This window comes from Microcaecilia unicolor, chromosome 3 (genome assembly GCF_901765095.1).
Source record: "Microcaecilia unicolor chromosome 3, aMicUni1.1, whole genome shotgun sequence".
Classification (NCBI taxonomy): domain Eukaryota; kingdom Metazoa; phylum Chordata; class Amphibia; order Gymnophiona; family Siphonopidae; genus Microcaecilia; species Microcaecilia unicolor.
In genome coordinates this window covers 469,485,152-469,629,330 of record NC_044033.1, presented here as the reverse complement: position 1 = coordinate 469,629,330, position 144,179 = coordinate 469,485,152, and positions in this window count along the sequence as shown.

The following is a 144,179-nucleotide window of genomic DNA, read 5'->3' as shown; positions in this document are numbered from 1 at the left end:
GCACAGGGGACATTCCAATGGGAGGGGCATGGGTGGATCAGGGTCATTTTGGAAACTTGTATGCAGTATTATAGAATACCATGGATGCACATCGAACATGCATGCCAGGATTTATATCTGGTTTCAGTTGGTGTAAATCCTCACACCCAAAGTTGGGCAGGGAATTCAGCTCCCAGTACTGTTGTTTAAAAAATGCTCATCCTGGACAGCCCTTTATAGAGTACCTCTGTATTTGGGCACTATTTACTGAATCCAGCCCTTACTGTGTATTGATGCAAAATCTACCATTCCTACAACACTAGGAGCAGAGTGATATGGAATCAAGAATGTATAAAATCTGACTGGATCAGGTGAGTACTCTTGCAACACTCCATTCAATGTCCTGACCACACTTTATTTAGCACAAGGAAAACTCCATTGATTGTATCAGTGTACTCAATAAATACCCTTGGAACAATAAAAATGCTTGCATGTGTGTTTTTCTTTATATATGTAAAAAGGTAAGGGTAGTTCCTTGTATGCAAGTACTAAGTCATAAACAACTTATGAGGGCCTTCACTTATTTGGCAATTTCTTGTCACACTATTAGTAGAGTGGTTTTCCATTTCTTAGAGAGGGAACTCTTGACTCAGGAGGATCAGATTAGGAATTGAATTGGGGGCGCTTATGATCCTGGAGGTAATGATCTTGAGGGGAGTCAAACTAAAGTTATAAAGATCTTGAGGGGGGCATTGAATTGGGGTTAATGATCTTAAGGGGATTGGATCAAGGGGACCTTGAATTGGGTTCTGTACTTCTTACGGTTAGCATTTGGCTAGTGACAAGTGCTTTGAGGGACAGAGTAGTTGCTCTTACACTGTGTCTGCCCTGCACGGTAAACGGAGGGCAGATATTAGGCATTCCCCATACACTTACCACATAGGCTTTACAGTTCAGGTACAGTAAGTGCAAAATCATGCCTCTTTAGTAAAAGGGTTTGTGCAGTTTTATTTCACAATTACCAAAAGGAGGGCCTCTTGTATCAAACCATGCTAATGATTCCCAGCGCAACAATGCCGGAAAAGCCCATTCACTTGTGAGAATTGCTAGCATGGCTTGGTAAAAGAAGCCCTGAATGTGCAATGACTGCAAAACCTTTCATTCAGTTAACACAGAGAAAATGCCTGCCCCGATCCACATTAGCTGTTAATGTGAGAGTTACTGTGCATTAACCGTTCTGGTATTGACTGTTAATGTGCATTAATTGCTGTGTTCACAGTTAATGCAGCTTAGTAGAATAAAATAAAGTTTTAATAGCTTGTTATAATTATAAGGTAGTTTCTAGAAACATTTATTTCGTTGAAAACAAGTACTTTTTCAATGTCTCATTATACTTTATTTTAGATTTCATTTATCACACTGATAAAGTATCATTTTTTTCCCATATGGACATATTTAATCAACATAAATAGTACCATTAAAAAATTATGCTCCTTGCTAGCTCTTTCTGTAAAGTAAAAAAACAAACAAACAAAAAACGGTGATTGCCTTTGATGTTGCTTCCTTTATTAATTACTATCATGCTGTATACAGGAGTGATATTGGCTGGAATTGACTGGGCTAGGTTGCCACTTTATATAATTAATAGAAAAAAAACTTAATTAAGATAATACTACTGCTGCTAAAACAAAAAAAAGCACACCATGAAACTTGCTAGCTTTGATTTAAAAGTGCAGCTTTAATCATACATTTAGGAAATGACAAGATGAGAAAAAACTAACAGTTGCGAAAAAAAGGTATACGATCCAAACATCAAATATATCACAGGTTGAATTACATCTAACACATTCTTTTTGCAGTCCCACAGTGTAACAGATGGCCCACACAATATCATCTTTAAAATTATGTGTGTCTTCTGGCACCAATATTTACACTGTTTCCTTGATATTGCATTCTTAAAAGAAAAAGGAAAAAAGCAGATAGAAGTGTCTTAAAATGGTCATACAATATATAGTACTGATATGGTATACTGTGAAAGTATTATTACATTTAGATAATACCTTCTAGTTTTCCATCTCTGTATTGCACACACATTTAGAGGCTCATTTTCAAAACAGAAAAACGTCAAAAAAAAAAGTCACAAAGCGGCAGATGGACTTTTTAAATAAAATGTACATATTGCTATTTTCAAAACTAATTTTAAGAGGTTTTTCCATGCAGGTTATCTTAGGGCCCTGTTTACTAAGCCCTATAGGCATGCTAGCATTTTTAGAGCGTGCTAAAAATGAACAGACGCTATCGCTAAAGACACCCATAGGAATATATAGATGTCTTTAGTGTTAGTGCACACTAATATTTAGCGTGCACTAAAAAGGCTACCACACCTTAGTAAACAGGGCCCAAAATCTCAATGGGGGGGGGGGGGTTGGAGGCATTTTTTGGTGGGACTAGGGCAGGCTTACGATTTGGACATTTTTCTGCAATAATGGAATACTGTAAAAACTTCCAGGACAAAAAATAGGACATTTTTGGCTAGACCTATTTCAATAACAACTAAGTGTCAAATAGGTTCCCAAGCTGACCAGATGACCACTAGAGAGATAAAGGCATGACCACCCCCTTAATCTCCCAGTGGTCACTGACCATCTCCTATCACCATAAGAGTTGAAAGAAACAGTACTTACCAGGCTCTATGATTGCTGCAGATATGATGGTCATTCCTCTTAGAGCAACAGAAGTTCCATGTAGTAGCCTAGTGGCCAGTGCAGTGGACTGCAGAGCAGGGGACCCAGGCCAGTATCCCACTTTAACTAGTACACTTGTGGTGGAAAGTGTGAGTGCCGCCAAACCACAAAATGCCTACTGAATCCACATAAACACCTGCAGGCATAAGGCCTATTATAGTGGTGTACGTTGGGTATAGTACATTTCTTTGCTATTCCTGGAGTGCACACCATTCGATATATGGGAGTTATGATGTGATGTATACCTGGGACCTTTTAAGTAAAGTTCACTGCAGTGCCCCCCTCCTCCCCTGGCTAGTGCTTTGCTGGGATGTCTGTGTGGCCAATCTAGTGGGACTGCTGGCTCGTTTTCATTTTTACCCTTGAATGTTTTTTTTTTAATGGTCCTAAAAGAAACATGCACTAAGCACAAAAACATTAAAAGTAAGGCAATATTCAAACCTAAAAGATAAACATTTTTCTGGTCACAAAATGACCATGTTTAGCACTGGATGTTTGGATATGTTTTGCAAAACATCCAAAATCGGATTTGGATGCCATATTGAAAATTCCTCTACACATGATTTTTATTGAATCTTATGATATTCATATTCATGTTTCATCCTCTTTGAATGATTTTACTTTCTCACTCCACCCCAAGGATTTTTATGTGCATGTGATTATCCCCTTTCATTATATCGTCCTAGGATGACAACAATATGCATACTTTTCTCCATGCAATAAAGAAGTAAAGTGGGAGACAGACTAGGGTTAGAAATGGAAATGCAAACATTTTAGTTTCAAATCCCAGTGCCTTCTTTCTACTTATTTAACTCAAATTAATTTGCACCTACAAATATTTGTTTTAAATATGTTCTATAGTATCAGATTATAGGTGATTATTCAAAGGGAAACTCCTTGGGGAGCTTCCCTTTGAATATCAATTTGCAGGGGATGGGACGGCTTCCCAATCAGGATAGGCTGAAGAGGCTGGGGCTCTTCAGCTTGGAGAAAAGGCAGCTGAGGGGAGATATGGTAGAGGTCTATAAAATGGACCCTTGGTCTATCCCAGCATGGCGATGCTTATGTACTTATGTAGCCATGATCACAGAATACCCTTAGCTTGCAAACTGTAGTAGTCCTTTCTACAGTTTAAGGTTCTTATTTTTTCAAAATCCATCATAACTTATTAAAAGGGGGTATATATATAGATGCACAAATTATGTCTTTGCATAGTCTTTTATTCAAATAAATTCTTGAATTGTCTTTTCAACATAAGAACATCTGTTCTGTATTTCTCTCACCCTAACCTGATAAAGTCAAAACTTCCCTCCGCAGCAGCAGCAGCCTAAAAAGCAAACACAAGTTAGGAATTGTTAGGAAAGGAATAAAGAATAAAATACAAATTATCATAATGTTTCTGTCTCGCTTCATGGTGTGACTGCACCTTCAGTACTGGGTGCAGTTCTGGTTGCCATATCTCAAAAAATATATAGCAGAATTAGAAAAGATACAATCAAAATATTTAATGGAATGGAATAACAATCAAATCAGGAAATGCTAAGGAGATTGGGGCTCTCAGTTTGGAGAATAGATGGCTAATGTGCATTATGACAATGGTCTAATAAGTTCCGAGTGTCATAGAGTGGATAAACACAAGTCAGTTGTTTACCTTTCAAAAAAAAAAAAAAAACTAGTGAAACACACCATGACGTTTCTAAGTTTATATTTTAAAACAAATTGGAATATACTGTATACTTGATTGACTGTGTTCACCAGTCTTCACACCTATACCCGGTTATGGTTTATATCAATACTGTATGAATGTTTTATGGCTATTTGGATTTTTTAAGCATGATCATATCTATTTCATGGATTTGTTAGACTGTCAGGCTTATTTTCGAAAGAGAAGGGCGCCCATCTTCTGACACAAATCGGGAGATGGGCGTCCTTCTCTCAGGGTCCCCCAAATCGGCATAATTGAAAGCCAATTTTGGGCGTCCTCAACTGCTTCCCATCATGGAGATGACCAAAGTTCAGGGGGCATGTCACCACCGTAGCAAAGGCGGGACTGGGGCGTGATTAAGAGATTGGCGTCCTCGGCCAATAATGGAAAAAAGAAGGGCGTCCCTGACGAGCACTTGTCCAACTTTACTTGGTCAATTTTTTCTTGCGACCAAGCCATGAAAAGGTGCCTGAACTGACCAGATACCACTGGAAGGTATCGGGGATGACCTCCCTTTACTTCCCCAGTGGTCACCAACCCCCTCCCACCCTAAAAAAAACTTTAAAAATATTTTTGTCAGCCTCTTTGCCAGCCTCAAATGTCATAACCAGCTCCATGACAGCAGTATGCAGGTCCCTGAAGCAGTTTTAGTGGGTGCAGTGGACTCCAGGCAGGAGAACCCAGGCCCATCCCCCCTACCTGTTTACACTTGTGGTGGTAAATGTGAGCCCTCCAAAACCCATCCAAAACCCACTGTACCCACATGTAGGTGCTCCCCCTTCACCCCTTAGGGCTATGGTAGTGGTGTACAGTTGTGCGGAGTGGGGTTGGGGGGGTTGGGGGCTCAACACCCAAGGTAAGGGAGCTAGGCACCTGGGAGCAATTTTTGAAGTCCACTGCAGTGCCCCATAGGTGCCTGGTTGGTGTCCTGGCATGTCAGGGGGACCAGTGCACTACGAATTCTGGCTCATCCCATGACCAAAGGGCTTGGATTCGGTCGTTTTTGAGATGCACGTCCTCGGTTTCCATTATGGCCGAAAAACGGGGACGACCATATCTACGGTCGACCATCTCAACATTTAGGTCAACCATCTCTAAGGTCAACCTAAATGTTGATATTTGGGTGTCCCTGACCGTATTATCGAAACGAAAGAAGGACACCCATCTTGTTTTGATAATACGGGTTTCCCCGCCCCTTCGCTGGGCCATCCTGCAAGGACGCCCTCATGAAAACTTGGGTGCCCCATTCAATTATGCCCCTCCACATGACTCCATGTCCATTAATTTGCTCTTTTGTCTTTATATGTTCTGATCATATGTCTGAAGTTATTATTTGAATTTATGTTTTTTTATGAATTTAATTTATTTACATACATTTGTATTCTAGTTGTACCTCTGACACAATCTTTGGGCAAAATATGGCCACATTGGGTTCTTGTTTTAATAAACAGCCTTGTTCTTCAGAGTGCTGGTCTGCTCTGTGTTTTGCACCATTGCTGGGTTGCAGATCACTGCCTCTTTTTGGTTTGCTTTGGAACAGCAGTTTTGGGCTTTTCTGCACTAAAGTGCAACCCTAAAGGAAGAGGGAGGAATACAAAGTGCCGGACCCATGGGGGGGGGGGGGGATGCTGGAGGAACAGGAGGGGGCAACTGGATCTGTGGTGGGAGTTGGTTCTGGAAATGCAGAATGGGGCTGCTAGATCCATGGAGGAGGGGCTGGAGGGAAGGGAGGAAAGTGGAGGGAGAGAAGGGAATGGAAGGGGGGAAATGCTGAGCCAAGGGAAGAGACCTTGACAAGTTAAGATAAGACAGAAGGAAATAGAAACCAGAGCCTGGGACCAATATGATTTGAAAAATAAAATGACCAGACAACAAGAGGTAGAAAAAAATAATTTTATTTTCTGTTTTGTCATTAGAATATGTCAGATTTGAAATGTGTATTCTGCTGGTGTTAGACATGGCAGGTGACCCTACCAGGCTATTCAGCCTTTAGCTTCTAGCAGGCTTAGGGCTCTTTTTATCCAGGGGACAGTTGCCCCAGTTGCACTCTCTTAACACCATCCCTGGCATGTGCCATCTTTATATTTTGAACAGTATAGGAGGAAATGCATTTCTTTCTATTTCATTGGTTTTGTACTACATGCAACGTGTGGCTTCCTAAGATTTTGGTTTAATTTATGTTTATCATTTTTGGTCAGCTATTATGTATTTGGCATTTGTGTGTTGTATATGTGACTGAGGTGTTCTGTTAGCATGAATTTTCTATGTACCATTCTGTAGTAATTTGGCTTATTCTGTTTTCCCGATAGTGGAGAGGATATTTGTGAGGGTGGGGGGGTGGGGGGGTGGAGACAGGGGTTTTGATGATCCTTGTACTGTATTGTTTTTGATTTATAAAACAACAGTTGTAAAGAGCATTGTTTATTTTTATGCTTTAATAAAAAGATTTAAATATCAAATCATAACAGTTTGAGGTTTGTGTGAATGGGGTCAGACAGAGCTCATGAGGATGGGGCAGGGATGAGGATAGCACTCAAGGAGATGGCATGGAGATGAGGACAGCACTCACAGAGATGGGGCAGGGATAGGGACAGAGCTTGCGGGGATGGGCGGGGACAGAGACAGACCTTATAGGGACGGGGGACAAACTTTGTCCCTATGCCATTCTCTACATAATACCAAAGCCCATACTTAATCCCTCTTTACCTGCCATTTGGACTACTACAGTCTACTCCTCATCTGACTTTGATTAATCAATATCCAGTACAGTCTACTCAAATTCACCTGCATGACTTGTGTTCCTCCAATGCTGTTACAACCGTGTAACCTCTTTTTTAGGTCACTACACTGACTTTTCATTCATGTTTGCATATAATTCATTAGTTTCCTAGTCACCTACAATTTAATTTGCTCTGCAGCTTCTCATTACGTCTGCTTTCTTACCTTATTTCTCTGGACATCCTTCATCAGGCATGCCACTGTTTATCTGTGCTTCTTTGATTCTTGTCTCAGTGTTTTTCACCTTTCTGTGTGCAATGCTTAGAATAGCTGATATTTTATGCTTCATCTCTGGCCATTTTCACATTCTACTTAAAGCATACTATTTTATTAAGGAACCAATTAAACGCAGAGTTAAACAATAATGTGCCCCAAAGGAACCCAGCCCCAAGTTGATGGTGAGTCCAGAGTGATAAGACAATATTGCTGTTAATGAGGGTAAGACCTAGTTCTAGGCCAGCCAGATCCATCCCGTGAGTTGAAAGTTGAAACCCTGTTGGCAATGCGGTTATTAAGAAGCCAACTCTGTTTCACAGGTTGTGCTATTAATCAAATTGATCAGACATGTTTGGCAGGTTGATCATAAACTTTGTAGGTGCAATGGATTTGCAAGTGATGAATTAGGCTTTGGATTATACAATACAGACATGACATATGGAGGCCGCTTTTAGAAAGGATGTACAAATTGGAATTGATTCATCCAGGTCAAGACATGTCAAGTTGCACTAGTATTTTAGAACAGGATCTGCCAAAGTAGAGCCCATTCTAAAATATATTAAGGAATAGATGTTTATGTTCCAATTACATGCAGCAGTAGCATTCATTACACTATTTCTGTGGATAATACTCTCATCGTTCCTTGCTCATCAGCTCGTAACCTTGGGGTCATCTTCAACTCCTCCCTCTCCTTCTCTGCACATATTCAGCAGACTGCTAAAACCTGTTGTTTCTTTCTCTATAATATCAGCAAAATTCACCCTTTCCTTTCTGAGCACACTACCAGAACCCTCATCCACACTCTTATAACCTCTCGCTTAGACCACTGCAACTTGCTTCTCACAGGTCTTCCACTTAGCTATCTCTCTCTTCTTCAATCTGTTCAAAATTCTGCTGCACGACTAGTATTCCGCCAGTGTCGTTATGCTCATATTAGCCCTCTCCTCAAGTCACTTCACTGGCTTCCTATCCGTTTCTGCATACAGTTCAAACTCCTCTTATTGACCTATAAGTGCATTCACTCTGCAGCTCCTCAGTACCTCTCCACTCTCATCTCTCCCTACATTCCTCCCCGGGAACTCCGGTCACTGGGTAAATCTCTCTTATCTGCACCCTTCTCCTCCACTGCTAACTCCAGACTCCGTTCCTTTTATATTGCTGCACCATATACCTGGAATGGACTTTCTGAACCGGTACGTCAAGCTCCATCTCTGGCCGTCTTCAAATCTAAGCTAAAAGCCCACCTTTTTGATGCTGCTTTTAACTCCTAACCCTTATTCACTTGCTCAGAACCCTTATTTTATCATCCTCACTTTAATATTCCCTTATCTCTTGTTTGTCCTGTTTGTCTGTCGAGCAGGGACTGTCTCTTCATATTCAAGTGTACAGCGCTGCGTACGTCTAGTAGCACTATAGAAATGATAAGTAGTAGTAGTATTTTAGAACCAATGTCAATAAGGTCAAATCTGGTTACATAAACATAAATGTGCTAGCACATACATGTGCATGTTGTGAAACTGGAATATACATTTGTATGTGCCGACACACCCATGTTTATGTCAGCCATTTTAGAAACATACATGTGCATTTTCCCTGTGTTGTCACACACCCTAGTATACATTTGCCAGGTTTTTTTTTTTTTTTGGGGGGGGAGGGGACATAAACCACTCAGGGATTATTGCGTAATGTCTCCAATAGAGCTCTTCTCAATATGAGCACTTTTCTGAAACCTAGATATCCTGGGTAGCAGGTATGAATCTTGATGTTGATCTTGTGAAATGAGGAACATGTATTTATTTCCCACTCAAAACATGTCCAGACTACACCCTCTTTCCAGATGCATATTTTTGCATTTTAGTATGTCCTGGTTTGTGAATCACAATTTAGATGTGCATGCAATATAAATGAAATGGAGGGGCATTTTTGAAAGGATGTCCAAGTCAGAATAGAAATATCAAAAATAATAAAGGCCAAATTCATAAAAAAACAATAATACAAGCTTTATTCAATTATACAGAAATCTATAACTACAACTAAAGAATCCTTTAAACATAGCATAATCCTGAAAACTAAATAGACAGATCAAATACCTAACTGTTCTAAACTCCAATAAATCAATATTGCAAGGTTACATAAATTTATTAGAACTGAATACACTCAGCAACTCTAGTGAAATATTGTCTTTTACAGAGGGTTCCATGAGGCTTGCGCTTTTTTAAAGAACCAAGGTTACATAAGTATTGCCATACTGGGAAAGACCAAAGGTCCATCAAGCTCAGCATCCTGTTTCCAACAGTGGCCAATCCAGGTCACAAATACCTGGCAAGATCCCAAAAAAGTAGAAAACATTTTATACTGCTTATCCCAGGAATAGTGGATTTTCCTCAGGTCCATTTAATAATGGTCTATGGACTTTTCCTTTAGTAAGCCATCCAAACCTTTTTTAAACTCCGCTAATCTAACCGCCTTTACCACATTCTCTGGCAACGTATTCCAGAGTTTAATTACAAGTTGAGTGAAGAAACATTTTCTCCGATTCGTTTTAAATTGACTACATTGTAGCTTTATCGCATGCCTCCTAGTCCTAGTATTTTTGGAAAGCGTGAACAGACGCTTCACATCTACCCATTCAACTCCACTCATTATTTTATAGACCTCTATCATACCTCCCCTCAGCCGCCCTTTCTCCAAGCTGAAGAGCCCTAGCCGCTTTAGCCTTTCCTCATAGGGAAGTTGTCCTATCCCCTTTATCATTTTCGTCGCCCTTCTCTGAACCTTTTTTAATTCCACTACATCTTTTTTGAAATACGGTGACCAGAATTGAACACAATTTTCAAGGTGCGGTCGCATCATGGAGCGATACAAAGCCATTATAACATCCTCATTTCTGTTTTCCATTCCTTTCCTAATAATACCTAACATTCTATTTGCTTTCTTAGCCACAGCAGCACACTGAGCAGAAGGTTTCAACGTATCATCAACAACGACACCTAGATCCCTTTCTTGGTACGTGACTCCCAACGTGAACCTTGCACAACGTAGCTATAATTTGGGTTCCTCTTTCCCACATGCATCATAATGAGTGGGAAAAATGGCCCCATTGCTACCGCAGGACCTTTTTTCCACAGCTTACTACTACTACTACTACAAATAATTTCTATAGTGCTACCAGTCGTACGCAGTGCTTCACAATTTAACATGAAGAAAAGACAGTCCCTGCTCAAAAGAGCTTACAATCTAAATCAGGACAGACAGATAGACAGGACAAATATAGGATAAGGGTAGGACAGACAGATAGGACACATAGGGAAAGGGACTATTGAAGAGAGGAAGACAAGATAAAGGTTATGAGCAGGTGACAAGTTAGGAGTTAAAAGCAGCATCAAACAGGTAGGCCTTTAGCCCGGATTTGAAAGCGGCCAGGGATGGAGTTGACGTAATGGCTCAGGAAGTCTATTCCAGGCATAAGGTGCAGCAAGATAAAAGGGACGGAGTCTGGAGTTAGCGATGGAGGAGAAGGGTACAGTTAGGAGAGATTTGCCTACTGAATGGAGTTCCTGGGAAGGAGTGTAGGGAGAGATGAGGGTGGAGAGGTAGTGAGGGGCAGCCGAGTGAATGCACTTATAGGTTAATAAGAGGAGCTCGAAATGTATACGTAAATGGATAGGGAGCCGGTGAAGTGACTTCAGAAGAGGGCTGATATGGGCATAGCGACTTTGGCGAAATATTAATCTTAAAGCAGAATTTTGAACAGATTGAAGAGGAGAGAGATGGCTGAGTGGAAGACCGCTGAGAAGCAAGTAGTAGTAGTCCAAGCGAGAGGTGATGAGAGTGTGGATGAGGGTTCTGGTAGCGTGCTCAGAAAGGAGAGGGCGAATTTTTGCGATATTATAGAGGAAGAAACGACAGGTTTTAGCAGTCTGCTGAATATGTGCAGAGAAGGAGAGGGAGGAGTCGAAGATAGTCATAGTTGATCAATTGGAAAATAGCAAAACTAAAGATTTGTTGGCCTTTAGGAAATGCAACAGGATGAACACAAGAGAAAATTAATTATTGCTGGACAATGTGACGCATAAATGTAGTTCTCTGCCAATTTATAATATAATGCTTTGAAGCTGATATAGCTTGAGGAATAAAGGAATTTGTGTAACAGTTTTACATGTAATGAATGTGTAAGCTCTATAGCTGAAGCCTGATACAAGCCAAAACGCCATAAATCTACTTTTTTCTGATTTCAGAAAATCATAAATCATTATAATACACTGTTCTGTCATCACAACTATGATTTATAACTTTTTGTTGGCAGTCATGATTATCTCAACCTTTCTTCAAGCTCTTTCTGTTTCTCAGTTCTTCATATTCAGGATGAAAGGATAATAAGTAAAAATACCCCATAGATCTTATTGGTTTAAAATATAACTGTATCATTGTGCTCAGTTTTAAATTATGTGCAGCACACAGATATGGAGCTACTGAAAATGCTAAGAAGAAAGAGCCTACTTTCTCACTACGACAAGAAGGCATGATGCTCCAGATAGTATGAGAAGTTTCAAATTAATTTGATAACAGGATTCTGTCTTATGGGAAATGTACTATGTAAGCAATATGAAAAAAAGGAAATTAGTATCTAGTTAGCTTAATAGATACATCCTTATGCCCCATCTAATTTAAGAAGGATAGCTGATTAACCTTGCAATTTCCTCAATTATTTTCTTTTGATTTGTGGATTGGATTTTCTCATATATTGTGTAATAGTAAGCGATACTTACATACTTATACTTTTTTTCTTATATTTCCTTATTATTATTTCAATAATTCTTATATTTCCTTATTATTATTTCAATAAGTATAATTTATTTTAAGCAAGTCTGTTAACTGTGATGGTAATTCTAAAATTGAGAAATATAAGTATTATATAGATAGATATCAGTCACTATTCAGCCAGAAGCAGTCAGCATTTTTAAAATATTTGGGCATTGACATTGAATATCATTGCCAGACCACAGTGTGTCAGTCTGCATGCCCTTCACCAGGCTGACAGACCTTATGCAGGTTTATGTCCTGAGCCTCACATACAAGTTCCCCTCTCACCTACAAGACCCCCTCTCACAACCAGCAAAGTTCAGACCCCCTGTTACCCACTCCCACCAAGACAAGACCCCTCCCAGCCCCTCCCACTTTTCCAGACCCCCTTCCCATCCCGTCATATTAGGCCCCCTGAACCTACCTGAATTCCCTGGTGGTCCAGTGGGCTGATGGGAGCAGGAGTGAATCCCACTTGCTTCTGCCTCTAGCAGCTCCAGGGTCAAAATGGCCTTCATGACCTCTAGCCATAGTCTCATGGTACTTGATGGCATTTCTGCCATTGGGTTTAGCCTTCAGGATTTTTCTAACCCTTCTGATATATTATTTGGTAATTGTTTTCTTTACCATAGTTTGTGTGATGCTATCTGCCTATAGAATGCTCAGCTATTTGATGAGTCCCTTGATATTATTATTATTTTACAGACTATATCACATGGATTCATAGCCCTGATCTTTCAATGTTTTTTCTAAATGACTGTTTTTTTCTCAATACTTCCTGCAAGTCAGGATTTGTGTGTGTTTTGTGTGTGTGCATGTTCACAATATAGCCTAAAAGGAATGTTTTCATGTCAAAATAAGTTACATGAAAAAGATTCCATAATGTAATAGACCAAAATGTACTAACCTACGGTTTTATTTTAGAAACATTCTATCAGAAGATACTATATTTTAGCTATTTGTTCTGTATATTTAGCATTGGGGTCATTGTCTAAAACTGTTGCAAAAGGGGGCCTGCACTGGCTGCAGGTAAAAGGAAGGTCTTCTTTTTTAAAGAAATGGCCATGCGGCAAGTAGCGTACTTGCCACGCGGCCATTTCAGTGGAAACGTATAGCGCCAGCCACTGAGGTGGTGGTAAGGGCGCCTGCGCTAACCCAGCAGTATCCAGGCAGCATGCAGCACTGCCTCATTACCACCAGGTACACACCAGCACTACAAAAATAAAAGTATTTTTTGTAGCACCGGAAATGGTGCACGCTGGGGGTGGGAACTACTGCCAGGCTGCTGCGGTAGCCCCGCGCTCCTTCCGTTTTAGCGAGTGGTAAGCCCACGTTGGGCTTACTACCGCTTTGTAAAAGGACCCTGTTGTTTTTATGTTAAATGTAACTTAGAAATAATGGACAAATTTGTTATTCTGGTTGTCATGGTCACTAGGGAGAAGACGTTTAGTAGGGACAGTAGTCTGAGTTTCACAATGGTACACTTTTAGCTCTTCTGTAATGTTTATTTACAATACTTAGGAAAATTATGTATTAACACAAAAGCAAATTTTGCATTCATGTCATTCATGCCTAGACAATGCACACACATTTAATGAAGTATCTGGTTTGAGTGTACAGGTCATCAGGTGTTAACAATGTTGGTTAACCGGCTGTGCATCATACTCTCTGGTAATCAGGTTCACTGTTCTGATACCTTAGGGTGCAATTTCAAAGTGAGTTTCATAGCTTATGATCATTTCATTCTCTGGAGAATTGATCTTCTTTGAAGGAGATAAAGTATAAATGAAATTGCTGCTGGCTCTTTGACTCAAATTGATACTAAAGTAATAGCTTTCTATGACTTTTTTTAAAATCAAATGTGATATAGCACCTGATTAAAGTAGAGCAAAAGAACACAATCATAGGTAATAATAGAAACACAAACATATATTCATTAAATAGAAACAACATCTCATAGCAGTTCAAATAACTTTGTGTATATCTTTTGTAATTCATAAATATGTTCTTTCTCAGAAACCCACACTTATTAAATCCCACTACTATTAAACATTGGCAATGGCAGGATCATATGAAACTGTATATTTTGATTAGAATTGATGTTTAAACAAATGTTTCAGAATGCTTTTACTTGAATTCTATGCACTTTTGAAGCATGTTGCACAGCTATTTATATTGTTGCATGTAAAATAAATTCCACATATGCATTTCAGTTCCATAGCATGCACAAAATCTGGTCACAGTTATAAAGTGTAGGGGATGATAAGAACATAAGAGTAGCCATGCTGGGTCAGAGCAATGGTCCATATAGCCCATATAAGTGCATAAGTACATAAGTAATGCCATACTGGGAAAAGACCAAGGGCCCATCAAGCCCAGCATCCTGTCCCCGACAGCGGCCAATCCAGGTCAAGGGCACCTGGCAAGCTTCCCAAATGTACAAACATTCTATATATGTTATTCCCGAAATTGTGGATTTTTCCCAAGTCCATTTAGTAGCGGTCTATGGACTTGTCCTTTAGGAAACCACCCAAACCCTTTTTTAACTCTGCCAAGCTAACCACCTTCATCACGTTCTCCGGCAACGAATTCCAGATTTTAATTATGCGTTGGGTGAAGAAACATTTCTCCTATTTGTTTTAAATTTACTACACTGTAGTTTCATCGCATGCCCCCTAGTCCTAGTATTTTTGGAAAGCATGAACAGACGCTTCACATCCACCTGTTCCACTCCACTCATTATTTTATATACCTCTATCATGTCTCCCCTCTGCCGCCTCTTCTCCAAGCTGAAAAGCCCTAGCCTCCTTAGTCTTTCTTCATAGGGAAGTCGTCCCATCCCTGCTATCATTTTCGTCGCCCTTTGCTGCACCTTTTCCAATTCCACTATATCTTTCTTGAGATGCGGCGACCAGAATTGGACACAATACTCAAGGTGCGGTCGCACCATGGAACGATACAATGGCATTATAACATCCTCACACCTGCGACGTCAGACTCTGAACTGGATTCAACAGCTTTCAACAGCAGCAAGGCAACGGAGGACTAAGAAGAACTTTAAAGACCTTGGGTCGGCTGGTGGGTGTTGGGGTCCCCCGCCAGCTGAAGAAATATTTTTAAAGGCAGCGGCAGGTGGAAGCGGACCTTGGCTGGTGGGGGTTGGGGTCCCCCACCAGCAGAGGTAAGCAACGGCAGCGGGGGAGGGTTGACGGTGGTAGGGGGGTCCAGGGCGAAATCAGTGGGGGCCAGGCCCCTGTGGCCCCACGCAGATACGCCCCTGATGTAAATTTATCTCATGCATATTCATTGTGGATATCATGAAAAACAGACTGACCTGGTGTGTCCTGAAGTTTGGGTTCAGACCAATATTTTAAACCAAATTTGATATTTTATGGGTAACCAATGAAGTTGAATCAATAAAAGAGAAGCATGACCATACTTCTTTGCTCTGAGTTCTGGAGGGCTTGTAATCGGCAAAGTTCATATTGCAAGATACCAGCAAGAACAACATCACAACAGCCTAATCTTGAGATAATAAATGCATGAATCAAAGTGTGCAAAGATGCAAAGTCCAGAAACCTACGAATAGAGCAAAGGCGATGGAGCCAGAAAAAAAATCCTTCTTAACAACCTGCGCAACTTGACCATCACAGAAGAATAGTGGTCTATTATTATACCTAAGTAGCAAAATGACTGCACAGCAGACATCATAAGATTAAAAAGGATTGGTGTTAATGCTGGCTTCTGATGGAATCCTGTAATCCAGCAAGCTGCCATTTTTTATGCATTTAAAACTCATTTGTGAGAAGACAGCCAGCTGGATAGAGCCTGAAGGGCAGCTTGTAAAGTACCTAATTATGGTGAGTAGGGAGAAGCTGGAAAAATTATAAAAATATCATCTGCATAGAAAAAAAAGTGAGTATTATAGTCTTGTTAGATTGTTGATAGAGGACTCAGACATAGGAGAAAAGTCAGTCGAAGAAGATCTAGGGGAAGCTACACAGAAAGAGTAAACAGTCAGGAAAGAAGTGAACTAGGCCATATTAGTGTCAACCAGATCAATGACAAGGAGAGCAACATTTCCGTTGTCTAAGATAGAGTGTAATTCACTTGTGAGTGCTGAAAACTGTGGGCTCAGTACTATGGTTGGATCTAAATCTTACCTGTCATGGATGCAAAATAGAAAGATTTTCAACATGCACTAAGATTTACTGGAATACTATCTTTTGTTTATTTTTGAAAGGATGAAAAGGTTAGAGTTAGGTTGGCAATGAGCAGGAACCGTAGGGTTAAGTGAAGAATTTTTTAGATTTGGCTTTAACAACTGCTTTTTTTTTTTTTTCGAGCAGAAAGGTACTGTGCCTGTTGAGAGACTAGGGAACTCACTTTTGAAACAGAAAATGTCCAAAAAGTTACACAAAGAGGGGCATAATCGAAAGGGACGTCCAAGTTTTGATGAGGGCACCCTCGCAAAACATCCCGATGCAGGGGTGGGGAAACCCAAATTATCAAAACAAGATGGACATCCATTTTTCGTTTCGATAATATGGTCAGGGACGTCCAAATCTTGAAATTTTGGTCGTCCTTAGAGATGGTTGTCCCTAGACTTGGACGTTTCTGATTTTCAGCGATAATGGAAACCAAGGACACCCATCTCAGAAACGACCAAATGCAAGCCCTTTGGTCATAGGAGGAGCCAGCTTTTCTAATGCACTGGTCCCCCTGACATGCCAAGACACCAACCGGGCACCCTAGGGGGCACTGCAGTGGACTTCAGAAATTGCTCCCAGGTACATAGCTCCCTTACCTCGTGTGCTGAGCCCCCCCCCCCAAACCCCTCCAAAACCCACTACCCATAACTGTACACCACTACCATAGCCCTTATGGGTGAAGGGGGGCACCTAGATGTGGGTACAGTGGGTTTGTGGTGGGTTTTGGAGGGCTTGCTGTTTCCTCCACAAATGTAATAGGTAGGGGGTATAGGCCTGGGTCCGCCTGCCTGAAGTACACTGCACCCAATAAAACTGCTCCAGGGACCTGCATACTGCTGTCATGGACCTGCGTATTTCAAAATTAGATCAGATTCACACCCCTTAGTTCTAAAACTATAAACTCAGTGAATCTCATATGCACACTCGCAACCACTGCGTGTCTGCCGACGGACCCATTTCGCTGCCGCTTTATCAAGCGTCTTCACCTTCTGACCTTTGGAGCTGGAAAACAAAAAACACAATCAGCATTCTGAAAAGTAGAACACATTAGTGCGGTGCAAAAAGCCTTCCTATACCCTAGGAGCTGCGAATACAGTTAAACATGAAGCCGATGGGCAAAATGGTGCCTCCACTATTTAACGCTCTAACAATCCCGAAGGAGCGAAACGTAGCGTCATGATGTCATGAGACGCCGACGCCCGCACTTTCAATGTGAAAAACAAATTCAAAATCAAAATCAGACTAAAAAGTTCAGAAGCAGAATCAACCCAAAAAAGGAATTAATCAATTATCCACCCTTTTTTTGGGATTGATTCCCTTTTTTTGGATTGATCCATTTTGCCCATCGGCTTCGTGTTTAACTGTATTTGCAGCTCCTAGGGTACAGGAAGGTTTTTTGCACTGCACTACTATGTTCTACTTTTCAGAATGCTGATCGTGTTTTTTGTTTTCCAGCTCCAAAGGTCAGAAGGTGAGGACCCTTGATAAAGCGGCAGCAAAATGGGTCCGTCGGCAGACACACAGTGGTTGCAAGTGTGCATATGAGATTCACTGAGTTTATAGTTTATGGACCTGAGTATGACATCTGAGGCTGGCATAGAAGGTGGCACAAAATATTTTAAAGATGTTTTTTGAGGGTGGGAGGGGGTTAGTGACCACTGGGGGAGTAATAGGAGGTCATCCCTGATTCTCTCCGGTGGTCATCTGGTCATTTCAGGCACCTTTTTGTGACTTGTGCGAAAAACATGACCAGGTAAAGTCATCCAAGTGCTCATCAGGGACGTCTTTTTTTTCCATTATGGGTTGAGGACATCCTAGTGCTAAGCACGCCCAAGTCCCACCTTCGCTATGCCTCCAATATGCCCCCTTGAATTTTGACCATCCCTGCGACGGAAAGCAGTTTGGGACATCCAAAATCAGCTTTTGATTATACTGATTTGGACGACCCTATGAGATGGACGTCCATCTTCCGATTTGTGTTGAAAGATGGGCATCCTTCTCTTTCGAAAATGAGCCCGCTAGATATTTTGGTCTAGACCTGTTTCAATCATGACTAACAGGCTTATTTTCAAAAGTGATTGCCTGCGATTTTCCGACATCAATTGGGAGATGGCCGGCGATCTCTCAAAAGCGGCGAAATCGGTATAATCGAAAGCTGCTTTTTTGACACCATCGCCGCTTTCATGTCGCCAAGCCGGCAAAAGTTCAAGGGAGCGTGTCGGTGACGTAGCAAAGGCAGGACATGGGCGGGCATGGCTACCAGATGGACGGCTTTCGCGGATAATGGAAAAAAAAGCAGCGTTAATCAGTATTTCGCCGGGTTTACTTGGTCCTTTTATTTTCACGACCAAGCCTCAAAAAGGTGCCCCAACTCACCATATGACCACTGGAGGGAATGGGGAATGACCTCCCCATACTCCCCCAGTGGTCACCAACCCCTTCCCACACTAAAAAAATAAAAATAAAAACCTTTTTGCCAGCCTGTATGCCAGCCTCAAATGTTATACCCAGGTCCCTGACAGCAGTATGCCAGTCCATGGAGCAGTTTTTAATGGGTGCAGTGCACTTCAGGCAGGCAGACCCAGGTCCACCCCCCCCCCCCAAAACCCACTGTACCCACATGTAGGTGCCCCTCTTCACCCATAAGGGCTATGGTAATGGTGTAGAGTTGTGGGGAGTGGATTTGGGGGGCTCAGCACCCAAGGTAAGGGAGCTATGCACCTGGGAGCTATTTGTGTATTTTTTAAAGTTTTAGAAGTGCCCCCTAGGTTGCCCGGTTGGTGTCCTGGCATGTCAGTGGGACTAGTGCACTACAAATGCTGGCTCCTCCCATGACCAAATGCCTTGGATTTCGCCGGGTTTGAGATGGTCGGCATTTTTTCCATTATCGCTGAAAAACAAAACCGGCAATCTCAAACCCGGCGAACTCTGGCATTTGGCCGGGCCAAACCGTATTATCGAAAGAAAAGATGGCCGGCCATCTTTTTCGATAATACGGTTCCAGCCAGCTGTTGCACCGCCGCCAAAATAGATCACTGGCGTCGTTCGATTATGCCCCTCCACGTCACACAAAGGTGACCAAATGACCACTAGAGGGATTAAGACATGACCCCCCTTACTCCCCCCAGAGGTCACTGACCTCCTCCCATTCCCTAAAGATGTGAAAGAAGCAGGACATAGCAGCCTCTATAACAGCTTTATATGTTATGGCCAGTCCTATTAGAGCTGCAAGCTGTCAAAGGCCATTATTATTATTATTTATTGCATTTGTGCCCCACATTATCCCACCTTTTTGCAGGCTCAATGTGGCTTACAGAGTGTTGTTATGATGCAGTCATTACATGCAGTGGTGTAGAAAGGGGGGGCGGTGGGGCGGTCCGCCCCAGGTGCACGCCGCTGGGGGGTGTTGGCGCCTCGCTGGTTCCTTGCTCTCTCTGCCCCGGAGCAGGTTACTCCCACCACACCCCCTTGAAATACCTACATGGTGTGGATCTTAACAAATAAATGGCTACTTTCTACCTGTATAAATTCTGTTATTTACTCATGGATTTGTTTCTAAAACAATGGTCATAGTTTAATCAGAGTCATGGAGAAAAAAAAGAGAAAATACATAATATGAGCCAAATATAGTATCCAAGTACAATATCATCTAAAATGTATTTTACATCTGTCAGCTTTATTTTGCAGTGTTCAGGAGGACATGCAGGAGGACAGGAAAGAAGAGACAGCTGTGTGCACTGGGGAGTGAGAAGGTGAGAGATGGAAGAGATATGGGGGAAGGATGTGAGAAGTTAGACAGAAAGAGATAAAGAAGAGAGAGAAAGTGGAAAGAAGAGATGGAAAAAAATCAAGAAGTAAGGCAGGGTAGGAAGAAGAAAGGAGGAAGATGAAAGGGAAGGAATAATTGCTGAGAAAGTGGGGAGGAAAGATGTGGGAAGTGCCAGAAGAAGGAAAAAGGAAGAGGGTGGTGTAAAGGAGAGAAGCAAAGAGGGATGGAGGAGGAAGAGATGAGGGAAGTAGTTGAATAGATTTATGAAGAGGTGGGAGGAAGAATGTGTATGGAAAAGTGAGGAGGGAAGAAGAGGAGAAGAGAAAAGTGGAAGAATACAGGGGAATAAAGGAAAACACAAGGAAAAGGTGAAAATAAAGGACATGGAGTGGAGAGAGTAAGCTAATCAATGCCTACTTGAAGGGAGGGTGAGAAAAATCTCCCCCTGCCACCAATCTGTACTTCATCCCTTGTCCCCCTAAATGAAGTAGTCAAACTACACCTTTGCTGTCAGCTATGTAAGTGATTTTTTTTTTAATTATATGGTTCTTTTAGATTTATTTGTGATATGATACTTCTTAATGACTTTTCCTTTGCCTGTTATACATATGTTTATATTTAAGTTGAAATTTTAATGGCCTTAGCATGCTGTAAAGACCCATGTAATGAAGTGCTAAGGCCACTTTTTAGTGCAGCCTAGTAAAAGGAGACTAAAGAGTAATAAAGAAAATATGTATTCAACATAAACTAAGCAAGAGATACAAGATCTAATTCAAAATACTGTTTTCTAATATAATAAGTATGTCTGTACTGCTGTTTTTAAGATAGGTATAGTAAAAATTACCCCTACACTCAGTGTCAGAGTCATCAATTATATACCCTCCATTGCCTCAGGTACAAACGACTGTGAGTCCTCCTGGGACAGAGAAATATCCAGTGTACCTGAATGTAACTCACCTTAAGCTACTACTAAAAAAGGTGTGAGCAAAATCTAAATAAATAAATGTAGCTATGTTTTCAATGTGAAAGAACCTGAAAGCCCCTCAAGGTGTCATGGGAAGAAAGAGGTCTCATATTCTCTTCACTGAGGCTAAATAGATGACAGGGTTATTATTTTATTTTGTTACATTTGTACCCCACGCTTTCCCACTCATGGCAGGCTCAATGTGGCTTACATGGGGCAATGGAGGGTTAAGTGACTTGCCCAGAGTCACAGGGTGCTGCCTGTGCCTGAAGTGGGAATCAAACTCCTTAGGACCAAAGCCCACCACCCTAAGCACTAGGCCACTCCTCCTTGGGATCTAGTCTTACGGTTATTAAGCCAGAATGGGCTTGAGATTCCTTCCCTAGGGAATATAAGCCTTCACAAGATATTAACTAGAAAGTAGAGCCTTGTAACAGAGCTTTTGATAATGGGTTTCACCTATAAGATATTATAGTTGTTTCCTATATAACATTTGAGAGACCTTTTGGTGCATCTGACTCTGATGGAGTTGATGCACACTAATCTAAAATGCATGTTACTACAGGTCGTCATGGTGTCCTTGATTATGTTACAGAGGATTTTCTAAATAAGACTTTTCATGTTGCCTTTTAGCTATACTGAATAAGGTTATTTGTTGGTGGATGCATCTAAATAGGAAGAATATTGATTCTTATTTGGGAGGCATATCTGTCAATTTGTTTTAGGTTGCTTGTTTGATTTTAATCCTTTGGCATTTATATTGCTATTTCAAAGCATTTTTGTACTTGAAATCTTGTTTTCCCTGGGATGAAGGTCACACCATAAATCTCAGAATGCACTGCAACAGAAAGTAAAGCAAATGGCAATGCTGAGCATCACTAAAGTTAAATTTTCATAAATGTAGTAAGCCCTTTGTCTTATAGAAAGCAATTTTCAAAAGCTGTGTACCAGTCAGGCACCAATCTAGCTTAAAAGTATGCACAGGTTTCAAAACACGTTTGCTCAGCTGCATCAGAAGTCATTCCAAGGCGTGTGTGTTAGGTTGAGGAAGGAAATAAATACATGTGGATTGCAGTTACAAATCTGCGTGTGTTATGTTCCATTGATACGGTATGTGAGTGAGCTGAGTCCTATCCATTCTGCATCCAGACTCTACCTATGCATTTGGAACCGACATGATATGTAGCAGTCTTGGTGTAATAATTTTTCCTTCCTGAAGCAGCAGAATTGTGAGCGAAACAAGGCGCTCTTGGTGGAGATTATTATGAAAATGTACTAAGCAAGAGAAGTCTTTACTACACTCTGCTTGAGTTGCTCTCCAGTGGTCGGGATTGGATCACTGTTGTATTGGTGATACACAACAGTAGACTCTTTTGAAGCACTGCATTTTGGTTTTTGTTTACTCTAAGATTTTGACACTGTATAGTGGATTTCCTACCTGTTCCTTGTTTTGATTGGAATAAAGGGTTTTTTTTTTTTTTGAACCACCTGATTTTCTCCTTAAGGTGGAGTTTTTGCAGGTGAGTATTTTTTTTCCTTTTTTTCCATGATTAATAAGAACCAATGATATTACCGTGTTCCCTTGAAAAGTCGTGGATTTGCTTGTACATTTGGTACTTTCCCCTACTGGGAAGTTTGAGGTTCTGTTTGTTAAGTATTAGTGTACTATTTCCATTTTGAAATTAGTGAGACAGAGAGGGAGATTCATTATACTATATTATAAATTCAAACCTTTTTCTATTAGTATTGTTCAATAAGTAGTTTAAACTTCCTCTCATTTTTTTGATATTGTGATTTGTCTACCTGTAAAAGTCATGCTATGTAAGATATGTGCATATTTTGAGAATAGTACTTAGGTAAAATGCTGGCATTTACATGTACACATATTTCCATATAGATCATTATTCTGATGAATTATGTGTATGATTGGCATGGAACTATGAGGACTTACTTTATAGAATTACTCTATGTAGACAAGAACTTAAAAATGCATGTGATCGAATGTATGTGCATTACATTGTAGATATGAGCATACAAATTATTTGCAGCACATTATAGGCATCCAAATGAATTGAATGCACACTCACACATGCATACCTCTAGATCTGATGATTTCCAGCCTGTCCTTAAGGTCATCTCTATATTTATCCCATAACATTTGGAATTCCATGACTATTTGTCTCCATTACTTATGAGAGGACATCGCCACTCATTCTAGATGCTCCTTTCTATCATGCAGCTTGTAATTGTGCTCCAGCACCTTCCAAGTGCTGTGTCTGGGAATGCAGAGGCTCAAACTGTTTAAAAGCAGGTGTGCTCCTACTGGATATATACTTCTGCAATTTTATAATGTATTTTTTTTTTAATGCAAAATATAATTTATATATAAACAATTTATAAAATTATCACCCGTGACTATGGCTACCTTTACGAAATTATCCTTTATGGGTGCGGTTAACTATATTGAAAGAGGGATTCTTCTCTACTTGTCATTTTCTAGGAAAAACATTATAAGCAGATAAACCAGATAGAAATGTCTATAGGTATCTTGTAGGATTCTCAAGTTTCAAAGCCAAAATAGGTATTAACTTTTCCTTTAATGTTCAATGTTTGAAAATTGGTGCTAATTGTTCTGGTTAGAAGTAGCAGAACAGTTTGAAAAATTTCCCCTAAAACACTTAAGTTTTGAATTATTTTGCTACCTTAGAAATCACTGGGCCTGATATTCAGACCATGAGAGGTAGCCGTGGTCAGCGCTGAACCCAGATATTCAATGCTGGGCTGTTTCTGGTGCCAAAATTCAGTGCTGGCTGGTTTAGGACCCCTTTTACAAAGTAAACCCAAAACAGTCTTACCTCTCACTAAACAGAAAGTACCACTAGGCTACTGCAGCAGCCCGGCAGTACTTTCCACCCCCAGCGTGCTGTCATATCTGATGCTATAAAAATATATTTATTTTTGTAGAACTGGTTTGTACCCAGCAGCCATTTCCTGCCAGAAAGAAAGACCTACCCTTTTACCCACTGCGGTAAAAGGGGGCCTCGGCATTCATCAAAAACACGGACCAGTGCAGGCCCCCTTTTGCAGCAGCTTGGTAAAAGGGGCCGTAAGTTCCTACCAGTCAAAGATATACTAGCTAGTCACTTGGCCACATTTGACCACTCAATTGGGGCTGAATATTCCTAGCTAGCTGGTTATATCGCACTATCCACTCTCCAATGACTGGAAATATTCAGAGGGAGATAATTGGCTATCTCCCACTGAATATCGCTAGATAGCCGGCTAAGTGCCATTTAACCAGCCAGAAGCTGTTCCTGGATGGTTAAATGGTTTTAAATATCTTGAGGACTGTTTTTAGATTACAGCCATATTTGTGTATGACTATACTTCTGTAAATTCTGGAGGTATTAAAATTTCTATTCCGCCTACAACTAGGCAGATTACAACTTAACATACACAGTAAAAACAGAGTAGAAAACAGACATACTATCAAACAGATCATTGTTCTAAACGCGGGTGTTCAAACAAAAGTCTTCAATAATTTACCAAATTGGCCAGTCTCAAATAGCCTGGCAAATTATTCCAGATTTGTGGACCTGCTATTGAAAAGGCAGTATTCCCAGTATCAATATAACTTACAACCTGCATTTTAACATTGGTAAGTAACTTCAAGTTTTCAGACCGCAAGGATTGTAAAGGCTGAATCACATCTCTAAGGCATCAAGGAACACAATCAGAGTACAATACTTGGTGTATCAAACGTGCCACCTTGTACAGCACTCAAGAGTAAACTGGCAATCAATCTAATGAGCGAAGAATCGGAAATACATGTTCAAATTGGGACGCACCTGCTAACAGTCGAGCAGAAGCATTCTGTATTACCTGCAATGCCTGCATTTTAGATTTAGGCAAACTCAAATACAAAGCATTGCAGAAATCAATATGAGAAATTGCCAGGCTCTGTACCACTGACCGAAAATCACATTTCAACAGCGTTGGCTTCAACTTGGCTAATAAATGAAGCTGAAAAAACACAGACCTAACCACATGCAACACTTGATGCTGCATAGATAATATATAATCTAAAATCACCCCTAACACATACATACTTTCCTTTACTAGCAACACAGGTATAGTCATATGGATAACCTTGGATAGGGGAGAGATCACTAAAATCAAAAATAATGGAAGAAACAAATGAGTCATGAAACATATACTGCTTTCAAACAGCTGTAGAGGCATGATCATCTGTATTTAAAATAAGTAATCAATTATTTTATTGACAGCTATAATATAAAATTGTACTGTAACAGGGAATAAATTCATTTAAAAAGAAGCAATCAACATTTATTTTACCTCTAAATCCATCGGTCTTGCACTCTCCAGTATGTATCAAATATAAGTGAGAAATACTTTGTGCCACAAAGGTTGAAGTTAAATTGCTTAGCATCTGCTGAATTTTTACATTTTTATGATTTAAAGTGCCACACTGAGTGCAAATTTACTGTACATGGCAAAGTACTATAATGATGCTGTAATCATTACAGCTAGTTAGCATGGGAAGATATGATGTGTTAAGGATACTGAAGGGAGTCACAAAAACATTTTATTATAATATTTGCTTCAAAAGCCCTCAGACATGCCTAATTTATTCAAGCAAACATTATACAGAGCTCCATAAATTTATGTTGACAGTGTGAGAAAATTAATTTGTGTAATTACAGTCTGGTGGACTATTCACTTTTATAAAATGACAACAAAAATGTAGATTACATACTATTTCATATGATACTTTAAAGGTATTTGAAATCAATTCATACAAAGAAAGCCCACAATATTTAGTCCGTTAATTCTTTCATTCATATGAGTTTTCTTCCAGCCGTAGTACAACTGCCAATTTTACAAGGATCAATTCATTAGGATTCATTTTATTTATGAATAAACGTAAATCCTCTGATATGTTTACTGTCTAACATTTTATTTGCAGACAGCAGTCCTTAAAAACTGATTGCTGCTCTATGTGAAAGCAATGAAGGATATTGAAAACTAGCATGAAGCCATTACTGTGATACATTTAATCAAAATACTTACTTCATCTTTTTTTGAGTGATTCCATAATGTGATTTCTTAAAGCAAACAACTATGACCTTGTTGTCTAATTTTCTGGTCTTAAGAGATAATTTTAATTCCTTGAACATTCTTTACTTTAGAATATTGTACTATGCTGGGCTGAAGTACAGAGTAATTAGGTATCGTCACTAACAAAGAAAGCTCTGTTGGGTGTTATGTTTGAGTTCCAATTACTAATTAGCAATTTCATGAGATACCCAACAGCTCCTAAAATATGTGGATATATGACATCATTGTATTAGTCCCAAAAGTGCAATTCCCTTTTATAGAGGTTTGACCCCTATGGGTAGTACTGATGAAACAACCACTAGATGTCAGCAATACCATTTTGAACCCAGGGATGGAAGGAGTAGAAAAAGAGTGTTACTACTCCATCTCTTTGTCACTGGACCAGCAGGCTTTGCCTCCGTTTAAGTACCGCTGCCTTGATTTTCTCTCCTCACATGCTATTCTTGACTCACTACAATCTGGTTTTCGCCCTCTCCACTCAACTGAAACTGCGCTTACTAAAGTCTCCAATGACCTATTACTGGCTAAATCCAGAGGTCAATATTCCATCCTCATTCTTCTTGATCTTTCCGCTGCTTTTGACACTGTCGATCACAGCATACTTCTCGATACCCTGTCCTCACTTGGATTCCAGGGCTCTGTCCTTTCCTGGTTCTCTTCCTACCTCTCCCTCCGCACCTTTAGTGTTCACTCTGGTGGATCCTCTTCTACTTCTATCCCTCTGCCTGTCGGCATACCTCAGGGTTCTGTTCTTGGTCCCCTCCTCTTTTCTATCTACACTTCTTCCCTTGGTTCATTAATCTCATCCCATGGCTTTTCCTACCATCTCTATGCTGATGACTCCCAAATCTACCTTTCTATCCCTGATATCTCACCTTGCATCCAAACCAAAGTTTCAGCGTGCTTGTCTGACATTGCTGTCTGGATGTCTCAACGCCACCTGAAATTAAATATGACCAAAACCGAGCTTCTCATTCCCCCCCCCCCCAAACCCACCTCCCCGCTCCCCCCATTTTCTATTTCTGTTGATGGCTCTCTCATTCTCCCTGTCTCCTCAGCTCGAAACCTTGGGGTCATCTTTGACTCTTCTCTCTCCTTCTGTGCTCATATCCAGCAGATTGCCAAGACCTGTCGTTTCTTTCTTTACAACAGCCGTAAAATCCGCCCCTTTCTTTCCGAGCACTCTACCAAAACCCTCATCCACACCCTTGTCACCTCTCGTTTAGACTACTGCAATCTGCTTCTTGCTGGCCTCCCACTTAGTCACCTCTCCGCTCTCCAGTCGGTTCAAAACTCTGCTGCCCGTCTCATCTTCCGCCAGGGTCGCTTTACTCATACTACCCCTCTCCTCAAGACCCTTCACTGGCTCCCTATCCGTTTTCGCATCCTGTTCAAACTTCTTCTACTAACCTATAAATGTACTCACTCTGCTGCTCCCCAGTATCTCTCCACACTCGTCCTTCCCTACACCCCTTCCCGTGCACTCCGCTCCATGGATAAATCCTTCTTATCTGTTCCCTTCTCCACTACTGCCAACTCCAGACTTCGCGCCTTCTGTCTCGCTGCACCCTACGCCTGGAATAAACTTCCTGAGCCCCTACATCTTGCCCCATCCTTGGCCACCTTTAAATCTAGACTGAAAGCCCACCTCTTTAACATTGCTTTTGACTCGTAACCACTCGCCTCCACCTACCCTCCTCTCTTCCTTCCCGTTCACATTAATTGATTTGATTTGCTTACTTTATTTATTTTTTGTCTATTAGATTGTAAACTCTTTGAGCAGGGACTGTTTTTCTTCTATGTTTGTGCAGCACTGCGTACGCCTTGTAGCGCTATAGAAATGCTAAATAGTAGTAGTAGTAGTAGAAATAGATTGGCATTCCAGTGAGGGGGAGAAAGGGAGGAGGAAGGCTGGTTTGGGGAAAACTGGGATGGATGTTTCCTAGTAGGAAGGGCTTTTCAGGGGGCATTGGAATGCTGATTGGGGCTTTGGGGACATTTGACTGCTCATTGGGGCCTGTGAGGGAAATTGGACTGTTGATTAGAGGTAGTGGGATCAGGAAGGAGAGCTGATGGAGTGGTGATTGGCACAAGCATTGTGTTACATGCCTGGGCTGATACAATGAAGGCCCATGCTATTGGCCTAGGCATGCAATTCAATGTTTGTGAATTAACTGATTGCCCTGCCCCACACATTAATTGTTGTTGTTAATGTGTGGTAAGTGCTATTGGTAGTTATTGCAGCTAGTGCATGGTAATGACCTGTATGCTAGCTGTCATAGCAGGATACTCATCTTATTAGCCTTACCATGATCACATACTATTCCCACATTAAGCAGCTAATTCAGAGGGGGTTTTTGTTTGTTTGTTTGTTTTTACTGTGCTGGCCATTTTAACATGCATTAGCCATTAGCAAGGCTTGTGCTAAGTTTTAATGCATGGTAAAACCCACACTAATGGCATAAATCAACTTATTAAAAGAACCTCTATATGGTGCAGGTAGAAAACAGAACAAATGTTATGCGTGTAGTGCCAACAGCAAGTTGCAAGGTAATAGGAAAGTGTATATGGGAAAGAAGTTGGGGGGGGGGGGGGTTACATTTAGGATTATTTGAGGCAATCACTAGATCAGGGGCCTTGCAGTGAAGAATACTATTCTATAGTCTATTTAGAGCTGTATTTATTAGGTTTACAGGCTGGTATAGCATCATGGCACATAGGAAAGAGAAAAATATCAGATAGGTATTTCATATAAAGTGAAGATATCATTAAGAACAATTGCAAAGAAGTTGGATGTGGCTTGTTCTAATAGTCATAGCAACAGTCAGGCAAAATCATGAGCTGAACAGTTTTTAATGATGAGGAAGCTTCAGGTGACCTAGGGTTTTAGGCAACTAAATGGACATAAAGACTGCAAAATTCACCCCAAGGACTTAATCAAGTGTTATCAGATCAAGATTCCAATGAAGAAACCCAGTAGTAGCAGGGTCATACATAGAAGATTGTTCGATTCTGGACTTTGTTTACATCAACCATCTCAAAAGCTGAAGTGATCTGCCAAAAATATAAAAGGTCAGATCACTTTCTGCCACAAATCCAATCAATGGCCACAATGCATCAACACTGTGTGGTTGTTTTTAAAATATTTTATTCATTGTAAATTGCCTTGATAGATTTCCCAAAGGTGGTATATCAAGGGGTTCATTTAAAAAGTCCTTATAAGGTCATAAGGTGGCAAAAGTTTTTCCTCTCAAAAATGTCCAAGTTGTGATTTCTGATACCCTGATTTTAGATGATTTGCTCTACAATTCATCCAGATTTCAAGAAGGCATGTTGGGGGCGTAGTTTGGGTAAAACCTGGGTAGGACATGAGCAGCACCAAATGATAGATGTTTTTCTTCAGTAATGGAACAAAATGAAAATGTCTAGGGCCAAAATTAAGACTTTTTGTCTAGACCTGCTTCAATCATGACTAAGTGACCAAAAGGTGCCCTAAATGACCTCTAGAGGGATTAAGGCATAACCTCCCACTTACTCCCCCAGTGATCACTGACCCCCTCCCAACCCCCTAAGATGTGACAGTGATAGTACATGTGATAGTCATTCCTATAAGAACAGCAAGCAGATCTCAGGAGTAGCCTAGTGGTCAGTGCCGTGAACTGTAGAGAAGGAGACCCGGGGTCATATCCCACTCTAACTGGTACAATTGTGGTGGACATTTTATTTTCCAAATGATCCCATAAGCAGTGGCGTAGGAGGGGGGGGGGGCGGGAGGCGGTCCGCTCCCGGGTGCATGCCGCAGGGGGGGGGGGGGTTCGGCTCTGTTGGTTCCCTGCTCCCTCTGCTCCGGAACAGGTTACTTCCTGTTCTGGGGCAGAGAGAGCAGGGAACCAGCAGAACCCACGCAGCTCCCAGCTGGTAAGAATGCACTCCGGGGGAGGGGCTGTTTGATGTTTCGGGGGGGGGGGGGTGTCGTGCTGCACCCAGGGGGGGTATCGATGCACCGAGGGGGGGTGCGCAGCGGCGAACCGCCCTGGGTGGCAGCCGCCCTTGTTACGCCACTGCCCATAAGAAAAACACACTGAGCACAAAACATCTAGGAAAAAGGAAATTTTCAAACCAAAAAGATAAATGTTTCTCAGTTTCAAACATGGCTATGTTCACCACTCGATTTTAGGACATTTCTAGCAAAATCGAACATAGACATTTTATCGAAAATACCCCTCAAAATTTGTTAATAAACTTGAAACTTGGCACTTATTCTTACAAGCTCATGTCTCCTGATTGCTCTTCATCTCTCCTCTGAGTAGCTTAAGGGACTGTATCAGCATTGGTTTTCCCACTCTATCCCTTTCCTGTCCTCCTATTTGCTTTGCTTTTTTTTTGTACCTTCCTATCCATAATTGTAGTTCTGTTTCCTGTTTGTTTTTACATTATTTTATTCATTGCACACCACCTTGATGGATTTCCCAAAAGTAGTATATCAAATTTCTTAATAAACTTAAAAGTTGAAACTTCTGCAGAAAGTTGGCAAAGTCAATACCTAAATTAATATAGATGGTCATCAAGAATAAAATCTATCATTGAAAAGATTGACAGTCAACATAAAACATTCAGTAGGCCATCCCAAATTCAGCATATATGATGTTATCACTGTATGTTGTGCCCTGTCTTTGTGCTAAAACAATGGAAAAAAAAGTTGTGATCAAAAATTTCTAGCCATGACTTGTAAGTAGCCTCTTATAAGGGGCTATATCAAATGTTTTCTGAAAATCCAAATATTGTATGTTAGGAGGATAATTTTATAAAAAGTTGCCCATGAGTAAAGGTCAAGTAAGTGACAATTTCAAGCCAATTTAATAAAGATACATGGAGGGGCATTTTCAAAAGAACATCTAAGCTAGAATTGGGATGTCCTGCTCATAATGTCCAAAAACTCTGTCCATCTCACAACTATTTTCAAACAGGAAAAACATTGGGATTTCCTATTAGAAAATATTTGTGCTGAAAACATACAAAATGAACAGCTATTTTCCAAAATGAAATGTCCAAAATAAGAACGCCAAAAAAATCAGGCACAAAAACATCTGTCTGGCATTATTTCTGCAACAATTACCACACAGATGTCCCTGCAGAACAGAGGGGCAGCCTAGCGGTTAGTGCAGTGGACTTTAAACAATGGGACCCAAGTAAAAAGACCACCTTATTTCATTTATGTTATTGTGAGCCCTCCAGAAACAGATAAAAACCTACTGTACCCTAAAGGCACACCACTGCAATAGCCATCATGCTTTGCAGGTGTCTTATAAATTTAGGTACAGTAGGTATTCTATGTTTCAGGAGGGCTGACATATTTGTACAGAAATAAGTTATACCTGGACCCACTGCAGTGATCACTAGGTTACTACTTATACTTGCTTGCTGCTCTATTAGGAATGGCTATAATACCTGAAGCTGTCATACAGCATGGTATCCACAGTCACTTTCACTTCTTAGAGAGGTAGTGGGGAGTCAGCTGCTCAATCAGGGCACCTTTTTGTATCCTGGAGGAGATTGAAACTGGTCTAGATAAAAACATGCTTCTTTTTTGCCTTGGATGTTTTTTTTTTTTCCATTTCATTATCACAGAAAGATGTCCTAATTTTGGACCCTTCCTAGTCTCACCCAAAAGACACCTTTAACATGCTCCCTTGCTATTTGAGCAAACTGAAGTGTAAAACATCCAAAGTTTGCCTTTCAAAAATTGTGATTTGGATGTTTTAGCAGATGGACTCTTTCTTTGACTGTTTTGAGTCATTCATCTGCTTTGAAAATCAGCGCCAGAAGCCTATTCTATAAATATGTACATATCAAATATAGGGCCCTGCTTACTAAGCTGCACTGTAGGCGTGCTAACCTTTTAGCTCCTCATCAGCCTCCTCTTCCTCTGTTGGTCCATATGCAAATGCTGCAGATGGGGTGCACCACTAATTGCTCCTGCTCTTCATCCCCTGCAGGAGGTTCCTGGCTGGTGTCCCCTGAGTGCTCTTCCTTTACTACAGTGCCCTCCTGTAAGCCTTCAGTTTCTACTGATTCATCTTACTCCTCCTGAGTTGGCTTCTCTGCCTGCTGGTTCCAGGCTCTCCATCTATGCAAATGAATATGCTATTATGCTCCGCCCCATCCTTTGCCCCCCCCCCCCAAATGAAACAGTCAAACTATGCCCATGACTGTCCCCAGTTAAGCATAGAACTCTGATTCCACCCTTCCCCTTCTGCTCTGGAGATACAGTTTACAGTTTAGTTTGCTGTTTACAGCTTATTCTTATAGTCCTCAATATCCACCAAGCTCTACATAGATTGCAGACAATTCCTGGAGAAATTCAATTTACAATAAATTCCATGACTCAACATAAGAGATGACCTGAGACCTGGTCTGCCTTATTTCTCTGCTAACAAAGGACTCCTTGCTTTTTGGAAGACCTGGCTGCTGGACAAGATACAGCACATGCACTGGTCAGCAAGAACACAAGGGACAGCAGTGGACTGTACATAAGTACATACATAAGTACATAAGTGTTGCCATACTGGGACAGACCGAAGGTCCATCAAGCCCAGTATCCTGTTTCCAACAGTGGCCAATACAGGTCACAAGTACCTGGCAAGATCTCAAAACAATACAATACATTCTATGCTGCTTATCCCAGAAATAAGCAGTGGATCTTCCCAAGTCCATTTTAATAATGGCGTATGGACTTTTCTTTTAGGAAGTTATCCAAACCTTTATTAAACCCCACTAAGCTAACTGCTTTTACCACATTCTCTGGCAACAAATTCCAGAGTCTAATTACTTGTTATGAAGAAATATTTTCTCTGATTCATTTTAAATTTACTACTCTGCAGCTTCATCACGTGTCCCTAGACCTAGTATTTTTGGAAAGAGTAAACAAACGATTCATGTCTACCTGTTCCACTCTACTCATTATTTTATAGATCTCTATCATATCTCCCCTCAGCCGTCTCTTCTCCAAGCTGAAGAGCCCTAGATGCTTCAGCCTTTCCTCATAGGGAAGTCGTCCCATCCCCTTTATCATTTTTGTTGTCCTTCTCTGTACCTTTTCTAATTCCACTATATTTTTTTTTGAGTTGCGACAACCAGAATTGCACACAGTATACAAGCTATGGTCGCACCTTGAAGTGATACAAAGGCATTATAACATCCTCGTTTTATTTTCCATTCCTTTCCTAATAATACCTAACATTCTATTTGCTTTCTTTGCTGCCACAGCACACTGGGCAGAGGGTTTCAAATAGGATGCTGGGCTCGATGGACCTTTGGTCTGTCCCAGTGTGGCAATACTTATGTTCTTATGACTTTATGTACTTATGAGATGGCCAAGGCAACTGTCTGAGAGACATGTGCAGGGACTGTGGCCAGTGCATGCACATGTCTCTCTGATAGATTCATAGACCAGTTCCTTACTGAGGGACCAGCCTGCCCCTAGGACATGGCAGGACAATATCTGGCATCTTGACTCAGCTTGGAAAGGGCTCCACTTCAAGATGCCCTACAGCCATGAGCTCAACCAGTGTATCTCTGGGGGAAAAAGCAGCATTGTGGGTCACAGTATGGGGCAGACTGCCCACCTACATCATTGTTGTACTCTGCAGGCAATCAAATGTGATGGGATTTAGGTGGGATTTATGCCTGGGTCCCTTTATGTGAAGTCCATTGCACTGACCACTAGGTTGCCCCTTTGCACTGCTGGGATGTCTGTGTGACCAATTTAGGAATACTGCCAGACAGTATGCATTATTTTTTTTTTAATTTTACATGTTTCCCTGGGACCTTTTTTTTTTTGTTTCAAAAATGGTACTTACAGATTAACATGTTGAGCATGAAAACATCTAGCACAAAGTCATAATTGAACCAGAAATTTAGATGTTTTTCTGGTTCAATGATGGCTGTGAACTAGATGATTTTTTGAATCATTTTCAGAAAATGTCTCATTTTGGACTTAGACGTCATATTGAAAATGCCCCTCCACATATTTTCTTTAAAAACTCCTCAAATCAGTTTATAACACATATAGTTATAGGTAGTTCACTGAGCAATAATGAGCAATCTATTGCATCAAAAACTGCCAAAATGCGAAACTGGAGAACAATTAGTTTCTCCTTACTAAAATATTTTCTGATGTTAAAAACAAGCAGCAGCGATTCAGTGCTTTGCATGAGTCTGAACCTGTGTTAAGTGAAATGCAAACAATTTAAAGAAAAAAATGAAATCTGAAAGTTGTTTAGTAACAGAAAATTCAATACGTTTTGCAAGCCAAGAGATGCTGGTTATAAGGTTTGCTCCAATGGATTTTGGTATAGGAGTTAGTACAATATTAATTATATCATCAAGACAATGTCCCTCGAGTAAGGTTGTATTGATGAATCTAGTGAGCCATAACAATGTGTCTGTTGGGATGATTCTTAATAAAAAGGAGACATGTCCAAAAGATAAGATTTATCTGAGAGTTTATTTAAAATGAAAAAAACTGAATTAGACGATACTGAAGTAAATTTATTCCAAGATCTATCTCCTAGAATAACTTCTGTTAACTCATTTTTTAGCAGTTGAGCAGCTAAACATTTTTGAATGTTTGAGGTAAATGATTGCATCATTAACTTTTAGTTGAAAAAATGTGGCTAGGTTTCTGCCTCTTCCCCTCAAGTTCCTGTGTTGGTCAATGGAGGAGAGAGTTGACATGTATTTGTGTCAAACTGTACGGGATTATTCTCTTCAGGTTGCCTAAAGTTCACCACCTAAAGTGTCTATGCTAGGCACAAATTCTGTAACAGCAATAAAGCACTTAATTACTGTTATAAAAAACTTGTGTAAGTCATCTGTTACATGCATAACTTTAGGTGTGAGCACTTACCCTGGCAGGTTAAATGCTAGCGCATAAATGTGGCAGTTACTTGGGTATTTGACAGTATTCTAAAATCTTAGGCACCCTTTTACTAAGCGGCGGTAAGCCCACCGTGGGCTTACCACATGTCAAACAGGAACTACCAACAAGCTACCTACAGCAGCACACACCTTTTCTGGCACTACAAAAATATTTTCTATTTTTCCGTCAATAGTGACGGAACCCACGAGGAAGGGAGCGACACTGGATCTTGTGCTCACAAATGGGGATAGTGTGTCAAATGTCCGAGTTGGTGCCCACCTGGGAAGCAGTGACCATCGAACAGTTTGGTTTGATATAACAGCTGAAGTGGAGGGTGGCCACTCAAAACTCAAAGTCCTGGATTTCAAACATGCTGACTTTAGTAAAATGGGGGAATACCTGAGGAAGGAGCTGATGGGCTAGGAGGACATATGAGAAGTGGAAGGACAGTGGTCCAGGCTGAAAGAAGCTATAACTATTGCCACAAACCTTTATGTAAGGAGAGTAAATAAAAGCAAGAGAAAAAAGAAACCGATATGGTTCTCCAAGCAAGTGGCTGAGAAAATAAAGGCTAAAGAGTTGGCATTCATGAAATACAGAAAAACTCAAGAACAGGAACATGGAGAGGAATAACCGATGAAACAGAAAGAAGCCAAGAGAGAGATATGTATGGTGAAAGCACAAGCAGAAGAACAAATGGCTAGAAATGTAAGGAAGGGTGACAAAAATTTCATCAGGTATACTAATGAAAGGAGGAAGACTAAAAAGGGAATTGTGAGACTGAAAGATGCTGTGAATCACTATCCAGCTTATAATCGAACGAGAAAAACGCCCAAGTTCCGACCTAAATCGGGAGATGGGCGTTTATCTCACAAAAACGAATAAAGCGGTATAATCGAAAGCCGATTTTGGACGTTTTCAACTGCACTCCGTCGCGGATGCGGACAAAGTTGATGGGGGCGTGTCAGAGGTGTGGCGAAGGCGGAACTGGGGCGTGGTTATCTGCCGAACAGAGATGGGCGCATTTCACAGATAATGGGACAAAAGTATGCGTTTTTAGCTAGAATTTAGGGCACTTTTCCTGGACCCTGTTTTTTCACGAATAAGGCCCCAAAAAGTGCCCTAAATGACCAGATGACCACTGGAGGGAATCGGGGATGACCTCCCCTGACTCCCCCAGTGGTCATAAACCCCCTCCCACCACAAAAAATGATGTTTCACAACTTTTTATTTTGACCCTCAAATGTCATACCCACCTCCCTGGCAGCAGTATGCAGGTCCCTGGAGCAGTTGTTAGGGGGTGCAGTGGACTTCAGGCAGGTGGACCCAGGCCCATCCCCCCCTACCTGTTACAATTGTGCTGCTTAATGCTTAGTCGTCCAACCCCCCCCCCCCCCGAACCCACTGTACCCACATGTAGGTGCCCCCCTTCACTCCTTAGGGCTATAGTAATGGTGTAGACTTGTGGGCAGTGGGTTTTGAGGGGGATTTGGGGGGCTCTACACACAAGGGAAGGGTGCTATGCACCTGGGAGCTCTTTTACCTTTTGTTCTGTTTTTGTAAAAGTGCCCCCTAGGGTGCCTGGTTGGTGTCCTGGCATGTTAGGGGGACCAGTGCACTACGACTCCTGGCCCCTCCCACGAACAAATGCCTTGGATTTATTCGTTTTTGAGCTGGGCGATTTCATTGTCCATTATCGCTGAAAAGCAAAAACGCCCAGCTCACAACTTGGCGAATAAAACATGGACGTCTAATTTTTTCGAAAATACGCTTGGGTCCGCCCCTTCACGGACCCGTTCTCGGAGATAAACGCCCATGGAGATAGGCGTTTCTGTTCGATTATGCCCCTCCATGTAGATAATGATAAAGAAAAAGCAAAATTTTTAAACAGATACTTTTGTTCTGTTTTCACAGAAGAAAATCCTGGAGAAGGACCCTGATTGACTGGCAAAAGTATATATGAGAATGGAGTGAATAAAGCACCATTCACAGAAGAGAGTGTGTATGAGCAGCTTGAAAATCTAAAGGTGGACAAAGCCATGGGACCGGATGGGATCCACCCCAGGAAATTGAGGGAGTTCAGAGAGGTTCTGGCGGGTCCTCTTAAAGATTTGTTTAATAAATCTTTGGAGACGGGAGAGGTTCCATGGGATTGGAGAAGAGCGGATGTGGTCCCTCTTCACAAACATGGTGATAGGGAAGAAGCTGGAAACTACAAGCCGTTAAGCCTCACTTAGGTTATTGGAAATATAATGGAAGCTATGCTGAAGGAAAGGATAGTGAATTTCCTGGAAGCCAATAAGTTGCAAGATCCGAGACAACATGGTTTTTACCAAAGGTAAATTGTGCCAAATGAATCTCATTGAATTCTTTGACTGGGTGACCGGAGAATTGAATCATGGAAGTGCTATAGACTTAATCTACTTAGATTTCAGCAAAGCTTTTGACACGGTTCCCCACAGGAGGCTCTTGAATAAACTTGACAGGCTGAAGATAGGACCCGACATGGTGAATTATATTAGGAACTGGTTGACGGACAGATGACAGAGGATGGTGATTAATGGAATTCGCTCGGATGAGGGAAAGGTGAGTAGTGGAGTACCTCAGGGATCGGTGCTGGGGCCAATTCTGTTCAATATATTTGTGAGTGACATTGCTGAAGGATTAGAAGATAAAGTTTGTCTTTTTGCGGATGATACCAAGATTTGTAACAGAGTTGACACCTCGGAGGGAGTGGAAAACATGAAAAAGGATCTGCAGAAGCTAGAAAAATGGTCTAAGGTTTGGCAATTAAAATTCAATGCGAAGAAATGCAAAGTGATGCACTTAGGGAGTAGAAATCCACGGGAGACATATGTGTTAGGCGGTGAGAGTCTGATATGTATAGATGGGGAGAGGGATCTTGGGGTGATAGTATCTGAGGATCTGAAGGCGACGAAACAGTGTGACAAGGCGGTGGCCATAGTCAGAAGATTTCTAGGCTGTATAGAGAGAGGTGTGACCAGCAAAAGAAAGGAGGTGATGATGCCCCTGTACAAGTCATTGGTGAGGCCCCACCTGGAGTATTGTGTTCAGTTTTGGAGGCCATATCTTGCTAAGGATGTAAAAACAATTGAAGCGGTGCAAAGAAAAGCCACAAAAATGGTATGGGATTTGCGTTACAAAACATATGAGGAGAGACTTGCTGATCTGAACATGTATACCCTGGAGGAAAAGAGAAACAGGGGTGATTTGATGCAGACATTCAAATATTTGAAAGGTATTAATCCGCAAACGAATCTTTTCTGGAGGTAGGAAGGTATTAGAACTAGAGGCCATGAAATGAGATTGAAGGGGGTCAGACTCAAGAAAAAAGTCAGTATTTTTTCACAGAGAGAGTGGTGGATACTTAGAATGCCCTCCTGCGGGAGGTGGTGGAGATGAAAACGGTAACGGAATTTAAAAATGCATGGGATAAAGGAATCTTGTTCAGAAGGAATGGATCCTCAGAAGCTTAACGAAGATTGGGTGGCAGCACCGGTAGTGAGAGACGGGACTAGTGCTGGGCAGACCAGGGGTGTAGCCAGACAACAGATTTTGGGTGGGCCTAGGCAAGAAGTGGGTGGGCACCAAGCATTCTCCCCCACCAAAAAAATATCTCAGCTGGCAGTAAAACGCTTCTTTCCAGCTTGACAGTCTGCAGCAGGCATGCACTGAAAACTGAGCATGTGTAGGTGCTGGTGTCATGGAGAGTAGCATTTTTGTTACTATCAGGGAAGTCTTCAGCTGGCAAAGCTTGGGATCCCCACCAGCTACCGCTAAATGTGTGCTACTGTTAGGTGAGCTTGAGTCCTAAGTGGGTGGGCCATGGCCCACCCAGGCCCATCTGTGGCTATGCCACTGGGGCAAATTTTTACGGTCTGTGCCCTGAAAATGAAAGATACAAATCAAGGTCATGTATACACATAAAGTAGCACATATGCGTTTATCTTGTTGGCAGACTGGATGGACCATACAGGTCTTTCTCTGCCGTCATCTACTATGTTACTACGTTACTATGTAGCGCCAATGTTTACCCAGTGATAAGTGGGTAGTGCCACATGCTGCCTGGTTACCGCTGGATTAGGGCAGGAGTCCTTACCAACATCTCAATGGGAGGGTTTGGAGTAGAGTCAAGAGTGTAAAGGAAATTTCAAGATTTGTAACAGAGTTGATATCAAGATTTGTAACAGTGTTGACACCCCAGATTGGAGTGGAAAACATGAAAAAGGATCTGCAGAAGCTAGAAAAATGGTCTAAGGTTTGGCAATTAAAATTCAATGCGAAGAAGCTGCATACGCCTTGTAGCGCTATAGAAATGCTAAATAGTAGTAGTAGTAGTAAGAAATGCAAAGTGATGCACTTAGGGAGTTGAAATCCACGGGAATGTAGGTGTAGGTGTAAGTATACATAATTTTACCTTTGTGGTGTAGCTTTTTGAATTGGGGATATGTGGGTGAGTTGCTCGGGTTGTGGTTTTTCTAGCGGCTTTGGCAGTAACAGAGCTCACTGGCAGCATCAGCACAGTCAGATCAGGTTATCATTTTCTCTTTTGACTTTGGAAGCTGCGGGTTACAAGTTTCATGGTTCAGGTGAGTCTGGTGCAGTGGAACAATTTGTCAGTCGGCACATCTCTGCCCTTAGGAGTTACAGTTCCGGTGTTCTTGTAGGGGAAATTGTGTTCTGAGAGGCAGGAGAAGTTTTCTTGGCACTTAGTGTTCATTAGTGCTTTTTGTGGTGAGACTGGTAGGTGTATGTGGGCCTCAGTTATTATGTGGAGACAATTTGGGTGTGTATAAGTAATTTGTCTTATGGGTGTGGGTGCTTTAAATAGTTACTTTACAAAAAGTTCATTGGATTTATAGGCTTGAATATGGTGACTAGGAGGGTCATAACTTATGATGTTTAGAATAGGGGTTATGGTAGGGAGTTTGAGGGTGGCAAAGCTGTTGGGGGAATAAAAGAAGGATGGGCCTCGGAGAGGAGAAGGTAAGTCTAAGTGAGGTGGTAGTGCTGAAAATACACAGAATTTGCCAACTTGGTCTTAGAGCAGAGCACAGAGATTGAGGGTAGGTGGTTGTGAATTGGTAGTTACACCTGAGCCTTCACAACCTGGGACTTCTAGAGGTGAGTGTCTTGTGTCTTCCTCTCTTATCATGGAGCAGCCTGAGACAGTGGAACCTTTTGGTGAGTGGGTGCATGCTATAGTGAGGGTTTGGGTGCTATGGGTTTGGGTGGGGGGGGTAGTGGGGATATGGCACTGTCTCTGTCTGCATCACACTGATTGGGGGAGGGGCATCTCTCCTTATTGTAACCAGGCACCTCTCTTGTGCAGCCAAGGATAGAACAATCTCCTCCAGCCACAGGCTCCCGGCCCAATGAAGAAATAGATGTCCACCAGTAACTTCAAACTTAAGGACTTTTATTCCATGCAGATTTCTAGTACACAGTTCCAACAGCAGCATAGCACATACCAGGATTCAATACAGGCTTACAGACTCCAGTCTGGGCTCTTTATCCAGTGCACAATAAACAGTAATTCAATTCCCAAGACAAACAGTTATTTCAGTTCATCATCACAGTTCAGTCACCAAGCAGCAGTTTCTACCTTCTATCCTCTTTACCTTCAGGAGAGTTCAATATTTTAGGGACTCCTTCTACCCAAGGGTTTTTCCCTGCATCAGCTTCACAGTGAATTCAATACTTTTGGGACTTCCTCTCACCCAAGGAATCTCAGCCTGCTTCAGTACTTTAGGGACCTCTCTGCCCAAGGGTTTTCAGCCTGCAACTGCTTCTCTCCTTCAGCTCCTCTCTCCTGAACTGAACTCTGAGACTCCTTCCCAAGGTTGCCAGATGGGAAAAATGTTCCCCACCCAAAATCAGCCCTAAACCAGCCCAAAACCAGCCCAACGTCAAACCCCGCCTCCCACGTCACCAGCCCCGCCCCCACGTCACCAGCCACGCCCCCTGATGTCACCCCTGATGTTGTTAACCCCGCCCCTGGCATCGACCACGCCTCTCAAAAGCTTCTATAGGACCTCATCGGACCAATAGAAGCCCCGGGAAAGCTTTTATTGGACCAAATTGGACCAATAGAAGCCCCGGAAAAAAGCACACAGCGGCCACAGGAGAAGAGCCCAAACCCGCACCCCGCAGCCGCCAAAATTTTGCCGCAGCTGCTCAAAGAAAACCCGCCCAGTGTTGCGGGAAGACTGCAACTCTGGCAACAATGCTCCTTCCCTCCTGCCTAATCAATCCCTGGCTTCTGCCTTCACAACCAATCATTCTCCACTCATTAGCTTCTCTACACACCCATACCAGCTGAGTTAAGCATTAGACTAATGAAGAGCTCCTGCACACAGGGTTTCCTATCTCTCTTTCCTCCTAGTGGCAGTTCCATTTTTGTTTTCATATTTCTATTTCTAATTTGTGATCTCTATTTGATGAGCCTGTGACTGAGGTGTGGTATGTTGTTTGCATGTAGTTTGTGTAGATATCTATAGAAATCCCACTTGTTCTGTTTGACCAGTAGTAGGTGTATTGGTGTTCTATGTCTCAGTGTAATATTTGTAGGGTTGTCTATCCATAGGTAGGGTTGTTGCTATTTGAATCTTAGGAATTAGTGCTACTACTGTATGTCAGGTTTGCTATATGTATGGTGAGTTAGATTTTTTTTTTTTGCGCTTTTGCATTTCATACTGTGCCTGGTAGAGGAGAGATTTATGTTGCTATTGTTCAGATGACATAAGAATCAGAATATTTTTTGTTTGGTGACTTTCAAGGAGAAATGCCCTGCCTGTAGTTGGGAAGATGTTGGATTTTTGTGGATACAGTGCATGTAACTCATAAGAACTGCTATACTGCGTCAGACCTTTGGACATTTAAGCATTCTTCTGCCCCAACCCAGCTACTATGCCCTGCAATGGGAAAAGGAATCAAGTGCCTTCAGTAAAAATAGACACTTGCTTCCTATTTCCCATTGCAGGGTAGTACACCTTCATGCCATCTGACTGCCAAAAATTTCTGAGGAGAACATTATGGAATCAAATGTGTAAATGTTGAGAACAACACTGGCTAGTCCAAGGATTGGTTGAGGTGGTGGTGCTGAAAATGCACAGCATTTGCCAGTTTGGTCTTAGAGCAGAGCACAGAGATTGAGGGTAGGTTGTTGTGACTTCGTAGTTACACCTGAGCCTTCACAACCTAGGACTTCTAGAGGTGAGTATCTTGTGTTTTCCCCTCCTATCATGGAGCAGCCTGAGACAGTGGAACCTGCTGGCGAGTGGGTGCATGCTATAGTGAGGGTTTTGGTGCTATGGTTTTGGGGGGGAGGGGTTTTGGGGGTTAGTGGGGATATGGCACTGTCTCTGACTGCATCACACTGGTTGGGGGAGGGACATTTCTCCTTACACAAGAATTTGCATGATAAATGTTTTTGAAACATTTTCGTCATGTTGATAAGGTTGAAAATTTGTACTACTGTGGGTGATATTCGTTAATAACATTTAAAAAAAATATATATATAAAATTTCCATGTTTATGTATATACCAGGTTCCTTTTAATCCACAAATGATGTATTGTGTATGAAGGGGTAAGTTCACTTCCAGTCCCAGCCTCACCTACTTCCGGCCATGGCCTCACCCACTTCCGGTACTAGCCCCACCCCATTCCACCCCCAGTTCCACTTCCTTTTTGTCAACAAATTAAGTCCTGGCTTATAATATGTTTTTGTACTGGTTATCAAATTATTGATAAATGTGTAGTACATGAAAGGCTAGATTCAAATTGGAGTATAACTGAGTTTTCCAGAAATCTTGCATGTTCTATTTAATTAATAGTGCATTCATGAAAACACACTATCATATCCAGATAATTGTACTTCAGGATTTTTCTAAATCAGTAGAGAAAACCAGCAGAGTATGTGAATAAGTTTCCATTTCATTAACTAGCAAATGTTTCTGCGTGCATAGGTTTGAAATACTGTTAGAGCTGAACTGTTGTTAACTCTGAAAGTCCGAGGCTATGTTTAAAATAATGAGACCTGACAGTTTTAAAGGTAAGAAAATCACATTTTCCTGATTGGAGCTAACATGATAAAATTATAGCATGAACTTCAAATGCTAGTTAATTTGATCAGGATCAGTTTCCTCGAAGCTCTAATAAAAATGCAAATAACTGCTCTGATTACTTTCCCTTCTTAACATAGCACAAATCTATGCCTGCCAGTAAGTTTAAAGCAAAAATATATGGATGTAAAAAAATAAGGATATGTTTTCATTTGAAATGTGAAGGTAAATTTCTATGAAATCTGTTGTTTGGTTTCATGTCATTGTGAAAACAACATAATCAATACCCCCCCCCCCCCCCCAAAAAAAAAAAAAAAAAAAAAGAGAAAAAAAAGAAAAAAGTAATTTGATTTTTATTTCATTAAAAAAGGAGGAGATGCAACCAGCAACTAGGACCTTCCCCTGACCCCAGCTGAAAAAAAAAAAGAATTGCTCCCTGCCCCATTTAAACCTGCAGATGAAGAAATAGGGGAGGGGGGAGTCTGGGGTATTTCATAGAGCCAGAGACAGTGGGGGATTTGGAGATCCTTTACTAAACCTGTGGTAAAAAGTGGCCTTAGTGTGCTCTTACATGGGGTTTTTATGCACACTAAGGGCATACTTACCGCAGCAGTAAAAATGGCCTGTACTTTCTGTATTAATAGTCATGCACTAATGTTATTTATTTATTTATTCATTCATTCATTATAATTTCCCACAATTATTCTAAAACAAGTTTTGGTTCAATGTGGATTAGTTAAATTAGTAGAAATTACAAAGCTGTATAGAACATCAGTAACACGTATAATTAACCATAATATTTATTGAAAAGGTAGGGTTTTAATTCTTTTCTGAACTGAAGATAGTTTATAGTGCTTCTTGTGTCCTTGGGAATTGAATTCCACAATGTAGAACCCAGATAACTAAATCCAGCCGTACAGAGGGATTTGTAAATGATGTTTCTGCTGCTGAGTAAGTGAAGTAATACGTGTCCTCTGGTTCCTGAGCTTCCATTTCTTGGTGATAGTTCAATCAAATCTAGCATGTAATCAGGAGACATTCCAAATAATATTTTGAAAATTAGAGTGTTACTTTTAAAAAATAATCTGGCCTTAATTGTGAGCCAATGTAGCAATACAAGCAATGGGGTTACTCTTTCGTATTTCAACTTTTTGAATATCAGTTTTGCTGCCGTGTTTTGAAAGGTCTGCATTGATTTTAGTATGTTTTCTATATATGCTGCATTGCAGTAATCTAATTGTACAATATCAACAATTGTACTATAATACAAATTGATTGTCTGGGAAAATAATCTCTAATACTTCTCAGTTTCCATAGAGTTTTGAAACTCTTTGATATGACTGCTGAAACTTGATTTTCAAGAGACAGATATCTGTCTATCAAAAATAATACTTAATATTTTTAGTTATGTTTCAATTGGGTACGTTTGTTGATCAATTGTGAAATTTTGGTAAGAAGTGGGATTATACAAGCTGGAAAGAACCAGGAATTTGGTTGTATCTCTGATTAGTTTAAGTTTGAAAACTGTGGCCCAATTTTTCATAAGGTCCAGACCTTTTTTAACCTTATCCAGTATCTCTGTGATATTGTTATTAAAAGGTACATAAATAGTGACATCATCAGCATACATAACTGGATTAAATCCCATTTTTCCAACTTTTTCCTGAGTGGAGCCATCATAATATTAAATATAATTTAGGTGATATTGGAGAAAGGGAAAGGGAATGTGACTAGATATACTGCCTTTCTATGATTTTTGCAACTACATTCAAAGCAGTTTGCATATTACATTCAGGTACTTATTTTTTTATACCTGGGGCAATTGAGGTTTAGGTGACTTGCCCAGAGTCACAGAGAGCTGCAGTGAGAACCAAACCCAGTCCCCTAGGATCAAAGTCCACTGCAACAACCACTAGGATACTCCTCACTGTGACACCCCACATTCAGAGATCCAAGATGCTGAAAACTGATTAGACATTTTTACAAGATAGGATCTAGTCTTAAAAATAAATAAACAAACCAGGCTATCACTGCACCACTAATGTTGCCATTAACACGTGGAGGGGCATTTTCGAAAGAAACGTCCAAGCTGCGATTTGGACGTCTTTGCAAAACGTCCAAATCCAGGGGTGGGGAAACCTGTATTTTCGAAAAAGATGGACGTCCATCTTTCATTTCGAAAATATCATCAGAGACTTCCAAATCCTTAAATTTGGATGTCCCTAGATTTGGACGTCCTAGGATCTGGATGTTTCTGACTTTCAGCGATTTTCGAAACTAAAGACGTCTGTGTCAAAAACGTCCAAATGCAAGCCATTTGGATGTGGGAGAAGCCAGCATTTGTAGTGCACTGGTCCCCCTGACATGCCAGGACACCAGTCGGGCACCCTAGGGGGCACTGCAGTGGACTTCATAAAATGTTCCCAAGTACACAGCTCCCTTACCTTGTGTGCTGAGCCCCCAACCCCCCCCCCCCCCACCAAAACTCACTACCCACAATTGTACATCACTACCATAGCACTTACGGGTAAAGGGGGGCACCTATATATATATATATATATATATATATATATATATATATATATATATGGGTACAGTGGGTTTGTGGTGGGTTTTGGAGAGCTCACTGTTTCCTCCACAAATGTAACAGGTAGGGGGGTATGGGCCTGGGCCGCCTGTCTGAAGTGCACTGCAGTACCCACTAAAACTGCTCCTGGGACCTTCATGCACTAACACAGACCTGAGTATGACACCTGAGGCTGGCACAAAATATTTTTAAAGATGTTTTTTTAGGGTGGGAGGGGATTACTGACCACTTGGGGAGTAACAGGAGGTCATCCCTGATTCTATCCGGTGGTCATCTGGTCATTTTGGGCACCTTTTTGTGCCTTGTTTGTAAAAAAAAAACAAGTCAGGGTGAAAACATCCATGTGTTTGTCAGGGAAGTCCTTGTTTTTTTCGATTATGGGTCAAGGACGTCCAAGTGTTAGGCATGCCCAAGTCCCGCCTTTGCTACGCCTCCAACACATCCCCTTGAAATTTGTATATCCTTGTGACGGACTGCAGTTGGAGACGTCCAAAATCGGGTTTCAATTATACCGAGTTGGACGTCTCTGGGAGAAGGACGTCCATCTTCCGATTTATGTCGAAAGATGGATGTCCTTCTCTTTCAAAAATGAGCCCGATAGTCATTTAAAAAAATTAGCTTGTGCACACTTACCACCACTACTTACCAAAAGCAGTAAGGTCTCATGTACTAGTCTTGCACAGTAATACTCAATAATTACTGTGGATTCTTTTGGATTCGTATTAGAGAAATTATAATTATAAATCCACAACCTTAAACACCCCAGATCACACCCTCCCTATCTCTGATAGCCTCAAAATACTAGGCGTTACAATTGATCACAATCTTACACTTGAGAGCCAAGTAAACTCCACTATAAAGAAAACGTTTCTTTCAATGTGGAAACTTAAACGTATAAAACCTTTCTTCCCAACGGAAATATTCCGCAACCTGATACAATCAATGGTAATGAGCCACACAGATTACTGCAATGGAATATATGCGGGATGTAAAGAACAACTCACAAAGAAACTCCAGACAGCCCAAAACACAGCAGCCAGGCTGATACTCGGTAAAACACTTTGAAAGTGCCAAACCCCTCCGAGAAAAACTGCACTGGCTCCCAACCAAGGAATGTATCACCTTCAAAATCTGCACCTTGGTCCACAAGATTATCTACGGTGAAGTCCCAGGATATATGGTCGACCTGATAGATCTCCCAACCAGAAACAGAATCAGAGCATCACGTACCTACTTGAATCTCCACTACCCAAGCTGCAAAGGACTCAGATACAAATTAACCTATGCATCCAACTTCTCCTACATAGGCACACAATTGTGGAATGCACAGCCAAAGACTGTGAAAACAATCTACGACCATCTAAACTTCAGGAGATCATTAAAGACCTACCTATTCAGAAAGGCATTCCCCACTAACCTAACTTAGATGCCTCAACTCTGCAACACAGCAAAACCATAGATTGTATTGGACACATCTTCCTTCTTATCTTTGATCCCTATGTATCTGAATATACTAACCTTACCCGACCCTAATATCAAATTGTATTTGTTTCCTTACCAGACTTGGCGATCGCCTTTACGGTATTATGTAAGCCACATTGAGCCTGCAAATAGGTGGGAACATGTGGGATACAATTGTAACAAATAAATAAATAATATAGCTGTGCTGATTAATGCAGGAACACCCACTCTCTGCCCCAGACATGTTCCTCCCTTAGCATGCGGCTAACTTGTGCACATTTGGCATTTACTGCAGGATGCCCGAGCATGTCCCGCGGGATACTATTTTAAACTGCATTAGGCACATATTAGTGCTTAACACAGCTTAGTAAAAAGGCCCTTTTTTAGGCTTCAATGTGTTTCAGGAAAGGTGAGAAGGCCTGGGGACTGGTTGCATCTGCTGCTGTTGCTGTGTTAATCATTTTGCTGGCCAACCTGGGGTCTGCACCTTTTGCTGAATAGCAGATTCTGCAGTACAGCAAAATAGTGCCTGCCTCAGGTTGGCTGGGCAATTTTGAAAAATAGCAGCTGTGCAATAAGGAGGTTGTGGATTGCTCCTTCTCTTTTTAACCCCAGAGATGCAGTAAGAAGTGGGTTGAAGCATTCAAAAGAACTGGCATCAAGTCGGGGGGGGGGGGGGGGAAGGGGGATTGTTTAACACATTGGCAATAGGGGAGCTCTGATAGAACAGCTCTTTTTTCAGTGATTTGTGTTGGTTTGTGGCTATTTCCTCTACTACTAGGTACTATAAAAAACATTCATGTTCATTTATGTTACAACCATCAGTCAGAGAGATATTTTCATCTTTGTCAGAGGGATAGGTATTGCTCTTTTTAGAGGCTTGAAGTCTCCAGCAGCCTCCCTAGCAGTGGCAAAAATGATCCCTTGCTCTTTTCTTCTTTAGCCATGAGAGACAGCAGTGAGGTTGTGAGTCAAATCTTTTTCTACATTTTTTTTTCAAGTAAGAAGTAGCCTAATGCTTAGCACAGCCAACTGTGAGCCTGAGGAACGGGATTCAATTTCCATTGTAGCTTCCTGTGACCCTGTGAAAGTCACCCAATCCTCCACTGCCCCAGGTACAAAAGCTTCAATTGTGAGCCTACTAGGGACAGAGTGAGTACCTGCATATAATGTGTACATCACTGCATATGACTATTAGCACTATAGAAATGATCAGTAGTAGCATAAACATATAAAAATAAATATCAAAATTAATTTTCAAGGTCAAAAAATGCTTTGTCTCCTTAGGGTCCCTTTTACTAAACCAAGTTAAGTGCTAATATGAACTTAGGACTAGATTCATATAGCACACCTAAATATTCAGCACCAACATTACATTTGCCTAAGTGAATTCTATAAAGTACCCCTTAATTTAGGCATACTTTATAGAATAAACATGAATTTCAATGCTGTTTATAGAATACGCTTCACGCCTGTACGTGTGACTAAATTTAGTAACTGGCAGTTACATCAAGTAAAACCTGGTATAAACGCCAACGCCTAAATTAGGCACAGTCCAGGTGTATTCTAGAACAATGAACACAGATTTTAGAAACACCCATGACCAGTCCATTCAATGCCTTGGCCATGCCCCCTTTTAAACTATGTGACTTAGAATTTATGCACAGCACGTTATAGACAACTGTAAGACATTCTAACGAATGCCGATTAGTGCCAATAATGGCTTGTTAAGCAATTAGTGCTGATTGGTTTGTTAACCACTAAGGTAATGAGCATTGCTATGGAATAAGCTTTGATTTCTATGCAGAAATCTCAGCGCGATATATAGAATCTGGAGGTTAATGCAGAAAAATGCTTATCACAAAATGCATTAAAGCACTGTCATTTTTGTTATCTTTTGGGAGGTGGCGTGTCAAGGGTGGGGAATGAGTGTGGAAGAATTACCTACGTATTCACATTAGCACAAGCTAACTGGATAACACAGATTCAACCTAAATAGAAGGTGGTAAGTGCTCCCATGTTAATATTTTTGCAGGTCTCACATGCTAATGAAAGTGATTAGTGTGAGATCTGAAAAAGAAAAAAAGCCCTGCTTTTGGCCGGTATTAGAAATGAACATAGTGTGCAGGAAAGTCCAGTGATAATATGCACTATGCATATTTCTTAATGCTTCTTAGTAAAAAGAGACCTGTAGGATAATTTTATGAAGTGGGTACTAACATTTTGGCACCGCATATATGTGTAAATGACCAAACTTCCTTGAGGAAGATCAATTCAAGTGCTTAATGAAAGCACTTTTACTCTCCCAGCTTGATTATTGTAATCTAGTATATTTGGGGTGTACTAAGGATCTTTTCAAGAAGCTGCAAACTGTGCAAAACACGGCTGTACATTTAATCTTTGGGCTATCTAAATATGACAGCATTTCTTCCTTTTATTGCAAGTTGCATTGGCTACCCATCCAGGCTAGAGTCTATTTTAAATTGGCATGTTTTCTTTTCAAAATTTTACATGGTCTTGTCCCTAGCTACCTTTACTCTCATTTTTGTTGTGCAATTTCTTCAAAAGCTACAAGAACAAAGGGGTCATTTTACTAAACCGTGTAGGTGCCCACATGCGTCCAACGTGTGCCAGTTTGGAACTACCACCCGGCTACCGTGTGTCCCGGGCGGTAATTCCATTTTTTATGCATGTCCGATACGCGTGTCAGAAAATAGTTTTTATTTTCTAATGCACAGCGGTAACTGGGCAGTAATCAGCTGTGTATGCGTACTGACGATTACCGCCTGGTTAACGTGTGAGACCTTACCGCTAAGTCAATGGGTGGTGGTAAGGTGTCAGACCCAAAATGGACGCGTGCCAATTTTTATTTTTCTGTACATCCATTTTTGGCCCCCCAAAAAGGAATTTTTTACAGGCTCGTTGAAAAATGAATGCGCACATCCAAAACACTCCCCTACATCTGCACAGGCAATTTTTTAGTGCACCTTAGTAAAAGAACCCCAAAGAATGCTAATTTCTTTTTTTTCCCTTTGTCAAAAGAAAAAAAAGACTAAAGGTATTTGAAAAGTCCTTAGCTTTCCAAACTGCTAATTACTTGAAGGATTTTATGGGAATCTTTTTACCCTCTCAGTCTTATTTACCGTAGGGAAGAAAGGTTAAGACCTTACTTTTTCAGAAGTGTGTTCTACAGAATGAATTGTAATTTTGTGTGTAGTTTTACTTTTTCCAAGATGATTGTTCTGGCTCTTGTTAAACTGTGACCCGCTTAGAACTGTGAGGTAGGAGCGGGATAAAAGACAAATATAATGTAATGTATGGTGTACATATGCATGCTAATGCCAATAATCTGGCTATGCACTATTCTATAACTACACACATATCTTCAATAATGCATTGTTGCAGCTGGGCTTACATATAGGTGGAGTCTGGGTAGATCATGGGTAGGACACAAATGTAACATTCATAACATATAATACTACTAGTGGAACCATGCCTGTTTCCTCAACAATGAAACGGGCCCTAGGAAGCTGTCATGTAAGTTTTTTTTTCTCTCTCTCCTCTCCCTTCCCCTCCTCTCCATGTCCAGCGATTCTCCTCTTCCCTGCCCTCCCATCCATGTCTCGCGATTCTCTCCTCTACTGTCCTCTCATCCCATCCATGTCCATCAATTCTCCTCTGCCCTGCCCTCCCCTTCCCTTCCTCCCTCCCTCCCCTCGATGTCCCGCGATTCTCTCCTCCCCTCGATTTGTACCTGAACGTTCTCTGGCTGGCTGGCGCTGGCTTTCGTTCTATTCGTAACATCTCCTGATGTCAGCCAGCCTTCAGCATTCCATTCCTTCTCACTGTTCCACCCTCTGATGTCATTATGTCTTGACACGAGGACGGGACAGTGAGGGGGAATAGAACGCTGGAGGCTGGCTGACGTCAGGAGATGTTACGAACTGAGGCAGCCAGAAATTGAACGTTGGGGGTGCAAATTATTATATAGGATATGGGACCCTTTTACTAAGCTGCAGTAAGCACTAACATGTGCTTACTGCAGCTTAAAATGCCTTACTGCAGGGCATGCTAAGGCGTCCTTCGGTAGTTTTGGGTTCAGCATATGGTACCCATGTGCTAAAAAATAGCATTTATTTTTTTAGCACTGGAGCAGGTCTAGGGCCTGAGAGTGGGCATTTTCTGTGTTAATCAGTTAGCAAGCTATATTGCCGCATACTAACCAATTAGAACATGGTTAGCGTATGAGCCTTTACTGTCCTAAAAATAGGTGGCAGTAGAGGCTCACACACTAATGGTACACATGCTAATGGGAAAACTAGCGTGTGACTATTAATGCTGGAAATAGAAAAATTAGCCCTTTTTATCCCTCTGTGCCTTAGTGCATTCTTACGCAGGTCATTCCCATGCGCTAAGGACATTTTTTCCACAGGGGTATTTTCAGCATTAATAGCCATGTGCTATCTTTTCCACTTTCTACCGCAGCTTAGTAAAAGGACCCCTAAGTTATATGCATATAGTGGCATACCAAAGGCGGGGCGGTGTGGGCGGTCCACCCAGGTTTAAGCATAAAGGGGGTGCTCCGCTCCCGCCCCATCCTGTTTTTTATTCATGCTGCTGGTGCCGCAATCCCCAGTCTCCACCTGCCTACCCTCAGCTCAATCGACAGCCCCCTTCTCTCTGCCACCCGGCCCCCTGCAATGCATTTTTAAAACATCTGAATCGGCAGCACAGTGCCAGCTTGCAGCACCTTGCATCTGCTTGTGAAAGAAGCAGATTGGCTCGGGCCTTCCCTCACTGTGTCCCGCCCTCGCGGAAATAGGAGGTTGCATCAGAGGAGGGTGGGAAACAGTGAAGGCCCGACTGTGATCTGCTTCTTTCACAGGTGGACGCAAGGCACTGCATGATGGCGTTGCGCTGCCAATTCAGATGTTTTAAAATGCTTTGCAGGGGGCCGCATGGCAGAGAGAAGGGGACTGTTGAGGGAGCTGAGGGTAGACAGGTGAGGACTGTGTCGGGGGGGGGGGGGGCTCAGATGGGAGAAGGGAGCTGGAATGGGGCCATGCCTGGGACAGGTGGGACAATGGGTCTGGGGCTAGAAAGGGGGAGATGAGAGAATGGCCCTAGCGCTGAAAAGGGGGGGGGCATAATACAAGGCGGGTGGATGAAGGGGACTGGAACTGGGGGCTGAAAAGGAGGGCAGGTGGGATAAAGGGGCTAGTTCTGGAACTGGAGGCTGAAAAAGGGCAGGGACTAAAACTGGGGGCTGAAAAGGGGACAGGGAGAAAGTGGCTGGGGCTAAAACTAAGCTGAAATTGGAGACTGGTGGGATAATGGGGCTGGAACTGGGGGCTGAAAAGGGGGGGGCTGGTGGGAAAAGTGGGCTGGGGCTGGAACTAGAGGCAGGTGGTATAATGGGGCTGGAACTGGGGGCTAAAAAGAGGCAACAGAGAAGAAGAGAGGGCAGACCCTGGATGGATGGATGGATGGATGGATGGATGGATGGATGGATGGATGGATGGATGGATGGGAGAGGGAGGGCAAACGGTGGAGGGAAGGGGCAGAGAGAAAGGGCAGACAGTGGATGGAAGGGAGAGAGAGAGCAGACGGAGCAGATGGTGGATGGAATAGGCAGAGATAGAGGGTAGACGCTAGATGGAAGGGAGAGAGAGAGGGCAGATAGTGGTTGGAAGGGGCAGAGGGAGAGAGAGAGAGAGCAGATAGTGGATGGAGGGGACAGGAGAGAGAGAGGACAGACACTGGATGGCAGGGTCATTGACAGAGAGAATGCAGACACTGGATGGCAGTAAGAGAGAGAAGGCAGATTCTGGATGAACGGGAGAGAATGAAGAGAAGATGAGGAAAGCAGAAACCAGAGACAACAAACTGTAAATACATTTTTTTTCTTTTTTGCTTTAGGATAAAGTAGTATTGTAGCTGTGTTAATAAATGTTTATAAATAGAACATGGAAATAAGGTAATCTTTTTATTGGTCTAATTTTAATACATTTGACTAATTTTTGGAGAACAAAAACCCCTCCTCAGGTCAGGATAGGATACTGTAACAACAGTATACTGTAATGACCTGAGGAAGGAGGTTTTGGCCTCTGAAAGCTAAATGTATTAGTCCAATAAAATTGTATTATTTTCTTTTCACTATTTGTTTTATTTCTATTAATTTGTAAAGTGGTGAAATTTACATCTGCTGTCTTTATATTTTGCACAGTACTAGGGGACATTTTCTTTTTCTGTGATGTTGCACTATATGCGGAATCTGGCTTCTTGGGGGTTCAATTTAATTTTTGTCTAAATAGAAAGTTTATGGTTACTTATTCTATAGTGGATTAGGGTGTATCTGTGTCTGTGAAAAAGACATGGCTTTCAGTTGGCATTAACTGTGCAGGATCGATGATCTTCGTTTTACAATAGGTGACTTAGTTCTAGTGCTCACTGCAGTGTTTAAGATGCCTCTTTTCCTAGCTACAACCTTGTGTGACTCATAGAAATTACTGCTTATGGTATGGTAGAATTGCTTTATAGGTCCTGAGTGTTTTGCATTCTCGGTATGCCTAGTACTGGATTTTGGAGGGGGTGTTAAAAAATGACCAGCCCCGGGTGTCAAATACCCTAGGTATGCCACTGTATGCATATCACCAGAATTTAGGTGTAAGCATTTATACCAGCTCGGTGGCTGGTCAAATGCTGATATCTAAGTGCATACATATGTATTTATTCATATATGCTAGTATTTAGTAAACGAGAGTAGGTGCCAGCATCCCTATTATTGCAAAATTGATAGAGGCCATTGTATCAAGCCAATTAAATGAGTATCTTGTTACAGTCAGTTGTCTACACTTATCTCAACATGGCTTTAGATCTGTTCATAGTTCTGAAACCTTGCTTTTGACCTTGGTGCAAAATGTTAAAACCCATGTCAAGGAAAACAGGCAATTCTGTTGCAATTTGATTTGACAGCAGCCTTTACTACTGAAGGGCATGGTTTATTAATGGTTAAGATGAGTGAACTCAGTGTATCAAGGGCAGTGTTGTAAGAGATAGGAGGTGAAAATGAATAATGAGCTGTCATCATATGGAAATCTATCAGTGGAGTACCTCAGGGTTCCCCACTTCCCCTATCTTATTTAACATTTATATGAGTTCAGTTGGAAAGGAACTAATGAGTTTAGGTTCATTAATATACTCCTGTGTCGATGATCTTTTATTACTCATTCCAGTACAGACTGATTTGACCCAAACTGTGAATGTAGTTACTGATTGTATGACAAAGGCAGCAGATTGGTGTGCTTTTCGTTTTTTTTTTTTAATCGAACAATGAGAAAATTAAATTGTTATGGCTTAGCAACACTAATGCAGCTTAAATACCACAGGACATGCTCAGGCCTCTTGTGGTAAACGCCAAATCTGTATGCAGTAACTGCATGCTAAAAATATATTTTTTGGGGGGGAGGGGCATGTCTGTGTGCAGAAAGTGAGCAAAACAACAAAAACAACTGCCGGTTTAGCGAGCAGTAAGCCTTCGTTGGGCTTACTACCGCTTAGTAAAAGACCCTCTCATATTCCTAAATTGGCTGATTGCCTAAATGTATGCTCCAAATTACAGTCAACTGTTAAATTTAGGTGCATTAAAAATGTATAGCAGCAGTGGCATATTTAATATGGGGAAAAAAAGTTTGAAGCATAGCACTGATTTTTCAATACTAGGCTCATAAATTAGACTCATAAATCCAGGAAAAAATGACACTCCTAAATTTATACCAAATTATGTATTAGGAGAACTCAATATATAGTAAGCAAACCCAGTATAGGAGGAAATGAATTCTACAAAAGGAGGAAAAAGCCTTAAGAAGCTCCTTTCCATACACAACTGTGTTAAGGGAGCTGGGACTGCTTCATCATAGGCAAAAAAAAAAAAAAAACCTCCTGAATTGTAATACACAGCCTACTTAAGCTAGTTTCCACAGTTTAAATGAACGAACGACAATTTTCATTTTGACGCACATCCATTTTCGGTAAAAATTTTTAAAAGTCCTTTTTTACAGGTGTGCTGAAAAATGATTCTGGGTGCACCCAAAACATGCATCTACACTACCACAGGCCATTTTTCAGTGCTCCTTAGAAAAAGGACCCCTTAAAGTCTCCATTGCCTTGGGATGACTGGGAACAGTGCTAGCAATCCACCCTACTCATCTTCTGCCATGGAAACCATCACACATGTGGCAGCCCTCATAAATTATTCACAGTTTGACATTTGTATGCAGGGGGACCTACAACACATTTATGTTTACACAAACCTTTGGTGATAATTGAGTACTTATACAATGTTTGGAAAATCAAGGAAGACCAACAGTAGTGGGTCTTCCTTGATTTTCCAAACATTTCTCTGCTTGCTTTCCTTTTCTACACTATTTTATTGTTTATTGTAAAATGCTCTGATATTCCGTGAAAGGTTATATATAAAGTGTTGTATTTAAAGGAAACTAAAATACCATTTGGAAATGCCACTGGATCCTAAGAGGTCTGATGTTTGGCCAGCAGCTGTTTGGGTTTCTTGATGCAAGGTGTGAACTTTGAATGTTCTGACAGATGGCTTAAGTCAAACAGGATATGTTTATTTGGCTAGAGGTAAGCATGCTTTCAGCTGTAATCTACCTGGTTGAAAATCAGTCTAAGAAAGGAAGATTCAACATTGCTGGTTATATTATTGTCTCTATCTCATACAGAAATTAGCACTGTAAGAGTAGGAGAACAAGTTGTAGATAAACATAATAAATCAGGACAAATAGAGAATTGTGGTCAGTGGAGCCCTCTTTGGAGAAGGTAAAGGTATTAGGGTCCCTTTTACCAAGCTGTTGTAAAAGGGGCCTTACAGTGGTGTTAGCGCGTGGATTTGCCATGCACCGAGGCCCCCCGTTACCACAGTGGGTGAAAGGCTTTAATTTTAAAAAAAAGGAAATGACTGTGTGGTAAGTTAAACACTTGCCATGTTGCCATTTCCTGTGAGATCCTTTACTGCCACCTATTTAGGAAGCAGTAAGGGCTCCTGTACTAACCCGGTGGTAAAACTAAAAAAAATATGTCTAAAGTGTTGGAAATGGCATGCGGGGTGGGGGGAACTCCTGCTGAGCTACTGCAGTAGCCTGGTCATAGTGCTTAATTAGTGCATGGCAGACCCGTGGTAGGCTTGCTGCGCCTTTGTAAAAGGGCCCCTTAGTGAGGTATTGCAAGAGAGTGACCATTTTGATGAGTGGGGGAGTGGGTGGAGCATAGTTGGAGATTAAAGGAGGACGTTAAAGCGAGTAACATGGAAATATAAGAGTTGGAAGGATCATTAGCAGGAATATTAAAGTCACCAAGGATGAGAGAGGGGGAGGAAGGATCATGGAAGAAGGCAAGCCAGGCGTCAAAGTCACTGAGATAGGATGAAAGGGACTTATCAGGGGGACGATAAATGACCGCTATTCGAAGAGGCAGAGGAGAGAAAAGAAAAGGCGGATAGAGTGGACTTCAAAGGAGGAAAAACAGTGAGATTGAGGTGGAAGAAGGGGTTGAAATCTGGAGGAGGGAGAGAGAAGTAGTCCAACACTGCCCCCACGGCCAGCAGAGCGAGGAGTATGTGAAAATAGATAACCGCCATGGCACAGGGCTGCGACTGAAGCAGAGTCATCAGGGCAGAGCCAGGTTTCTGTTATGGCGAGCAGATGGAGGTGACGCGAGATAAAGAGGTCCTGGATATAGGCGAGTTTGTTACAGATAGAGCGGGCATTCCATAGGGCGCAAGAGAAGGGCAGAGAAGAGGAGGGGAGTAGAGAAATAGAGATGAGGTTAGAGAGGTCGCGGTGAGATCTGTAGAGTTGGGATAATAGTTGGTGAGGGGGGCCAGGATTGGGATTGATGTCACCGGCTGAGAGTAAGAGAAGGAGTAAAAGAGAGCGGAGGAGAGTAGGAGAGGTGTGGCCACGAAGGCGTCAAAGGCGAGAGGTATTTAGGTGGAATGGGGAAGGCAAAATGGAGGGAAGAACGAGGTGGAGATTAAAAGCCAAGAGGGAGGAAGAGGGTAGGAGAGAAGGTGAGGTGATGAAGTCGATGGATGGGCAGTGAGTTCCTGTAGCGGAGAGAGGTAGGGGGTGAGGGAAAAGATTAGGAAGGGACAGGGCTAGGAAGAGAATGTGAATAGGGGCCATAAATGACTGAGGTACTTTAGCAACTGGGAAGAAGATTAGATGTAAAGAGAAAAATGCCCTGCGCGCCGTTAGGTGGGCGGCACCTAGAGCGGAGGCCCTGAGTGGATCGGAGTGGACCTGGGTGTCACCCCGGAGAAGGGTGTAAGGATATGCAGATGAGCTGCAAGTCCTCCACAGCACCTGAAAGGCAGCTGGTGGTAGAGCTGGGCACCTCTCAGCTGAGGAAAGGCTTAGCAGGGGTTAGGCCGAAGCCAGCATTCCTCCCCCTGAGGGTCGCCTAATCCTAGCCAAAAAGCACCTGGAAACTCTGTGCACTTGGAGCGAAGGCCCTGGGAAGATCGGGGTGGAACTGGAGTCACCCCGGATACAGCTGTGAGGAAATGCAGAAGGGCTGCAAGTCCTCCACAGCACATGGTGGGAGCGCTGGGCACCTAGAGCGGAGGCCCTGAGTGGGCCTCCGCTCTAACAGTTTGCCCTAACAGTTGTCAGGTGTCACCCCAGAGAAGGCTGTAAGGATATGCAGATGAGCTGCAAGTCCTCCACAGCACCTGAAAGGCAGCTGGTGGTAGAGCTGGGCACCTCTCAGCTGAGGAAAGGCTTACCAGGGGTTAGGCCGAAGCCAGCATTCCTCCCCCTGAGGGTCGCCTGACCCTAGTACTAACCTCACAACATAACAAAAACACCTACTCCAAAATAACCACACCATACTGTTCTCTTCCCGTCGCGCAAAACCTAAAAATTCTTGAAGTGACTATCGACTGAAACCTCACACTTGATACTCATGTGAAGAATACAACGAAGAGAATGTTTCAATCAATGTGGAAACTCAAAAGAGTAAAATCTTTCTTCCCGAGACATATCTTCCGCACCCTGGTACAGTCAATGGTAATAAGTCACCTGGATTACTATAATGCACTATACGCCGGCTGCAAAGAACAAAATATTTAAAAAATCCAAACAGCCCAGAATACAGCCGCCAGACTCATATTTGGAAAAAATAAATATGAAAGTGCTAAACCCTTAAGAGAGAAACTCCATTGGTTCCCATTCAAAGAACGTGTTGAGTTCAAGATCTGCACGATAGTACATAAAATTATACACACAGACGCCCCAATCTACATGCTAAACCTTGTGGACCTGCCTCCCAGAAACGCTGTAAGATCATCCCACAAATATCTCAATCTGCACTTCCCCAGCTGCAAAGGACTGAAATACAAACTGACACACACCACCACCTTCTCTTACTTGAGCATGCAGCTGTGGAATGATCTACCTACAGACCTGAAAGCTATTGACGAATTAACTAATTTCCGCAAATCTCTGAAAACTCATCTCTTCCAAAAGGCCTACAAGGAAAATACATAGCCTACAAACTACTTCAACAAATCACACAATTACCACAGCTCACCTCTAACTTACCTAACACTTCCCGTCTATCCTCCCCTACCCAATCTTTAAACAGCAAGAATTGTACTTCTCATCATGAAACGACTATGCTTATCTTTTCTTACCAACATTCAAACTATACCTGTTAACACAAAATGATTATGTCATAACCACACTCTGTAAGCCACTTTGAGCCTACAAATAGGTGGGGAAAGGTGGGATACAAATGCAATAAATAAATAAATAAATAATACTAATCTCTTTAACTAGGAGGAGAAGTCCCAGCTTGACAGCAATTGTAATTTCTTCAATGACTTTGTTGGACTCCGTTCTTAAAAATCTCCCATGAAGAAGTAACTCTTATTTTTCTACTGTTTTTTTTTCAATTGTGTCTTTATATATATATATATATTTTTTTTTTTTCTTTCCTAAATCACCGCTTATTTCCGTAATGGATATGCTGGGAAAAAAAAATATATATATATATATGCCAGTTCTGGTTTTCCTTCCCATCAGGGGCTGTAGCCTACACATTAATTAGGCAGCTTCCAATAAAAACATAAGCAGGCCACTGTGTTCCACAACTTTGGTCCTGCAATATAGAAAATGTACACCCTATATTCTGCAAGTTTTACAAGATGGAAAGAAGGGACATCAATAAACTCTTTCACTACAGACCTTAATAGCCTAGTAGGCTGATACTTGTGTAGGCTATCACTAGAGATATGTTGTTGTAAATAACTTTAAACATCAATGATAAGATCATAAAGTGGATTCTCCCTTCGATAGGGAGACAGTGAAGCTTGGTCAACACCAGATGTATATGTTCAAATTTAGAAGTGCCCTCAATAAAAGAGGCAGAAGCATTTTGTGTTACCTGCAATTATCTTAGCAACCATTTAGGCAGACTGATCAGTAGCGAATTACAAAAGTCAAAATAAGGAAAAACGAAGCTCTGGACTTCTGTTCTAAAATGATAGGAATTCAAGTAGTCCTTTAAGTGACAAAATATTCTCATTTTTTTGGGAAATCCACTTGAATAATATTTTTCACATGAGATTTCATACATAAGGAAGAATCTAAAATCATACCCAAGTATCAAATTTCATGTACAAAAGAGGAGGGAGGAAATATGGTAGTGAAGGAGAGAAATCCTGGAGACCACGGTGGGAGAAGGGGGTGAGAGAGATGCTGGATACCATGGGGGGGTGTCTATGGAATGATAAGAGGAGATGCTGGGTGTGGGGGTGTGGGCAGAGCTTGGACACCCCCAAACAAAAACGCATACTACTGATATAATAATATTATTATAGTAATACTATAATATAGTATACTTAATATCACTACTATACTTTAAAAAAATTACAAAAGGTATTCAACGTATCAAAAATGTCTGACAGAAAATAATCTCTGTTTTATGCTTTAATTTTTAAGAGAATAAACCTATCTGTGAGTTGAGTAAGGAATTGCCTATCGGGCTCATTTTCGAAAGAAAAGAGATAGACGTCCAAAATGTTTTTGAACGTTTATCTCACACAAACGTCCAAATCAGTATTATTGAAACCTCTTTTTAGATGTCTTTCTCTGAAGTCCGTCAGAAGGACATCCAAATCTCAAGGGGGAATGCCAGGGGCATGTTCTAGGTGGAACTTGGGTGTTCTAAGACTTGGAAGTCTTTCAGCCATAATGGAACAAAGCAAAAACGTCCAGGAATAAAACTTAGACGTTTTAAGCTAGACCTCTTATTATGAATAAGGCACCGGAGATGGGAAGGCGGTAGAATGAGAGGACATGAAATAAGATTGAAGGGGGGCAGACTCAAAAAAGATGTCAGGAAGTATTTTTTCACGGAGAGGGTGGTGGATGCTTGGAATGCCCTCCCACGGGAGGTGGTGGAGATGAAAACGGTAACGGAATTCAAACATGCGTGGGATATGCATAAAGGAATACTGTGCAGTAGGAATGGATCCTCAGAAGCTTAGCCAAAATTGGGTGGTGGAGCAGGTGGGGGAAGAGAGGTTGGTGGTTGGGAGGCAAGGATAGTGGAGGGCCGACTTATACGGTCTGTGCCAGAGCCGGTGATGGGAGGCGGGACTGGTGGTTGGGAGGCGGGAAATACTGCTGGGCAGACTTGTACGGTCTGTGCCCTGAAAAAGGCAGGTACACATTAAGGTAAGGCACAAAAAGGTGCCCCAAATGATCAGATGACCTCTGGAGGGAATCAGGGGTGACCTCCCCTTATTCCCCCAGTGGTCACTAACCCCCTCCCACCCCCCCAAAAAGTGATGAAAAACATTACTTGCCTGCCTCTGTGCCACCCTCAGATGTTATACTCAGGTCGATCAGAATAGCAAGCAGGGTCCTGGAGTAATCTAGTAGTGGGTGCAGTGCACTGCAGACAGGTGGACCCAGCCCCTACCTCTCCCTACCTGTTACTATTGTGGAGGAAACTGCGAGCCCTCCCAAATTCACCAGAAACCCACTGTACCCACGTATATGTGCCCCCTTCACCCATAAGGGCTATAGTATACATTTGGGGGTAGTGGTTTTTTGGGGGGGGAGGTTGGGGGCTCAGCAGACAAAGTAAGGGAGCAATAGTCAGATATGTACCTGGGAGCATTTTATGAAGTCCACTGCAGTGCCCCCTAGGGTGCCCTTTTGCTGTCCACGTCCCAATGGCTTGATTTTGGACGCTTTACACTTGGACAGTTTCTTTTTTTCAAAAATAGCCGAAAAATAAAGACGTCCAAATCACAGGACATCCACAATATTTTCAAAAGCAAAAGATAGATGTCCATCTTTTTCGAAAATGACTTTCTTTCCTGTTTGGAATTTGGATGTCTTTGTAAAATGTCCAAATTCTGATTTAGACGTTTCTTATGAAAATGCCCCTCCACATGCCATAATTAAGAAATTGATCATAACCTGAGACTAATATTCAGTATTCAGGGGATAAGTATGATTTAGGGAGCAGTTATCAATGAGGGCTACCATTAAGATGTGTTATTTTACTGTTCACCCCAGTAACTAGGATTTACACTTAAAATGGGACCAGTACTAAAATAACATGATTTTGTGGTAAAATAACATGTTTTAACGGTAGCCCAAGTTGATAACTATCAAGCTTATTTTCGAAGGAGATCGCCGGCCATCTTCCGACACAAATCGGGAGATAGCCGGCCATCTCCTGAGCCCGGCCAAATCCGTATAATCGAAAGCCGATTGTGGCCAGCGCCAACTGCTTTCCATCATGGAGCCGGCCAAACTTCAAGGGGGCGTGCCGGTAGGGTAGCGAAGGCGGGATGGGGGTGTGGTCATGAGAAGGCCGGCTTCACCCGATAATGGAAAAAAGAAAGCCGGCAATGACGAGCATTTCGCCGGCTTCACTTAGTCCCTTATTTTTCAGGACCAAGCTTCAAAAAGGTGCCCCAACTGACCAAATGACCACTGGAGGGAATCGGGGATGACCTCCCCTTACTCCCCCAGTTGTCACCAACCCCCTCCCACCAAAAAAAAAAAAAAAAAAAAAAAAAAAAGTCATACCCAGCTCCATGACAGCAGTATGCAGGTCCCTGGAACAGTATTTAATAGGTGCAGTGCACTTCAGGCAGGTGGATCCAGGCCCACCCCCCCCCCCCCTACCTGTTACTCTTGTGGTGCTAAATGTTAAGCCCTCCAAAACCCCATAAAACCCACTGTACCCACATGTAGGTGCCCCCCTTCCTCCCTAAGGGCTATGGTAGTGGTGTACAGTTGTGGGGAGTGGGTTTTGGGGAAGATTTGGGGGGCTCAGCACCCAAGGTAAGGGAGCTATGCACCTGGGAGCTATTTTTGAAGTCCACTGCAGTGCCCCCTAGGGTGCCCGGTTGGTGTCCTGGCATGTCAGGGGGACCAGTGCACTACGAATGCTGGCTCCTCCCATGACCAAAATGCCTTGGATTTTGCTGGGTTTGAGATCGCTGGCATTAGTTTCCATTATCGGCGAAAACCAATGTTGGTCATCTCAAACCTGGCCATCTCTGACATTTGGCCGGCCCTAACCGTATTATCGAAATAAAAGATGGCCGGACATCTTTTTCGATAATACGGTTCAAGACTGCTCTTTGCGGCGCCGGCCATATAGATGGCCACCCATATAGATGGCCGGCACCATTCGATTATGCCCCTCCACACCGCCTAGAGTTGTGCAATTACTTCTGGGAAATAATATAAGAAATTTTATGTGGTATACATTTAACTAGTGTTTCAGAGAATAAGGCATATATACATGATAGTTTATTGAAGATTGCACATGTGACTGAACTTTATTTCTTTTCTTGAGAATAGGTAGCAGATACCAAAACAGAATCCAGAAAAGAACAGAAAAATAAGCAATCCAAGTGGCTGAAGAAACGACTTTCCGTTGCATCTTAGCTTTAGAAATTTAAGGTTGCAATGATAAGACAAATACTTACTGATTTCCCTTTAGGTGTCTGCCCAGAAACATGTTTTTCTCTCTTTAGACTTAAAGAACATTTACTTAAGGCTTTTGGTATTTATACTGACAGCAGGGCTCTACTTCCTGACAAGTTGTCTTATTGGTTGCTATTAACTGGAAAAATCAAAACACAAACACAGAGAAACATTTTGCGAAAAATAATTCCTGGTTAAGTTTCTACACAGTTTGTTTATTACAAGAATGAAAAGCATTTATCTGCTTTTAGCATCTTGGTGCCTTTTCTCTTAACCCCTTGTTTACTAAGCCACACTAGTGGCTGCTGCATATCAATGCCAACACAGCCCATTCAAAGCGGGGGGGGGGGGGGGGGCATTGGCAAGTTCTCTTACAGCAGGAGCAGAAGTGGATATTCAGATTACGCTCCCTTAAACCCGATGGTCTCAATTCCCGCTTATTGTGGTGCCACTTTGTGTTGGATTGGTTGTCTGTTTGACAGCATCTGACGTCACTACAGCTTTATTATGGAGGCCATGTCAGATTGTCAGATATCGAGTGGAGCACTGAGAAGGGAATCTGTGACTGTTCCAAGTACTGTGATTGCGTGCATTTTGGATATGTGTGCGGTGGGGTATGTACTGGTAGTCACTGCATTTTTTTTGTTTTGCCTGCAGAAATAGCCCTGTCACCAAGACCCTGAAGCAGCAGCACAAAATGCTGGCCATCATCGGCTTGGGACAAAGGGATGAAGAGAATACGGCACAGCACATCATCCTGTAGTGCTGACAACTGAAAGTACCGACATTAAAAGATAAGTGTCTGTACGAGATTATGTTACTACTACTTTAATATTTGGGGTGCTCATATGCTTGCTGTCCCTCTGTTGAATACGTGGATAAGCATTTTTGCACCAAGCGATTACATTAAGTGGGAGCAATTGCATTTGAAAAATTATAGTAAAAAATAGAACAAAAATGAAGAATAGTTTTTGAAGAGTCTGTAACTGACCACAAGTGGAAGGTTTTTCGGCCAGTGATGAAGAGAAAATCTTATCGATCTGGTCAGATCTGGTAGATTTGGACTACATGTGAGCTCTTTGAGGCCTTTTTCCTTCTAAAGTTGATCCGCAGACAGTGGGATTAGTACTGTCATTGTTATAACCTGTTTAGGACATTTTCAGTTTGTGGAATTTTTTGTTTACTGAGATCACATTAAAATCAGTTTTTTGTGTGGTGAGTTCCTGGGGAAATGCCCCTTTTCTGCTTTGCATCCATTCTTAGAGGATAAGCTATGGGGTTGGGGGGGGGGGGGGGTTCTATGGATGCAAAACACATGCTTAAATTTAACAGCTTGATAGTTCAGTGTGAAGTGTTAGGGATTGGTATATTTTATATTAGATTTCTTAGACTACATATTTAAACGGCTACTTCAAAAGTATTTACATGTTTTATTAATACAGGTTTAAAAGGTGTTTATATTTGTTATAAAGGAAGTTGAAGGATATATACCATTGTAATAATTATTTTGCAGACTACTGTGATGTGTGTTGAGAGGCTGACCAGACTTAAGTCTACTATAATGGCAAAGTTTAAGTTATGGGATAAAGTGACTATATTTAAAAAATATCAGTTTTTCCAATGTTTCTATAAGTGTGTGTGTGTGTGTGTGTGTGGGGGGGGGGGGTTATATTGCTGCAGGACAGCTGTTGAGCAGAGGGTTTACTTCAAAATCTATCAAGTGCACTGTAGGGCATTATATAGGAGTACTCTACCTCAATTAGAAGTTGGAACTATGAAATAGAATTTGTGGGTGTCTCCCAATTATATGGTAAAGTTTTCAACCTGGAAATCAGGAATAACCACTTATATAAATTGGAACCTCAAAGCTCCTCGAAGGGAAAATACAGAAATATTAAACAAATCCCTTCCAACTCAGGAGTCAATTCCTATCACTGGTTCCACCAAGGAGGAAAAGAGAAAAAAAACATCAAATGTAGAAAATTCATAGTAAGAGAAAAATGAGTGAATTGAAAAAACTGTTTTCCTCCTTAACTATTACCTATTGAGAGACACCAACCACCAAACTATAACAAACTGAGCCCAGCCCAATTAAATATCGCTAACTAGACGGAAAGCCCGTATTGCAAAGAATACAGCCCTTACTTTGACCTCTGAACCATCTAAAAAGCTGGTCAGTACTTAGCTGCTAGTGATGGAAAAGTCCGAGGCTGCCCCGCTGTAAACCGCTGCTGTACAAAAGGGGAAGAAACAACAATCCGTCTTCAGTTTAGATACTGGTGATAATAATGACCCTTCTTCTTTAGCTTGAATATTGGTAATGCTGGTAACAATAACCCTTCTACAAGTGTGCCGTGTTTCGCCCTCACTTAGGCTGCTTCAGGAAGGGCCTGAATATACGTCCAATTGCCCAAAGAAACAGCGACCAGAAGAACCGAGTCCAAGTATTAATCACAAAGATGGCACCTTATATAGGAGTACACCATGCATTGCTTACACCTAAATGCCTAGTGCCCCATGTTAAGTCTGGGCCCTCCCAAAATCTCAGGTCTGGCTATGCCATTGGTTCATGTGGGGGTCTCCGGAGGGAAGCCACACAATTTGTGGCTTGTTGCAATGCTGTCACAGATCAAAATGAACGTTTCCTGGCCAGGGAAGACTAACAAAATGTCTGGCTGTGGCCTAACCAGGAGTTTTGCACATGTACAGTTTTTTACACTTGCACAGAAGCTTCCCAAGATCAGCACTTTGAAGCCAGGGCCTAAATTTTGAGGCCTGCCCGGCTGGAGCTCCAAGATGTTCTCAGTTTTGAACCGCTACCACAGGGGGTCTGTTGGGACCTGAACCAGAGATACAGGACATGTGAAGACCCTTAGGAGAGCAAGGTAAGGGGTCTGGTGTCCCAAATAAAATTTTAGAGATTTTTTTTTTTAATTTATGTTTTTTGGGCTGATGGTGCTGGGACAAGAGGGTTTAAATTTTTTTGGGTGGGGAAATTTAAGAAGATATGGGTTTTGGAGAACCTCTTCACTTGGGTCGGGGGTGAAGTTTAAAAAAAATCATGTAAATGGTTAAATGGTAGGTGGGTAGTGTGGACTGTATTTGGAAGGTTTGGATGGGGGGGTGGAATTTATTCAGCTAAAAATATTTCTTGGGTTATATTTTAATTTCTTAGGGGCATCTGAAAGATTTGAATAATTTTAAACAACTTTATTAGAGAAAATTGTTGATGTTAATTACTAATGCCTATCCACCTTATAATTGAAAAAGAAAAACGCCTAGATTTCGACCCAAATCGGGAGATAGACGTTTATCTCACAAAAACGAATAAATCGGTATAATGGAAAGCCGATTTTGGACGTTTTCAACTGCACTCCATCGCGGAAGCGTACAAAGTTGACGGGGGTGTGTTGGAGGCGTGGCGAAGGTGGAACTGGGGCGTGGTTACCGGCCGAGGAGAGATGGGCGCCTTTTGCCGATAATGGAAAAAAAGTATGCGTTTGTAGCTAGAATTTAAGGCACTTTTCCTGGACCCTGTTTTTTCCACGAATAAGGCCCCAAAAAGTGCCCTAAATGACCAGATTACCCCCAGAGGGAATCGGGGATGATCTCCCCTGACTCCCCCAGTGGTCACTAACCCCCTCCCACCACAAAAAATGATGTTTCACAACTTTTTATTTTCACCCTCAAATGTCATACCCACCTCTCTGGCAGCAGTATGCAGGTCCCTGGAGCAGTTGTTAGGGGGTGCAGTGGACTTCAGGCAGGTGGACCCAGGCCCATCCCCCCTACCTGTTACAATTGTGCTGCTTAATGCTTAGTCGTCCAACCCCCCCAAACCCACTGTACCCACATGTAGGTGCCCCCCCTTCACCCCTTAGGGCTATAGTAATGGTGTAGACTTGTGGGCAGTGGGTTTTGAGGTGGATTTGGGGGGCTCAACACACAAGGGAAGGGTGCTATGCACCTGGGAGCTCTTTTACCTTTTTTTTTGTTTCTGTAAAAGTGCCCCCTAGGGTGCCCGGTTGGTGTCCTGGCATGTGAGGGGGACCAGTGCACTATGAATCCTGGCCCCTCCCACGAACAAATGCCTTGGATTTATTCGTTTTTGAGCTGGGCGCTTTCATTTTCCATTATCACTGAAAAACAAAAACGCCCAGCTCACAAATTGTTGAATAAAACATGGACGGTTCGGTCCGCCCCTTCACGGACCCGTTCTCGGAGATAAACGCCCATGGAGATAGACGTTTTCGTTCAATTATGCACCTCTATGTTTACTAAGGTGCGCTATGGCTGTGTTTGAGTTTTTAATGCGCATAAATGGAAATGTATAGGCACGTTAGCGTTTAACATGCCTCAAATTTAAAGGCGTGTTAGATATGCTAACGCACCCTAGTAAACATACCCCTAAATGTATTTGAAAAATGTAAACACATGGTGTGAAATGTGTAGGGATTTGGCCAGTGAAATGTTTTTTATTGAAATTTATGAAAGTTTTTATGGTAAAATACCTTCAGCAGTAATTTTCCCAATATTTCCTATGGAAATGTTAATTTCAAAATGGAGAGTGGGTCAGTTCAAAAAGTGTTCCATGTTTTAGAGAGAGAAAAACTGAAGGCTCCAAATACAGTAAGCTAATTGGCTGGGCCAGGTCAGATGACCCAGCAGAGACAGTGTTTCCTAGGTAACAGATTATCTGAATGTTATCAGAAGAGTTGTGGTGGCTGAGGAATGAAGCCTCAGGTTTTGGCTACAGGGGCATCATTTCCCCTGTAAATGCTATGTTACAGTTCAGGACAGTAGTTGAACCTTTGTTGATACCATTCATTTGCAATATTTTCTAGTAGAGAAAGTTGATTTCCTTATAGATGGTAAATAAGTCATCTAGGTGAGGGGAATGTGGGGGGTCTTTTACTAAGTGGCAGTAATCCCAATGCAGGCTTACCGCTCACTAAACCGAAAGTACTGCCGGGCTACCACAGCAGCACGATGGTAGTTCTCACCCCCAGTGTGCACCATTTCCGGCGCTACAAAAATATTTTGATTTTAGTAGCGCCAATGTTTACCCAATGGTAAGCGCTGCGTAACCCTGGTAGCGCTTTAGAAATGTTAAATAGTAGTAGTAGTAGCAGTAATTGGGTAGTGTTGCCCGCTTACTGCCAGGTTAGTGTGAGAGTCCTTACCGCCACCTCAATGGATGGTGGTAAGTGCTCCCTCTGAAATGGCCGTGCTGCAAGTGCTGGACTTGCCACATCGCAATTTTTTTAAACAGCCTTTTACCTGCTGCGGTGAAAGGGTGCATCAGTGTGGGTCACAGCCCCCCCCCCCCCCCCACCTTTTGCAGCAGCTTAGTAAAAGGACCCCTAAAGTAAGGAAGGAAGTTATTTCCTTGACTTTCTTGGAATGAGTTGCCTGTTTAAAGGAATAAGTAAATGATTCCTAAATTGGAAGTTTAAACAAGGCAATAGATATCTGAGGTCTAGATGCTCAAAATTCTGGCAATGTTTCATATAGCACCAAATATATTGCCATAATAGTGCCGAAGAACATAAGAATAGCCATATTGGATCAGACCAATGGTCCATCTAGCCCAGTATCCTGTTTTCCAAACAGTGGCCAAGCCAGGTCACAAGTACCTGGCAGAAACTCAAATCATGGCAACACTCCACACTACAAATCCCAGGGCAAGCAGTTGCTTCTCATATCTGTCTCAATAGAAGACTATAGACTTTTCCTCCAGGAATTTGTCCAAACCTTTTTTAAACCCAGATACACTAACCGCTTTTACCACATCCTCCGGCAAAGAGCTCCAGAGCTTAACTATTTGTTGAGTGAAAAAAATATTTCTTCTTATTTGTTTTAAAAGTGTTTCCATGTAACCTCCTTGAGTGTCCCCTAGTCTTTGTACTTTTGGAATGAGTAAAAAATCAATTTACTTCTACTCGTTCTACACCACTCAGGATTTTGTAGACCTCAATCATATCTCCCCTCATCCATCTCTTTTCCAAGTTGAAGAACCCTAACTTCTTTAGCCTTTCCTCATACAAGAGAAGTTCCATCCCCTTTATCATTTTGGTTGCTTTTCTTTGAACCTTTTCTAATTCTGCTATATCTGTTTTGAGATACGGTGACCAAAACTGAATGCAATACTCAAGGTGCAGTCGCACCATGGAGCGATGCAAATGCATTATAGCATTTTTGGCTTTATTCACCATCCCTTTCCTAATAATTCCTATCATCCTGTTTGCTTTATTGGCCAATGCTCGACACTAATAATATGCAAATGATATGTACACTATTAACGTCGAGCATTAAGAATTCGGGAAATTACAGACCGGTAAGTCTGACGTCGGTGCCAGGTAAAATAATGGAAACTATTATAGAGAATAAAATTATGGAACACATGAATTAACATGGTTTAATGGGGCAAAGTCAGCATAGGTTCAGGCAAGGGAAGTCTTGACTCACCACTATGCTTCATTTCTTTGAAGGCGTGAATAAACGTGGATAAAGGTGAGCCAGTTGATGTAGTGTATCTATATTTTTAGAAAGATTTTGACAAAGTTCCTTATGAAAGACTCCTGAGAAAATTAAAGCGTCATGGGATAGAAGGCAATGTTCTGGTGCGGATTAGGAATTGGTTATTGGACAGAAAACAGAGGATAGGGTTAAATGGTCATTTCTCTCAATGGATGAGGGTGAATAGAGAAGTGCTACAGGGATCAGAACTGAGACCAGTTCTGTTTAACATATTTATAAATGATATGGAAATCGGAACGAGTGAGGTGATTAAACTTGCAGATGACACAAAACTATTCATGGTTGTTAAAACACATGTGGACTGTGAAATTGGAAGACTGGACATCCAAATGGCAGATCAAATTTAATGTGGACAAATGCAAAGTGAGGCACATTGGAAAGAGTAATCCAAATCATAGTTACCTGATACTAGGGTCCACCTTGGGGGTCAGCACCGAAGAAAAAGATCTAGTTATATTTGTAGATAATACCCTAAAATCTTCTGATCAGTGTGCAGCTGTGGCCAGAAAAGCAAACAGGATACTAGGAGTGGTGTAAAACGAGTAGAAATGAATAATTTTTTACCCTTTTCAGAAAGTGTAAAGACTAGGGGACACTCAAGGAAGTTATAGGGAAATGTTTTCAAAGCAAATAGGAGGAAATATTTTTTTACTCAATGAATAGTTAAGCTCTGTAACTCTTTGCCAGATGATGTAATAAGAGTGATTAGTGTATCTGGGTTTAAAAAAGATTTGGACAAATTCCTGGAGGAAAAGTCCATACTCTGCTACTGAGACAGACATGAGAAGAAACTGCTTGCCCTGGGATTATTAGCATGGAATATTGCCACTATTTGGGTGGCACAAAATGCCAAGCCACCCCTTGGGGTAACCCGTGGCCACTTAGAGGGTCTATCCCCAGCACAGCTCAGGTCTGCCTGCACAGACATAGTGCATAAGTACATATGTAATGGTATCAGTTTAAATTATCAGGATTATTGATTATGCTGAATCAGATATACCAATATAAAAATGCAGCTTTTAAAAGATGTATTGAAACTGCATTTCAATACCTTCTTTCCCCTTTTCCCTGGGAATTTCTGGTAGCAGGGCTAGTCAATTACAAACACTTAGAGACAAAAGCTGGCTGGGAGGGTCATCAAGACATCTCCGAAAACCAAAGACCCAAGATACAGAAAGTCTGGAGAACCCATTGAAGACAAAGACTTCAGAGGAAAAGCATAAACAAAACATTTGCCTGTCATCAAAGGTATACCTGCCCCCTCCCATCAGCTATCAGACAAATGGACGCCAGGACATCTGCAGAAAGGAAAGACTTATAATGTGATCATGTGAACAGACTACAATAGCCATAATGCCTTGCAAGTTATCCAGTGCAAACCAGGAAGCAGGTGCTGGGACTCTGTGATCATATCCTCCTGCAAGCTTGCAAGAGTATAAAAGATAGAATCTGTTGCAGACACAAGCAGATTCTCTCTTCAGCTGCAACTCAGATCCATCTCTGCAGAAGCCCTGCTCCCTGCTCCTGATCATGTGCTCATCACTCTGCTGAATAATAGAACTTTTCCAAAAGACTTTCTCTCTCTCAGCTTCACCAATCCTACAACAAAGACTGTTCTGTAAGTTATAACTTTTGATCTAGATTTGCTACTTTTCTTAAGCACAGATTATCTGTAAAGATCTCTTAAAAGAACTATCTCTCGCTTATATGATTGTATTAATCATATTGTAACTTAATAAACCTTTTGAATCTAAATATATAGTGTTCTTGTTCTTTAAACCTGGTAATGCAGGTTAATGCAATCCAATAAATACACTTAATTCCTTTTAAATCATTCTTAACTTATAGGTAAGTGGTGGAGAAACATTAGTGAGTGCTCTAGCTATCCCCAAGTATAAATTAATTCCTTGTAACACATAAGTATTGCCATACTGGGAAAGACCAAAGGTCCATCGAGCCCAGCATCCTGTTTCCAACAGTGGCTAATCCAGGTCACAAATACCCGGCACAATCCCAAAAATGTACAAAACATTTTATACTGCTTATCCCAGAAATAGTGGGTTTTCCACAAGTCCATTTAATAACGGTCTATGGACTTTTCCTTTAGGAAGCCGTCCAAACCTTTTTTAAACTCCGCTAAGCTAACCGCCTTTACCACATTCTCTGGCAACAAATTCCAGAGTTTACACATTGAGTGAAGAAATATTTTCTCCAATTCGTTTTAAATTTACTACATTGTAGCATCATCGCATGCCCCCTAGTCCTATTATTTTTGGAAAGCGTGAATAGACGCTTCACATCTACCCGTTCAACTCCACTCATTATTTTATAGACCTCTATCATATCTCCCCTCAGCCTCCTTTTCTCCAAGCTGAAGAGCCCCAGCCACTTTAGCCTTTCCTCATAGGGAAGTCGTCCCATCCCCTTTATCATTTTTGTCGCCCTTCTCTGCACCTTTTCTAATTCCACGATATCTTTTTTGAGATGCAGCAACCAGAATTGAACACAATATTCGAGGTGCGGTTGCACCATGGAGTGATACAAAGGCATTATAACATCTGTCACTTATGCTCTACACTAGCACTCTCCTCCCGTCGACTGGGTCACAACCACTTCTGGGTGAGTCTCCTACTCTCAAATTATCCACAGTGATTTCTAGGTTACTAGGGTCACACTCCCAGTGGTCCCACACATCCCAGAAAGCACTCACACAAACCACCAGGATTCTTTATCAGTTCAGACAAGCAGAATGAACAATCAATTGTGTTTATTCTCACTCTGGAACAATGAACAAAATATGTTTAATTAGCATACAACAGTTATGCGGAAATATGGATCAATTATAACACTTACTAAACATCTATATACTGTCTAAACAGTACCTGGGAAGGTCAGGACATATAACTGTTCACAGAGCCTCAGCAAAGAGATCTGTCTCTCTTTCCTTCCTGGCTAGGACTGAAGCAACAGTCAGCACTACTGTGTAATTTTTCAAAACTCCAGGCTAATCAGAGCACAGAACAAAGTTTTAAATAAAAACTGGTTACATCACTAAAGACACTTCCTATTATCTGTGTGCCAAATAAAGACAAATCAGTCCTCTGTAACAGCTTTAAGCATAAACATGCACCATCTGATGCCAAACAGAAGAAATAAACTTCAAACTTAATGCAAGAAAATATCCAATACATTTTATATGCTTAAAACACACTATTTCTTCACATTGGGATTCTGCCAGGTACTTGTGACCTGCTTGTCCACTGTTGGAAACAGGGTACTGGGCTAGATGGACCATTGGTCTGACCCAGAATGGTTATTTTTATGCTTGTATGTAAGAAGTAAAGGGGGAGGATGGTGCCTAGCATTTGTGCTCCTCTGTTCCTGCAAAAGCATAGTCACATGATATCCCAGGGGAGAAAGAAGTCCATTAGTTCCCATCCTCCCTATTGCTATTCATGTTCTTATGTAAGAAAGAAAAGGGGAGGATGGTTCCTGACATATGTGCTCCTCTGTTCCTCCAAAAGCATAGTCACATGATGTCCTAGGGGGAGAAAGATGTCCATTAATTCCCACACCCCCTGCCTGGCCCATTGCAAGAAGTTCCCTTTATCTGGACTATTTCTTTTGAAGATTAAACTACCATGAACTTGAGCACCTTACAGAAAAATGACTATCTGAGATATTAAAAACCAAAATGGCGCAAAGAGGTCTTTCAAAAATGGAGATGGTTGGGATTGGCATAAAAAGTCCAGCCTGAGCAAGACACTTCCACACTGCCGCCATTACAGGCACCACTACTCATCTCTGAAGCCTCTTTCCAAGCCCAACTGGAGCCCAAATCCTCTCTTCAAACCCTAATGCCAGCTCCAAGCTGGCATTAGGTTTTGTGCGGTAAGGACACCCTTCTTTAGGGCGCTGTTCTTTGAGCATTAAAGGGGAATATACCTAATTTAAATCTTTTTGACTGAATTTGCATCCTATTTGCGCAGATCTGGGACGAGCTCTTTATTTGCCAATGGTAGGGGCCTCTAAACATTGTGCACCAGCAAATGTGGGTGCTAGTCCAGCACTAATAGACTCTAGCCCCCACATTTGGTTCTGATCATCAGGCCCTGAAAGCTCAAAACAGCATTTTAACACTTGAAACAAACAAACAAACAAAACAAGTAAACTGACACTTCAAGTGCTAGCTGCATGACTTCAATTTCCCTGAAGATATGTTTAAGAATGGCAGTTGTTACTTTGCTTTGACACTGCTGTTCACACTTCTTAATCTGTTAAAACCAAAGCCACTGAACAAATAAAATTACAAGTGATTATATAAGTGAATACTATCACCTAGAAATTGTGAATAACTTCTAGGTACATACAAGCAAACATCTACAAAAAAATTGTTAAAATATGCTTGATTTCTTCCAAGTGTTAAACACTCTGAAACTACATATGTAGATCAAGAATTATTTTATAGTTATTACAAAGAGTCTAATAATTATGTATGACATAGAAGTAATTTTAAAAATGTTGTATTCTGTTTGCACCTGTAAAAAGCACATATAATATTATGACACTCAAGGTATGTCACCAGAGACTAGTGGGGATGGAATTGGGTGGTTATGGACTCACAAATCCGGACTCACAAATCCCTCAGAATCTGAAATGGAAGCCTCAGCACTAAGGGTCCCTTTTACTAAGCTGCGTAAGCGCCTATGCGCACCCAACATGCGCCAAAATGGAGTTACCACCCAGCTACCACATGGCTCTTGCTGTAATTTCACTTTTGGTGTGCTTCCGATATGCCTGTCTGAAAAATAATTTTTATTTCCTGCACGCATCCACTATGCGCGCAGGTCATTACCACCCGGTTACCACGTGAGACTTTACCACTAGTCAATTTTAATTTGGCCGCATGTCCATTTTCAACAAAAATTTTAAAAAGGCATTTTTTGTAGGTGTGCTGAAAAATAATTGTGTGCGCGCCCAAAACACACGTCTATAGTACCACAGGCCATTTTTCAGTGCACCTTAGTAAGAGGACCCCTAAGTATAGAGGGGGGGGGGGCATAACGAACGTGCAGCAAACAAGATCTTACCTGAAAGAATGACAAAAGTTGGGGGGGGGGGGTCTGGTAAAATACAGATTCTATAGACTCCGCAGATCCCACAGATCTTTTGACTACTATCTTAATGGCAGTGTTTTGGCTCCCTCGGGAAATGAGTCTCACCGCACACGGTTTCGGCAAAGTCCAATCTTAGTCTCTGCTGTTTTAGACACTGTGATTCATAGAGACAAATTGTGATGTCACAGGGGCGGGACCCAGCCGACATTAATAAAGCAAGCTGGCTCGTTGCCTAATGCCTGTAGTGTATTGCTCGGTTGTAAATTCTACCTCTTTTTTTTCTCCAAGTTCAGACATTTGCTTTTTTTAAATTTTATAAAACAAAGCAAGCTAGTAATACTGCAAACAAGCTCAGTGCTTGCTGTGTTTTTACCAGTTGTAAATTTTCTTTTTTTTTCTCATGTACAGAGAACAGAACCATTTTATAAAAAATCAAAGCCAGGGCATCAAAAATGCCCTCATAAAAGTGTAATATTTCTGTATACTAGAAGACACATTAGAGCAGTTACTTCTCATACTTACTTTATTGTGAGTTGCGAGTTTATAGCAACTTGTTCGCATAAATCTTAATTAATGCCAGTTAGTGCTGATAATTGCTTAACATCCAATTAACAGCACTGATTAGCTAGTTAACCAGTTAAGTTATGTGCATTGTTATGGAATATGCTTCAATTTCCATGCAGAAATTAGGGTGCAATATATATAGAATTTTGGGGTTTATGCATGTTTTATTATTTGTTTTATGTATTATGATTGACTTATATTTGTATGTGCATGATTTTAATTAAATTACAGAGAAGGGCGACAAAATTGATAAAGGGGGTGGGATGACTTCCCTATGAGACAATGCTAAAGTGGCTAGGGCTCTTCAGCTTGGAAAAAAGATGACTGAGGAGAGATATGATAGAGGCCTACAAAATAATGAGTGGAGTGGAACAGGTGAATCGCTTGTTTACTCTCTCCAAAAATACTAGGACCAGGGGACACGCAATGAAGCTACAAAGTAGTAAATTTAAAACGAATCAGAGAAAATATTTCTTCACTCAATGTGTAATTAAACTCTGGAATTCATTGTCAGAGAATGTAGTAAAAGTGGTTAGCTTAGAAGGGATTAAAAAATGTTTGGATGGCTTCTGTAAAGAAAAGTCCATAGACCATTATTAAAAGGGACTTAGGGATAATCCGCTGCTTATTTATAGAATATCTGCTAGCAATGGCACTCTTCTACTGTAACTTGGTATGTATACCTCACAAAACTCAGTAGAACTCATAAACATAAACAATCAGCATAGTAAGTAGGGAAGTCTCCTAGGTCGCTGGGGTGCGATTGCAATTTCTTGTCTGCCCCTGTTTTGCGACTATTATAATCATCTACTTACCCTACCACCCTCCTTAGTTATTACTTTATCTATTTTGTTTTTTGTTTTTTATATTTATATTTTCTCTACGAATACCAGAGGTATGTCTATGCTTGATCTTGCATACCCAACAGGAACTTAGTAATAAAACAGTCTAACAATCTGACAAGGCTGTAATTGGACTTATGAAAAAAATCTCAACTAAGCTGAGCTTTTTTTCATAGCCTTGTCAGATTGTTAGACTGTTTGATTACTAAGTTCCTGTTGGGTATGCAAGATCAAGCATAGACATACCTCTGGTATTCGTAGAGAAAATATAAATGATTAACCTAATGATTAAAAAAATATGATTACTGCTGCTTTAAAGAATTTGAAATTCAAATCTTACACCAAATTCTGGTGTAATTAAGACTGATAATTTTTTAAGTCTAACATTACACCTCTGCTCATTAATTTATCATACAAATTGTCAGGGAGTCACATTTTATATTTCTATAAAACGTGCTTAGCCTAAAACTAACAATTGTGTGGAAGAATATAAAAGCAATCACATTTTAATGAAGAAGTCTAAATCTTTACCTCCAAAATAGTGCCAAAAAGCAAAAGTTTTTGCTATAAGGCTTACTTTGCAACACCTGACTTCTTAGGTGGGAACAGCTGCTGTAAAATTTGCAGATCATATCACAGCAAGTGGCTCCATTTTTGCAGGGATGGGAAGCACATTCATCAATGTCTATTGAGCAGTTTTTGTCTGACAGAAAAGAAAATGAAACATTAAAACTATAAATCATGTTGTGTTCAGAAAAGCAAAAAATAAAACTGCTCTGTAGTTGATGTGACAAGTACATAATTTAAATGTTTCAGGTTGGGAAGTTTTACTTTATTTTGCTTGAAAGCTCTAAAGCTTATGTAGCGCCCCCTTCAGAGTGTTCCTGGATCTAGGGCCTGACCTAGCTGAAGCCTCCATTGGTCCCTTATTAACTTGACGCTTGGTGCCTTCACCTGGATATGAAAGTGTTAGCAGGGGGATTACCCTCTTCTCCCCACAGGAAAAATCCAAAAAGACTATTGTGAACAAGGCTGGCTAATACATTATACAGGTTTTATTGAACTATTCACACAGGGGTAGGGGGGGAATTCTATACATGGCACCTTAAAAAATTAATGCTGAAAAGCCACATGGTTAACATGGCTCTATAAACTATGCCTAAAGTTAAGCATCGTTTATTGAATGTGCTCACACACTGTTCTTGCGACTAAAATTTAGGTGCACCCATTTAGAACACCTAAAACCAGGCCTAAATACCTGTGCCTAAATTAGGTGCAGATCAGGTGTATTCTATAATAATGTACATAGTTTTTTGAAATGCCCATGGTCTGCCCCTGGCCACTCCCCCTTTTCAACTGCACGCATTATAATTTACTCGCACTACGTTATAGAATACACCTAGAAAGTTGAGTGCGTTAATTCCATTTAAAGCCAAGTAGTACCGCTAACTGCTTGTTAAGTACCAATTATCAGCACTGATTGGCTTGTTAATCAATTAAGTTTGGGCACAATTTGGCCATGTTGCTAAATTAGCACGCACAACTTAAGGCACCATATATAGAATTTAGGGGGTAGGCATTATATTACAGTACACTAAATTTCCAGATCACCTAACACATAAGTTCTAAGCAGTTTACAATGAAATAAAAGAACAATGAACCGAGACAAACCTCAGGAATTAATTATACTATCTGATTAGATAGAAAAACAAATTAGCTAACAATTTTTTAAAAAAGAACAATTCAAATATTTCCAAAAATTATCATAGCTATTCAGATTTCTCCTAAAATCTTTAAACTTCACATGTGCTACTAAATAGCTAGGACTGTCTCTAGTTAAATTTTTAAACGAGCTTGCAAATTTAAATAGAATCCTAGCTTCTATCAGCCACTGGTGCAATTGTAAACAGAACTGAATAATATGATCATATTTGCACAAAGAAAAAAATAATCTAACAGCCATATTTTGTATGGATTGCAATCTTCACAGCTGACACTTTTGTACATAGGCTTCTACATACACCGTCTTATGCACCTAAGAAATGAGGATTTCTTATCACATTAACTCAGTTACCATAAACAAACACCAACAGTCTTGTTACTTAGGGGGTCTTTTACTAAAGCTTAGCTCAGGTTATCTGCATCAGGGCCCATAGGAATAAAATGGTTTCCACCGCAGATAACTCAAGCTAGATCCCCTTAACCTATTAAAATAGTATATCAAGTACTTTCTAATTTGTGCACTCACAAATCACAGATTTTAGAACCAGTAACTTATAGTCTCTCATACCCTTTTAAACTCCTTCAGTTTTTTATTGCCAACGTAGTAGCGGTAAGCCCTTCCCAGTTTCTTATTTAAGTCTATGTGTAGGTCCCTTCACACTGGTCCACCCTCACCCAGTCCCCAAGATCTTACCCTCCACCAGAGTCATCTTGGGCTGGTGGCTGCTGGATTTCCAGGCTGACTATTCCTGGCCCTGTGTCACGTTTTCCAAGCAGGAATTAGGATCGTGAGCCCTTGGGCCACTGCCGAGGAGCGGCAGTGGCAGGCAAAACCACCCCACACAGGGATAAGGCAGAACTCTGAAAGGGCCAGCTAGACTTCACCTGCGCTTGACCACCGTTCCTCAGGAGTTGAGCCCCTGGGTGCAGGTGGCCGGCAGGACTTGCCGGACAGGGCCGGAACTGGATACCAGCAGGATACACTCAGGGACTAGAGCACACAGGGAAGCTAGGCAGAATACCAGACTAGGACACTCAGACAGACAAGGGACAGAACTGAAAGCTGCAAGCAGCCACTGAAACAGGGAACAAACACTGATAGTAACATAGTAACATAGTAGATGACGGCAGAAAAAGACCTTCACGGTCCATCCATTCTGCCCAACAAGATAAACTCATATGTGCTAGTTTTTTGTGTATACCTTACCTTGATTTGTACCTGTCTTTTTCAGGGCACAGACCGTATAAGTCCGCCCAGTACTATCCCCGCCTCCCAACCATCAGCCCCGCCTCCCACCACCGGCTCTGGCACAGACCGTATAAGTCTGCCCAGCACTAGCCCCACCTCCCAACTGTCTCTGCCACCCATTCAAGGCTAAGCTCCTGAGGATCCCTTCCTTCTGAACAGGATTCCTTTATGTTTATCCCACGCATGTTTGAATTCCGTTACCGTTTTCCTCTCCACCACCTCCCGCGGGAGGGCATTCCAAGCATCCACCACCCTCTCTGTGAAAAAATACTTCCTGACATTTTTCTTAAGTCTGCCCCCCTTCAATCTCATTTCATGCCCTCTCATTCCAATGCCTGCCCATCTCTGGAAAAGGTTCGTTTGCGGATTAATACCTTTCAAATATTTGAATGTCTGTATCATATCACCCCTGTTTCTCCTTTCCTCCAGGGTATACATGTCCAGGTCAGCAAGTCTCTCCTCATACGTCTTCTAATGTAAATCCCATACCATCCTCGTAGCTTTTCTTTGCATCGCTTCAATTCTTTTTACATCCTTAGCAAGATACGGCCTCCAAAATTGAACACAATACTCCAGGTGGGGCCTCACCAACGACTTGTACAGGGGCATCAACACCTCTTTTCTTCTGCTGGTTACGCCTCTCCCTATACAGCCTAGCAACCGTCTAGCTACGGCCACCGCCTTGTCACACTGTTTCGTCGCCTTCAGATCCTCAGATACTATCACCCCAAGATCCCTCTCCCCGTCCATACCTAGCAGACTCTCCCCGCCTAACACATACGCCTCCCGTGGATTTCTACTCCCTAAGTGCATCACTTTGCATTTCTTCGCATTGGATTTTAATTGCCAAACCTTAGACCATTCTTCTAGCTTTTTCAGATCCTTTTTCATGTTTTCCACTCCCTCCAGGGTGTCCACTGTGTTACAAATCTTAGTATCATCCGCAAATAGGCAAACTTTACCTTCTAACCCTTCGGCAATGTCACTCACAAATATATTGAACAGAATTGGCCCCAGCACCGATCCCTGAGGCACTCCACTACTCACCTTTCCCTCCTCTGAGTGAACTCCATTCACCACCACCCTATGACGCCTGTCCGTCAACCAGTTCCTAATCCAGAGACAGAACTGAAAGCTGCCAGGCAGCCACTGAACAAGAAACACAGACAACCTAGAACTAGACAAAGACATACCAACAAGAAACAAGACTGGGAAACAAGCAATAAAGTACAAGAAGCTACACAAAGACTAAACTAGAATCAGGCACGAATACAGACTATAAACTGGACTAGGCAGAAGGGCAGCAAGCACCAACAAACCAGGGCCTTAGGTGATGCAAAGGCCAAGCAGAGAGTTTCCAAATGGCTAATAAGCCTAGCAGCAGCTGAGATTCAGCTGCAGCAATCACCCGACAGCTACGGGTGCTGAGCAGGCTCAAACAAGACAAGCAAGGCTGGCAGGCCGGAAGAATCGGACTGGACTGGGCTGAAGTCTGGAATGGGAAACACCACATAGACAATCCAATGCAGCCACCAGGTCTGGACACCAGAGGGCAAGAGGAACCCAAACCAAAACACAAGCAGAAGGCATACAGAAGCACAGAGAGGCTTAACACACACAGGTGCAGTATAGTGGAGAAATCAGAGCCATGCTGGAAGCAGCCAGCACACAGAGACAGGGACAGAGCAAACTTAGAAAGACCAGACAGAAGCCAGTTTAGAAGTTGACTGCCAGAAATAAGGTAAGTCTGAGGGGGGGGGGGGGGGGGTCACAACCACAGACGTAACACCCTGCTGCAGCCTCCTGGAAGCTTCCTATGGGCTCCAAGGACCGGCTGTTCTCCCAAGAGCTATCATCATCCACTGGGCTCATAGTGCTGGCCATAACCCAGGAGCATTCTCTTTTATTGGACCCTTAGTGCTGCTTATACCCCAAAGGCCTTCTCACTCACTGGGCCCCTAGTGCCAATCATACCCTGGAGGACATGTCTCTTGCTGATTCTCTCTTTAAGAGAAGCCTCTTGTGTTTCTCACTGCTGGGGTTGAAGCTTACCAGCCCTTAACAGGGATTTTCAACACCAGAAACAGGGTTTCCCACAAGAGGGCTACCTTTTCTCTTTTCAGCCCTAGTCACTGATAGTGACCTTACAGGTCACTTTCTTCTGCCCTGAGCTGTTCCCAAAGGCTCCCAATGTCTTGAGTACTGCTCCCAAGGACTATTGCTTGTGTTGTCTCCAGGAAAACCATTAGGAATACTCACAAGGTTTTGAGATAAAAATAGGACTGTACAGATGGAGTTATAATATGGTTTCCCTGCTGGTTTCAAAAAGTTCAGTAAAGTTGAGTTGTATTAAAAACAAATCCATGGAGTTACCATGTAGTTCTTTGGAGCGGGAGCAAGGAGGCTTGCTCCCCTGGACTTGCTGAATATCTATGGGAAGCCCAACTGTATAACCCATTGCTCCAGATCTCTATTCTGCCCTTTGCCCACTCCGAGATCAAAAGGTGGTGTCTGTGACTGTATGAATTAGAGAGACTGATTGGTGAATCTGAAGGCAGGAAGATTTGGTTTCTGGCCTGAGTTGGAACTTGGGGTTGGCCTGAACCCTGAGGGAATGAACTATTGTCGGAGGTGGCGAGACACAGGTTATACAGTTCACACACCTTTCTTGTGGAACACACTCTGTCTCCTTATGAGAGCTAAACTCCTTTAAAGACAATTCAGGACAGCACTCAAAAACCACATCTTCTCACTCACTTTTGCCTTGGCATGTGCAGGTTGGGTAGTAGCATTAAGTCTATTCAGTCTGCATATTCTTTGTCTTCCTGGGCCATTGTTCTCTAGACTATTCTGTTTATGCTCCTTTTGCTTTCCATCATTTGATGGAGTCCCAGTTCATTTTCAAAATTTTGAATGTAAACCACTCTGATATTCATTCTGAAGGGCGGTACAACAAATTCAAATAAACATAATCATAAGCCTCATGATTGGTTCTTTGGAAAAGGTAGAAATATAAGACCACTGCCTGATCAGACTTTTGTGAATCTACATGAGTACAACAGGAGATGGTAACCTCATGATCTGCAGTTGGAGAGAATTTCTATAGCGCTACTAGACTTACGCAGCGCTGTACACTTGAACATGAAGAGACAGTCCCTGCTCGACAGAGCTTACAGTCTAATTAGGATGGACAAACAGGACAAACAAGAGTTAAGGGAATATTAAGGTGAGGATGATAAAATAAGGGTTCTGAACAAGTGAATAAGGGTTAGGAGTTAAAAGCAGCATCAAAGAGGTGGGCTTTTAGCTTAGATTTGAAGACGGCCAGAGATGGAGCTTGACGTACCGGCTCAGGAAGTCAATTAATTATCCGTATGATTATTGGAACACATATGAGTGATAGGTAGCTCATTTAAATTTTTTTTTAGTGGCAAACAGCATTAAACAGAATGACATGGGCTAAAGCACTGTTTTGTATTAACCCTAGAATGTAATGCTTAGAAGCACTTCTATTAGCATGAATGTGCTTTATAAACTAGGTCCTTAATTTGAAAATTTTAAGAAGTAGTTCCCGTTGCCAATGTTCAGCCTTGGCTATTGATTACTCATATAAATACCCATTAAAAAATCAATCATTTTACATGATACTACATTTAGTCAATAGGACGTCTATGCCACATTTTGCATTTCATTATTTTGATTGGCTTTGCTTTATCTTTTGTTCGTTTCATTCATTTTCTTTTCATTTTGTTTCAGGATTTTGCTCACTATTTTCAAATAATGTACATCTGCTTTGTTCAGTACTTCAACCACTGGTGGTATAAAGCACAGCTGTGTTGTTTTAATATTAATTTTATCTCTATCACTTCCCCCATACCATAGGGACCTGGCTTTGTAAAAGAGATCAGAGATTTCTACAATAGCTCTGTGGTTTTAAAGATTATACTATCAGGTTGTAGGAGACGTTCAGAGAAATGAGAGGGTGAGCTGGTCAAATAAATCTAACGAAAGATTGCAACCCTAATCAACCAACGTAATTGTATCCCTAAGTAATGATTCCATATATGATCATTCAGATACATTCCATTTTCATGTACTAAAGACCTCATTTTACTGCCCAAACTCATTTTAGCATAGCAATATCAACAAAGTGCAAATTGGATTCACCTTTTTTTGTTCTCAAAAATAAGAAACAAACTGAAAATATGAAAATAATCTTGGCATGATAAAAAATTGTAGCAGTAAAAATAAATGCAAAACATGTTGCCTTTCTAAGCTTATTTTACTCTTTGTTCAGAGAATGAACATATTTTCCCTTGATAATTATAATTGTTACATTTTACCTTGTAATTAAACTAATCATGCTTAATATTCACAGATGACAAACTGTCAGAAAATTATGCCATCAGATTCCCTGTAAACAAGACACTTTATTAATTTCTAACTGATTTGGATAGTGCTATTGTTAAACAGTAATTGATTTTCTTTATAATTTTATGCAACTCAATAGCTGCTTTGTGCAGTGCTTCACCCAAAGATGATTCTTTAATTTCATTTATGGAATCTAAACAGGCTTATTATATTGCAGCACTTCTGCAATTTCTTTTTATTTCATATAGCTGTTATTTCTTTACTATATTTAACTAATACTGAGAATAATAACATGGAATTTATTTCAATGTTTGCAATAAAGTCCTGGTCAGGTGTTTTTAACACTGGCTTAATCTTACCTGCAAAGATTTTTCTACAATGTATACTGCTCATACTTACATTTTTTAAATCACAAGGGATGTCTGGATGGGTGTTTGAAAATGAGGAATCAGAACTTGATTCACAATCCCTCACTAGTTATAACTGATAACCTAATTTAACAGACACAGATTCCAATTATGTATAGCTCAGTTTTCTGGAGAATTTATCCAGGCAATTAAATTGCTACCTAAGTAAATTCCATGTGCTGGAAATTCCTGAGCTGCAAAATGTATATATGATAAAACATCATGTTTACTTTTCATTGTGTGAAAAAATGGGCAAGAACAGAAGCTGGGTTAAGGTGAGAGTGGTTAATTAATTAATCAATTTATTTACTTATAAATGTTTACACCAACTCTCTTAACATAGTTCATTTGAGATGGTTCACAAACAAAAAATGATATCAGTAGAAAATTGTATAACAACCTAATCAACAAGAACATGCATACCCATTAAACAAATAACAAAATAATGCCCCTTTCAAAAACTTAAGCAATTAAATACAATTAAGCCCCAGGAAACAAACAAACAAAAAAAATACTTTCGCCATTCCTAAAATGAAAAAGAGAATAATCTGTCTCAAATCTGGGAGGAGCTTATTCCAATTAGTTAGACTATCTATGCCAACTACACCCTTGTCTATGTTTCCTTCTTTAAATACAAGAACCTCTAACAAATTACCCTGGATAAACTTCAAATTTCTATTAGGAATATAATTCCTAAACCTATTGCATAAATGTAAAGACTCCCCTAAATTGCTTTATATATCAAAAGTAAAAACTTATTTAACAACGCTGTTTAGGAGGAGAGTTATCAAGGTATGGTAAAATGCACTGCAGGTTGCAGGCCCCTAACGTAAATGAATAATGCTGCTTTCAAAACACCTTACAAGTAGGCTTGTTCCAGCAGCCCAGGATCATCAGGCCTTAAAGCCATGGCCCAATGCTCCTGGGACACATCTTAAAGGGGCCATCGGAACTTTCTCCCCCCCCCCCCCCCATCAAGACCATCATTCCTGTGGGCCTACTGGCACATTGCTTGAGATACTGTGGGTCCCCAGGCAAGTGCAATCCCAAATTGTTCCATCTCTTGATGGTGCCAACAGCCAATGTGGCCCAATGACCTTGGTGGTAGTCTGGAGTACTATGGCTAGGGGTTATGTTTCTTTATGTGGAAAAGCAGTAGTATCAAGAGACCACTGCTAGGGGCAACATATTGACTGATAGTGCCAAGTCCACCCAGAATATATTGGAATTAGAAAAGGTGCAGAAAAGGGTGACAAAAATGATAAAGGGGGTGGGACAACTTCCCTATGAGGAAAGGCTAAAGTGGCTAGGGCTCTTTAGCTTGGAGAAAAGATGGCTGAGGGGAGATATGATAGAGGTCTATAAAATAATGAGTGGAGTGGAACGGGTAGATCTGAAGCATCTGTTTACTCTTTCCAAAAATACTAGGGCTAGGGGGCATGCAATGAAGCTACAAAGTAATACATTTAAAACAAATCAGAGAAAATGTGTCTTCACTCACTGTGTAATTAAGCTCTGGAATTCGTTGCCAGAGAATGTGGTAAAGGCAGTTAGCTTAGCAGGGTTTTAAAAAGGTTTGACCGGCTTCCTAAAGTCCATAGACCATTATTAAAATGGACTTGGGGAAAATACACTGCTTATTTCTGGGATAAGCAGTATAAAATGTTTTGTACCTTTTTGGGATCTTGCCAGGTATTTGTGACCTGGATTGGCCACTGTTGAAAACAGGATTCTGGGCTTGATGAACCTTTGGTCTGTCCCAGTATGGCAGTATTTATGTACTTATGTACTTATGTTAGATCTAAAAAAACCTTAACCTTAGGTTACTGAACCTTAGTGACTGAATTACATTTCAAACTGGTAGTTTTAGTAGAATTTATCAAACCATTAGATTCAATCTAGCCTTGCCATTGAGCAAACAGTATTGCTCTTTAAAGAGTAGAGTAGCTGTCATCACAACTTCCCTATGAAAAAAACTAAGGAGGCTAGGGCTTTTCAGCTTGGAGAAGAGATGACTGAGGGGAGACATGATAGAGGTATATAAAATATTGAGTGAAGTGGAACAGGTGGATGTGAAGCATCTATTCAGGCTTTCCAAAAATACTAGGACTAGGGGGCATGCGATGAAACTACAGTGTAGTAAATTTAAAACAAATCGGATAAAAGTTTTCTTCACCCATCGTGTAATTAAACTCTGGAATTCATTGCCGGAGAACGTGGTGAAGGCGGTTAGCTTAACAGAGTTTAAAAAGGGGTTAGACGGTTTCCTAAAGGACACGTTCATAAACCACTATTAAATGGACTTGGGAAAAATCCACAATTCCAGGAATAACATGTATAGAATGTTTGTATGTTTGAGAAGCTCGCCAGGTGCCCTTGGCCTGGATTGGCCGCCGTCATGGACAGGCTGCTGGGCTCGATGGACCTTTGGTCTTTCCCAGTGTGGCATTACTTTTGTACTTGTATATAAAAACATCCACTCCAAACTTTCTTATCAGTGTGCCTAAGGAGCTCGTTTTTAAAGTAGATAGTTGTCTCTAAAAGGCCAAAAACATGTCTATCTGCCAAAAACATCTAAATTGCAATTTTTAAAAAAGACAGAATTTGGAATTTTTCCACCGAGTTTGCCAATTAGCAAAGGACCATGTTATGGATGTGTTTTGGGGTGACTAGGGTGTGCCTAAAATTAGGACATCTTTCAACGATAATTGAACAGGAGGACCCATCTCCAAGTCAAAAAACAAAGGATGTTTGTATTTAACAAAATGGTGCCCCGGTTGATACTGTGCCCCTCCCACCCCCTTAAGAATTGAAACTGAAAAGGGATGCCAGGCTGTGTAACAGTGGAGGTAATTTGAGCATACCTAACAGAGCAGCAAGCAGCTCCCAGAAGTAGCCTAGTGGTCAGTGAACAAGAAGATCATGGTCCAAATCTCATTCTATCTAGAATATTTGTGATGGAAATTAAGAGCCCTCCAAATCAACTAAATAATCTACTGTATATAAATATATAGGAGACACCTTCAGTGTCGAAGGTGATTGTAATGGTGTACATTTAGGGACAGTAGGGGTTTTCTTTTCTGTTCCTGGAAGACTCACAATACAAAACAAAGGTGCTACGATGAGAATTGCACCTGGGTACCATTGTTTAAAGTCAACTATACTGATGACTAGGCTGCCTCTCTGATTTTCAGGAACATCTGTGTGGCCATTTCTCTTAAAATGATGCCAGACAGACATTCTTGTGGCTAGTTTTTTGGCGTTTTGTTCAGAATTAAGGGGTCCCGAGCCCCCCCCCAAGAAGGCTTAAATGACCTTAATCTGACTCCATCTCTGAATAGCCCTAGAACTGGGGCAATCAGGGGGTTGTGAAGTTCTAAGAGGAGTTGCCACTGAAAGAGACGTTAGATCTAAGAGACCCGCATTAGTCCGCCTCTCAGCACTGGCAAGGAACAGATACCAGCCTTATGACAAACTGGATTTAGGTTACAAGTTATATAATGCAGCGAGTGATAGCCTGATACAGCAGAAGCATTTATACTTACAGCCTTTCATCATTAAGTTAAGCCCACAAATCATCATTTCGAATAAGGATTTTATTTGTACATCAGACTTTAATCAGGTACATTCAGCAGACAGATTCTGGATACAACCGGACAGAGCCCTGCCGTCTGACAGAAGCGTTGGGGAAAATTCCAAAGCTATGGCAATTTGTCCCCTCTTTTATACACAAACCTCTCCATAGAAGTCTATGGTGAGATACCTAGCTCTCAATTTCTGAGATGATACTTTCCCACACAATCTTATCAGCATGTTTTGGGAAGCGTTGAGATAACAGTTCCACATCTGTCTGTGTCGCAATACTTTTAAGAACTCTGTATAACCTCTGTAGCCTTCTATACAAAACTAATAGACTCCATTTTGTTCATCTGATTTAAAGTGACAGTTGTACCAGTTTGTGTCAGGACTCATTGTTCAGACCTGTTTTTTACAGATTCTGAAATATTAAATCATGTACTTGTTATTTGGCCTAGTCAGTACTTCTTCAGTTATTTTAGCTGTTAAAGGTATGTAAATTGACCCATCACTATTCCAGTGGATGGATCCCAAGCGGGGACACATATTAACTTACAGAAAAAGCAAGTCCTTGCTCAGCCAGTCATAGATTTTTAAACCTAGCTGGTATTTTTACAGCCTGAGTCCTAAAATCTGGCCTTCCACCCTTCCGGTGGATCCAGTGAGGGTCTCTTGCTGTAGTATAATTATACAGTTTATAAGTTGTACATGTCAGTTTGGAAAATGGCTCTTTTTTTTAGACAAGGTACCTCATGAAAGGCTACAGAGGAAATTGGAGGGTCATGGGATAGGAGGAAATGTCCTATTGTGGATTAAAAACTGGTTGAAGGATAGGAAACAGAGAGTGGGGTTAAATGGGCAGCATTCACAATGGAGAAAGGTAGTTAGTGGGGTTCCTCAGGGGTCTGTGCTAGGACCACTGCTTTTTAACAGTGATCATAACATGATCAGATTTGATATAAGCTCTGGAGTAAGTAAACATATGAAATCCAATACGGTAGCATTTAACTTTCAAAAAGGAGACTATGATAAAATGAGAAGAACGGTGAAAAAAAATAGAGGAGCAACTGCGAAGGTCAAAACTTTACATCAGTCGTGGATGTTGTTCAAAAATACCATCCTGGAAGCCCAGGCCAAATATATTTTGCGTATTAAAAAAGGAGGAACGAAGACCAAACAACAGCTGGCATGGTTAAAAAGTGAGGTGAAGGAAGCTATTAGAGCTAAGAAAATCCTTCAGAACATGGAAGGAGGATCTGACTGAAAATAATAGGAAACTACATAAAGAATGGCAAATCAAATGCAAAGTACTGATAAGGAAGGCAAAGAGAGACTTTGAAAAGAAGATTGCATTGGAGGCAAAAACATATAGTAAAAACAATTTTGGTATATTTAAAAGCAAGAAGGCGGCAAAAGAATCGATTGGAACACTAGATGACAGAGGGGTAAAAGGGGCACTCAAGGAAGACAAGGCCATAGCAGAGAGATTAAATGAATTATTTGCTTTGGTATTCACTGAGGAAGATGTGAGAGAGATACCGGTGCCAGAAATGGTATTCAGTGCTGACGAGTCAGAGAAACTGAATCAAATCTCTGTAAACCTGGAAGATGTAATGGGGCAGTCTGACAGGACCGGATGGTATACATCCTAGATTATTGACAGAATTGAAAAATGAACTTGCAGAACTATTGTTAGTAACATGCAATTTATTTTTAAAATCAAGCATGGTACTGGAAGATTGGAGAGTGGCCAATGTAAAGCCAATTTTTAAAAAAGGTTCCAGAGGTGATCTGGGAAATTACAAACCAATGAGCCTGATGTTGATGTCGGGCAAAATGGAAGACACTATTATAAAGAACAAAATTACAGAGCATACACATAAGCATGGATTAATGAGATAAAGCCAACACGGATTTAGTGAAGAGAAATCTTGCAACACCAGTCTACTACATTTCTTTGAAATGGTGAACGAATATGTGGATAAAGGTGAGCCAGTCAATATTGTGAATCTGGATTTTCAAAAGGAATTTGACAAAGTACCTCATGAAAGACTCCAGAAGAAATTGGAAAGTCATGAGATAGGAGGTGGTGTTTTATTATGGATTAAACACTGGTTAAAAGATAGAAAACATAGTAACATAGTAACATAGTAGATGACGGCAGAAAAAGACCTGCACCGTCCATCCAGCTGCTGAGAGTTAAGACAAGACACCGAATAGTCAAATGGTGTGAAAGTCCCCCCTTTGAAGAAGCGTTGCGAAACAGGCACCTGTTGGGTCATATAGGCACACCTGTGAAATCATGCACCAGTTTGTTAAGTGCTTCACACGTTGATACAGTATAAAAGAAAACACTAGGCTGTAGATTTAGGTGGGTGGAGGACAGAGTCAATGATTATATCTTGACACATACATATAGATTCACCACGGGAGTGATGTGAATAGCAGTAGTGTCTAATGATATGAGACTCCACCTCCTTTAAGCTATCAAAGTATTGTGAGATATCTTCTTTTTTACATTTTGATATTGATTTAGTTATTTGAAGGAGGTTACATTAGCCAAAATTATTTTTGGCAAGTATTTCTGGGATAAGCAGCATAAAATGTATTGTACTGTTTTGGGATCTTGCAAGGTACGTGTAACATGAATTGGCCACTTTTAGAAAGATACTGGGCTTGATGGACCTTCGGTCTGTCCCAGTATGGCAACATATATATTTATGTGCACATTATGAACAGGTACTTTCTCTGTCCCAAGAGGGCTCACAATCTAAGTTTTCATACCTGAGGCAATGGAGAGTTAAGTGGTTTGCCCAAGCTGTGGTGGGCATAAAACCCAGGATACCAGAATCAAAGCTCCCTGCATTAACCATCAGGGCAATCCTCCACTCCAGTCAACATTGGGGTAATTGAAATGTATAGATATAGTAGCACTCATTATTAAAAAGTATTGGAAGATAAATAAAATATATTCTTGTTTAGCAACAAAAAACATTTCTGATATCTTTTATGCTAGGAATCAAAATTGGAACGATATGCTGTGTAAATCAAATATTTGGACTGTATTTCCAAAATCCATTTCTGGTCATAGAAAATGTGTCCATTATTCTATTTGTGCTGGGAAATTAGAAGCTGTACAATGTTGTAACACTAAGGAGTCCTTTCACTATGCTGCCTTAGGCTAGACACGTGGAGGGGCATAATCAAACGGGGTGCCCAAGTTTTCCTGAGGGCGTCCTCGCAGGACATCCTGGCGAAGGGGCAGGGAAACCCGTATTATCGAAATAAGATGGGTGGCCATCTTTCATTTCGATAATACGGTTAGGGACACCGAAATCTCAACATTTAGGTCGACCATAGAGATGGTCGTCCCTAGAGATGGTCATCCCTGGTTTTCAGCGATAATGGAACCCGAGGACTCCCATCTCAGAAACAACCAAATCCAAGCCCTTTGGTCATGGGAGGAGCCAGCATTCATAGTACACTGGTCCCCCTGACATGCCAGAACACCAATCGGGCACCCTAGGGGGCACTGCAGTGGACCTCAGAAAAAGCTCCCAGGTGCATAGCTCCCTTACCTTGTGTGCTGAGCCCCCAAAACCCACTCCCCACACTGTACACCTCTACCATAGCCCTTAGGGATGAAGGGGGGCACCTAGATGTGGGTACAGTGGGTTTCTGGTGGGTATTGGAGGGCTCACATTTACCACCACAAGTTTAACAGGTAAGGGGGGATGGGCCTGGGTCCACCTGCCTGAAGTGCATGCAGTACCCACTAAAGCTGGGTATGATATTTGAGGCTGGCATAGAGGATGGAAAAAATATTTTAACATTTTTTTAGGGTGGGAGGGGGTTAGTGACCTCTGGGGGAGTAGGGGGGTCATCCCCAATTCCCTCCGGTGGCCATCTGGTCATTTAGGGCACATTTTTGTGGCTTGGTCGTAAAAACAAAGGACCAAGTAAAGTTGGCCAAGTGTTCGTCATGGACTCCCTTCTTTTTTCCATTATCGGCCGAGGATGCCCATGTGTTAAGCACGCCCCAGTCCCGCCTTCGCTATGCTTCCAGCACACCCCCTACGGAAAGCAGTTGAGGGCGCCCAAAATCAACTTTCGATTATGCAGATTTGGGCAAACCTGGGAGAGGACAGCCATCTCCCAATTTGTGTCGAAAGATGGGTGCCCTTCTCTTTCGAAAATGAGCCCAAAAGTGCTCCTAACACAGCATTAATGGCTTAACACAGAATATGCTAAAGCATCCTACATTAGTTTAGCTGTCTGTGTGTGCTATGCATGGTATTATTTTTCTTTAAAATCTTTTGGGAGTGGACATGACATGGGTGGGGAATGGGCAGAGAGAAAGTATAGAAGTGGTAACCAGTTAGTGTGTGGACATTAGAGTGTGATAACTGGTTACTGCAAGGTTATCACAAAAGCACTTACCGCCTCCTACATAGGAGTTAGTAAGTGCTCTCGAGGAAATTCTTTTTAGTGGCCACATGCTTATGGTAACATTAGCACATAGCCATTAATGAAATAAATAGAATATAGGCCACTTTATGGCCATGGTAAAAATGGCCTTAGGATGCAGGAAAGACACATTTAAGGGTGCAGTAGGGTCATATTTTACCGCAGCTTAGTAAAAGGACCCCTAAATCTGGTAGGGTGTTCTGCTTTAAACATTGAGCAAACTGTCTTTCCAGCAATTCTATCTACTTAATTTTATACCCATGTTGTTTGGGCTATTTGGGTAATACTTCAAGAGCTTTCAAGACCAGAATTGTACAGCACAGACATTGTATTGCAAAGGGAAAGAAGAATAACTTTTTGTGAGGAATTGCATGGAGAAAAAAAAAAAACATGCTTTTGATGATTTGCAATACACTGTAATTGATGTAGAAGAGAAGGTGCAAGAGATAGGGATTTGCAGCATCTCTTACAACTATATTAGCGGTGATGGATATTCACGTTGTGTATTACAGAGCCTGAAGGTCAAAATACACATATTGGGCCAGATTCTATATTTCACACTGACAAAATTGGCATGGATGGAAAATGCACCAACGTGTATTCTATAAACCACACCTAAAGTTAGACATGGTTTATATGCATAGTACTGTCCACATGTCTAACATTTATATGCAGCCATTTACACCAATGAAAAGCTTTTATAAATGCCCACGCCTAACTTTAGGCATAGAACGGGTATTTTATAACGTTGTGTGTAAATTTTAGGAATGCCAACGACTCACTCATGCTCCTCCCATGGCCATGCCCACTTTTGAGATCCGCACAGTAGAATTTATGTGCACTAATTTATAGAATACACTTTGCGAGTAGGGCACATAAATTCTAATTAGTGACAATTAATGTCGCTAATCGCTTGTTAACAACCAATTATCAATGCTGATTGGTTTGTTAATAAATTGAGTTGTGCACACAAATCAGAATACACCCAGATTTGCATGTGCAACTCTAATTGTACTATATAGAATTTGCAGGATTGAGTGTGATGCGTGTGATACTGACTAATACTATTACACTGCTTATTTCCCACATGTGCCTTGATTAGTTCAATACAGCTAATAGACTACAAAGACCCAGATATACCCTTGCAGATAATCAACAAATGTTCTAATATTCTCAGGAAGATCATTCCACATTTTTGTGGCTTGACAAGAAAAAATGGATATAAAAATCCATTGATGCCTAACTCTTTTCCCAACTGGGAAATATAATAGCATCTGATTCCTTGACTGCAACATACCTTGAGATGATAGAAAGGACACAAACTTTGTCATTGTACAAACTTCAAAAATTATACATGCCTGCTTTGGTAGCCAATGAGCTCTAACATACAAATGTGCTATCCTATCATACTTTCCAGCTGAATACAGCAATCTCAGTGCTGTACTTTGCAAGGTCTATAGCCTCTTCAATAACAGATCTGCACATTCTGCATGCAACGTCTTGCAATAGTCCAGCTGGCTAATAATTAAAGCCTGTACAACCATTTTAAATTGATCAATTTCGAAACAATTCCTTACTCTTCTAAGGTGTATCATGCCTAAAAAAAAAAGTATTTTTTGATAAGGTAACAAACTGCTTTTCAAATGATGAGTGGAATGTAACACTATACATAAAACCTCCCAGAAAAAAAAAAAACATTACTGATGATTCACTTTTGATGTTGTTATTTAGATTTTGCTCACATCTGTTTTTAGTAACGTGGAGGGGCATAATTGAACGGGGCCGGCCATCTCTAATGACAGCCCTGTCAAGCGGTGTACCTGACTGTATTATCAAAACCAGATGGCCAGCCATCTTTCGTTTCGATAATACGGTTGGGGCAGGCCAAATCTCAACATTTGAGCCGCACTTAGAGATCAGCGGTGTTAGAGATGGCCGCCATCGGTTTTTGCTGATAATGGAAACTAATGGCGGCCATCTCAAACCCAGCCAAATCCAAGTCATTTAGTCATGGGAGGAGCCAGCATTTGTAGTGCACTGGTCCCCCTCAAATGCCAGGACACCAACCGGGCACCTAGGGGGCACTGCAGTGGACTTCACAAATTGATCCAAGGTGCATTGCTCCCTTACCTTGGGTGCTAAGCCCCCCAACCACCTCCCCAAAACCCATTACCCACAACTGTACAACACTACCATAGCCCTTAAAGGGTAACGTTGGGCACCTACATGTGGGTACAGTGGGTTTTGGGTGGGTTTAGGAGGGCTTCCATTTACCACCACAAGTGTAGCAGGTAGGGGGGATGGGCCTGGGTCCGCCTGCCTGAAGTGCACTGCAGTACCCACTAAAAACTGCTCCAGAGACCTGCATAGTGCTGTCATGGAGCTGGGTATGACATTTGAGGCTGGCAATAAAATGTGTTTTAATTTTTTTTTGGGTGGGAGGGGGTTGGTGACCACTGGGGGAGTAAGGGGAGGTGATCCACGATTCCCTCCGGTGGTCATCTGGTCAGTTTGGGCACCTTTTCGAGGCTTGGTCATGAACAAAAAGGGACCAAGTAAAGTCGGCGAAATGCTCGTCAGGGCCGGCCTTCTTTTTTTCATTATTGGCCGAGGCTGGCCATCTCTGTGACGGTCTCAGGATTCAAAATGGCCGCATTGAACTGAAACTCATTTTTGGATAATTGTGGGATATAATCATGAATGAATAAATACATACATAAATACATTCTATGCCTTGGGCTCTGTGAAGAAACAGGCCCAATGAAACATGAAACCCAGAATGTTGCCCAGTTCTTAACAAACCTATATCTCTCATCCTTACACCGTCTCAACCATGCAAATATAGAAAAAGTAATTCACACAGGTACAAATAAGAACCACACCCAGAAACAACACAGGGCTGTGCCAGGAAGCACAGCTAACAGAAAGGTAGTTCATTCAGGTTCAGAAGCAAGGCTGCGCCACACAGCCACCTCAGATTCAAACAGAGAAAAGTAATTCAAACAGGTACAAACAAGAACCGCACCCAGAAACAACACAGGGCTGTGCCAAGAAGCATAGGCAACAGAAAAGTAATCAATTCAGGTATAAACAAGAACCACATATACACAGAAACAGTACAGGGCTGATCTATGTAAAGAACCCTCTTACTGGAAATTCAAAGTGCTTTAAAACCTCTCTCCCAACTAGCATTTGGATGTTTTTGCCCTGCCCCCTGATTTTGTGCCATTTTTGGCTGTGATTCAGTGAACGTTTCAGTTGATTTTACATTTGTTCTCTCTCTCTCGTCTTCTTTCTTCTTTCATCTTTTCTTTAATTATTGGAATTCCTTTTCTTTTTCTTACCTAGATTGTAAACTGCTTTGAGCATCCCTTTGCAAGGTATCAAGAACTCTGAAAACAATAACGAATAAGGGTAACTAAACCTTCACCCCCTAGAACACCAACAAACCTCCATTCAGTCCCCTCTCCCTTCCTCCCCTCCTCCCCCAGATCATCAACAGACCCCAAGGATCCATCTGCCTCCCTCCCACCCCATGGAACATGAACATACTCCCTATCACCCTTGTGCTTACCTGCCCAATCCTTGGTGGTCTAGTAGAAAATGGGCAGGAGCAATGCCCACTCACTCTTGTCCTTCACTGCTGCCCCTTAAAAATGGCTGCTATGACCTCTAGTGGCAGCCTTGCAGTCAGGTTTTCAGGATATCCACAATGAATATGCATGAAATAAATGTGCATGTACTACTTACATTGTTTGCAAAACTAGCTCATGCATATTCATTGTGGGTACCCTGAAAACTTGATTGACTGGGTGTATCCTGAGGAGTGTACTGAAAACCATTGCTTTTAGCAATAGGGTATGGTTTTGTTCAGAGAGAGAAAGAGAGAGAGAAGTTATTCATGAAACTTCATTTACTGCTTACTGCCCTTCGAAAAGGTCATCTACTACTAAGATATAAATTAACTGCCTATAATGAAATACAATAGGAATGCTTCTGTTGTATGAGTAACCATATTTTTGGAAGAAGAAGGTGCACATAACCTACAAAAAATTATATTCAACTTGAATATACATTTTAATACATTGATATTGCAAGTCCATTAGGGTTACTTTTATTAAAAATGTTTCACATCATTCTTAGAGTGAGAACTTATGGAAGCAATATTAAGAAGTTCTGACAACATACAAATGTAAATGAAATAGTTCATAATAATGTGTATATCATTTTGGAAACTATTAATATGTTATAAATCAGATAAGGAAGATAAGAAATGGCATACTCTTTTGGAATTCATGTGTCAAAAAAGTATGATCAATACATTTCTTGTTCCCACTATTTGATTATGATAGTGGGATTACTTTATAGAATACATTTGCAGATATGTTTAAGGATCAACTTTATATTGAGGTGGATTTGTGACTGTAACTTTATATGGTGTCGCATTATAGTGGCTGCACTAACCCTGGGGACAAATGAGTTCTTTGTAGATTGTACTGACTTTAATTCGAGCACCATAAGAACAATCCAGCAATGTCGCCACTGGGGGGGGGGGTGCCGCGCGCCTGTCGGCTCTTTGTTTCCATGCTCCCTCTGCCCCGGAACAGAAAGTAACCTGTTCCGGGGCAGAGGGAGCATAAAAACAAAGAGCCGACAGGCGCGTGGCACTCCCCCCAGCGGCGTGCACCCAGGGCGAACCGCCCCCACCGCCCCCCCTTGGTACGCCACTGACTAGTAGTACTGTGAGACTACCACTAAGGTCAGTAATAATATTTTGACCCTTATACCATGTACATTAGTACATATGTAATGCCACACTGGGAAAAGACCAAGGGTCCATCGAGCCCAGCATCTTGTCCACAACAGCGACCAATCCAGGCAAAGGACACCTGGCAAGCTTCCCAAACATACAAACATTCTATACATATTATTCCTGGAATTGTGGATTTTTCCCAAGTCCATTTAGTAGCGGTTTATGGACTTGTCCTTTAGGAAACTGTCTAACCCCTTTTTAAACTCTGTCAAGCTAACCGCCTTCACCACGTTCTCCGGCAACGAATTCCAGAGTTTAATTATGCCTTGGGTGAAGAAACATTTTCTCTGATTTGTTTTAAATTTACTACATTGTAGATTCATCGCATGCCCCCTATTCCTAGTATTATTGAAAAGCGTGAACAGATGTTTCACATCCACCTGTTCCACTCCACTCATTATTTTATATACCTCTATCATGTCTCCCCTCAGCCGTCTCTTCTCCAAGCTAAAAAGCCCTAGCCTCCTTAGCCTTTCTTCATAGGGAAGTCGTCCCATCCCCGCTATCATTTTAGTAGCCCTTCGCTGCACCTTTTCCAATTCTGCTATATCTTTCTTGAGATGCGGTGACCAGAATTGAACACAATACTCAAGGTGCGGTCATACCATGGAGCGATATAATGGCATTATAACATCCTCACACCTGTTTTCCTTACCTTTCCTAATAATACCCAACATTCTATTTGCTTTCCTAGCCACAGCAGCACACTGAGCAGAAGGTTTCAGTTATTATCGACGACGACACCCAGATCCCTTTCTTGGTCCATAACTCCTAACGTGGAACCTTGCATGACGTAGCTATAATTCGGGTTCTTTTTTCCCAAAAGCATCACCTTGCACTTGCTCACATTAAACGTCATCTGCCATTTAGCTGCCCAGTCTCCCAGTCTCGTAAGGTCCTTCTGTAATTTTTCACAATCCTGTTGCGAGTTAACGACTTTGAATAACTTTGTGTCATCAGCAAATTTTATTACCCCGCTAGTTACTTCCATCTCTAAATCATTTATAAATATATTAAAAAGCAGCGGTCCTAGCACAGACCCCTGAGGAACCCCCACTAACTACCCATTGTGAATACTGCCCATTTAACCCCACTCTCTGTTTCCTATCCTTCAACCAGTTTTTAATCCACAATAGGACATCTCCTCCTATCCCATGACCCTCCAATTTCCTCTGTAGCCTTTCATGAGGTACTTTGTCAAACGTCTTTTGAAAATCCAGATACACAATATCAACCGGCTCCCCTTTCTCCAAAGAATTGAAGTAGAACTAGAGAGAGGGGAATCACTTCTGTTCCTTGCCTCTAGTCCACCAGAGTTTACCTTCTAGTAAGCCCTGCAGGTAGTGGGGGGGGGGGGGGAGCTAGGGGGTGCAGGGGTTCCTTTGGGACATGTGGGTGAGGCTTGGTTTCAAGGAGGGGCTTGTCAGCAGTCATATCTGGGGGATCGGGGGGGGAGAGCTGAAAAGGAGATTTAGGAGATTTGCATTAGGAGTCTGATAAGGGAATCAGGGAAGATTGGAATAGAAACAGAGGAGATGATGGGGGATCAGAATGGGGCATCAGATGGAGGCATGTATTCAGGGGATACTGGAGCAGTTGATTTGGGGAGGGTGATCTTGGGGAGGAGGGGGACTATGAACCTGTGAAGATGCCTTAGGTAGTTATTTTGACAGCACCAGACCACATTGCATATATGGGCTAATAGCGAGGAGGGTCTGCAGTATTAACCTAGGCATGTAACACAGTATCCATGCTCTGTCTGATCCCCAACCCCCTATCTGCTTCCCTTCTCTGCACCATTTATTGTGATTTTACAAAATATATTATTTTGAAATAGCATATCTTATATGATAGGAGAACTTCTGAAGGACAAATGTATATACACAGTGCTACTTGAACAGAAAGGGGTTTAAATAAATTGGGGGACATTATTTTTGAATAGGAAACATCATTGTGCAGTGCTGTTTGTTTCACTTATATTGGAAAGCATGCTATAGCAAATCTTCCCATCAGGGATGAGAACTAAAAATCTATATAGATGTATATGTATATATCCATTCCTTGAGTTACAGAAGTAATTTCACTTCAATTTCTGACACTTTATACTACTGGAAATGTATTCTAATGCACGGTCATGCTACAAAATGACTATCATTAGTGCTGTCACAGGCCCTGGCTGTAAAAAGTCCATGACTAATGCTAAGCTATCAGCACCATCGGTGCAAAGCATATTCTCATAATTTCTCAAACTGACCATAGAAGCAATTTCTACTGATCCTTTAGTCATAAAACTTTACAATTATCTGGAGTTCATTAATAATGTATAGCTGCTCTCATTTGCAATCAGAGTTTAATCAGACCTAGGCCTCACAGGTAGGGCAACAAGCAAGTCACAGAATTAGCAGTTGAAATACTAAGATTTATTCTCACTGCTCAAATGATATAAGTTAGTCAAGCATAGTTAATGATCAAATGGGCCTTTCTTAGCTTAATTTTCAAGTTATATCTAGAACCTATTTAGTTTAATATCTGAAATCACATAATGTCTGAAACTAAAATTATTAATAGGCTTATTTAGCATTGACCTTCTTTATAATCATTTGCAAAGTAACCATATTTAAACTTGAAAATTACTTCTGTGAAAGTCAAATGATACTGCCTAGGAAATTACATTTATATTAATTTCCGTGGTGTTCTGCTAAAATTTAATTTCACATGTTGATTCTTTATATATCATAAGCAAAACATAATTGTTTCAACTGAAAAAAAAAAGATATTGAAATAGTTTTTGTATGTTTGGATCAGATTATACACCATCTTGGGTCAATTTCTTCAAAAAGGCAGTAATTAAATCCAAATGATTTATTAGTTCTTGCCTAAAGATTAATGATCTATCCATATGTAGTCTAATGGTTAGTGTAGTAGCCTGAGAATCAGGGGAACTGAGCTCAAGTCCCACTGCAGTTCCTTGTAATTCTGGGTGAGTTACCTAATCCTCCCACATACAAAATAAGTACCTCTATATAATATGTAAACTACTTTGATTGTAAATTCAGAAAGGCAGTATATCAAATCTCACCCCATTTCCTTTAATTGAAAAGGTTTGAGTAACTTATATTTTCTCTTTTTATGTTGACTCTGTCCCCCTCTCTTCATGCTGAGGACAAATTCTGGGCTATCTTAAGGGACTCTCTCTCTCTTCCCTACTTTTTGATACACATCCATTTGAGCAACTTACTCAGATCTTTGACTTCATTGGCTATTTGTAAGTCAATTATGTTCAGATGATTGTACTGATAGGTAAAGATCCAGATTTTATGTTGGGTCAACTGAAAGGGCACCTGACTGCAATAGTACATTTGATAAAGGGTAAGTTTGTTATCAATAACAATAACAAAAAATAATCTATATAGATTGGTAATATTGGATGTTCAATCCTTGTGTCCACTTTTGCAAGAGAATGTTATCAATATGACCACTGTTAAACAGATTGGGGGATCTGGGGATTATGTTGGATCTCAGTTCAACATTGAAATCTGTTGTCTGAGGACCTAATAGTAAACTGAAACAAATCAGACATGTGAGTCCATTTTTAGATCAACAGGCCTTCAAATCATCTCTTGATGATGTCACACTAACTTCTATAAAGCTCTATGGGGCCTTTTTACTAAAGGGTGTTAGAATCTGGGTTTAGCACATCTCAACTTGGGACTTTATCATGCACTAAGCCCAGATTCAACATGGCAGTATTTAGGGCTTTATTAATTTTATTTTGCCAATGTTAGTGCATGCAGTGGGCATATGTAACTTATAGTATTCTGTAAGTTGCACATGTAAGTAACAGTTCCACCATTCTCCTCCCATGCTCTGCCCATGTGAATGCCCCCCTTGAATTTACACACTATCGGCTAATTCTATAAAACATTGACATCATGTAGGCATGAAAACTAGCACATAAGCGTTGGGAGCTTAGTAGCATTTTATAAAGGTGCTCCATAGAAATGCATAGGTAACATGGTGTGCAGAGAGTGGGAATAAGCAGGGCAGGACCAGCAAGCAGACCCACAAAGCCTATTCAGTGAACAGCACACTAGTGTGTGATATGTTATGGGTGTACCCATATGTATGCCACCTACTTATAGCAACTAAAGGAAACCAGAAACATCTCTTAAGATTCCCGAATGTTGTTGACAACATTTTGTTCTATACCTGTGATTTCTGTACCTACACATTACCCCGACCTCTCCAAACTTTTCATTCCCCATCACTACCCACTGTCTCCAATTGCCTCTTCCTCTTCTATATCTTCCACATAGCTTCAAACCGTTGCCCTCTCCCTTTTCTTGTACCCCACAACACCCCTCTATGTAACTGCCTATGTGTGTGGGTATCTGTGTATCCTTCCTACTGTGACTGTATATCCTTGTGTGCCACTGACCCTGCTTGTATCATTGCCATTCCTTTTTCTCACTGTCACACTGTATATTTGAGATTGTCTCTGTGAGGGAGTAAGTGGTATAGCGGCAGGTGTCCCTAGGAATGCTTCCTCACTCAGGGTACAGGTTAGCCACCTTAAGTTAGGTGGTGCTAAACCTGCCATGTTAGAGGCTGAGTCAGAGAGGCAGGGCTCAGTCCAGGAGGTGGTTAAATGCCCTAGAGTAGAGTGGATCAGAGAGACACTGATACAGCAATCTCAAGGAAAGAGAGAAAAGTCATTTGACCCCCAGGGGGAGGAATGCTGGCTTCAGCCTAGCCCCTGGTAAGCCTTTCCTTGACTGAGAGGTGCCCAACTTTCCCACTGGCTGCTCTTTAATCTTTAGTATTGTTCTATATTTTTTTCAGATTTTTCAGATAGAGGTCTGACTGTTCTTGATGCTACATTCTTACCAGGAGCTTTACATTAACAAACTGACTATCTGACACAGCTGTAATTCTATGTAAGAAAAAGCTTCACTTAGCTTGATCTTAGCAGTGCGGAACTTTCCCCGACAGGTGCCTGTTTCGCACAACTCGGCTTTCTCAAGGGGTTGTTGTCACACAGATCCTAGAATCAAACAAAAGCAGAGTGTCAGTGTTAATGTTCTTAAAAGCTGCTAAAGTGCGTGGGAACATCCATGCTTCTGACTTACAGTGAGACAGCCTGTCCTCATTCTAGCTCAACTTAATCAAGGGCAAGCCAGTTTTTAAAGGGCTTGGTGAATGTTTCCTGTTTCCGGTTGCATGTGGTTAAGTGTTTCACATGAAACAGCCCCAGTCGATATATGTGTTTAATCCACTGGGTTCCAAGGTGTTTAAGTAATGTATCTAAAACGTTTCACTTTGCAGAAGTTTCTTGTCTCTGTTGCCACCATGGGAGGTAGATACTATGTGATCAATAGACATATATCTCAGGGATCTTGCCAGGTATTTGTAACCTGGATTAACCACTGTTGGAAAAAGGATATTGGGCTTGATGGACCTTGTTCAGTCTGTCCCTGTATGGCAGCAGTTATGTTCTTATGTCACCTCCTCTGATGAAACAAGAACATTGGAACCAGTATCATCTAGGATTTCAAATAAGATTGCTATTGTTCTTCAAAATATGTTCATCCGGAACATTGTCTTTTCTTTGTCATTTACTTTCGTCATATGATCCTCTTTGTACACTTCGTTCTTCCAAGCAGGAACTTCTTGTCATTCTCTCTTTCTTCTGCCTTTTTAGTGGTAGCCCCATCGTTGTGGAATGTCTTGTTATTGGAGTTCATTAAAGAACAGCCACTGGCTCAATTTAAGACAGCAATGAAAATGTACCTCTTTCTTAAACGTTATCCTGTTAGATTTGCCTATGTTATGCTTGACTGATTGGAGTATGGGTGTGTGTGTGTGTGGGGGGGGGGGTGTAGACATTGTACTTTCCTTTATTTTAATTGTAGTTATTTTCTGGCTTTTATATTTGTGATGTGAACCGCTTAGATGGTCTTTTCTGATTTCAAATGGAAATAAGCTCCATGAACCAATTAGGCACAGATTTTCAGCAGGGGAAGTAGCTTAATAATTCCTGCAGCAAGCTTTGATCCTAGCAACCTGGGTTCAATTTCCACTGCAGCTCCTTCTTGGGAAGTCACCTAACCCTCCATTGTCCCAGGAAAAAAAATTAGATTGTGAGCCCTCTAGGGACAAAGAACGTAACTGTATATAATGCGTACAGTGCTGTGTATGTCTAGTGGTGCTATAGAAATGATTAGTAGTAGTAGTACCAGTTCTGCCTGCAGTTGTCAATGTTTAAAAAGGTGCTGATTGCCATGGGCTGAATATCTATCTCTGTCTATTGTACATAAAGCATCTCTATACACTGTGTATGTGTGTGTGTGCAGACACACAATCACATACATATTCAAATTCTCTTTTGGATGTTTGATTTTAAAGGGAAAGAATTACTCTGATTGATATTCTTCCACTACATTTGAATAGCTAATTGATTTTAGTGTAAGAGATGTCATTTCTTAGCATGCAGATCAGGGATGAATAAACACGATCAAAGAAAATAATATTGTACTGAAAATAAATTATCTACTCAAGGAAAAAAAAAGCAAGTTAAGATAAATTCAAATTGCTTTGCATTTAAATTGCTCTTGCCTGTAGGTCAATTTCTCTAAAAAAAAAATGAAAGATGTAAAAACAAATTTCATAATATCAAGTGAGAATTATGAAGCTGGAAAGTGCAGTATTTGTATTTGTTTAAAAATTAGTTTGATTTATATTTTAGAAAAATAGAACACACTTATTATAAAGTTTTCCATACATGAGAAATTTTACAACTCAAATATTGCATTTAACTTTACTTTGAAGAGTTATTTATGAAATTCTTTTGCAGCACAACAACAAGAACAAAACTATTAAACATGGAGAGGGCAATGTTCAAAATCATTTTGCCCACTTAAATTGGCTGTCTTGATATTGTCCTCACCCAAGGGGTATTTGCTATAGTGGAGTAAGGTTTTGCATTTACCATGCTTTAATTGATAAATATGCCTGTGCAGCAATTCCTAAAATTCTGCATGAATTGTTGGGCTCTTCCCAGCATTTTCCCATATAGTTAAGTAGAGAGGTGTGGTAGCCATGTTAGTCCACTCTTAAGGTTATCAATAGAAATCAAACAAAATAAAACATGGAAAAGAAAATAAGATGATACCTTTTTTATTGGACATAACTTAATACATTTCTTGATTAGCTTTTGAAGGTTGCCCTTCTTTGTCAGATCGGAAATAAGCAAATGTGGTAGCAGATAGTATATATAAGTGAGACATCCAAGCATTACTTTGACAGTCTGACAGGGTGGGAGGGTGGGGGTCGGTAGGAGGTATGCATGGGGACATCAAAGCATTTCATTGATATTCTAACAGGATGGGTGTGGGTAAGTAAGAGGAGGGTGATAAACAGAGAAATACAATTTGATGGTTTATAATGTGCTAGAAAACCCAGATCCTTGTTAAGTCCTGTCTGTTGGGTGTCAAAATATTCAATCATTCTGACTTCAAAGGTCTTACGTTCCTGTATTGTTTTAAAGTTACCTTTCAGGATTCTAACTATGAAATCACTGGTGCAGTGTCCTGGTCTTGTAAAATGCTGGCCCACCGGGGTGGGAACCTGACTGGCACAGTCCATGTTTCAGCGGCGCTGTTTCAAGGCACCCACTGTTAATTCTTTAAACCTTTAACTGTGAAGAGTGTCCCTGAAAACAACAAAAACATTTTTTAAACTTTAAAGACATAACAGTTACATTCAAACAAATTTAATACTCAAATATAACCTAAAGAATAAAGCCTACCTCACATGCAGAACTTCTCACTGAAAATCAGATGCCTAAAGAAACCAGAAGAATGGCGACTCCTTTTAAACCTGGAGAGGTCACTAACCCAGAAGCTACAGAAAGGACCTTTACTGCAAATCTCACCAGTTTTGTAGCTCCTGCAATGAAAGTAACAAATAACTCAATGTGGATTCCTCTGGGTCCCACAGATGCTCATATTCAGGTTTTTGAAAATTTGGTGATGCGTGATATACAGTAACTTGAGGCAGTGGCGTAGCCAGACCTGACATTTTGGGTGGGCCCAGGGCTAATATGTGTGGGCACTGTGTATATAGGTATGAGTAGTGTTTCTTGGGATACTACAAAATAATGCCTTAGAATACACTTGACAATGAATTTCTAAGTAATCTGCCCAACAGCTGCCCTGCATCAATATAAACCATATACATACTTAATGGAAAAATAAATATTTTTAAATATAGCTACATTAAGTCTACTATAATGGCAAACATCTCAACACACATGACAGGCTTCTGCAATATAATTACAGCAATATATACTTCAAACTTTGCAAACTTTAACACCAGTTCCAATAACAATACCTTTACAAAGGCAGCAGTGAATATACACAACAGCACTACACATCCCATTGGAAAAGTCAGACAAGTCACTTATAGATCCCCACACAAACCACATACCAGCATACTCAGTCAAATGAAGAACACAGACCAACCCTCATCAATTACATAATAAAGGACCAAAAATTAGAAATTGTCCTCTAACCTGACATCAGCCCTTCCCTAAACCCCCTCCTATCCATCCCTATAGCCCGTCATCAGCTTTTCCTTTCCCTAACCCCCCCCCCAACCATAGCCCAGCATCAGCTTTTCTCTTCCCTACCCCCCCAACCGTAGCCCAACATCAGCTTTTCCCTCCCCCCTCCATCCATCCCCGTAGACTGCCATCAGCCCTTCCTGAACAGATTTGAAGAAGCATGCTCTAGGCATGGTTTGGGCAAAAGTTAAAACTACACGTGTTTCCTATTTTGCAATGGAACTAACCATATAGTTCAAAATATTTCCCTGTCTGCATTTACACCTCCTCCGAGTCACCCTTTGGTATGAAGGTGTGATAGAGGGAGGAATTATTCTGTGTTAAAAATTACCTAAAAAGCCCCCAAAACATTTTGGAGCTTGGTTTCTTGCTTGGCTCTTCTTGGGCGTGCAGTTTTGTTTACCCATCATGACCAGTTTATAAAGAAATGCTGATCACAGTGACTATTCTTTTCCAGCTTACTGCCCTGTGTAAAATTGGGCTTCATAGCTACCAGATATAAAATAGTTTAAGTTCTTTGTTGTCCCTGGCTTGGTTTCTGGCTCTGGGTCTTTTGTTCCTCATTCTCTAGTATTGCTTTTATCTTTCTAGTGTCTTCTTTTCTGTTTTAGTTCTCTCTCTCTCTCTCTCTCTCTCTCTCTTTCCTTGAGAGTGGCTACTTTAATACTTTCTCTTCTTTTTCCTTCTCTCTGCTCACTTCTCCTGCTTCTTTCCTTTTTCTACTTGTCTCTTCTTTCTGCCTGCCTTTCCATATTCCTCCTCTATTCTCCGTTTTTTTCTTCCTGCCCTTCCACATTATTTTCCTGGATTCCACCCCCACCCAAAAGCTCACCAGCACCACCAGCCAACATTACACTGACTTCAGTACACCTTAAAAGTTTTTTTTTTTTACTCTTTCTTTACCTTTGCAGCTGGGCTTCAGTGGTGGGCAGGTGGTGCAGAGAGCTCAGCACTCGCTGTGCTGTGTGCTGTGCTCCACTCCATGGTGTGGGGCTGCAGGGGAGTGCTGAATAGGCCGGGGGGGGGGGGGCAACAGCGACACAGATGGCAGCCTGAGCCGGCACAGAACATTTCCCGTTCAGCTCAACTGCGGCGCTGTGATGCGCACGCACTGGGGGCAGGGAACAAAGAGCAAGGCAAAGCAGCACAGAACCGGATGGGGAGTGAGGAAGGCACTGAACTATGACGTGCAGGCTGCAGCGCAACCGCTACAATGACGGACCTGCCTACAACTTCCGTATCAGGACTCGGGAGGAGGAGGACTGGAGAGCTGCCGGCTGTCTGGATGGGCCTGATCCGAGATTGGGTGGGCCTGGGCCCACCCAGGCCCACCCATAGCTACGCCCCTGACTTGAGGAGATTCCAGTTATATGTAGCTTCCGATTCCACTATAGTAATCCACAGAGCAGACAAAGGCATTGCTATAGTTGTACAAGATACAGAAGCATATATTCAAGAAGCTCGTTGCCAATTGTCTAATATGAGATATTATCAGGAATTAGAAGAAAATCTGACCACGGCATTATGTACTATTGACGGCTCTGGAAAGTAATACTATTACTGAGGCTGTGTCAGACCTGTGAGTTCTTGTACCAAGTAGAGCGCTGCTGAGCCTGGTACTCAGACCAGGTTCTGCTTGGTGGCTGGACAACCCCGGGTTTCACCTGCGCTGACCGCCATTCTCCAGAGGTTGAGCCCCTAGGTTCGGGCGGCCTGCAGGGCTTATGAGATGGAGCAGGAAGCGGAGTGATGAATGTGACGGTCAGACAGGCAGCAGACAAGAGAGTAATCCAGGTACAGGCAAGGTCAGTAGGCAGGCAGCAGACACAAGAGTAATCCAGGTACAGGCAGAGTAAGCAACGAAGAAGAAAGTAGAGGAGAAGCACACTACTGAGCAAGTAACACCTACCAAAGTAGAAGCCAAAGCAAGGAGTCTAGGGAGATCTCAGCTGATAAAGTGCTGGCTTCTGACATCAGAAGGGAGAAGGGGCACAGCCATAGGACAAGAGCAGGGGAAGGAGGAACTGGAAGACCAATAGGAGAGAAGCAATGAAAGCCAGTCAGGGGAAGAGCAGACCCAGGTAGGTGGAAGCAAAGTAATCAAGGAGCCTGCAGCCAGAGAGGAACTATACACACATGGCTCAGGGCTATGCCAGTCAAGTGTGCATGTCGACGGGACCCTGCACAGCCCGAGAACGCCGCTGGTGATCTATTTCATACTGAAAATTCACAAGGATTTACAAGCACTTCCGGGATGTCCCATCGTGTTGGGCATTGGCTCACTTTTAGAGCCATTGTCCGACTTTTTTGACCACATCTTGAAATCAGAAGTATCTAAAAGTAGATCTTATATAAAAGAAATAATAAAGATTATCAAGTTTTTACAAGCTAGTTCTCCCATTCCCCATGGGGCTCTCTTGGCTTCTTTGGACATTTCAGACCTGTATATGAATTACCCCAAGGGGAGACCATTAGGATGATCCAACATTATTTGTTGATTTTCACCTTATTGCAACCCCAAATTGAGTTTCTGATTTCTACTGCATGGATTGCACTTCAGAAGAATTATTTTCAAATTGGAAACAAATATTATATACAAACAACAGGCACAGTGATGGGGGTCACCATGGCCCCCACACTTTTGTGCCTGTATGTTACCAGCTTTGAGAAGGATACACTTTATCAAGCAGTTCTTTGTTGGAAAAGATATATAGATGATGTGTTCTTAGTCTGGAATGGCACAGAGGTCACTTTCAACTCTTTTATTGAATGGTTAAATGGGCTGAATCCACATTTACAGTTTACTGCTGCAGTGAGTTCCAGATCATTGTCTTTCTTGGACATTTTAATAACTTTGCAAGAGGGGAGATTTGTTACCATACTTTTTAAGAAGCACACTGACAGGAGCACACTTTTATATTACTCGAGTTATCACCCTAGACACTTGCGTAACAATTTGCCTATGGGACAGTTTCAATGCAACATTCCATATTAAACATATTATCAAACAGGATTGGAAACGGTATTTCATATAGAAATAGGCTTATTACAAGTATGCAGCACTTAGAACAGAAAGTTATTACAGAGCTGCTTCTAGTGTGTCTGTGTCTGTCCCTCTGATTCTCTGTGTGTGTTGTGTTCTTTTTGTGTCTGTGGGGGTGTGTCTATACTTATATACTTCTAGTGTCATAATTTGGTTTGATAGATATCTTATCTCCTGATTAGCAAGAAGGTGTGAATTCCTTTGAAGGCCCAGTTCTTGAAGACAGCTTGTCTGTTTTTTTGTTGTTGTTGCTACTGAGCAAGCTAATGCCATCAGTTCGGAAGACATCACCAGGAATCAGACCAGGGGCCAGAGCTGCCTGCAACATCTCTCAGAGATCTTTGACTAACTTACTGGGTAGGCCCTGAAGCCTCAGTTAGGTTAACTTCCAGAATTAGGCTCTGAACAACACAATGCCATGCTGACAGTGGGCATTCCCCCCAAACATAATACAGTGGTTTTGCAACTATCCAACTATCATGTGTTGATTTTTACAAATAATGGGGGTCTTTAGCATTTTTAGCATGCACTAAGTTTTAGCACTCGCTAAATGCTAGAGACACCCATATATTCTGCACGGGTGTCTAGAGTTTAGCACATGTTTATTTTTAGTGCACGCTAAAAATGCTAGCACGCCTTTGTTAAAGGACCCCAATATGCAATAACTGCTAACATTTACTACATTATAGTAAAAGCATCCCTTAGTTTAATCCAAACACTAATATTCATCAGAATATTTGACTTTTCAGCTAAAACAGACTGAAATTTTACATAAAGGCCATCATTGTTCTTCTTAATAGAAAGAGAGAGAGGGAGAGAGAGAGAGCGAGAGAGACCTCTGAATAATCTGTTAATCCTATCATTTAATGTCAGGCTTATATAAATTCTGTCCACATCCAGGCAAAATGCCGAACAGCCATACATAAGAGGCATTGCCTTTCACTTAAGTTTCTCTCACTTCTAAAATAAATATCCCAGCATGCATCATAAATAGAACTAACTATTGTTGTCTCTTAATTATAAATTTAAACAGCAGGAAGTTTGAATGTGTTTAAGTTCTTTGGCTTACTCATGCCTTGAGATAGCTACTTCATAGCGAAACTCTGGCCAAAGTCGGTGTGTTGGACCGATCATCTACACGTTGTTTTCTACCTGCATTTGGAAGTTGAATTACGTTAAGAAACCTTTTCACTTCTTGTTTTTGAATCCACAGTCAGTTCTGTGAAGTTTTAGCATTTTGCATCAAAGAATTTAAGGGGTTTTTTGCCAATGATGAGAAGGAACCCATTTACTTTTCCTAACCTTTGTTATTGAAAACAATTATTCGAGTTGGAGGTTGGATCGGTTTCAGAGGCTTTTTCTCTTCTCTTACTTTTAAAACTTAATGCACTTCACAGAACTTTAGTTTTCTTAAAGTACTATTTTGCCATCATTTCAGAGAGATTATTGTGTCATACTATATGTAGTACTCTCTTTTCCTTGTCAGGTTATACATTTAGATCCATAGTGCACACCAAGGACCTTTTACCAAGCTGAGGGAAAAAGGGCCCTGTGCTGGTGGTGGGGGCAGTTTCTCCCGTACGTCAGGGCCCTTTTTACTGCAGTGGGTAAAAAAGTCTCCAACACATATGGCCATGAGGTAACCACATGGCCATGCGATGGGGAGCCCTTACTACCACCAATTGAGATGGCGATAAGGGCTCCTGTACTAACTCAGTGATAACTAAGCAGCGTGCGGTGATGCCTCCAAGTTACCACCACACATGCAATTTGAAATGGTTTTCTTTTTCCCCCAGAAATGGCGTGTGCTCAGGGCAGGACTATCGCCGCTGGCCACGTTGGGTCTGCGATAGTCCTGCTCTGTAAAAGGTCCTCTCAGTTTGGAAGAGTTGTTGTGAGAATAGTTTAAGTAGGCTGGAAAAGTATGACTGTATTTCCATTTTTAACAATGATAATGCATGCATATTTTGAAAAAAAACCAAACCAAAACTTCAATGTTGACATTCATGTCTGCTTTGAGGCAGTTGTAAGGATAAGTTAGCAGCTCATTTAGACATGGGGTTTGTACCTGTGATTAAGGTGGTAATTTTGCTTACCTTTCAAGTGCTAAAATCATGTCAGGATTTCACTAAAAATGTTTTCTTTTTCCATTCATCTTCTTAATTGACACTTACTAAATGCCCAGTTTAATGAAATCCGCCACTTAAACATGTAAATGCTGGCACATACACAGGCAATTCCTATGTTCTTATATTCTTAAGTTGCCAAATCACTATTTGCATGTACAAGTGCCTTTATTTATATGTGTAGAACCCCTAAGATATACCACTCTTTTTCGGAATGTGTTTCTTTATAAAATAATTGCATGTGTTTTTCCTACAGCCTTATAACTACTTTACCAAAGGCCCTATGGTCAGTGAGCACACAAAAGAACTAGCACCCCCATAAAAATACAGAACAAAACAGCACGGCGAGGTTGACTCAATGGAAAGATTGGAAACTGGAGTACCAGTCAATCAAACTTTATTGTAGCATCCATGCTAAGTGAACCTTTTGTAAATAACTTGCAATTTGTAAAACATCAAAGCCCCATTTTCTATCTAGATGTTGTATACAAAATTTGGCTTACTGTTAGCCTACTTATAATTTATGTTTTCTTCAAAAAATGTGCTCAGATTTAAAACGTTCTTTCAAAAATAGCACAACCAAACAATGAAGTGCTTGCACTCTTTGATCTTCTAGGGGAAGTCTATAAAGTAATGACTAAGCGATGCGTATTGAACATATTTTACTTGTATGTGGCAGACAGCAATGTAGGTTACACCACCTTGCACCTTTACGATATCAACCATATGGCTCTTATTCTTGATGAGAACAGACTTTATCCAAAATGAACAGTATTAATCCAGTGAATGGACAATATTTTTGTAATGACTGATGCAATTGATTGACATTCCGCTTTATTGAACAGACACCAAGAACATGGAGAAGAGGGGCTTGACAGAGTTGTCATAACTTTAGAGAATGATACTGGATCTTTATATTATGCATGGTTATTACCAGCAGTTTGGATGGTAAAACTTATTTTGATAGCTGTGGCATATAAGGGAAATGCATGAATGTTCATATATTTGAGTTTCTATAAGAAATCAGAAAGACCCTTAAAAGTAAGATTAATATTTAAATAAAATATGCTTCAATTTCTGAAAATCATATCATGTAGGCATATATCATGTTCCTCATGCCTTTCAGAGCTGGGAACAGAAACTCTTAATGCAAGCATATATTGACAGAGGTCTAAATGATGTGTCCTGTATATAGCTAGTAGCATTATATAAATATTAAGTAGTAGTAGCATTTCTTACAGGAATCTAACAAAATATGTGGCATGTTCTCATGGCATTTGGTTCCACTCTTAAGGCTTGCTGTGCATTCTATTGTTTTTACAGGAGTGGATCTCTTTTATAGCACTGTGTTATTTCACACACTTCCAGAGCCGTTTCGGTGGATTGGCCTCTGAGATTGACCCCTGATGCAAGCGTATGTGACACCAACACACAGCCCGTGTTGGGTCATCATTATAGTATACTTGTCCCACTCTTGAAAGCCCTTTGTGACTTTTTTTTTTATTTGTTTGTGCTGTGTACTTTGACCCTATCTGCTGTACATTCAAATATAGAGCAAAGCAATGGTCATAGTTGTTGGATATCCTTATACATAAAGGCCCATTTTAGATAGTATGTAGAAGTAGGAATTAAGATATCCAGGTTAAGATATATATGATTCCAGCAGTAGTTTAAAAAATAATTTGCTGATATAGAACCTTTTCTAAAATATCTACAAGAGTGTATTTGCGGAAAAGTGCAGTGGGAGCAGCTGTTTTACAAAGGTGCATGTTGAAATGATGATGAATGGAGGAAATGCAGCCACTTACACATGTAAGTGGGTATTTAAAAAATTGCTCATGTAAGTGGTTCCATTTACACATGTATGCCTGTCATTTTGCTAAACTATACATATACATGCAACTAATTAGCATCAGAGGCCACAGTCCTTATTTTTCATTAGAAGGGGGAGATAGGCAATGGGGGAATAAGGAAGAGAATTTTCTAATCCCTTTGGTAAAAGTCTGATCCAAAAATTCACTTGATACAACCGTATTCATGGAATGGAGAAGCTGTAATTCTCGATATTGAAATATTGTGTCATACATGTGCATTCCCTTTATGAAATAGGGAAGACATATTTAGATTTTTTCCACTCAATCCATGCTGCAAAACCTTCCCTTGATATTTATATTTGACTAGTAAAAAAGGCCCGTTTCCGAAACCAATGAAACAGGCGCTAGCATGTGGTTTTGTGTGTGTGTGTGTATGTGTCACAGAGTTATTTTTTGTGTGTGTGTGTGTGTGTGTGTGTGAGTGTGTGAGGGTGCGGTGTGTGTGCAGGTTGTTGATGTGTGTCTTTTTTTGTTTTGTTTTGTTTTTTGCTTGGGGGTTGGGGGATGTGCTGTGCTGTGCTGTGCTGGCAAAGTGGGTTGGATTGGTGTGTGGCTTTGAGGGTGTGTTTCTGTTGTATTGTGTTTGTGTGGTTTTGTCTGTCAAGGAGGTTTGTGGAGGGCGATCTTTCTGTTGGTGAAATGTAAATGTAGTTGTAAGGGGGTCAGCCTTTGTTGAGTGTTGTTTTTTTTTTTCCATGTTTTTTTTTTTGTGTTGTGCTGAGGCAGCAGTGTTGTTTTAGATGGGCGGAAGGTAGAGGAGCACGTTCTTTGTCTGTCGGTATTTTTTGGCCGTTTCAGGGCTGCTGTAGGGGAATGCTGGAAGAGAAATGTGCTGTTGGAAGCAGCGCCATCTTTTTCCATTGGGCTGGGGTTCTGGGCATCCTGGAGGTGGGTGACGGCTTGCCTGAGGACGGGGATGGTTGTTTTAAGTTGGCGGAAGGGAGAAGAGCACGGTCTCGGGCCGTCGGGGGGTGATCCGGTATGTTTGGTCCATTTCAGGCCGGCTGCAGGGGAATGCTGGAACATTTATGCGCTGCAGGAATCAGCGCCATCTTTTTCCGGGTGCTCGGGGAATCCCCGAGGTGGGAGACAGCTTGCCTGAGGCTGGGGATGGTTGGGCACGTCCTTGGCCGCTTCGGCAAAAGGGGAAGAGGAAGGGGGTGGGGAGTTACCTGCAGCCGCCTGAGAAACCATGTATTCTTTGTTTGTTTTGTATTATTAGTTTGCATTTCTGTTGAAGAAAGAGTGGATGCCTTTCAAATGATGGAGGTGGTGCGTCGGTGTGCAGTTGTTTCGTTAGTTTGGCAGCCAGTCTCCAGCGATTCCTAGGCAGGGAAGGAGTACTCCTCCCCCTTCCTTGGTCGCTGTTTGCTGCTGGCTGGGTCGCGGGTAATCCTTCCAGCTGGGCCGCAGCTTGTCCTGTTCGCCCACGTCCCAGATGGTGACGGGCACGTTGTTTTCCGGCTCCTCTGACTCCATGTCAAGCGATCCCAAATATAGTCTGTGCTATAGGCCCTCTGGCACTCTTCAGTACTGTCATTAGGCATTTAAAAATTTCTCCCCCCCCCCCTCCCCCAGTCTATTTTTGCACATACCCACAGCAGGAATATTCTTCTCTCGTTCCAGCGGTGGTTCTGTGCTCTCCGTGCTGCACACATAATGAGCCATTCTGCTGGGGAATGCTCCTCCCTTATTGTCACGTAGTTTCCTCTGATTGGTCCATCTTACGTTGCCTAGTGTTGCCTGGGAACGGTGTTGTGATGGTCCTTTATGTTTCAGAATGTTGAGGGTGTTTTTTCTGATTGGTCCGTCATGCGAGGGCAGAGAGACATGGTCAGTGTTGTGGCTTCACCACCATGAATCCATGAACCCTTCAGTGAGTGACTGAGTGACTTCAGAATGTTGTCTTCAGAACGTTGAGGGTGAATTTTATTATAGTAGATGAGGATTTGCAAGCTTAATACTGGCACTCTGAAACCAGGTTTTTCCCAAGTATATACAATATTCATTTGTACATGTCTATTTCCAACAAGAACAGATATATATATACAAGCAGAAGTGAATCAAGTTTTTTAGTCTTTGAAAAAGTACAAAGACTAGGGGACACTCAATTAAGTTACATGGAAATACGTTTTAAACAAACAGGAAGAAATATATTTTTGTTCAATGAATAGTTAAGCTCTAGAACTTGTTGCCAGAGGATGTGGTAACAGTGGTTAGAATATCTGGGTTTAAAAAAGGGTTTGTACATATTCCTGGAGGAAAAGTCCATAGTCTGACATTGAGACAGACATGGAACAGCCACTGCTTGCCCTGGGATATGTTAGCATGGAATGTTGCTACTATTTGGGTTTCTGCCAAGTACTTGTGACCTAGATTGGTCACTATTGAAAACATGATACTGGGCTAGATGGACCATTTGTCTGACCCAGTATGGCTATTATTATGTTCTTATATACTTCAAGCCTGCTTTCACCTGCAGAATGATAAGTTTGCACACTACACCAGATTTCGCTGTAGCATTTCCCACAAAGAATGCTTTATTCAATATTAATATAAGGTTATATATTTAAACTAAACAAAAAATGTGCAGGGAGGAGGGAGCCATGGAATTAAGCAGCTATCTGAAGCAGTTGTTTTCTAATAGCAGGGCTTTTAATAGTTATGATTTTTGAGCAATGAAACCTGATGTTAGACTTTGCATGAAATTTGTTGAGTTCATCCAAAAGCTTATGTAATTGATGCAATTCACAAAAGGAATGTAATAATAGGAGTTGTAAAAAATCTGACTGCATTATTCAACACCAGACCAATTATGTTTTAGTTAAACCTAATTTACTGTAGCTTCACTGAGTTATTCATGCATTGGGCTGATAAAAAAAAAAACCTCAACTTGCAAAAAATCCAGTTCTAAATATCAGAGATTTTAAAAAGTGTCAGGATCATAAATATTTAATATGTTGCATTTACTTTTTGTTGAACACCTTAAAATGTTATATTTTAAGTTGATGAAGTTATTTTGTTGATTTTTCCTGTTAACCCTATGGTTTTTTTGAAATGATGTAAGTTAAGCGAATTTAAACAATTTTGCCAAGGTTAGAAAGGGTAAAATAGGGTAGGGGTAAGTTTCAAAGGTGAAGTCAGCCTGTGTGTGTTTACTGGAGGAGCAAGCTAGTCCCTGGAGTCACCTAGTGGTTGGTGCAATGCACTGTAGAGAAGGGGACCCAGGGCCATAATCCATTCTAACTGTTACATTCACCAAAAACCTACTATGCCCACATATAGATGACATCTGCAGACATAAGAGCTTGTGATATCCTGAGCGAGGGTTGAGGGTGGGCCTGCAACATAACACAGCCAAAGATATATAAATAAAAAACAAGTGTTTATTAATGAAATCATGAGGTCTATTATGCCACAGGGCCAGGAACGATAAAAGCCCGACACGAATCGTAATACAACAAATTATGTTTAGTTATTTATGTCAATATATTTGTTTATTTATAGACCCCTGATGCAGGCCGGTGTGGCTGAAACACGATTCGTGTCAGGCTTTTATTGATTTTAATAAAGACATTGTTTGGGAAGACATTACATAAGAGAGGACTCTTTTTTGGATCCACTGTGTGTACCTGATGTTCTTCATTTCTCCTGTGGAGAGATCACCTTCTGTGGTTGTTTCACTTTACAGGGCCAGGAACACAAGATGAAATGCCTCCTTAGTTCAGTAAATACAGTTTTAAACAGGTCTCTGGCTGGCAGTCCCAAAACACTGTCTGTGGCTGGTGGGGCTGACACACTCCAAACACATCCAGCAAGTCCTTCTTGGTTCTTCTCTGAGTTCCAGGTCTGGCTCCAGCCAGACCTCATAGCAACACTTGCTAGTCTCAAATCGGGAAACAAAAGTGGCATACCTCAGCCAGGTCATGATCATTAGACATAAGCAGTAACAGCATATGATGGGGCTTCTGTTCTTCCTTCTCTAGGCCTCCTTAACCTCAGTCTGGGCCTGCCTTTTATACTTCCTGGTTCTGACTCCATCCCTCCCAGCTCACTTCTTCCCAGGGCGGGTCCAGTGATCTTAAGGTGCAATGTTCTATGAACCCGCTCACAGTGCTATTGTAGTGGTGTACAGTTGGGCACAGTAGGTTTTTGGTGGGGTTTGAAGGGCTTACTAATCAATATAAGGGAGCACTGGTGAGATATGTACCTGGGAGCTGTTATGCGAAGTTCACTTCCGTGTCCCCTAGCAGACCTGTGAAGTATCCCGCTTTTGGTGGGAGACTCCCATTTTAGTGGGTCATCTCCAGTACTCCCACCAAAGCGGTAAAGTCTCCTGCTGAGACACACTGCTGGGCCAGGGGATCATCTTTGAACATTTTTCTCACACTGCCACCACAACTGCTGCTTCTTCCAATAAGCAGCATCAGTGGGGAAGTAGATGTCAGCAGAATGGGAAGTTGATGTCAGCGGGGCAGAGGACCAGCAGAGCAGACAGCACATGCCTGAAGGCTGCTGCAGCCCTGTGCTTGGTTTTTGTAGTTGTTTTTCTGTGGCTCTTCTGCTCATTAGGAGAAATAGCAGTGGCCAGAAAACAGATACAAGGGGAAAGAGGGAAAGGGTGTGGAGAGGGAGGCAGAAGGTGCTGAACTGGAGACAGCAGGTGTGAGAAATGATAAAAGAGTGGGACACTGGATGAAACAGTAGTACAGAGAGAGATGAGTGGAAATGTAATGGTATCAGTTTATTACTGAAATATGTAGCATATTTGGTGGATTATATATATACACCAATATATTTGTGCAGCTCTTAAAAATACAATGCAGCAGAACTGGCTTTCATTCCAAAAGCCCTCTCCCCTCTCCCTTTGGGGAATATTTACAAGACAAAAGTACTGCTGCAGTGGCAGGGACCTCATCTTGCCTTTTCTCATTCCTCAAACAAAAGACTTAAGACTGCTTTAAAGTTTTAAATTGACTCTATTCCTCTGTCCTCCCACCTAACAAAAGATGGACTAAGGTGGGCACCTGAATAAAACAAAGGAAGCATAAACAGGACATTTGCTTGTCAAAGGTATACCTGCCCCTCCCATCAGCTTCCAGACATGTGCAGAAAGGAATGTGTATCTGCCCCAGAGACTGAACAGGACATCAAAAGACATTTGCCAGCAAAATCCAGACCGTGATGTCATAAGACATGAGACCAACTCAGGGGTCGTGTGCAGACATGAGACTACATTAACCATAATGCCTTGCAAAATATCCAAGACATGCACACACCATGCTTCTCTGCTAACATTATAAAAGGCCTGGAAACAGCCCAGCTCTCTCTCTTGGGACCTGCCGCTCTTGGGACCTGCCGCTCTTGGAACCTGCCCCTCTGGAAACCTGCCTCTCTTGGAAACTGCTGCTCTCTTTGGGGTCCGCTCCGCTGAAGCCTTGTTCCTAAAACATGTGCTTACCTAATGCTGTTCATACTGTGTAACAAGGACTTGTGAGTAACAACTTTTGATCTACCTGCTACTTTGTTCTATTTTAAGCACAGATTACCTGTAAAAGATCTTGAAACCTACCTCTCGTGTGCAAGTGTATATTAAATCAATCTTTTTGAATCTAAAAATACGGTCTCTTTGTGTTCTGAATATATATATATTTAATTTATTTAATTTATTGCAATTATCACCTTTGGTGATTGGTGGAGAAATTAATATCCTAAAACTTATAAATACAGCGCTTGCTCTTAAATTATAAACAGTAGCGAGTTGCTCTCGAGCTAATTTTCCCCAAAATAACTCATTTCTTCCAACATATTAATTTGTGGCGAATGTGGGCAGAAAGTCTAACATATTAATTGCTGGAGAAGTGAATAGAATTTCTTGTAACATATTAATTGGTGCAGAACGTGGGCAGGTATTCTGTGCAATTAGAATGAAATAGCAGTGTTCTTAAAATATATTTTTGTATTTTGCTGCTTTATAGAGAACTGAGTATCAGGTTTCATTAATTAAATTTCCGATTGATAAATTGATAAGGTTTTCAGGGCACTACTTGAGATGTTGCGCGTAATGGACATTTGGTCCCTGCCAGCGTGCCAATACTTAAGTACTTACGCAATTATGTACCTTATGTACTGTATAACAAAAATTTTAGGCATGCTCTGGCATAAAATAAAAACTAATTTTGCGGATAATTCTGAGGAAGACATACACACAGAGAAGCACACTATTCTAGGTGTACATAACCCCACTGTGCTTAAGCGATGCATAGAATCCTCGGGCCCCAATCCATGGACCCCTAGCGTAGTGGAGGACATTAGTAGCATCTCTGATATGGAGAGCAAATTCGAAAAATATTGCAATTTATATTCAATTAAGGAAGGGAGCAAGAGAATTTCTGCATGCACTTGGTTAATGTGGGCCATGTGTGAGAAAGCCTTAAAAGAGCATGCAGAATTGAACGATAAATTACTAGCTAAAGAGAAAGAATGCAAGCAGGTAGGCACAGAAAAGGATTTCTTGCTCACAATGAATAGGTGCTTAAATTATCAATTGGACTCTTCTAGGCAGCAGATAGAACATCAGCAAGCTCAGGAAAATCAAATGAAAAACCAAATCTTAGCTTTAGAAATGCAAGCAAATCAGGTCCCAGGCCTAAAACAACTAACCAGAGAGCTAATACTGCAGACGTCCCCTATAGGTGAGAATAACACGGAAAAAATACAGGATTCTCATGTGCAGATATCAGCTATCTCAGGCCTTCCATGTGCCCCTCCAAATACAGCCACAGCCATGCCTGTTTCAGCCGTGTTAAAAGTATCTGAGGCTAGACAGCTACCGGGTGGACTCATCCAGACAATCAGTTCCCAGCCCCTCTCACAGACAGATATAGAAGTGATAGCCAGACAGATAGGCAAGATAGACCCGGACAAGTTCCCCCATGCTTGTGTGGCATTATGGAAATTAGAACAGGAAGGGAGGATTGATACAGAGGAATTGATTAAAGTGATCCGTCTCTGTATCAAACCTGAATTTGCAGAACAGATGGAGGGAGCTATTCAATTGGCAAGACAAAGGGGTTTCTCTTTGCTAAATTTGGCAATCGCTGCGAGTGTGTCCTTTGGCATGAGAACGTTCAAGATCTTAAATACATATGTCCAGCAGGGCAAAAATGAGGGTATTGAAGATTATGTAAGGAGGGCAATTATTTTACTAATTATGACAGGGGAAGTGGAAGGAAGAGATTCCAGAAGGCAGATCCCAGGAGATCTACTAGATGTAAAAGTAGATGATGAGAGGTTGAGAGAAATTTGTCAAGGCATGCATCCTACTATTGCAAGAGCTCTTTGTTCTTGGGCCCCAGGTGAGCCTGCCTCTGCTAGGAATTTGTGCCTGAAAGCCAGAAATGCACTAAGGTATCAACCCTATGCCTCGTACCCAGTGGCAGCAGCTGGACCCGCTCTATACCCTGATTTAGCTCCATACCAAGAGCAGGCCACCCAGACCCCCTCACAGCATCCAAATTCCCAGTGCATAGGAACACAGCCTGTCCTGTATTCTGATTTAAGTGAAAGTAAGCCCTCACAGCATCCAGCTCCCCAACCCAAGAATGCACCACCTGGGCTGCATTCTGATCTAAGCTCCCATAGAAGTATACCTCTAATAAAGAAATCAGCTCCTAAGTATGTAGATACTGAAACCCACAAGCAAGCATGTGACATTTTGAAATCTCATGGTGAGAATATTTCATATTGGGAGAACAAACCCACCAGTGTCCTTACGGCAAGAGCATTACAGATAGCCTCCCAGAACTTTTACAACAAGAGAAATTTGCCACCAGATAAGCAGAAACCTAAAACTGCAGGTCCTACTGTGCCAGACACTGACATATTCTCAGGCCTCCCTGAAATGTATTTCAATGAAACATGAGGAGACGCATCCAGCCTGGACTGGACTTCTCCACAGCATGACCCACCCTGCAGATGGCAGTGGGATCCAGGTGGTTGATTTTTAGAATAGGTTGGACAGGAATATAGAAAACGTTTTTTGCAATGGCCCTTTGTAACACTGATAAGAATTTAAAATATAGCTTCTATTGTTCATTATTTAAAGATGTAGCTTCTATTGTTCTTTTAATTTTAAATGTAGCTTTTATTGTTCTCTTGATTTAAAATGTAGCTTCTATTGTTCTTTTAATTAAAAATATAGCTTCTATTGTTCTTTTGAACATTTAAGATTTAGTAATGTCTCTTTGCAATAAGTCAGATTTAAAATGTCTCTCTGTGATAGCTTCTGTTGTAATTTGTTTTTGATATAATATTGTTTAAGGATTTAGAAATGTCTTTTTTCTGATGAGTGACTCCCACTGGAGTTGAAACTAAAATACTGGGTAAGAAGTTTTAAAAATGCCTCCTTATAATAGGTAACTCCCGCTGGAGCTGAAACTTAATATTGTGCTTTAATGTGAATTAACAAGATATGCTTATTTTTATAGAAAAGAAACTAAAGCTTAAGAAAGTAAAGCCTGTCTGCACTGCACGCTGCTGCTTGCATACAATGATATAAGGTTATGGGAAGGAACTGTGAACAAGAGAGGGATCCCCCCCCACCAGAACCGGAGAGCCATGTGACCTGCTAAATTAATGTATAATGTGTTTTTCTGTCTTTTTCAGAGTTCGAGTGTAAATCTAAGATTAAATCTAAGATTTAATGGGGCTAGTAACTAATATATATATGGCTATCTCAGATATATTTCTAAATAAATAGATCCGATCCTGTTCTACTTATATTTTAAAAATAAACGGATCTATGCTGTTCTACTTGAGATAAAAACCATATATAATTTTGCTAATTGTTGCTTAGTTCTAAATAAATGAAACTGCGGTGGTAATCCAAATGGATGCCGCAGGTGCTGCTTTTTGGTGCTTTATTAATTTTAAATAGATCTGATTCTGTTCTATTTTTATGGTGCTAGGAAAAATAAACAGATCTATGTTGTTCTACTTATGAGATAGTGAATGAAAATGCTTTGGCAAATCCAAGATGGATGCCGCGTACGTTGCTTTTGTGTTCTTGTGCTTTATTTGCAGGTTAAGCTCAATCCTGGATCTGGAATGGTCGATCGGAGACCTAAAGGCCTAATAGAGTTCTTTGTTTGTTTGTCATGTGGTCTCCATGTTTATATGTTTGTTTTATGTTATGGGGTACACAGAGAACTATAAACAGACATTCATAGACCCTCCCTACTAACAGTCCTTCCATTAGTTCACATTGTACCATGTCCTTGCCCAAGAAAAAAAAAAAAGAGACCATTTTCACTGGCAGGCAAGCTACAGAAAAGATTATTATACAAGCTACAGACATATATTAAGTTCTACCAATTGCTATCTAAGGTTATATATTCACAGGTGTATATTTGAAAATATGAGCAAAGGTTTCTCTTTACATGATCTATTAGGTACAATCAGTACAGGGAATGTTTCTGACCTTTTTAGTGTACACAGCCAGTACGTGGAAAATGCTCTCTCTGGAATGAAATATTGGCTGTGTGCAAAGCAAAATTAACATATCTTTTCTAAATTCTTTACAACATTAAACACATGAGTATTGTCTATTAATCTGCTACATTAAACACTGCTAAAGCCGATAAATATGGTAACCTTTTACCACACTCATTACCCATAAAAGGTTTCTCTCTGAAGAATAAAAAGTTTCTCTCTGAAAGGTAGTCCGTGGCACTATACCATGACTCTGTTTTTGTTTATGATTAAGTAAATATTATTGCATAGGAATGATAGGAATAATTGTTTTGTGTGTAAATTATTATAATTGCATACATATGTCTTTCTTGTTTCTAATGAAACAGTAGCCTCTGAAATAGAAAATATAGGGAAACATTCATAGAATATTTTTCCTTGGAATGTCAAACGCTGAAAATATAACTGAATAGATTGTTCCACCCCATTGCGGTGGTAAATTGGTCAATTGTGCACTCTCATGCTATTGATTTTGGCTAGCATACTGGGTAAGATATCCTGTGGCACAAACTTGGGAGCAGCCTATGCCCCTGAGCAGGTGACACAAAAGGAGATGGTCTCTGGAAATAGAGCAAAATGACGCTTGTGTGGCTGAAGTCATATAAAGTGTACTTGCAATCCTATTTTAAACCAGAGCAAAGCCATACTCTGCCACCTGACTGAATGGAAGCCTAATGAAACTGACCACAGAAAACTTAACCCTAGCTACCTAAATGTAAGTCGTGAGCAAACAAAAGTAATAATGATGAGTCTTTTAGCTTATAACAGTCATATCCCAGCTAAGGACATATTCCAAGATTCATAGTGATGTGACATAGTAGATGACGGCAGGAAAAATACCTGCACGGTCCAGTCTGTTCAATGTCCATTATTAAAAGATTCACCTCTCCCAATACACATGCCCATGTAAACAGTTCAGTACCTTTGCTATTGTTGTTTTGAAATTATGCTACTGTACGAGGTTGTTAGAGTTGTTTTTTTTTAATTTTAGCTTTTATAGTTCATTTTATGGCTCCTCATTCCAATATATTAAAAATTTATTTTCACTCGGAGCCAAGAGAGGGAATGTAATGGTATCAGTTTATTACTGAAATATGTAGCATATTTGGTGGATTATATATATACACCAATATATTTGTGCAGCTCTTAAAAATACAATGCAGCAGAACTGGCTTTCATTCCAAAAGCCCTCTCCCCTCTCCCTTTGGGGAATATTTACAAGACAAAAGTACTGCTGCAGTGGCAGGGACCTCATCTTGCCTTTTCTCATTCCTCAAACAAAAGACTTAAGACTGCTTTAAAGTTTTAAATTGACTCTATTCCTCTGTCCTCCCACCTAACAAAAGATGGACTAAGGTGGGCACCTGAATAAAACAAAGGAAGCATAAACAGGACATTTGCTTGTCAAAGGTATACCTGCCCCTCCCATCAGCTTCCAGACATGTGCAGAAAGGAATGTGTATCTGCCCCAGAGACTGAACAGGACATCAAAAGACATTTGCCAGCAAAATCCAGACCGTGATGTCATAAGACATGAGACCAACTCAGGGGTCGTGTGCAGACATGAGACTACATTAACCATAATGCCTTGCAAAATATCCAAGACATGCACACACCATGCTTCTCTGCTAACATTATAAAAGGCCTGGAAACAGCCCAGCTCTCTCTCTTGGGACCTGCCGCTCTTGGGACCTGCCGCTCTTGGAACCTGCCCCTCTGGAAACCTGCCTCTCTTGGAAACTGCTGCTCTCTTTGGGGTCCGCTCCGCTGAAGCCTTGTTCCTAAAACATGTGCTTACCTAATGCTGTTCATACTGTGTAACAAGGACTTGTGAGTAACAACTTTTGATCTACCTGCTACTTTGTTCTATTTTAAGCACAGATTACCTGTAAAAGATCTTGAAACCTACCTCTCGTGTGCAAGTGTATATTAAATCAATCTTTTTGAATCTAAAAATACGGTCTCTTTGTGTTCTGAATATATATATATTTAATTTATTTAATTTATTGCAATTATCACCTTTGGTGATTGGTGGAGAAATTAATATCCTAAAACTTATAAATACAGCGCTTGCTCTTAAATTATAAACAGTAGCGAGTTGCTCTCGAGCTAATTTTCCCCAAAATAACTCATTTCTTCCAACATATTAATTTGTGGCGAATGTGGGCAGAAAGTCTAACATATTAATTGCTGGAGAAGTGAATAGAATTTCTTGTAACAGAAAGATGTGGAGAGAAAGAAGGAACATGGAAAAGGGCAAGAGAAAGAGAAGTTGCTGAGGAGAAGGATGGGGAAAAAGGAGCTGGAGAGATGGAGAGAGAAAGATTGGAGATGCTGAATGAAAGGAGTGATAGAAAGAGGGAAGATGCTGGAAGGATGGGGCAGAAAGAGGGAAGACACTGGATGGAAGGGTAGGGGGAGAAAGAGGAGTGACACTTGTAGGATGGGGAGAGATGCTGAATGGAAAAGCGTACAGAGAGAGACACTGGATGGAAAGATTAGGAGAGAAGGTAGACTCTGGATGGAAGAATATGGAGAGAGGGGAGACACTGGATTGAAGAAAGCAGAGTGAAAGGTGGAGACACTGGAAGGATGGGGGAAGAGAAAGGGACAAGTTGAATGGAAAATGGTAGACAGAGAGAGAGAGAGACTGGCTAGAATGAAGGTGAGAGAGAGACATACACACTGGATGGAAGGATTGGCAGAGAGGGTAGATGAGTGGAAGGATAGGGAGAGAAAGAGGAGATACTGGATGGAAGGATGCAGAGAAAAAGAGGTGGAGACACTGGAAGGATGGGGAGAAAAAGAGTGGAGATGCTGGATGGAAGGGTAGGAAGAGAAAGAGGAGAGCTGCTGGATGGAAAGGGGGAGAGGACAGAGTTAGTGTAAGACTGGAGAATAAGAGGAAGGGGGCATGGGGAGAACAAGGGTAAGGAAAAGATTAAAAGACGTAGGTAGATGAAGTAGAAAGATGGAAAGATTGGATAGTAAGAATGAATTAAATTTGGACAGAGAGAGGCAAAAAAATAAACTGAAGAAAATAAAGAAAAAGGAGGGCAAAAATGACAAATGGCTAGGAAACTCTTGCAAGAGAGTTAAAAGAAGATAAAGGAAAGTAGAATGAAGATACTGGGACCAACACAATTAGAAAAGTAAATAGCTGTGTTAATAAAGGTTAATAAATGCAAATAAAACACAAAATAGAAAATAAGGTGATATCTTTATATTGGAATGATTTTAATAAATTTTTGTTAGGCCTTCAGAGACCAACCCTTCCTTCCACAGGTCAGGAGAGGATACCATAACAGCAGTATACTGTCCTGACCTGACCTGAGGCAGGACGTTTTGGCCTCTGAAAGCTAATTGGAAAAGGTATTAGGCTGGTATAATAAAAACTTTTTTTTCAAAATAGACCAAAAAGATAAATACACTGAGCACAAAACATCTAGCAAGTGGCAATTTAAAATAAATAAATAAGGATGACGGGCAAGATGGTGTCTTGACCAGGTGTGTGTGTCTGAGCTCCTGACTCTCCACGAAACCGGCTGAAGAAGTAACGCCTTTCCCCGGATCTTCTATCTGGTAAAGGGTAGGGAAAACCATAGCACAATCCTCCCCTAACCCTGGAAGGAGTCCCGGTCTCTGGCAGACGACCTTGGAGACGTTCGGTGTTCAGACGCTGGAATCACAGACTTCTGCTTCGATTGGATCTGAGTTAATGCAACCGGATCACAGCACAGAGGCGGCTTTGCTAAGCCTGCCTTCGATCATAGCTCCCCCGCGACCTGGAAACAGTTTGGAGCCGGCAGGGGAGCAGCGCTGTAAATCGCCTGAAGTGGAGTTGATTTTTCAGGCAGCTGGAGGAGGTCCTGCCGCCACCTCGACCCCAGAAGTGGTGACAACAGGGAATATGGGGGCAATTAAGGCCATATCTTCCTCTAAGCTGGGAGCTACTTTCAAAGGAAGCAGAGGAAATAGAAAACCAGCTGTGGTAACTTTGGATGCCCTGTGGGACGCTATTTAGGGATTGAACTCTTCTCTTCTCCAGGTAACTAATTCATTTAAGAAAGAAGTTTCTGATTTGAAACAGTCTCAACTATCTCTCTCTGGGAGAATTCAAGAACAAGAGGGGAAAACTGAATTACTAGAAGGAGAACTTAAAAAAATACAAAGCTTTGCAGGGTTAGTGACTAAAGAGAGGGATATTCTGGCTAGAAAGCTGGAATATGTAGATAACTAAGGGAGGAGAAACAATTTAAGATTTCTTAATTTTCCACAATCACCTTTAATTCCTGCTATTGACATGCTGAAAAAGTATTTTGGAGAGATATTGGGAGCTCCGATGGAAGTATTTCCACCCATTGTTAGAGCTCAATATATACAGTGGTGGAAATAAGTATTTGATCCCTTGCTGATTTTGTAAGTTTGCCCACTGACAAAGACATGAGCAGCACATAATTGAAGGGTAGGTTATTGGTAACAGTGAGAGATAGCACATCACAAATTAAATCCGGAAAATCACATTGTGGAAAGTATATGAATTTATTTGCATTCTGCAGAGGGAAATAAGTATTTGATCCCCCACCAACCAGTAAGAGATCTGGCCCCTACAGACCAGGTAGATGCTCCAAATCAACTCGTTACCTGCATGACAGACAGCTGTCGGCAATGGTCACCTGTATGAAAGACACCTGTCCACAGACTCAGTGAATCAGTCAGACTCTAACCTCTACAAAATGGCCAAGAGCAAGGAGCTGTCTAAGGATGTCAGGGACAAGATCATACACCTGCACAAGGCTGGAATGGGCTACAAAACCATCAGTAAGACGCTGGGCGAGAAGGAGACAACTGTTGGTGCCATAGTAAGAAAATGGAAGAAGTACAAAATGACTGTCAATCGACAAAGATCTGGGGCTCCACGCAAAATCTCACCTCGTGGGGTATCCTTGATCATGAGGAAGGTTAGAAATCAGCCTACAACTACAAGGGGGGAACTTGTCAATGATCTCAAGGCAGCTGGGACCACTGTCACCACGAAAACCATTGGTAACACATTACGACATAACGGATTGCAATCCTGCAGTGCCCGCAAGGTCCCCCTGCTCCGGAAGGCACATGTGACGGCCCATCTGAAGTTTGCCAGTGAACACCTGGATGATGCCGAGAGTGATTGGGAGAAGGTGCTGTGGTCAGATGAGACAAAAATTGAGCTCTTTGGCATGAACTCAACTCGCCGTGTTTGGAGGAAGAGAAATGCTGCCTATGACCCAAAGAACACCGTCCCCACTGTCAAGCATGGAGGTGGAAATGTTATGTTTTGGGGGTGTTTCTCTGCTAAGGGCACAGGACTACTTCACCGCATCAATGGGAGAATGGATGGGCCCATGTACCGTACAATTCTGAGTGACAACCTCCTTCCCTCCGCCAGGGCCTTAAAAATGGGTCGTGGCTGGGTCTTCCAGCACGACAATGACCCAAAACATACAGCCAAGGCAACAAAGGAGTGGCTCAGGAAGAAGCACATTAGGGTCATGGAGTGGCCTAGCCAGTCACCAGACCTTAATCCCATTGAAAACTTATGGAGGGAGCTGAAGCTGCGAGTTGCCAAGCGACAGCCCAGAACTCTTAATGATTTAGAGATGATCTGCAAAGAGGAGTGGACCAAAATTCCTCCTGACATGTGTGCAAACCTCATCATCAACTACAGAAGACGTCTGACCGCTGTGCTTGCCAACAAGGGTTTTGCCACCAAGTATTAGGTCTTGTTTGCCAGAGGGATTAAATACTTATTTCCCTCTGCAGAATGCAAATAAATTCATATACTTTCCACAATGTGATTTTCCGGATTTAATTTGTGATGTGCTATCTCTCACTGTTACCAATAACCTACCCTTCAATTATGGGCTGCTCATGTCTTTGTCAGTGGGCAAACTAACAAAATCAGCAAGGGATCAAATACTTATTTCCACCACTGTATCTGGAATTAGATCTCCAACTTTGGAACCTCAATCTGAATTAAATTTAACTGAATTTCTGGAAAGCTCTTTAGAGGTGGTAGCAGAACAAATAACTCTCCTGGTAACATTTGCACTTGAACCAGACAGAAATAATATCTTTCGATTATATTTCAGATATATGAATGCAAAGTTCTTTGGTGCCAAGGTTCAAATATTTCCTGATTTAAATAAAGATACACAAAAGAGAAAACAGGAATTCATGGGATTAAAACCAAGAATCCTCGCCTTAGGTGGAACATTTGTATTAAAATATCCATGTAGATGTTTAGCATCTTTAAATTTGATAAATGATGTATTCTTTGACCAGAAGAAAATGCAAGAATTTATAATGTCTAAGGAAGAGGAAAGAGGTTCTACCCTCAATGTTCAAACAGGTTAATGCTATGCTGACAGAATTGATTGTGAATGTTTTTATTTCCCTGCTCAAGTGAATTGGTTTAAAAGTTCTTGATTTATTTCCTTGCATCTTGCTCCAAATTATGGACTAAGTTAGAAGTGAATTTTCCTAACCTCCTTATGGGGATAAGTATTTAATTGTATTTTAAGTTCTAGCTATTTCATTTATGTTAAATTGATGTAATATTGAAAAAATTATAAATAAACTGATAAACAAAAATAAATAAATATAGATGTCTTGCTGTCTTAAAAATGGCTATATTTGCTATTCAGGTTCTAGACATTTTGAATAAAGTGTCCAAAGTTTGACTTTGGACGTAACTTTGTAAGTCTAAGTGCTTTAAAAAATATGCCTCATAGTATTGTACCTTATTATTATTTATCTTGAGTTAAAATTAGAAAGCATGAGCTAAATCCAAGAAAATGAAATAAATATAAATTACCAACCTCCCTTTTACAAAGCCGTACTAGCGGCTCCTTCGCAGCAATGTCGACACCTGTGTCGGCATTACCGCACTGGCAGCTGCTAGCATGGCTTTGTAAAAGGGGGGCAAATTAGCAACGATAAAGACCTGAACTAAATCGATAGATTTCGTTTGTTTTTAAAATGTGTCATTGTATATAATGGTATAATAATAATGGGATAATGCACTATTAATTTCTTATCTCAAATTCACTAATTTGTTCTACATTTTTATGCACCCAATTTTAATGCATTGAATATTTGGACTACACCAAACTCCACCATTAGCATCTCATAATCGAATCTAATCTAATGTAGGATTTATTTACTGCACAAATTCCAACTAGTTGTCCAAGGCAGCTTACAAATATAGAAGCACAAGTGATGCATATGGAGAATTACATCAAAGAATGCCTTGAAAAATACAATTAAGAACATAATAAAAATTACTTCAAAAATTATCTAAGGAAAAATTCTTAATCCAGTTCTTAACACAGTAATGGATATTGAAACCCCATTTCATAGACCCCTTATCCCTCCATGAGCAGTTTTTCTTCAGTCCCTTTCTACCTGCAGCCCCCTCTGTACCATTATATACATTTGCAAAACAAATGGATGGTCATTGGATTATAACTATTACAGATTCTCCTGAACATTGGAAGAAAAGCAAATTGTAAGATTAATTGACCATCTGTTTCCCAGGAGCAGTCAGCTTTCTAAAAAGTAATCCTGGGTTGGGATGCTTGCATAATTCATACTGATCTGCTAATTGTTTCTTAGTACAAGATGAGCTTTCCTTGACCTCCTTCATCTTAACCATCCAGTCTACAAAGGTTAAATCTAAAATTCAACCAACTGGTTTCAATCTAAAGATTGTTATGTCTTTTAAATTGTCAGTTCAAATTTCCAGAAGAAATACATATAACATGAGGTCCAGCCACAGTCATTTCATCTCTAATAATATACACTCCTTTAGTTTTAGTCAGGTGTGAGATCCTAGTGATCTATAATTACTTTTACTTTCATTCTTAGTGGACCAGGGGTTCTTAACCCAGTCCACGGGACACATCTTGCCAGTCAGGTTTTCAGGATATCCACAATCAATATGCATGAGATAAAATGAGAGACCCGACATGAAATGGACAGCGTTTGACAGAGAGACTGCGTCCTAGCATTTTCTTTTGATTTGAGTGATCCGTGTGCGGAGATTTGGCTGTAATCCAACTGTTCTAGGAATATGTATTGTTTTACAAATTCCTAGACCCCTGATGCAGGCCAGTAGGGCTGAAACTCAACTTGTGTCGGGTCTCTCATTTTACTTATTTGAATAAAGACTTAATTGTGGACACCATCTGAGAGTGGGATTTTGCTCTACTATCCTTTGCTTGTCATTTGATATTCAGTGGAGTGGTTACCTTCTGCTGGTGTTGACTCCAAATTAGGCACCACATAAAAAAAATTGGCATTAATAATAAGAATAATTAAGAATGAAGCTTAAGCACAGATCTCTAAATTGCTTCTTGATAATATGTTTCCTGTTTAGATAGGTGGGAAGCTTCCTGTTTAGACTTGCTGGGCCTAGATTTTGAGGCATAATGTGATTGCTTTTGGTAATAGCCTTTTCTTTCTATTTTGTTTTCCTTTTTAATGTTATTCTCTGTAGATTTCTTTAAAATCTCCGGTAATGGGGCTACCAGAAGAATGGGTTCAATGTATAATATTGATTGTTTTTAATTAAGTATTTTTCTTACCACTTTCCCCCTATTAAAGGGGGTGGGTTTTCTTTTTCCTATGAACATTTCCTCTATCTGGACAAGATATAATTGCTTGTGTATAAAAAGAATATATAAAAAAAAATAAGCACAGATGTCAAGCCTAACTATGGGTGCCAGACTTATGCCTGCTTAAACCTGGTATAAATGCTGGCACCCAAGTTAGATGCACTGATCTAGTATTCTGTAACCATGTGTATACATTTTTGGAATGCCCCTGACATGCCCTTGTTCCTCCCATGGCCACGCCCCCTTTTGAGATATAGGCTATGAGAGTTAGACATAGTGCCTTATGGAACAGTACACAGCCAGATACATATGGAAATCCCAATTGGTGCCAATTAACATCAGTAATTGATGGCAACCAATTATTGTCATTAATTGGCTTGTTAAGCAGTTAGGTTGCATACCCATCTCAGGATTGCACCCAAACTTTGGGTGATCTTTGCAGAACCTGAGGGATAGACTTCATGAATACTAGACTAGTCAATAATACATTCCCTCGTACCTATACTTTTTATGCCTAGATATCCAAGGGATAACCAAGACTTGGCTAGATAAAAGAGAAGACTGCCAAATTATCCAATTCCATGAGTGAGACTTTGATCAATCCTGCTTTTGAACATCTACCCCAAAAGCAGAGTGGTATTTGCAGCCCCTCATTCTTCCTATTGAAATTGCTTGTCACTATAATGAAACACTTTTTCCACCGAACATCAGCCTAGATCAATGAGATATGGTTGACAGTTCAAGACACAGAATTCCTCGTTGATATACATATGATTCAGAATGCTTGTTAGTCCAGTAGGGGTAGTTATTATTTACACAGCTCCTTGTAACACACACTTTTTTTTGTCTGTAAAACTTCTTGAGCTGAATACTAAGGCTTCCCCGAGTCTCCCTAAACTAGTGATAATAAGGACTTCAAATTGCATATAGATTAAAGCATAGAATTAGGAAACAGGAGTTCATGAGCTCAGTACCTCATTATTTACATCATTTATATATGTAAACACAATCTACAAGTTTCGCACTGTTTTTGTTTTGTTTTGTTACTTATGCAATGAAAAGGTGTGAGCTAAAGCCAAATAAAATCTAACTTGATAGATTTTATTTGGCTTTAGCTCACACCTTTTCATTGGATTTAGCTAAAGGCAAATTACAATCAGGTATAGCTATGTCCCTGTCCTATTCTTAACAATCGTTGAAGCAAAAAGAACAGTTTTTCTCCATGTTTTATGGATAGCAAACTTTTGTGACATAGCCTCTAAATCTACCCAGAACTACAATATTCTGCTAATACAACGCAGATAGTTACAGATCCAGAGATTGTCTTAGATATAGGATAGTTTCCCTTGAGCATACAATATCAATCTCTGCAGTGCAGTTCTGTACATGTTCAATGATTGTCTTTGCTGAATTTTTACATTGTCAATAAATGAGGGCGTGCCACACCAGTCTAACACCAGCAAAAGATCATCTTCCTTAAGATACTTCTGGGCGCACAAAATGGGGTGACTGCAGACACATGGCAAGATGAAAATTAACAACAGTATTTGTTTACAAATATAATTTAATAACTACCCCCCCCCCCCCAGTTTTCAAAGCCGCACAAGTGGCTGCCAGTGGGCTAATACCGACACAACCTACTCACTTTGAATGGGTTGTGTCGGCATTGCCGCACAGCTTTGTAAACATGGGGGTAAAAGAAAAAAGCAATATGGAAATTAAACAGTACACTTCTCTACAAACATGTAAAAGCCTGAACACCACCCCAAAAATTATACTACTGATATTTTTGCAGGGATGTTCTTTATTTTACAAAGTAGGATTTTAATATTCCTAATGTCTGCAGCTCCATAGATTTATCCTAAGAATTGCCATCTTCTTGACCCCATATGCAGCTTTTTTAGGAAAATAGATCATATTTGAAAGAAAAAAAAGATAGATTTAAAAAAGCCTCTTATCATTGAGATATGAAGATCCGGGACTGTTTAACTGGTAGTTTACACCTATAAGTGCATTCACTCTGCAGCTCCTCAGTACTTCTCCACTCTCATCTCTCCCTACATTCCATCCCAGGAACTCTGTTCACTGGGTAAATCTCTCTTATCTGCACCCTTCTCCTCCACTGCTAACTCCAGACGCCATTCCTTTTATCTTGCTGCACCATATGCCTGGAATAGACTTCCTGAGCCGGTACGTCAAGTTCCATCTCTGGCCATCTTCAAATCTATGCTAAAAGCCCACCTTTTTGATGCTACTTTTAACTCTTAACCCTTATTCACTTGTTCAGAACCCTTATGTTATCATCCTCACTTTAATATTCCCTTATCTCTTGTTTGTCCTGTTTGTCTGTTCTAATTTCTTCATGTTCAAGTGTACAGCACTGTGTACGTCTATTAGCGCTTTAGAAATGTTAAGTAGTAGTAGTAGTTTGCACATGCATGTTGCTTTAATTTAGACAAGCTCATTATAGAAAATTATTGTACTTCCTTATCAATATCACCAGTTTAAACAACAAACAAACAAAAAATAAAACAGGAATGTTAAAATCACTAGGACATACACAAGAGATGCTAGGAAATACCAGCTTTGTTCCATGAACTCAGCCTATCATAGCATATACTTACAAAGAACAACTGGTCACCTTTCAAGGATCTCCTAATCAATCAACATCCTGTTAAATGTCATCTGATAGCTCAGTGGCAGAGCAGTAAGCTGTCATTTGGGATAGTCAGGTTAAATTCCTCAGTCTGGCTTCAATTCATCAAACTGTTCTTAGGTAAGAATGCTTCTGATTCAATTTTTGCAGTATAGGGAGGAAGGATTCCTCATAATCCCAGGAAAATACCACATATAAAGCCAGAATGGAAGTGTACCAGGGTCAGTGTATAGACCCTGAATTAAGATTATAGCTATGATGGCTTCACAAGAAAGGAAGTGGTTAAGAATAGGATATCCTCATGCACACTTCTGAATGAAGCTGTCCATGAGATTGTACTACTAAAGTCTGATTTTCTGTTCTGCCATTATTTTTTCTCATCTAACTATATAATTTTGTTTCATGGAATGGAAGTGAATAATTTTCAGAAGATTGTACATGACAAGCTAGCTAAATTAAAAGTAAACAAAGTGATGGAGCCAGATGGGATAAATCCAGGGTTATTGAAGTAACTTACGGAAGTTCTGGTAGCTCTGCTGTCTGGCCTTTTTCAATGCTTCTCTAGAGCCAGGAATGGTCCCAGAGCACTGGAGAAAGGTGGACATTTTCCCTTCCACAAATGTAGAAGTAATGAGGAGGTTGGTAACTACAGATCTGTGGTGAGTAAATTAATGGAAATACTGTTAAAATAGAGGTTTTTGCAGTTTATAAAATCTATTTGATTGCAGCAACTGAGGCAGCATGGTTCTGCTAGATGCCCCTGTATAAGTCGTTGGTGAGGCCCCACTTAGAGTATTGTGTTCAGTTTTGGAGGCCATACCTTGCGAAGGATGTAAAAAGAATTGAAGCGGTGCAAAGAAAAGCTACGAGAATGGTAAGGGATTTGTGTTACAAGACGTATGAGGAGAGACTTGATGACCTGAACATGTATACTCTGGAAGAAAGGAGAAAAAGGGGTGATATGATACAGATGTTCAAATATTTGAAAAGTATTAATCCGCAAACGAACCTTTTCCGGAGATGTGAAGGAGGTAGAACGAGAGGACATGAAATGAGATTGAAGGGGGGCAGACTCAAGAAAAATGACAGGAAGTATTTCTTCACGGAGAGAGTAGTGGATGCTTGGAATGCCCTCCCGCGGGAGGTGGTGGAAATGAAAACGGCAACAGAATTCAAGCACACGTGGGATAAACATAAAGGAATCCTGTTCAGATGGAATGGATCCTAAGGAGCTTAACCGAGATTGGGTGGCAGAGCCGGTGGCGGGAGGCGGGGATAGTGCTGGGCAGATTTATACGGTCTGTGCCAGAACCGGTGGTGGGAAGCGGGGCTGGTGGTTGGGAGGCGGGGATAGTACTGGGCAGACTTACACGGTCTGTGCCCTAAAAAGGACAGGTACAAATCAAGGTAAGGTATGCACAAAAAGTAGCACATATGAGTTTATCTTGTTGGGCAGACTGGATGGACCATGCAGGTCTTTTTCTGCCGTCATCTACTATGTTACTATCAAATATATCTGATTAATTGATTGGATGACCAGACAGTTTGATCAAGGGAGAGTACTAAAAGAGGTAAACTTAGATTTCATCAAAGCCTTTGACAGGGTTCCCCTTAGATAACTTATAAATAAACTGAATGCCCTTAGTATGGCCACTAAAGTGACTGACTGAGTTAAAAACTAGTTGAATGGGAGGTGATGAAGGGTCGTGGTAAATAGCATTCAGTCTGAGGGCAAAGGTGTTATCAGTGGTGTGGCACAGGAATTGGTCCTTTGTCCAGTTTTTAAAAATGTTTTGTAAGTGATGTTATGGAATGGGTCACAGATAAGGTTTGCCTCTTTGCAGATGATATCATATCTTCATTAGAAATATAGAAGCAGAGAAAAATGAAGGCAGATAAAGACCACATGGCCTATCTTTGCCACCAAAATTCTTTTATTCTATGTAAACTGCTTAGATATTATTATATAATATGCGGTATCTATATAATTTGTACTTCCAACGTTCTCTGGCTGGCTGGCTGGGTTCGTAACATCCTGACGCCAGCAAGCCTCCAGAGTTCTCTTCCCTCTCACTGTCCTGCCCTTGCGTAAAGATGTAATGACATCAGAGGGCGGAACATTGAGAGGGAAAGGAATGCTGGAGGCGAGCTGACGTCAGGATGTTCCGAACGAAAGCAACTGAAGGCAAGTAGGCAATGGAACGCTGCGCTGGAGGGGAGGACAGAATCACAGGACATAGAGGGAAGGGAAGGGGAGGGCAGGGCAGAGGAGAGTCGATGAACATGGATGAGATAGGCCTTCGGCAGGGCCTTTGTACGATGGACGTCCTTTGGCAGTTCTATGAGAAAACACGTCCTTGTTACTGTACTTTGCACTATGAATGTTCCTTATATTTCCTGTATCTGGATGTCCGCAACTACATGCACTGTACTTGCGGAACAACCAGATACATTAGACAAGTCCAAAGTATAGTAATAAGGACGTCTTTCTCGTAGACCACCGAAGGACGTTCATATGACAAATGTACAGTGAATGTCATTTGTCTTGGGGACGTCCTTTGGTGGTTCTGAAAGATGGGTATCCTTTTTTACTATATTTTGGGCGTCCCTGATTTGGACATTTCGCACTGAGATAATGAAATGTCTAAGGGCGTCCATACTTTTTTTCAATTATACCTGCCTGATTTTTGGACAACTTTGTAAGGATGTACTCATTCTGACTTGGACGACCTTTTGAAAATGCCCCTCCAATTGGTTTATATGTAAAAGTATCCTAAAATCATGGTTAATTGAGTTTATAATAGCACAGACCATCTGATTTTGAAAAATTATATTTTCCACTCATCTTCTATACAAAAATAGCAGTAATTTATCCAAAATGTTAAAAATGAATGGCTCAGTATTAAAAAGTACTTATCTGAGTATTATAACCTGTTAATGATTATATCTGCTGGTCAAGGCCAATCAGCGATTTAAAACATCATTATCTAGGTAATGCCACTAAAAATTATTATTGACTACCCTAGTTCTACCTGGATAGTACCAGGGTGGTCCAGTGGCAGAGTGTGGGAGTGATCTGGTTAGCAGCAATACCCAGTTTGTTAATCAAATCATTATCCAAATAAAGTTGGGACAGCAAAAGGCAGTCCTAACATTATACAGTTAACTATCTGGAGAGCAGGGTGAATATTACTACTACATTGATAGCACTAACACAGACCAATCCTTCCAGTTACTCAGCCCCAGCTACTATCCCCCTCATTCTATAACAGGTTACTTAAATGTAGGTGCCTTTTGCATACTTACATTTACAGAATACTAGCTTATGTGTAAAGGTGTACAGTTATATAAGTAAATGGTAGAAAAAGAATAGGATGGGATTTGATACAACATCTTTCTGTGGTTACAATGAAAGCAGTTTACATTTTATATACAGATACTTATTTTGTATTTGGAGCAATGGAGGGTTAAGGGCCCCCTTTTACTAAGCTGTGTGGTAAAAGGTGCCCTGTGCTAGCGACAGCGCAAGTTTTTGCCACACGCAGAATCCCCTTTTACTGCAGCATGTAAAAAGGTAGAAAACATAAATGGCCATGTGGTAAGTTCGCACTTGCTATGTGGCCATTTCAAGGGGGGGGGGAACTTACCATCACCCTTCTCAGGTGACAGTAAGGACACCCATACTAACCCAGCAGTAACCTGGCAGTGTGCAATGCTGCCCGATTACCGCCGGGTAACCCCCTATGGAAATATTTTATCAATATTTCTGCTAGCATTAGCAATGGTGCATGATGACAGTCAAACTACCTCTGGCACCTGTGTTGAGCTAATGGTAGTTCCGGGCTGCTGTAAGGCAAGCCCATTGCTATGCAGCAACCCTATAGTAAAAGGGCCTCTAAGTGACTTGTCCAGAGTCTTAAGGAGCTGCAGTGGGAAATGAATTCAGTTCCCCTTGCTCTCAGACCACTGTATTAACCATTAGGATATTCTTCCACTTTATTCTGTAATTATGTACTAAAATACTATAGTGTATAATTATCAGAGGGGTATTCAGAATTGTGGAGCATAGAGGGAGAATAGTTGGGGCTGACCTTTATTTGCCACAGGCTGACTTATGCTAGTCTTCTATAATAGCAATTACATGCATAACTACCATTATAGAACAAGTGCACTACCCACTTAATTTTGGCCCCTAAATAATGGCACCCTGTTATAGAATTGTCTCCTATCTAGATACTGACACTGATTAGAGGGGTCCTTTTACTAAGGTGCTCTGAAAAATGGCCTGCACTGTTGTAGGTTCGTGTATTGGATGCGCTTAAATCCATTTTTCAGCGCGCCTGCAAAAAAGGCCTTTTTTGAGATGAAAATGGATGTGCAGCAATATAAAAATTGGTCTACATCCATTTTGCGCCTGAGACCTTACCGCCACCCATTGACTTAGCGGTAAGGTCTCACGCATTAACTGGGTGGTAGTCATCAGAATACATACACGGTCAATTATCGCCCGGTTAGCGCCACACAGTGGAAAATAAAAAAAATATTTTTCTGCTGCACGTATCAGACGCGCACAAAAAATGGAATTACTGCCCAGGCTCATGGTACCAGGGCAGTAGTTCCAAACTGACATGCGTTGGATGCATGTAGGTGCCTATGCGCTTTAGTAAAAGGACCCCTAGTTATTTCATCAGCCTTCAACACATTCTGCAATCACTACTACATCTGCAGTATAGCATAAACCAGTCTGTGCACATGCTGCAATTTTGTAAGTGACCACTGTAAAAGAAGCAAAGTCCAGGTCCTTTCACAGTGCCAGCAGGGATGATACCCCTTTTCTGATCTATAACACCATCCTCAGAAGTTCCTATCAATAACATTCTAACACTTCTGTTAGTTGATTTCATAGGCTTTAGCTTTTAACAAAGCACTAGCAATAGATAAACCACACACCACCACTACCACCGATAACCAAGGCAAATGCAGCCACATAAATTTGCCAGGCATATATGACAATGCCATGATCCTCACTATGTTATAGCTGTCACAGCTAACCTACATGTTAGCAAAAGAACATTTTCAAGTGCAGCCCGAGTCTCTGTCATATTACATAGGAACATAGCAAATGCAGATAAAGACCTGAATGGTCCATCCAGTCTGCCCAACAGTCTCACTCATTATCAATTCATGATTAAACCAACAACCAATGTGATATAAAATACTTGATCAGGGAGACCATGTGATGCATTTAGGGGAACAGACATGTGTTCTGCCTTTCCAGGAAACTCACGGCTCACTACCCTTAATACTGACTGAAGTAAGCACTTGCCAGAGCCTAAGCGCCCTAATAATTGCAGGCAACGTATGGACAAATCTCTAGTAATATCGGGGGGGGGGGGGGTGAGCAGTTCTCAGCAAGTGCTGTGCAAAGAGAAGAACAACTCCTGAGTGGCAGAGGGAAAGATGGCTGACATGTTATTGGCTACAGACCCCACTTTCATGGAGCAACAATTAGCTTACTTACCACTGCTGTGGAACAAGCTATGGAGCTTCACTTTGGCCAGCTGTCAGGGCAAGTAGCGAAATTGGAGTTGCGTTTAGCTATCATGAGTAATAGCATTGGGGAACTGGAGACCAGGGTCTCTTCTTTGGAAGACTTGATGGCACGCTCTGAGATGACTCTTGTGGGACTGGAAGAACAGATGCAAGAGCAAAGAGAAATACTTGATGATCTTGAGAACTGATCCCAGAGGGGTAATCTGCATATTGTAGGGCGATAGATAGATAGATAGATAGATAGATAGATAGATAGATAGATAGATAGATAGATAGATAGATAGATAGATAGATAGATAGGTTATTTATTTATTTATTTATTTTTATGTGAGGGTGGAAAGTGGGCATTTCTCCATTAATCAGTTAGCAGATCTTCATTACCATGTGCTAACTGGATTAGGGCAAGAACCTTTACCACCTCCAAAGTAGATATTGGTAAGTGTTCATATGCTTGCCTTTGCTACACGCTAAAGGAAAAATTAGCATGTGGCCATTAATTGACAAAATGGAAATATGGCCATTTTACAGCTGCAGTAAAAATGTCCTTAGCATGTGAGAAAGACCCATATAAAGGCAGAATAAGGCAACTTTTTACGGTAGCTTGGTAAAGGAACCCCTGATTATCATTAGTAAACTTTATCACCTCACTTACTATTCTTGTTTCCGGGTCATTTATAAATATGTTAATAAACAGTTATCCCCAGACAGAACTCCTGGAAACCCCACTATTTACCCTTTCCTATGAGAATATTAACCATATCTCCCTACTCTTTATTTGCTATCTTTTAACCACGTCTTCATCCACAATAGGGAAATGATCAAGCAACTGTCTTATATACGGTATCTTCAATAAAATATTTTGGATAATATACTGATCTGCTTGCTCATTTTCCACGTTTGATTTCACAGATCGTTTGCCTTGCTGTTTTCTGGGACCTTCATCCACAATAGGACACTACCTCCTATACCTTGACTTTTTAATTTCCTCAGGATTCTTTCATGAGGTACTTTGTAATGAAAAATTTTTGGATGAATCAGTGTAATTCAATAAAGTGGAGGGTTTTTTTTTCAGACCAGTGATTAGAAAGCTTCGACGTTTATTGCATCTGATTAAATTAGTTGAGAGTAGTTTTCCACTGAAGTTATTTTTTACCTCCACTTTATTAATTTTAATTTTAACTCTTTTAAATATAAAACATGTTCATATGAACTAGGATATTGTTAGCTATATTTTCTGACATTCATGTTTTATGATAGCTTATTTTTAATTTTTGTTTTTGTTATCTGTAATATTTGGTGAGAGAGCAGCTACACAACATTGCCAAAACAGGATTGGGATTATTTGAAGGATCATGTCAGAGGCAGTTAGTGCATAAATATTATGACACACTAACTGTTTAGCCCACAGATAATACAGGTAGATGACAATAAGCACTCCTCCAGTAATTTTTAAAAATGGCAGTTTGCTAATGAACAGAATTGAAAAAGCTATTTCTATGGCTGCAGTAAAAAATGGCCTTAGCATGCAGGAAAGACTTGCATAATGGTGCACTAAGGCCAATTTTTACCACAGTTTTGTAAAAGGACCCTTAAAGTTGTTGCTGGAGGTTTATCAATGAGATTTTTATGTTTGAAAAAGCTTGGCAGTCCGAATACTGAAAAATAGATGCTCTATCTTAATGGATAAACTCACTTCTGGTGGCAATTAAATGTTAACTCCAACTATGCAGTACAAGTCATTTTGCGAAAACATTGGAATTTACCCAAAGTTTACTTGTGCACTGCCATTGCCATTGGTCTTTTCATAGAATGCTATATTTTGCATATATCACTGTTCTTATGATAAGGGAATTGGGGAGGGGTTCATGTACAGTACCACTATGGACTTGGGGAGGGGTAAGATGGTTCATCGGTACCGCAGGCTATTCTTTTGGGGACAGTGATATTGTTGATATGTCAGTACATTACTGTCTGACTGAGATGGGGTATGTATTGTTAATATGATCAGTTCAATTCTAAGTGATTTACTCATTGTATAGGTTCTTAAATAAAGCTGTGCTGATTTTAAGCCAGAATTAGTGTATTGAGAGTGTGTAATGTATAGATAGGACATACAGATGCCTGTATTATCTATAAATGGTGCTTGGCCATTTATAGACTAGCACTTAGCATGTTGTTTTTTTCAGCACTGATTTTTTTGTGCTATTAATGTTACTTGGCACTGGAATATTTTCATGTTTTTCAGATTTATTTATTCTCTCTTTTTTTTCAAGCATTTAACTTGCCTTTCCAAATAAATCCTGGAGATGAGATACAACAAGCAATTGAAATACAATGAAAAGGGACAAAAGCAATTATCTCCTAATTGATTATTAAGAAAATAAGTATTGTCTCCTTATTAAGGGAGATAAATTATGAAAAGTACGCATTGTAATGCCAGATAGTAAAACAAAATTTCAATCTACTAGAGGAATTGGAAGGTTAAAGGTGTAAGTGACATTTTCTGTATTTGCACAGGGAAATCTACTTAGTTAGTGAAGACATGAATTTGGCAGCAAACAACACATTTTCTGCTTAATTATTCTTGCTCTTATTTTTTTCAGCATCTTGAATTTGTATCTGACAGTTCTGTATAGTAGTGTTATCATTACTATGTGCCTGGAATTTTCATTGATACTAATAATGCCACCTATTATTTTTCTCACTCATACTGATGGTTCCAAACAACAGAAAATAGGACAGCATGAGTTTCTGTAATGGTGAGTTTTGCTTCCCCCCCCCCCCCCCCCCCCATAATTTCTATGCAATTTAATGATGCTTGTATAAAATTGTAACATGATTGGTAGGTGAATCCACTTAAACATTTCATGCCATAAACTTTAGTCATTTCCTCTTCACAGTTCAATGTACACACATAGCAACATAGTGACGGCAGATAAAGACATAAATGGTCCACCCAGTCTGCCCAAAAGTCACATTCTTTCTCAATTCAAGATTAAATCAACAATGAACGTGGTATATACTTGGTCATAGTCTTTCCTTGTTATTTTCTGGGACATAGACCATAGAAGTCCGCCCAGCTCTGTCCTTATGTTCCAACTACTGTAGTTGCTGTTAAAACCCACTCCAGCCTATCTGAATCCATCTTGTCATTTGTGGGACACAGACTGTAAAAGTATGCCTTTCACTGTTTTCATGTTCCAAATTACTGGAGTTTCTATCGAAGCTCTCTCCAGCCCATACCAAACCAGATTGCTATATGCAGGACTCAGACCATTCAAGTCAGCCCAGCACAGGCCTTAGTTGATAGAGCCAGAGTTGCCATCTAAGCACCACTTGACATCCAAACACATATGAAACCCTTTAAGGATTTTTTTTAATTTTTTATACCATTCATTTTCTAATTAGAGATCCTCTGTGTTCATCCCATGCCATTTTGAATTCCTCCATAGGTTGTTTTCTCCACCATCTCCCTCAGGAGGGCATTCCAAGCATCAATCACCCTCTCAGTGAAAAATAATTTTCTAACATTACTCCTAAGTCTACCACCCTCCAATCTCAATTCATGTCCTCTAGTTTTACAGTTTTCTCTTCTGTTGAAAATGTGTTTCTACATTAATACCTTTAAAGTATTTCAATGTCTGTATCATATCTCCCTTGTCCCTCCTCTCCCCTAAGGTATATATATTCAGGTCTTTCAGTTTCTTCTCATATGCCTTTTGGTGCAAGCTCCATATCATTTTTGTCACTTTCATCTGGACCACTTCAAGTCTTCTTACATCTTTAGCAAGGTATGACCCAGGGCCGTGCCAACACAATAAGCGAGGTAAGCATGCGCCGCACCATGCTTACCTCGCCCTCTTCTCCCCAGATCCTTTTCCTTTTTTTTTTTTGTTTAAATTTACCTCTGTCCGGCGGCAGCGTAGTGTTAGTGAGAAGGAGGTGGCGCTCCCCCGCCCCGACGTGTCAGTCTTCCCTTCACTCAGTTCCGCCTTCTTCTGTCATCAGAAATGATGTCAGAAGAAGGCGGGACACTGAGCGAAGGGAAGACTGACACGTCGGGGCGGGGGAGCGCCAGCTCCTTCTCACTAACGCTATGCTGCCGCCGGACAGAGGTAAATTTAAACAAAAAAAAAAGGAAAAGGATCAGGGGAGAAGAGGGCGGGTAGTGTAGCGATCGTTTTCGGGGGGGGGGCAGAGCGGGTAGTGTAGCGATTGTTTTCGGGGGTGGGGCAGGGCCAACTGCAGGAGGGCACCGGAGACCCTATTCACGGCCCTGGTATGACCTCCAAAACTGAACGCAATACTCCTGGTGGGGCCTCACCAATGACTTATACAGGAGCATCAATACCTCCTTTCTTCTTCTGGTTACACCTCTCTCTATAAAGCCTAGCATCCTTCTGGCTATGGCCACCGCCTTGCCACACTGTTTCATCACCTTCAGTTCCTCAGATACTATTACCCGAAGGTCCTTCTCCCTGTCTGTGCATATCAGTATCTATACGCTTAACACATATATCTTCCTTGGATTTCTACTCCCTGACTGCATCACTCTACACTTCTTTGCATTGAATTTTAATTGCCAAATATTAGACCATTCTTAATGTTTGCAGATCCTTTTTCATGTTTTAAACTCCCTCCGGGGTGTCCACTCTGCTTCAAATCATGGTATCATCCACAGAAAGGCAAGCCTTTACCTTCTAACCCTTCGGCAATGTCGCTCACAAATTTATTGAACAGAATTGGCCCCAGCACTGATCCTTTAGGCACTCCACTACTCATCTTTCCTTTTTCTGAGTGAATTCCATTACCCATCACCATCTGGCGTCTGTCTGCCAACCTGTTCCTAATCAAGTCACCACTTTGGGTCCTACCTTCAGCCTGTCAAATTTATTCAAGAGCCTCCTATGAGGAGCCATTGTTATTCGGGGTGTGAGCCCTTGAGCCCAGGCCGAGGCCTAGTATAGGATTCTGGCCAAGGCCTAGGGTAGACCGAACAGGCCCTACACACAACCCCATCCACCAAGTCCCCCCCACACACAACAGC